General features: G+C 45.1%; 1 protein-coding gene across 2 annotated transcripts; it reads left to right on the forward strand.

Moving 5' to 3' along the window:
• Window positions 1-11,296: 11,296 nt before the first annotated feature.
• On the forward strand, window positions 11,297-117,064 carry LOC147615488 (Protein kinase superfamily protein). 2 transcript variants are annotated; one of them, XM_086779579.1, is made up of 8 exons: window positions 11,297-13,385; window positions 13,567-13,968; window positions 32,771-33,145; window positions 33,252-33,467; window positions 67,498-67,884; window positions 86,653-86,896; window positions 115,807-115,954; window positions 116,042-117,064. In XM_086779579.1, the coding sequence occupies exons 1-8, from the start codon at window positions 13,277-13,279 to the stop codon at window positions 116,465-116,467; spliced, it is 2,307 nt and encodes a 768-aa protein (XP_086635705.1). In that variant the 5' UTR covers window positions 11,297-13,276; the 3' UTR covers window positions 116,468-117,064. The 2 variants fall into 2 exon arrangements, with proteins under 2 accessions (XP_086635705.1, XP_086635706.1); XM_086779580.1 differs by lacking the exon at window positions 33,252-33,467 and having other exon boundaries at window positions 11,309-13,385.
• Window positions 117,065-144,179: the final 27,115 nt, after the last annotated feature.

Here is a 144,179-nt window from a genome sequence, read left to right on the forward strand (position 1 = left end):
TTGCTTGTCAAAAAGGTAAAGGTAAAGCCTTCTCTCATAGCCACTACAAGCTAAAGGCATAATTAGCCCAAGGATGCCAAGGGGGGTGAAAAGCCTAAGACGAAAGGAAAATATAACTATTGTTAGAAGCCAATCCATTATATCAATGAATGTGTAAAAAGGCTAGAGAAGGAGAAGAAGAAAGAGTCGGGAGTGGGATGTGGCTAATGTATCAGCACCAAGTGTTGAAAAAAAGGAGTCAACGAACTACACATAGGATGATTGTGCATTCATTGTGCACTTTAATTATGACCCTTACATCCATAATATACGTATATCATTGACAGATTAACATGTCTTGGTATTTTAACAGTGGCTTGTTTTCCTCCCTTGAGTTTGTAATATGGTCACATGTGCAAACAACTCCTTATATCCACTGAAAGGAGTTGGTAAGGTTATGTGATCATTGCTACAAATGGTGAGACAATCACTCTCTCATAAGTCTTATTTGTGCCAAGCATTAAAAAAATAACTTGATGTCAACTACCATTGTTAGGGAAAGCCTAATGGTCAAATTTATCAATGATATAATAGAAGTGATGGAGATATCACTGTGGTATCCCATACTCTAAGGCATAGGATTTATAGGTTGGATAGGTATGAAAGATTGGCACATAACAACGCTTGTTACTACCACACATGCTATGAGTGATATGAAGCTATGGCATGCCCACTTTGGTTATTTGAATTTTGGCATTTTATTGCACCTTAAAAGACAAGAGATGGTGCCTGATCTGCCACAGCTTGAGGTCCCTGTTAAACATGTATGTATGAGGGGTTCATTAATTTGGGCAACATGCAATGGGTGCATCATTCTTAAAAGATGGATCAATAAGGATTATCCAGAAATTATAACTTGTACTAACTGGATATTTTAAGACCCCCTACTTAAAGGGTCATTTGCATGAGGAGGTTTATATATCTTAGCCTTGTGGTTTTGTTTAGAAGGGACATGAGTCTAAAGTATGCAGGTTAAAAAAAGCTTTATATGGACTTCAGAGAGCAAGTTCCTAAACATGGTATGAGAACATAAATGCATGCTTGGTTTTTGCAACATTACATGTAAAGAGGAGTAAGGATTGTTTATTGGTCATCATTTTACACGTTGATGACATACTAATCCACAAGCCCTCATAGGCCCCAATGAGGAGAAAATTTTAGCCCTCATCAAAACTGAATTACATGTGTCATTTGAGATTACTAATTTGGGCTCGTTGTATTGTTGTTTAGGCATATAGTTTATGCAAAGTGATGATGGTATTATGATGCTGTATTCCAAGTACATACAGAGAAGTTTGGACTTGAGATTACTAATTTGGGCTCATTGTATTATTGTTTAGGCATATAGTTTATGCAACGTGATGATGGTATTATGATGTTGTAGTCAAAGTACATACAGAGACTACTTACACACTTTGGACTTGAAGAGTATAAGCTTGCTATTACTACACCAATAAAGAAAAATGCTAGGCTCAATCTCTGGATATAAGTGAACCATTTAATGCATCAGTTTATAAGTAGGCCATTGTGGGTGCCTCATATATTTATGCAAGAGGCCATACATTCAGTTTGGGGTCTCCCAATTGACAAAATTTATGCACAATCCCATAGGTAAGCATTGGCAAGTTATTGCCAGTAAGTATTCCGAACTTAAAGGGCACTCAGTCCCTTAGACTATTATGTGATAAGAGACGTGATATTCAACTGCATGCTTTCAATGACTCCGATAGGGCTAGATGTTATGACAGGTGAGTGTCCAGTAGTGGCTTGGTGATTCATGTATATCATGGCTTATCTTGTGGTGATTCATGTATATCATGGCTCAGTAAGAATGGTGGTGGCCACTTCAAGCTGTGAAGCTAAGTACAGGAAAGCTTTTATAGTGTGTATAGCTTAGATTTCTTTTAGCAGATCTTGGTGTTGGACAAGAGTCCACCACCTCCATCTTCATCAACAGCCAGAGTGCATTCTCGGTGTTACGAGGAACCCAGTGGTTCATGCTTGCACAAAGAACATTGAGGTGCATTATCATTATTTAAGGGAAAGACTCATTTGTAGGAGATGAGAATGGCTTACGTCTTCACACATGGCAATGTAGCAAATATGTTTATGAAGTCTTTCTCGAGAAATTCAAAGCTTTCATTTGGGGATTAATTAGCCACATGATCCCTATACATGTTCACATTATCACTACAGGGGGGATTTATAGCCATTTATATGGTAGCAATGTGTGGACGTAGGCTAACCATGCGCTCGGGCACTTTTTCCCTCCTTAGAAGGTTTTTTCCCTAGCGTGTGTACACATTCTTATTAGTGAGCGTGTAAGTGACCTTATCATATTGAATGCATATAGCTTCTCTTTTGATTAATGCTAAGTGATCCTCAGCTTTGGTTTGAGCAATATCTTTACCTTGAGCTTTAATTTCAACCAGTCCACGAATTCTATTGTGCCTCATTCTAGGATTTTTTTTTGCATGATGATGCTTAATCAATCTCCCATTATTCAAGGGCCACCTCCACCAACTTTTACGTGCATTAAATGCCTGCTTTTGAGCTAGTTTGGGGCTAACTCTGTTCACATTTTGCACTCCTTTTTATTGCACACTTCATCACTTGTATTTCCAACACGGTGCAAAAGAGACCGGTGAATTTCAGGGGTGACTTCCTCTAAGCTCATCATAAATCAATGCAACTTGCTTAGGGGAGAGAGAGAGAGAGAGAGAGAGAGAGAGAGAGAGAGAGAGAGAGAGAGAGAGAGAGAGAGAGAAGGAGGATGATTTTTGAGTACAATCCAAGACACATCTAGATATTTCCTAATGCATGGAGAAAGGCAACGTGTTGTAGGAGTCAATCATTTCTATATTTGATGCTTTCATAAACAACCTAAGGCCTAATGTCAATCCTAAGTCTCACAAAGACCTAATCGTTTCTATATTTGATGCTTTCATAAACAACCTAAGGCCTGATGTCAATCCTAAGTCTCACAAAGGCCTAATCATTTCTATATTTGATGCTTTCATAAATTACTCAAGGCTCGATTTCAATCCCAAGTCTCACAAAGGCATAATCATTTATATACTTGATGCTTTCATAATCGATGAATAAGAACAATTGGGGCACATATTATAGGTAGCCTATTAATCACTCAAAGGCCTAATGTCAATCCTAAGTCTCACAAAGACCTAATCGTTTCTATATTTGATGCTTTCATAAACAACCTAAGGCCTGATGTCAATCCTAAGTCTCACAAAGGCCTAATCATTTCTATATTTGATGCTTTCATAAATAACTCAAGGCTCGATTTCAATCCCAAGGCTCACAAAGGCATAATCATTTATATACTTGATGCTTTCATAATCGATGAATAAGAACAATTGGGGCACATATTATAGGTAGCCTATTAATCACTCAAACCCCTGTTTAATTAAATATCAGGTACATATAAGGTGTCAACCTTAGGTCCACACCCCATCCTTCCTACTCTCTCATCTTCCCTCTCTATCTCACGATTGTATCTTTCCATGCCACACCCTAGCCCTAGCCCCACCAATACCTCAATCCCTCAATCCACTCCTTCATCATCTAGCTAGCCTAAGTACATCCGCAAGCTTAAAAAGACATGTAGGCATTGTTGTAGCATAATCTCTCATTCTTGAACATAAAGAAAAGCAAGAAAACCTCAATGGAAAATGTTACAAGGGGTTTTGGGCCCTTGTGATTAGAAAGACAAGCTCCAAATCTTTGGTTGAAAATGCTTGAACTACCTATAAGTAGGATGCTCAAAAAGTATCTTAGCATTTTTTTGCCCATTCAATAATGTCAAGTTGTTGCTATGTAAGCACATCAATAGCGTAAGAAAGCTTCTACGTTAAGACAAAGATTAAAATGTCTCTTTCTTTCATAAAAAGATTTTTTCTTTTAATAAACTAGCATAATCAATTTGAGGAATCACCAATCAACATAGAATTACTTCCTTCCTAATCTTTAAAGGGATGACCATGTAACATCAAAAACTTGTTGAGACACAACCCTGCTTTAACTTTTCAACACTTCGGTAATAATTTTTGACACTTTGAGATTACTATGTGGGAAAGGATAGTCTTGGTATGTTATTGTTAGTGAGAATTTCCTTATTTTAAAACTATATTTATGAGGTATTTTGTAGTTACATTATTTTGTAGTTCTATAACCAAATCAAAAGATCCCAAATTTATGTTTGAAATAATGTGATTTTTATATAGTAATACGACTCTAATTTTGGTGTTGGATTGTTACAATTGGAAAGGTGATAGTGCACCTTATCAACATCGATAATGAGCACAAAGGGGATAATAAGGTCACCAGCCATACTTGTATAATTGCCTCCTTCTTCTATGTACAATGTGATCTCTATATATATATAGGTTACACACATGAATCAATCTTATGATAAGTATGATAAAAATTTGGAAAATTTATCAAGCTCTCAACATTGATGCACAAAATGTCTACTAAAGCACATAGGAACACTATCTTCACTCTTAATGGTGTACTTGTTAAGGTGACTTTAAGCATTTTTTCTTTTTGCATGAGTCAACAAAATCACTCTTTAATGAGAATTACTAATTTGAAATTTAATTAATGCATATCAAGAGATTTTAATTGCATTCAACTAAAAGAAATTTAATATGATAAACAATTTTATTGAAGTCCAAGCAAGCATAGGTTCTTTCCCTCTTCAAACATCAAAAAATAATCACAAATATATAAATTTGAAATAAGCAATGAAACTTATATATATATATATATATATATATATATAGAGAGAGAGAGAGAGAGAGAGAGAGAGAGAGAGAGAGAGAGAGAGAGATGGAGAGAGAGTAAGATTCCTCCCTCCAACTTTTGATGATGAAAAGATGTAAGAACCTCCCCTTCAGTCTCTTGTAATCATCCCGCCTTTCAGAATGGAAAAAGATCTTGTTTGACCCTGTTTTGGTCTAGAGAGAGGAAAAATATTCTAGAGAGAATAAAAATTTGAAATATTTTTAGATAAGTATTTTCTTCTAGCCAATAGGAAGTGATCCCCTGAAATAGAATTTTAATCAAAAATCTCTAAGTTGCATTAGATTTGGACAGTGTGGGTGAACCAAGGAAACCTCTAGTTCAAAGTTCTAAGACTTATTAAATTATTTTGAATTTAAAAATGTGATTTCCATATCCAAAAAGGTTGGAAAATAAAATTAAAAGAAAAATGAGAAAATTTCGAATTATCCACAAGAAAATAGTAAAGAAAGGCTCACATGAGGTGAAGATTCAATAATTATGAGTTTTAGATATTTAAAGGAGGCTTTTGGGAGGCCTTGTGACACCTCGGGGGTGGGGGGGTTGGGAGGAGGCCATAAAGGAGGCGCCTAGAATCTCCATCATTTTTTCATTTTTTAATTTAAAAAATGAGATATTTCATCTCTCCTCTCTCCTTTTCCAAACTGGATAAAAAAAGTGGGCCTAACTAGTCTTAAACTTGTCCAAATTGGATCAAACTGAAGCTGGAAGCCTCTAGATCCTAGTTGGGCTTGATTGGTGGCCTCCCTCACCTATAAATAGAGTCCCATTACTTTGTATTTTCATCTTAGAGTATTTTCATGCTAGTGTAATTTTCATTTTAGTGTATTTTCTTCTTTCCTCTTCCTTGCCTATCCATTGTGAAGCTTTGGTGCTTCACTAAACCTCTTCTTCTCTTGAAGATTACCCTCTTCTTTTGGTGGCCAAGCCTTTTCCTTGAGGGCTACACATCTTCTTGCAAAGGTAAAGAATCAAGCAAACCAAGGGTAAGCCTAAACAATGATGTTTATTCTCTCTTTTTTATGTTAATCTTCTTTCCAACCTCTCTACATGCTTGGGAAGCATTTTATCTCATGGTTTTCCTCTTAAAACCATTCCCTTCTTGATTTATGTTGTTGTTTAAATAAACTAATATTTATGTTTATGCATAAACTAATTTTTATATTAAAAGTGGAATTTTGAGCATTCTCATTTCATAGAAAATCTGGGGAAGCTATGGCAAAAATTTTATCATTAGAAAATAAATTTATGCATAATAAATTTTATGTTAAAAGTGGAATTTTGAGCATTCTCATTTCATAGAAAATACAGGGAAGCTATGGCAAAATTTTTATCATTAGAAAATGAATTTATGCATAATAAATTTTATGCTAAAAGTGAAAATTTGAGCATTCTCATTTCATAGAAAATGTGGAGAAGCTATGACAAAAATTTTATCATTAGAAAATGAATTTATGCATAATAAATTTTATGCTAAAAGCGGAATTTTGAGCATTCTCATTTCATAGAAAATACGGGGAAGCTATGGCAAAAATTTTATCATTAGAAAATGAATTTATACATAATAAATGTTATGCTAAAAATGGAGCTTTGAGCATTATTCATTTACCATAAAAATAAAGAAGCTTATGCATAAATTTTTCTAGATTTGTTCAATTTATGAGAATTATGGAAAGGATTATGGATATAATTCATTTAGATAAAAATTAATTAGTATGTGTGCATAAATATTTTATGCTAAAAGAGGGATTTTCATGATATTTTATTTTGGAAAAATAGAGAAAAGAATGTGAAAATATTTATAGGAATGCATCGAGAAAATATAGATAAATTTTTAATTAGAAAGAGGAATCACAAACATATTTAACTTTTGGATTTATGAAGTATACGTCCAAATTCTCAAAAAATAGAATCTTGAGTACATTTTGAACGGGAAAAGGATTTCCTAGAAAAAGACCAGAAACATGCTTAGTTGGATGAATGTAAATACTTGTATGACTGACTTATTCCTAGATTCCCTGGAAAAGGATTCTGGAATTCTTGAAAGGATCAAGGATCCCGAAAGTGAACGAAAATTTAGACTTAATTGAATTGAGTCGAGAAAAAGTTACCTTTAACTAATCCAAGTAATTGGTCGAGACTTAGAAAGTTTTGTCAGTATAAAAAGTAGAGTAACTGTACTCTTAGCTTGGTTGATTATGGAACAAAAATTTTTATAACTAGATCAAGGAAATCAAACCTGATTCGCTCAAAGCGAAAAGAGACCATCTTGCTTGTAGAAATTGGATTGATGTGGGATGTGTGGAATGTGCGGAATGATGTGGAGTGATGTGGAGTGATGTGGATAGATGTGGAGTGATGTGGATTGATGCGGACTGATGTGGATGATGTGGATTGATGTGTGTGTTGATGTGGATTGATGTGGTTGATATGGATTGATGTGTGGGTTGATGTGGATTGATGTGGTTGATATGGATTGATGTGTGGGTTGATGTGGATTGATGTGTGGATTGATGTGGATTGATGTGTGGAATGATATGAATGATGTGGGATAATGTGAATTAATCAAGAATGATGTGAAATGATATGGAATATGGGATAACTCACCCTGGTGGATCGTTAAGAGAGCATTCAATGAGAAATAATGAGGAATGATGTGGAATATGGGATGACTCACCTTGGCGGATCGTTAAGAGAGCATCTAAAGAGAAATGATGAGGAATTATATGGAAAGATAGGAATTTTGTTTGGAAACTGTATTTGCATGTGAAACCTATTTTTTAAAGATTGTTTTACGTCAAGAATGCTGGGGAAGCATTTTAATTATCTTATGGAATGAGGTCGTGGTGGGGACCTAAGTGAAAAATGTTGCAACAGCTGATGAAGAGTCAAAGAAGGACATCTCGCGTGGCAAGGTTGCCAAGGTCTTGACCAGCCTCAATTCGATTAAAATGGTGAGCTTCCGGACGGTGGATGAGGGGCCAAGGAAGTGGCCTATGAGTGAAGTGCTAGGTCACTTGCGAGGAGCCTAGAGGGTGGTGATGACCATATGGTGCTTAGGCTCTGGGTCACTCAGGATACCCACGCGTGCATCGAGGAAGAAAATGAGTGCGAGTTGTTTTCTGAACACGGGTATGGATCTGGTTGATTGGCCTTGCTGGTCTTCAATGGATGAGTCCATGGCTCTTTTTGGTAAATGGATCTTGTTGGTTGATCTAGCTGATCTTCAACGGAGAGTCCATATGGACTTTATGAGATTATACTCCTGGGTACTATGAGCTAGGAACTATTGAAATGGCCCTTGAGTGAAGTACTAGGTGAGCCTAGAGGGATTGACCATGTGGTGAGCGTTCTGGTTGCCGCCGATGATGCCATAGGTACGCTGAGGAAGGAATGATTGGAATTTGGATTTTATGGTTAGAACAGTTAGAATTTGGACCCTGGAACTGGAATACTAAGGATTATGATGGAAACACTGTGGTTTTATTGCAATCTGTTTTGGAAATAGTTGAATCTAAGAAAAGGCAATGTCATATTGGGTGTGTAAGTGGTGTGTCTATTTAATTTTTGCTTGAGTGCCGGCTAGGGGGCATGGGAACTCTTTTCCCTGGTACCCGAGACAAATCATAACCAAATTTTTATAATGGATCCCATCAATATAGTGGTTGGACGGTTGGCTAACCCATGGGATTGGATGGGGTTAGGTTGGATCGATGAATTCCTATAATAAAATTCAATTCTGTTCAAGTTACGATAGTTGAACTAAGTCATATGATAATTCTTGTTCTATGGAAAAGAATCAACGGTTGTGCCTCTTTTGATGGGGAAAAAAGTGTTGGTCTCTATGAACCAAGTGCAAGTTCCTCCTTTGATTTGGCTAGGTGACCCGCAGGTTCGGTCGGAATACAAAGGATAGTTAAGGCTCTTGACTACGTTAGAAGATTTTTTTGGAGGAATCGCCTATGCTTTTCGGGCGAGGAAAGTTTTTTCCGGGTTCGGTTTTGGAAGAGTCGCCGAACTAGTCCCTTGCCCGAACATTCGGGGCGAGGCCCTGAGTGGGAAGCTCTGCCCTATGCGCGAGGTTGCTACTTCCACTGCTAGCACTCTAGAGTTCGATGCACAAAGAGGGCAGGGATCTGAGAGAGAGAGAGAGAGAGAGAGAGAGAGAGAGAGAGAGAGAGAGAGAGAGAGAGAGAGGGAGGATCATATGCTATGTGCATGACACAGTAGTCCATTGGAAGAAATATCTTTCACTCAAAGAGCGTTTGAATACATTGCAACTTCCAAAGATGTTGCATTCTTTTATTCTTAAACCTTTGTTAAATATTATTTAATTCTAGTATAGCACATTTGGTAGGAAAATACACATGTATTTGTTCCTTATCTTGAAAGGTAGTTAGTTCAAAATACACTTGGACTTTCCTAAATATGAAAAAAATTGAGACTAACCCATTTGTAAGGGTCAAGGTAGTGGAAAGTAAGCACTTGGGATTTCAAAGGCTAGACAAATGATAAGGCCTTCAATGACATTCCCTATGGGCCTAGAGCGAATGTAACTCCGTTGCATTGAAGGGACAAAGGACATGTCCTTTGTGCTTTGTAAGAGGCAATGTGTCCTCAATGTGTGTCCTCTTACTATGGCCCTTATATGCAGGAGAGCAAAAATCAAGCTTTGGTCACACACACACACACACACACACACACACACACACACACACACACACACATAAGGCTCTATAAAAACAAGTAAACACATCCAATCACAAGTAGTCCCATCAATAACACACACAAAGTAGCTATAACCATTTGATACTATGACACAGAAAACCTCATATCCCACTTGAAGGGGAAACTTATGTGCCGCCACATTTAAAAAACAATCCTTCAAGGAGAAAGCTATATGCCACCGCACTTAAAACAACACTTAAAGGAGAAAGCTATATGCCACCGCACTTAAAACAACACTTAAAGGAGAAACATATATGCCACCACATTTAAAACAACACTTGGTAAAAGAATGAGCACTCCTCTAGGTTTCCTACACTTTGGTATATGGCTCCTTGTGTCACTTGCGAGTACAGTAAGTTCAAACTCCTTTACTTATAGTCTCCTACACTTCTTCAAAAACACCTCAGTAGCAAACTGCTTTATTACTCTAGTTTCTATACCTTGGGGGGCTCAAACTTGTACTAGTTATACTAGTGTTGAGGTTCTAATGCAAGTATGTAAGTAACTTGAGTTGAGTGAAAGAATAGTTCAAATGAGATAGAGGCCACTTTTTAAATTATAATAAAATATTTTGTGCATGAAGAAGGAACTATTAGGGTGGCATGTTTAGGCGGAAAGATCAAGTGGGCAGTTGGCATTGACTTTGAAAGATCAAAACTTAACTTAGGGTGATGACACATAAACTAGCCCCTCTACAATGGGCCCGAAATCACTCCCCTTGGCTTTCCTGATCATGCTCAACTTGACTGTAACTTGCTAATGCATTATGTCCCTTCGAATAGTGCACTTTGGCTAGCCGCATGAACATACTCTTACACTTAGATAGAAAGAGCAAGGCATAAGGATAGATGGGGAAGATGAAAATAACATTGGGGTGGGGGACCTAGGAGAAAGTGATTGAATGATGAGAAGGGAAGGCTTGCTCTTTGGGCATTAAACCCACATCATGAATAGACAAAGAGTTGAAGGTGAAGTGGGGTCAATGTTTTTCCTTCTATCCCCAATTAAAGAGGCTATACTATGCCAACTTTCCCAAGAACCCCTAATTTTTAATTTTCCATGAAAATTAAAATCCGTTTAACATAGGTGGATTCACACCGATCACAAGGTTTTTCCAATATTGAAAGTATTTGAATTTGAATAACACACATATGGATTTTTTAATTGAAATGGGTGGTTTCTAAAGTACAAGAGCAGCCCAATCAAATTTCCGAAAGAAGCATGATTCCCAAAATATTCTTTTGGTCAAAAGGTGCTCTACTATTGGGGCCAATGGTGGGTGGTTCAGGGCCACTCTCTACATGGTAGCATCATGCATGCAAGCACCCCAATGCATTATTATAAATTGATAATAACACATACCTAGTACTTAGTTGGCAATGCTAAAAAAAGGTCAATCAAAATAAAGGTAATGCTGGAAGTAACTGGTATTAAATACAAAAAAAAAGAAATGGAGATTTGAATTAAAATATAAGATTTTTATTCAATGAAAATAAAAAATAATATCAAATTTTTTAAATAAAAAAATTAGTTGAAAATTTTAAAAAACAACATGAACACCCCCACACATCCATTGCAAAGGGAAGAGACTAACCCTTAACCTAGGGAGTCTTTTTTCCACGGCCAAATTTGAACCGATCACTCCTCAAGGGATCAAATTGGGCTAAGACTATTAAACTACTTTCTCCCCTTGCTATGTTATAGTACATACAATTGGGCGAGCTATCATTACGTAACACTACTGCTTTCCTCCAGATGAGAAAAAGTTGCAAGTTGCAACCTACATCATGAATGGGCAAGCACGGATGATGAAGACTACATCATGAATGGGCAAGCACGGATGATGAAGACTCTGAGGAGCTGTGGGAAAGGCAATAGAGGCACAATGGTGAAACAAATTCACTTCCATTAAGCATCTTAGTGGGCAAAATGGGGCACCTCTGGACTGGGATAAGAGCTCAGAAAAGCAACCCACTTCCCATGGAGGCGCAGGAAAGATGGGTGGTGGGGCGGGCGACTATTTGCATCAATCAGATATGCAAAATGGGTGTTTTTAGGGCTTCGTAGTACAGCAACCCACATTGTGAAAGGCCAAAATTGGTGGATGCAGAGGTGAGGGGAAAGGTACAGGAAGGCTAATGGTGAAAATGGGCGATTAGAATTTGGCCTTTTAACAGCATAATCTAGCCCAATTAAGCATAGTTAAGCGCCAATTAAAGTAAAGGAAGATCAGCCCTCATCATCGGTAGGCAAGCATGAAAGGGAGAGGACTCAGGAGGGGAACTGTTGATGTGGGTGATGTCAAATTTTCCATATTAACCCTTGCATAATGGCAAATTTTACAAAATGGATCTGGCCATAGGCAATGGTAATGGGGCAAAAATGGGTACACGAAGGATCTCTGTTGGTCCACCAATTCTGTGACAAGGCCTTCTTGACTGCCCACAAAATAGCCATTGCCCATCCCCTGATGATGATTGGATAAAGACGAGAGAGAGAGAAAAAAAAGGAGAGGGAAAGAAGGCAGACACAGTATACACCGATCTACCAAAAATTTTCACAACCTCCGTGATTGCCCAACAAAAGCAAAGCTACCAACAACCAGAACTAAAACTGCCCATCAAAGCCTTTTTTTTATCGCCAGACGGTCACCGTCGCCCAATTTGCAAGAAATCTGCACAGTTTTTTTGGGGGTTTTTTTATTGTTTTGGGGTTGGGGAGGCGGGATGTTTCTCTTTGAAGAAAAAAATTTGCAGAGCTTCCCTGGAGTAGACCATTTTTCGGCGCTTCAAGTCTCACTTTAAAAAAAAAACTAAAATCATCTGCTCGATCGGGCTGTAGAAGAAATCCGTGCATTGCAGAGCTGAGCTCTTCAATGGGCTTTGTACTTCTGGAGTTGACGAGAAATGCAGCAACTTGTTTGGCCTTTGAAAAGCAGCAAGGAAGCTAAAAAACAAAAAGCAGAAAAGGCAGGAAAATGGCAAACGATGGGACATGGCTACAACTCTCCTACAGGAAGGTTTTCTGGGGAAGGGTCACAGGTATTCCTTGAAGAAGCCATTGCTGGATGTGGCTAATTTTGCAGAAATCTCTCTCTTTTTTCTCCCTCAGAACTCAACTCTCTTGTTGATCTTGTTCTGAACCCTTCTCCGCCTCAAGCTTACATTTCATTTTCACCTCACTTCAATTCCAATAACACGGTCTCTCATCTTGCCCAGCAGCAGCTTTGGCACAGCGATGTGGCCATAGATCCAGCATGGCAAGTTGCTTTTTAATTGGATGCTTTTAGCCAAGAGCTTTCTTAGCTACTCACAAAGAAAAAATCACAAAATCTTTGATGCAAGTAGCAATCGAGTTAGGTTTAAAGGGTGATTTAGGCCCTAAAAGATGTTTTTGATCCATTCAAGCCTTCAGAGTTGAATATATACATTGGCCAAAGCACATTATTGGGCATACCCTAGTGCGATCCCAGGTTGTGCTTAACCAAACCACGTGCTTGGTTTGGTGCACAATTAGGCGGATCAAACCAGCGCATTGAAGTGATTGATCAAAACCAGAAATGGAATAGATTTACTCTGGGGTGGGGTGAAGTCATAAAACTTCTTACAAGATTGGCAATTTCTTTGGTCTTGAAGACTATTTTTTTGGCAGTAATGGGCAAGAAATATTCTTGAGTTTGGCTCCAGCAATGTGGAGACCTCTCAAGAGCCGTCTCGAGTTCCTCATTGGAGTGCTGCTTTGTCTCTCTGCTCTACAGTTGCAGCTCCAAGATGGCAGTCCTGCAGAAATCAAAACTGGTATACTTTAGCTTCTCAACTTAAATCTGTTATCTCCCCAAGTTTAATTGAGTACATTGTCATGCTTGGCTCTTGTAATACATGTGGTTTCTGTTCTCTCTATGCCACATGCGGGTAGAGTGCGGCTTGAGGAGACCTCAGATATATTGCCAATTGAAGTTTGATTTCATGAATTTTGCAGTCGGAAGCCAAATGAAAGGTGCAACCATATCAACACTCAGTGCTCAAAGACGGTGGAGACATTCAATTAAGGCCTCTGCATCTACACTGCCATCAACATTTCTAGAAGTGCAACCTCCCAGTCAGAGACCTGTAGGCTTTTCAGGAAAGTCTATGCCTGTCTCAGCTCCGCCACCAGTTGAAAAACCCATCCTTGTGGCACAGCTTCCTCTTTCTGCTTTAAGCAACAGCAACTCCTCTATACTGCCACAACCAGCTTCTCTATTGCTCAGTCCACCCACGCCACCATCAAGAGCTACATCGTCTCCAGCTGCCCCAGCTCCACTGTCTTCACCTCCTGCTGGAAATCCTTCAAATAGCACTGTGACATCTTCGGATGCTCCATTGGCATCACCGACCTCAGGTAGGGACAGTTACTTTTCATTATGTAGCTAGTTTGAAGATTTTGTGCTACTTGTGGTGTTTTGTGTGCGGCCAATGCTTGGATGGTGTCGTTATATGCTAACAGAAGAATCCATGACTGGCTGGACCAGGCAACATTGTTTCAGCATTAGGCTTAGCACGGCTAAACATTGATTTAGTCCGAGATGAAGGTGCATAGGTCCAAGGTACATGAAAGTGCACAGATACGAGGCCCAAGGAAAGGAACACACGACATGGAAGAAATTTCCAAGAGGTTGGTTGGTGGTGTTCCACAAGACCCAAGGGGAATGGCAGTCCTATGAGTTGGGTGCCACTTGGGGCCCACTAGGAAAGGCTTTCAGGCAATAGTTCCAAGGGAGGATGATCCTCCAAGGGGTGGAGTGAGAGTGCCAGACTCAATACTCAAGAAAAGAAGACCAAAGAAAGTGTTCAGGGAGAGGGCATGAAGGGAAAGGGGACAGGATGGAACAGATGCATAGATCTTTATCAGAGTTGGAGTCGATTTGGAGATTGGGCAGGGTTTTCAGTGAAAAAGGTTGCCAGGAAGGGAAGGATGACAGATTGGGACTCCGTGAATAGACAATGGGATGATGAGAGTCATCCAAGAACAGAAGTTGGAATCCCATCATCAAGTTTAGCAGAGGGGGATGTCATGTGCAAGACGTGTGCATGCTCATTCCAGGAGCTAATCTCTGATAGGCACAGGTTTTGGGCATGATCCAAACACTTTGGTGTGCAAGAGAACCCCGGATTGGAACAAGAGCCTGTCGGCTGCAGCTACAGAGCTGGCCGACATGATATTCAGGTCGGGATCAGGATGATGCTGGCTGACAGTAGGTCGGCCAGGTGTCATGCACCAAGAAGCGCTGTAAAAGAGGCTATGCTCATTGTTTAGAGTCATTCACTCCTCTAGGGAGTAGAATCATTAGATTAGGACTCTATGAGTCAAGAACCTTTTTGAAGAAGCAACCTATGGTTGCAAGACTTGTGCTTCCTTTCTATACTACAGAATATACTGAATACTCAGCTATCACTCTCTCTTCTCTATCTTCTTTATCGTTTTGCATCAAGCATGTTCCAGGATGGTGTTTAGGGCTGAAAGAAGACTCCGAGAGCTTTTGCGTGTGACAGCCTCGGTCTTTGGGGATGGGGGTGTCTGGACCTTTGGAGGAATTGTGCCCTCTCTCTCAAGGATTCCATGTGTCTCGCGGGGCCAACACGCTCCAAGCTCATGGTATACTCTCTAGGTTAGTTTGGGTGTGTCTCCCATGATTTGTCCCCTCTAGTGCCAGAGAGAGAAAGAAAGAAGGAAAGAAAATTATATTAATGTCTACGGAAGGCCCGAAGGGTCTATGAGACCATAAGTAATACAATGGTACCATGGATATACCGAGCCATGGAAGAATTGAAAAGGATACGAAAAAAGGAGGAGGAAAAAGCACCAATGTGTGTATACATCTAGATAGCAGATGTCACATGCGGAAGCTCTGGGAGTCTTCTTTCAGTCCTAAACACCTTCCTGGAACAAGCTGATGCAAAATGCAAGCAAGAGATAGAGAGAAGAGAGAGAGAGATAGCTGCATTTCAGTATATTCATAGTGTACAAAAAGGAAGTACAATCTAGCTAGCCATAGGCTGCCCTTGAAAAGGTGGAAAACACCTATCTAATCACCATCCCAAGGCAGAAAGAGGGTCAGACTTTTGTGATGCGAGCATGTCATGTTGGCCGAGAACCTCTTGGATCTATCTTTGTGTGGTGGAGGGTCTTGGTGCTCTGGGTCGGGGCGTTGGGTTCATAGAATGGATCAAGCTCCCCTTTGGGCCGTGGAGCCGGCCGGAGCTGGAGCGTGGGCATGGGTGGCAGGCTCTAAAGTTGGAGTAGAGGCACTGGTATGGGCGGTGGACTCTAATGTGGATACGTGTACCGCGAAGAAATCTGGGATGGCCCTCTAGGAGGTGTCATGTCGGGGCTGGGCCTGTCTCTCAACATGCTGCCTCAGCATTGCATCCCTGTGTCGTGTGAGCTCCATTAAGTACATGCCCAGGCATCTTTGATCCTCATACTATATCATCCCACCACACAAAGATAGAACCATGAGATTCTCCAACGACATGACATGTCCCTACCATAGCCACATCTGCTGCCTTTAGGAGGCTTATAGAGTCATGCTTCAGTCACTCAAGACTCCTAAGAGAGAGAGAGAAGAAGAAGAAGAAGAAGAAGAAGAAGATATATTAACGTCTTACAAAAGACCTAATGGGTCTATGAGACAAAGGTGTACAATGTGTCCACAGAGAGAGAGAGAGATTTTATTTATGTCTACAAAGGACACCCAAAAGGTTTATAAGACCAAAAAAATGTTACATATGATCCATGAATAGATAAGATGCCAAGACAATATGAGAAAGGAAATCTAGCTACCAAAAGAAAAAACAGGGTCCATGTACTACGTAAACCCTGTGTACAATGGAGTGGTAGAACACATAATGTGTCACACCTCATCATGGGTCATCCTTCTCATGGACGGAGATTTATTAATGTCTCCTCAAGGCCAAGATGACCTATGAGACCGAGTACAAACATGAGACCATTAAAGGTCCTCAACTGAGTCTGAATCGCCAACAAAGCAGCACTCAAATTGAACTCAAAAGAAAAGAGTCCCTACTTATCAGCTGCATAGTTGCAGAAACGGCCATTCCAGTCCAATGGAACACAGAAATGCCGTCATTGTCCCTGTTATAATTTTCTCATGATCGTGTATATATTGTTACATTGTGCTGTTCCATTTCTGTTTCCTACCATCCTATTTCGTACTACACTCCCGTTCCTGTTCTTGTCCTGTATTCCATGCAACAATGATCATCTGGTGGAGTGTTGCAGCCGATAAATAACGTCTATGAAATAACCGAAGGGTTTATGAGACCAAAAATATGTTAAATGTGATACGTGAGTAAAGTGGATGTCAAGACAACAATTTACATCAATTGAGAGAGAGATTTTATCAATGCCTACAAAAGACCCAATATGTTAAATGTGATACGTGAGTAAAGTGGATGTCAAGACAACAATTTACATCAATTGAGAGAGAGATTTTATCAATGCCTACAAAAGACCCAATAGGTCTATGAGACCAACATGTGTTACAAAAGTTACATGGGTAAACTGTAAACATGGAAACAAAAAAGTATTGAAAATGAAATGAGTAGTATGCGGGTCTCCCATGTACATGTGGTACTAAAAACCCAGGAGCAAGATGGCCCAAATACATGGGAGGTGTACGCGCTAGCAGGTGTCACACTGTTGTGCCGATTGGCATCTCACCGACAGCATCCTTGGATATGGTGTGACTCTCCATAGCGTTAATAGACACATCAATGGAACCGCTGTTGGTGATCCTACTCTATATACATCTTTTCAGCTAAGTCCGCAGGGTGATTGTCATCTCGTCTTGTTCATTGAGTCCTGTAGTCATTGTGTTGTTCCATCCTACGTGTTGTCCATCTCATTGTGACCTCTACTGGGTGTGCACACTGATAGAGTGTGCATAGAAAGAAAGAAAGAAAGAAAGATTTTATTAACGTCTTCCAAAAGACCGAACTCGGCCTATGAGACAAATCGGAGTACCTGTATGGGGTATCCTCTGTCATCCCAACAAAATGAAAAAGTACTGAATAAAAAAGCTGAATCTAGGTGTACAGGGGATGGAGCTCTATTACTAGGAGAATGCAAAGCTATATGCATGGAGTATACAATCATGATATGCAACCTAGCTAGCTCCATCCTGTACCATACTCGGGGTATAAAATGGTATACATAAGTGAAGGGGGTGTCCACAGCTCCCTGAAGAACATGCCTGGGTGTGCTCTGAAGCGAGCTAGTCGCTCCGCACCCTCTCTGTGAAACTGAGCTCTGATCTCTGTCATCTCTCTCTGGTATAGGCGTGGTGTCCGAAAGCCAGGTGTCCTCTGTCTCCTGCGGGCTCTAAGTGTCTCTGCTCTCTGGAGAGTAATTCCCTGCCGTGTAGGGGCTGGGAGGGGTATGGATCTCTGAAAAAATGTAGTAATCTGTGTCTGTCGCCCCCCCTCTGGAGCTGTCTGAGCCTGTAATAATGTCTCTCTGTGGCGCTGTATGTCTAGAATGTATCTCCCCAGTATGCGCTGGTCTGCTGTCTCAAAGATCTGGCGTAGGGAATGTGGCTCTCTGAATAAAATGGGATATCTCTCTCTGATGCCTGTATATGCTCTGCATCTGCATACATAATGCTCCTCACTCTCCACCTCCTCTCTGCACAATCTGCATACCCTCTCCTGTCGGGGGATCCGTGCTGCTCTGCCAGTCTCAATCTCCAATCGGTGTGATGAAACTCTGAGCTGACCAATAGCCACTCGGGAGCCGTGTGGTAAAAAGCCCTCCATGTATCTCGGCCTCTCTATAAATCCATCATCAGTGATACTCATGAAGTGATCTCTGTAGTATAGCATCTTCGGTGGAAGAGGCTGTGTAGGCGATATCCATGTCTCTCGTGTATAGAGCTGCCATAGATCCTGTCTCAATACTCTGTTCCTCTCACTATGAGAGAGACGGATATGTGGTGCATCCCTATCATACTGGAGTGGTGGTAGATGATCCATGTCTAGGCCATGCTGTGAGAACCAATGTGTGACCTGTGCATACCATGATCCTCTGTCTCCTGCCTCAGCCAACTGTCTAGATGCCTGAAAAGCTCTGTATGATAATCTGTCCTGTGGCATCTCTCTGAATCTGTCTAGCAGGCATATAGTCTGAAATATGGCCTCTACCATCATAGGAGGCGCAGCAAACTCTGCTCGGATAATGTCATGAGGTACTGACGGTTTGCTGCGTATCATGCGTGCCATCATGAGGGCCTGTGGTCTCTCTATCTGTGTCCACCAATGGGTAGCAAGGCCTGGCGCCCATACTGCTGCTCCATACATCAATGCCGGTGTGACTAATGTGTCAAATAGCCACCCCTTCGTCCGGGGCTCCTGAAAATGCGCCTGGTGGCACTGTCTCTCTAGCCTAGCCAATGCTGCATATCCCCGTGTCAATCTAGCTCTGGCTGCTGAACCCATGGTAAAGCGTGTGGCTGCTGCAGAGAAGGTAACCCCTAGGTACACGTATGATGTCACCACCTCCACCTGGCATCCTGCGAGAGTGAATGTCAGCTGACTCCTGCCCTGTCTCGATGTATGAAAGACCATAACCTTGGTTTTCCCAAGGTTCACAGTAAGACCCCTCTGTGTGCAGAAATCATGGAGGGCATGTAGATGCTGCTGTAGACCACCAGGGGACTCAGACACTAATACAATATCATCAGCATAGAGCATAATATGTACGGAGGTACCTGCTAAATCAACTCCATCTCCGCCTCCCCGTGTAATGAAGTCAGCCACCTCATCAATGTATAACCCAAATAGCGTGGGGGAAAGTGGGCATCCTTGCTTCACACCAATGGTGCTAGCAATAGTCTCGGACATACCTCCTGGACATCTGACTCGCCCAAAAACCTGCTCATATAATGCATAGATGCCCCATGTCATATCTGCTGGTATGCCAAGAGACTGCAGGCGCTGAAAGAGCCTCTCTCGTGGTACTGTGTCAAATGCCTTGCGGAAATCCACAAAGCAGCAATAGAGCTTTCTCTTCCTCACTCTGGCCTGATCAATCATACATCTCAAAGTGAATACATGGTCAGTGGTAGAGAAAGCTCTCCTGAAGCCTGCCTGCCCTGATGAGCGTAAACCTGCTCGCTCTGCATATAAGCTAAGCTCCTGCTCCAGCACTGCACCATAGAGTTTGGCCAGCACGTGGCCAACCATAACCGTCCTGTAGTTGCTCGGATCGAGCATATCCCCTGTTTTGTGAATCGGCACAATGGTATGCATCGTCCACTCCGCAGGCAAACCCTCTGCTAGTGCCCTGTTAAACAGGTGTGCAAGAAAAGGAGCTAAAGAATCTACTGCATATATAAGATGCTCACCTTGCAGGCCCATATGGTCGGCGGCCCGTCCATGCTGTAGGCGGCGGATAGCTTCCTGTACCATCGAGTGGGTAAAGAAGCTAGCTGTGGTAGGTCGAGGCTCCTGTGGCTGAGGTATAGGTGGCTGCTGTGGGGCATGGTATAGATCCTCTGCATATGTGTGCCATGTCTGTGGGTCTGCAATAGGTGTCGGGGTCCGGGGCTCTCTGAAGTGCCGCCATGAGACAGGGCTATCTCTACTCATGAAGAAATGAAAGATCTCTAGCTCCTGTATCTCTGCGAAGGCCCGCCTTTTGCGGCGAGTAAGTCTCCTCATCTCTCTCCTCGCCTCCTGCTCTGTGATGGCTCCCAAGGCTCTCTGTATGCGGAGTCGTGAGTATAGGGCTCTGCACTCGTCATCATACCATCTGTTCTGGGGCATAGTCCCAGGTCTCGCAGGCTCTCCTGAATGTACACGATGTGGGAAGCTCTGTAATGCAGCCGTGTGTAGGAGTGATGCGAGCTGGGTTGTAATGGTATCCATAGATGCCAGGGGATCCATGAGTAGGAGCCCATCCTCTACTCTGCCAGTGTATATGTCTGCCATGTCATGTGTGAAGTAGATGGTAGTGTATGGCGTCGGTATGTGGGGGGCTGGTGATACTGGTGATCCGGCTAGTGAAAATGCCAAGTATGTATGATCTGCCCCAATAGGACGAGGTGGAATGGAGAATGAGGTGACAAGCTGTGATGCCTCCAAAGACCCCATAATGTAGTCTACCACCGTGCCTCCGGTCCGTGTATGACCCCCATGTGGGAAGCATGTCAGCCCTCCTGATCCCGGCCACTGTAGCATCCCGTTATAAATAACGAGACGATGCCTGGCTCCCAACTCTAGTAAGTGGTCCCCATAATGTCCTCTGTCTGGTCCAGTGTCCTCTGATGCCCGACTAGCCCCTATCTCCTCTGGATCCACAGGGTGGAGGATCTCCATGTCATCATAGTCATACACCTCACACTGTCTGCTCTGTGTGTGGGCATTGAAGTCGCCCGTAAGAAATACTTCCCCTAGTGTAGAATAATGCATAATCTCCTCTGACAGACAAGTGTATGGCGAGGCTCCTATCTCCTCCTCCTGTGGCATGTCCTCTGTAATGACATAGGAGGATCCTGATGGAGAAAAGTAACATAGAGCTATGTATATAACCCTGTCCTGTGAGAGCTGTAAGCTGATCCACATGTATCTGGCCTCTGGATCCTGTGCTACCACTCTCAGTCTCCCCCGTAGCTCCCGTCTGAATAGGACTGCTACTCCCCCCGACCCTCTCGAGGTACCCTGGCGTGTGGTCCTCCTGTATGCTGACTCCCACTGGAATCCCTCTACTCGAGGTAGCCCTCTCTCTGGGCTCTGATGTGTCTCTGTCAGAAGTATGATGTCTCTCCCCACCATAACATGCTCCAGTCGTCCAGGCTGGACCCATAGTGAACCATTACAGTTCCATACTGCTATGTGTATCTCTGTCAGTGGTGGCCTGGTCTGTGTCCCATAGGCCCCAAACCGCTAATCCATGGGCCGGCCATCAATGATGACCCGACCATCGCGATAGAAGGCCTTCTTGCCTTCTCTCCTCGCGTGTAAGACTCGTGGCATGCAAGTTCTCCTATGCTCAAGCTGCATCCTCGTGAGATCATCATCCAAGAAAATAGGAGCTCCCTCGAAACCCCGTAGTATGACCCTCTTCCTCATGAAGGTGACCCTCTCCGTCTCTCCTGCAAACTGTAGGATGAGGGCTCGCTTGCGTGTTGAGTCTTTCCCGGCTCTCCATGCTTTGGTGAAGGGGAGAGGGTGCTCTTCCTTGTAGCCGAGCTTCATGCATAGAGCGGAAGCAAAGGGAGCACTAGAATGTGCTGAACTGACAGTGCAAGAGAGAGAGAGAGATATGAAGCCAAAAGGCTGAATATACTGCAGTGAATACATTCTTGACCAAGAGACCTAGAAGTCTCATAAGTGAAGGATACAAAAGGGAGCAAGTGTGTCAACACATGAACCACACAACTCAACTAATAAAGATATGGAATGGGAGAGCCGAGCCCACCTATATATAGGTAAGGGGCTGGCCGATTGGACATGAAGACCCGACCTAGAAAAACAGGGAAAATGTGGGGAAAAATAGGGTGGCCAGCCCACAATCAAGGGCCATTAAAGGGAACAAAATATGGGCAGCAAATAGGGATGAAATGCTAACTCCCCCTCTTAGCACTGGATGCTGAACAAACCCCAAGAAGCCGAAGATGCGGAGCCAAGGAAGCCTGAGACATCAGCTTGGTGAACAAATCTGCTGTATTCTTTGTTGAAGGACAATACTCCAAATGCAAAGCTCCAGCAAGAACCTGTTTACGAATATAGTGATACTGGATCTCAATGTGTACGAGCATGAAACATTGGGTTCTTGGTGATGGTGATGCAACTCTGACTATCACACCAAAGAAGAGTAGATCCGGTAGGAGAAAAACCAAGTTCTCCCAATAATCTCCACAGCCAAATCGCCTCACATCTAGCATAGCAAGTGGCTCGATACTTTGCCTCCGTAGAGGAAAGCGCCACAGTAGGCTTTTTACTGCTTCATGAAATGACTCCCAACCCAGGTGAGAACACAACCAATGCTTGAATGTCGAGTACTTGGATCTCTAGCCCAATGTGAATCAGTCCATCCAAGAAGAGCGTGTCGGAATGCACAGCAGAAAATGAGACAAGTGCTGTGAAGAACAAAACGCAGAAGTGTAGAGAGAGACCTATATAAACCCTGCTATATACACAAGAATCCGATACAAGAGGAAGTGGGTATTTATACCACCCCCCAGTGTTGGTCGGCCAGCCTAAAAGCAGTCGACAATAGCAGATATGCCCATGACCAGCAAAAAATGCAGTTGGCCAGAGCAGTAGGAGTTGGCCAGAGCAGTAGGAGTCGGCCAGCACAAGACTGCCCCCACGACCAGAAAAATAGGGAGAAAAACACGAAAAAATGGAAAAAAATGAGAAAAGCTCCTGGGCGGGTACACTCAAAGGCCCTCACTGTAAAGGCAGGAGATGACTGCTAACACCCCCTCTCAGCTCCTGGATGTGGAACCAACCCCATAGCTTGCCGGAGCATAGCCTGAGGTAGAGACTTCGTGAAGAGGTCCGCCGCACTGTCCTCCGTGGAACAATAAACAAGCAAGAAGTCACTAGCCAAAGTCTTCTCACGAACAAAGCGATATTGTATCTCTATGTGCTTGGTTTGGGCATGGAAGATTGTTACAGGACTGAGTATTTTACCTCTTTTCTTAAGCATTGTGATTATGTTTAAGCATGTTTAACATTCATTGATCATGTTTTACTCTGTTTGTTCATGTGTAAGTTTGTACACGTGTGGGTGCAGATACATGCTTGGTGTGTGTGAGTACATGTCCGTGCATGCTCATATGTATGTACATGTGCATATATGTGTTTTTAGGTATTTTTCTCTTACCATGTTGCAGGTGCAGCAGCTGAGACCTTTTCTCTTTAGTTGGGCACTCAAGGCAGCCTGTGGGGCAGCATAGAGGTGGCCAAGGGGGGGCAGCCGTGTAGCAAGCCTTGCAGCGCAGCAGACGGGCAGTAGTCTAAGAGACGTAGCATTGCCACGTGGCACAGCCAGGAGCAGTCAGGTAGAAGCCCTGCGCAGCAATAGCCGGCCAGCAGCCAGTGCAGCCCAGGTGATGTGGCACAGGCGGCTGACATGGCACAGGGACTGACTCCAAAGGTAGCTGACATGGCAGAGGCGAGTAGTCCAGTAGGCACACAAAACGGCAAACAGTTTAGCAGGTGCACGGTTGCGAATCCCCAAAATGCAAGAGAAACGCCGGGTAGCAAAAACGCGAAGAGAAAAAGGAGCGTGGAATTCAAAAACGCATTCGCCGTGTATTTTTTCAATTAAAAAAATGAATAAGGGAAAAGCACTCGTAGAAGTTTTTTTTAAAAAGGGGGAAAAGCTATGCTTTTCACCCCTAACTTGTATAAAAAGGGGGCCAAGGCTCTTGTATCCCACAACACAAACTGGGTGAAAGTTTGAGAAGATCTCCTCCACGTGAAGCAAGGAGGCATCTTCTCGAGAATTGTACAAGGTCTACGTCGACCTTGAGTGATAAATAAATACCTACAAGGGTGCCACGCTTTGTGGCCAATTGGTCTTTTGTGCAGGACTTATTCTTTTTCTTCTTTCTCCAAGTTTATAATTTCAGTTCATAAAGAGTTTTAAGTGTGATTAAGTGTGCTCACCGCGCGTCAAGTTTCTGAAGGCCGGTTTCAAGGTTCCATTGCCGAGATTCATCGTCAACTTTTTCAAGGGGGTGAGCCTGTGGGGTCGACACATTTAATTTTATGGCTGGAACTAGTGCGGAGATGAATGATTTATCCTCAGAAGAGGACAACTACTGTAACGCGCGGAAGCTCTGGGAGTCTTCTTTCAGCCCTAAACACTCCTGGAAACCATTTGATGCAAAACGCAGATATAGAGAGAGAGTAGAGAGAGAGAGATGTGTTGGAAAATTCAGTATATTTCATATAGTACAAAAAGGTACTTGTCTACAGCCATAGGTTGCCTTGAAGAAAAGGTGATAACACCCAAAATTCTGTCCCCCTATGGGACTCCTAATGACCCAATCCCTAGAGGATTGAATGAACATAACATTGAGCACCTACGCCTTTTATAGGCCTTGGACCCCCTAGACTGCAGCAGTCGGACAACCGACAGGCCCCCCTTTTCCCCATATATATTGGTCGGCCACCTGAAATGTTGAGGCGTTGAAGCGCCTTCTTCAGATCCAACCGACGCCCTCTGTGATGTAATTGTCAGCACCTGTGTGCAGCTGACAGAGCTTGTGTGCCGCTTTCCTTTTCTTCCATGCTTTGCTCCAAGTCCAATACTTGGTCCTCTTCTGTGTCTTGTGCTCAAAATCTCTGATCCTATCTGGCTCATAGTCTTTATCTGGTTGCCTCTTCTGGATCAGCACCTGAAAATGTCCATGGCATCTTTCATGCACATGACATCCCCCTCTGCTAAACTTGATGATGGGATTCCAACTTGTTCTTGGATGACTGTCATCATCCCAATCTTTTCCCGAAATCCCTCTGTCATCCATCCATCCCTGGCAAACCCTTTTCTCTGAACGCCCGGCCCGGTCTCCAAAACCACTTTGTCTCACAATAAGATCTATGCATCTGTTCCCATCTAGTCCACCATCCATTCTCGCCCTGACTCTGAACACCGTCTTGGTCTTCATTCCTGAGAAATGAGCCTGGCACTCTCACATCACCCTTGGAGGATAATCCTCCCTTGGGAGACCGTTGCCCGAGAACCTATCTGGCTCACAGGACTGCCATCCCCTCTGGCTCTGTGGAACACCACCAACAAACCTCCTGGGAGCTCTTCCCGATTCTGTGCTCCTTGCCTTGGGCTTCGTATCCGTGTACTTTCCTGTACCTTGGACCTGTACACTATCATATGGGACTGAATCAGTGTTTAGCTTTGCTGAGCCTGATGCTCTGATACCAATGTAACACGCAGAAGCTCTGGGAGTCTTCTTTCAGCCCTAAACACTCCTAGAAACCATCTGATGCAAAATGTAGATGTAGAGAGAGAGTAGAGAGATGTGCTGGAAAATTCAGTATATTTCATTTAGTACAAAAAGGTACTTGTCTACAGCCATAGGCTGCCTTGAAGAAAAGGTGATAACACCCAAAATTCTGTCCCCCTATGGGACTCCTAATGACCCAACCCCTAGAGGATTGAATGAACATAACATTGAGCACCTACGCCTTTTATAGGCGTTGGACCCCCTAGACTGCAGCAGTCGGACAGCCGACAAGCCCCCCTTTTCCCAATATATACTGGTCGGCCACCTGAAATGCTGAGGCGTTGAAGCGCCTTCTTCAGATCCAACCGACTCCCTCTGTGATGTAATCGTCAGCACCTGTGTGCAGCCAAGAGAGCCTGTGTGCCGCTTTCCTTTTCTTCCATGCTTCTTTAGACCAAACCAACTCCCTCTGTGATGTAATCGTCAGCACCTGTGTGCAGCCGACAGAGCCTGTGTGCCACTTTCCTTTTCTTCCATGCTTCTTCAGATCCAACCAACTCCCTCTGTGATGTAATCGTCAGCACCTGTGTGCAGCCGACAGAGCCTGTGTGCCGCTTTCCTTTTCTTCCATGCTTTGCTCCAAGTCCAACACTTGGTCCTCTTCTGTGTCTTATGCTAAAAATGTCTGATCCTATCTGGCTCATAGTCTTTATCTGGCTGCCTCTTCTGGATCAGCACCTGAGAATGTCCATGGCATCTTTCATGCACATGACAACTACTTCGATGAAGATGAGGAAAGCGAGCAAGAAATACCTCCCGAAATGCCAGAATTTGAAGATGATGATGCCACCTATGAAGCAAAGATGTAAAGTTTGATACTTTTAGTGGTGCAAAGGATCGTTTGAAGGCTCTTACCTTCATTCAACAGTTTGATGCGGCATTTTCTGGTGGTAACTTCACAGAGGCATCTAAGGTACGGAAGGCAGCTTCTTTCCTAAAGGGAAATGCTCTTCAATGGTGGTTGACACTTCTTCATCAGGGTATAGCACCTAGCACTTGGGTGGAGTTCAAGCAAATCTTCTCTTCTTCATGGCTGACACCGACTTTTGAGGTGGCTGTTATGAAAGCTTGGCATCGATTAGATTCCAGAGATTGTAGCAATCTGGAAGAATATAATAAGAAATTTTGGGATGCTCTGCTACCGGTCACATCCTTTAGGCCCGTGTCATTGGTTGAGCAGGTAGAGACAATCTTAGAAAAAATCTTTGCACCATTGAGTCGTTCTAGGATGTACTCTATTATTCTTTGGAGAAATGCTGTACAATGTTGAGTACAAATGATATGAATGCCTAACGCAAGGACGAGGAGGCCCAAACGTCGGCGGAGTATCCAGCTATCCCGAGGCTCTGCTGATGACTCTCCTTGGCCACTGATGCAAATCCAAATGACTGTAGGACTACACCTATGCTGGCTGAGATAGAAGAGTATCTTCCTTGTTGTGTGGAGATGAGCAGGACTGCTGTATTGTTGTTGTTCACTGCTAAATACCTGAATATTTGAGCGAGAGGGATGCGCATACTTTTATATCTACAAAGCATGTAGTCCACTCCACTATTGGGGTGAAACAGGGCTGCCCCCTTTCTCCCACCTTATTTGGGATGTACGTGGATGAGGTTTCGGACTATGTAGAACGGGAGGGTGACAGAGGAGCACAGCTAGCAGGGACATGGATTCCGTTGTTATTGTATGCTGATGATATTGTGTTGATCTCAGATTCTCCAGAGGGGATGCAGCGTCATTTGGATGCATTGCACACGTTTGCACAGGACAGTGGATTGTCTGTTAACCTTGGTAAACCAAGGTGATGGTGTTTAACACCACAGCACAGTGGGTTAGGAGGTCAGTACCCATCACCTTGGTAAACCAAGGTGATGGTGTTTAACACCATAGCACAGTGGGTTAGGAGGTCAGTACCCACCTTTACATATGGTCAGGAGACAGTGGAGTATACAGATGCATATACTTACCTTGGTGTGGTTTTTAGTGGCCCACTATTTTCCTTAAGGAGAGCAGCGGAGACCAAATTGACCAGAGCTTATGCAGCATTGGGGAAGACTAGAGAGGATGTGTTCGCAGGTTCAGTTTCAGGAACCTCGAACAAAGCTCTGGCTCTTTGACACTTTGGTCACTTCAGCCATGCTGTATGGAGTGGAGATATGGGGACCCTCAGTGGATCACCACAGCCGAGCTGGTAGCACTGATGGATGGAGACGTATGGAGAGGCCCTTGGTTTCTATGATTTCCCGGATGATTAGGGCCAAGGCCTCCGTACCACATGATATTATTCATGCAGAGATGGCTGCCCTCCCATTGGTAGTAGAGGCACTCACTCGATCAGTCTCCTTTATACATAGCACTTGGGCTCTCCCTAGAGACAGATATGCTCGCTTAGCGCTGGAGTCTTCACGACAGTTGGCATCACAGGGAGACGGATCATGTTGGTATGCACAGATGACAGCTTGGTTCTAGCTGCATGGCTTTAGTATGGACAGGCTACCTCCATTCAGTACTCCCTGGATGCACCCTCCCTCTCTCTCACACGGGCAGAGATTACCAGACTTATCAGGCAGGACTTAATTCAGCTGGACACTAGGAGGACATGGATACAGCCGACACACGAGCTTGGTACGAAGATGGCTTTCTATAGAGATCATCTTCTTCAGCTCACGCAGGATGGGTTTGTGATTAGACCCAGCTACATGGATACTCATCTTTCTCATGGGGTACGGTGTGCTATTGGTCAGATGCACACATCCTCACACCAGCTAGAGATTGAGACTAGCAGATTCAGAGGAGTATCAGCTGAGGCCAGGATTTGTCAGCTGTGCCAGATGGAGCCAGAGACAGAGTTACATTACATATGTCACTATCCAGTATATTATGAGATACGAGGCCGTTTTCACTGCCTGTTTAGAGAGGGTTTCGGACCACTTTCTAGAGTCATGAGATACCAGGATCAGAGATGCCTCGGATTATACTTGCTGGAGCTTCGTAGACATAGAGAGGGTCTCTTGAGAGGGAGGGGATCAGAGAGGGAGAGACACCTACAGAGGCAGATTACAGACTTCTTTCAATTAGAGATTGAGCAGTCAGGCCAGCAGGCATTGCAGCTAGCCCCAGAGTATAGCCGCACCAGAGGTACATTGATTGATCGGGCTATAGAGTTGGGGCGGTCCAGGCGCCCCAAGATAAGAGGCCCATCTCGACACCGGCGGAGACTACAACAGAGGATCAGGACCATACTAGCACGGCATGGGAGACGTCCAGTCAGAGTACTCACCATGGAGGACATTGAGGATATCCGCCATCGACCGATGAGAGACATCTTTGGATAGTGATGTGTATGATACTTACCTTTGTTGCTGGAGTTTTCCTCCCAAAATGTTATCCATTAGGAGCTCCTAGTACCGTACTTTTCCTCATAGTTGTTTCAGTTTCAGTTAGTTGTTTAGTTGTTTTTAGCTTTTCTTACACAAACATTGTATCAGATTAACCAATTGTTGTAACCTTTTTGGTCTCATAGGTCATTTTGGCCTTCTGAAGACGTTAATATGTCATTTCATTTCATTTTCATTTCTCTCTCCTATCTCGTGTATGCTTCTGCGCATTCTGACAAATGATCATCATCAAAAGCATATACTTGCTCATGTAACCCTTATGCTTCGACCACTAACAAACATTCATGGCATGCCCAATCAAGTGACCATTGGCTTTCATAGCCTCAGCATGCTTGCAATATAGTTGATTGTGTGTCGAAGAAGAGCTTTATCTTACCAATCTCCCGGCCAAGTCTCCCACCCTCGTACCTAGTCTGATTCTAGGCACAAGTTGGGACCAAGTCTTCACATCCAAGTATCTAGTCCTCCTTGCCGCTTTACCAAAAGCAGTCATGACAAGGAGAGTTCATGCCATGCTCCCCCCGGGCCTCTCCTCCAATGCCCGAGGTACCCTCACAAGCATACTAGATACTATGAATTGAAGTGGGATACAAGTGAAGTGTATGTGGATGTAGCTTCAAAAGGATAAGGTAGGAGCACTTACAATGTTTTTAGCATGACTCATGCTATTTCATTTCATCATTACAAAGAGCATGTACTCATGCTTTCCCCATTCATCTAAAGTGACTCTGTCACATCAATCACCACAAAACAACATCCACATAACATCCAACATCATGTGATTCACAAGCACAACTCACTGATTTGCATCACTTCAACCCCTTTTGCCTTTACTCCATGGCCCTCATCAATGAACGAAACAATCAATCAAATGGCAAGTAGACTCCAATTGGTTCAATGAACACCAAAGGAGTGATGCTTGCTTAATGCTTAAGCAAATCAAGGGCTCATATGATGCATTCCAAAATCCTTTCAATGGTAGATGTAATGGCCATGCCAAAGCTTCTAAGTCTCATGAGTCATGAGCATTCCCACCCTTGCAATTAGCATGCAAGTAGGCAAACTAATGGCATTCCAAGCACTTAAAATGCAGCCATAAGCATCCCATATACCACAATAATGATGCTTCTTAGCAATGGCATTCAAACATTTAAAATGTAGCCTTCCTCCATGATGATTGCTTGAATGTTGAAGCCTTGAGAAGACTTGAGAAGACTTGAGATGACTTGAGAGACTTGAGGTGGTTGAAAGCTTGAGAACTTGAGGGAGGTGATCACAAAAGCTTGAAAATTTGAGGAAGATGATCACAATCATGCCCATTCGCAGCGTGTAGGGCGCTTCTCTTCCTGGCATCTTCCCACGACCAGGTGCAGCACAAAATAGAAAAAATGCAGCAAAATCTGCAGCCTTTGAAGTCCCTTGTAGCTAAGCTTAAGCTTGGCTCTTCTTAAGCCAAGCTTAGGCAAGCTCTTGGTTTGTCCCAAGCAATTTGGAGCGAAGATTATAGCTCCCTCAAGCCACATGACAAGGAAAACGTGCAGGTTTGCTAACACAAAAAAAATAGCACTGTACGAGGCTTGATGGCATATAATAAGCTTGCATTACCTTAGCTAAAGCTTAATAAGGTATTCCATGGTTGTATAGCCCCGATTCACGCAAGAAACGACATCACACCCTTCTGAAATCAGCGCAAGAAAACAACTCACGGTTCCTCCAAGAATACAAGTCGTGAAGCTCCATTAATAGGTTCATTAGGAAGGTCTTGGAAGGCACTATCAAAACCCTAACACAATGTTGATCAATGGCAACAAGATGAACCCTATTTTCCTTAGAATCCAGCATGTGGAGAAGAAGAAACATAAACGTTTTGATTAAGGCCACTAATCACGATTAATTCAAAATTTTCCCAATTTTGGTCCTGTCCCTCAAATTTTGGCAATCTGTTGATGGCCCTCCTCGCCATCTTTGTTGTGAAGAAGGTAGAAGTGGGTGGACAAGGCTCTGGAGGGTTGGGTAGTGGTGGCTGCTCTGGTACTCTGTAGAGGGAGGCTGCATACTCGCCCCATGTATCTAGAGAGGTAATGGCCGGAGGTGGGGGGTGCTCTCTAAGCAATCTCCAGGCCTCCCCAGAATCTTGACTCAAAAATAGTTGATACATGTCTCTCTCCAGCCGAGCTAAGAATGCTCTCTTCTTTTGCCGGACGAGGCATCGGAAGATGATGTGTGACTGTCTATATGTAGTAACACCTGTGGCCACCTCTCTCTGTAGCCAGGCTCTGAGCTCCCTACAGTCATCATCATAGCAACTATTCTGGGGCATGCTCCCAGGATGTGGTCGTACTGTGGGCTGCGTGTGTGGGAAGGCCGTCGCTGCAGCTGTATGTAAAGCCTCTGTCAGGATCTGTGTGAGCTCTGCTAATGGCCTCTGTGGATCCTCTACACTCAACAAGCTGTAGATCTCTGTAGTGTATACTCCATCAGTCTCTCTACAAAAGGTATATCTCGGGTGATAGGAGGACTGCCCAACCTGGCGGGCACTGTAGTGGAAATCCACCGTAAAGGAGAGAAGTGCATGATCCACCGTAACTCTAATGGGCCTGGGGCCAATCGCAAAATCCTGGATACTCGAGATGAAGGTTGGCGAGGCTAAAACATAATCCACTGTGCTGGCCCCATGTCTGTGTGGAAAGCAAGTAAAGCCACTGGCAAGTGGATACCTCTCTAGGCCATTTAAAATGGCCACAGCCCATGTGCAGTCCCGACCTCCAAGAGGTATCTCCCATACTCAGTACACTCCACCTCATCCTGTGATCTCTGGGTCAAACACATCTCCTCTACATCTATCTCTCTCAACATCTCCTCCGAAGTATCAAAGAAGGAGGTCTGGTACTGAGCAGGTCGAGCATTAAAGTCCCCAAGTATGATAACATCTTCCTCCCTGGAGAACTCCCATATGTCCTCATCTAGAATCATATATGGAGATTGCCCCTTGGGCGCTGCATAATGAGATGTGCTGGGTGGAAAGTAACATATAGCAATGTATAGGGGTCTACCCTCATCTGCCTTCACTCTGACCCACATGTACCTCGCGCTCTCATCACGGCGCATAACATGGATGAGTGGCTGAAGCTCCTCTCTAAAAAGAACTGCAACTCCTCCAAATCCGTGACCACCATGCTTCGAACGGGCCTCCTGTCTAGCCCCCACATCCGGTCTCAATGCTCCGTTGCAGTTCCATACTGCAAGTCTCAGACTGGTTCCATAGGTCTCACACCGTCAAGTGGTGCATCTCTCTAGTATTACCACTCTGTCTCCTCTGTAAAATGCTAGCTTCCCTTTTGCTCTGGCTGCCCTAATCTCCGGCATGCACTCCCTCATATGTGCTAGCTGTGCCAAGGTGAGGTCATCTCCTAAAAAGATGCCTGTTTTCTTAAGGGCGGAGCGCTTGGCCAAGAAATCCTTCTTAGCCTCCAAGGTGGGAAAGCGTAAAATGAGAGCTCTCTCCTTCGAGCTCTCTCCTCCATTCTTGTCTTTCTTGCCCAGTCTCCAAGCCCCCTTGTGTGTAGGCCTCTAAATGCCTATGCGTGTGTATAAATCTTTGGCTTCCTCCTCTACATTGTCACCGTCTTTAAGACCGGTGATCCGCACATGAAGTTCTCTTGTCTTTCTTCTTTGTTCCTCCTCAATGGTTAGAGAGAGAGAGAGGTGAGTCTGTGTCATTTCATTTGGATGAACATTATTTTTGCAGGCTGTTGTGCAGAAAATATGGTGCCGAAACCTGGATTGCCATCTGATAGCTGCATGTGTGTCTATCCAATAAGATTGGAGCTACTCGTCGATAATGTCTCAACCTTTACAAACTGGAGTGGTGTGTTTCAACAAGAGCTGGCTTCACAGCTTCGTGTTGAAGTCATTCAAATCGAGATCAACTCATTTCAGTTCAATGGCCCGAACCTTTCGCTGGTGATTGTGATTGGTCCCTTGACCAGTGTCAGTTTCTCACTGCAGCAGGCAGACACCATAAAGACGGATCTGGACCACTTCGAAGTGCATTTCAACAGCTCCTTATTTGGAAACTACACCCTTGTGCGGTTCCGATACTTCGAGCCTCCTTTGCCACCTCGTAAGTTTTCTGTAGGCATTTTTTCTGTCATTTGAGAGTCATTTATTTGGTTAGATGCATCTGCATGAGCTGAGTATGGCTGTTTGCCACCTTGCAACCTTGTCAGCTGTTCAGACGCCAAGTGTAGGTATACCTCCATTGCCTCTACTGCAAATGCTTCCCCAAGATGGTGGCAATGATAGCAGAAATGGACATAGATTCCATCAATGGCATATTATTGTCATAGCTGCTGCAGCTGTCATCACAGTTTTAGTGGTTCTTATCTTATTGTGGAGATATCTTCTACATCATACAGCTGAGAAAATAAGATTTAGCATGAAAGGTATGTAAAAGCCAGCTTTTTACAGTCATGTTTCACATTTGAGTGTTTGTTTGCAACCATTGTGTCTAATTGGTCTGCATATGTAACAAGAATCCTCTACTGTAAATGATCTGGTGAGCTTTGCACTGCATGTTACAATCAATGATGTCGAATCCCTCAGGAAAATGTTACGCTTAAAGCCGCATTGCCTTGCCATCACCATTTGAAATTGTCATTCATTCTCTACCTCCCATGATAGATGAATAGGGCCAACCTTCTCTGGTTTGTTTCAGTTAACCTTGGTGCAAGAGGTCCTCTAGAAGAATTTCAATGCTGCCCATAATTTCTTAGAGAATTTCTCGTCAGCTGTAGGGAACACCTTGATATCTTTTTCATAATCACATTGTGAGGGGAATCCGAGCCCAATCCCAGCATGGTGTATAGAAATGTATAATGTATATAGGATGGGTGAAATGGATCCGAGGTGGCGGAAACAACGCGTGGCAGCCAAGTGGATAAGCACAGGTGCAAAAAAAAAAAAAGAAGTGCATAGGAATCAAAGGAAGCAGGTTGTGCAACCTTTTGGAAGAAAGCAAGGCGGCGACGAATCGAAGAAGGTGAATTGGGGAAGTTTTTGAGGGTGGTTCATTGATGGTGTCGCTAGAGAAATCATCAAAGAGAGTGACTGCAGTGGAGTGGACTCTTGCAGGACAGTTTTGTTTGGTTGAAGCTTGCATGCTGGAGGACTTGCTAATTTTTAAAGATTACAGTGAGAAGACTAGTGCAGTGTGAGAGGAATTGATTGTGTAAGAGCAGAGGGAATGCTAGAGAATAGAGAGTCGGCTAGGAGGTGTGCGCCCTAGGTTCTCTGTGCAGCATCTCTGTTAGTAAGCAAACCTGTGGAGGCTACCTTGCCTTTGGATATGCATGTACAGAGGGAAGTTCATGTGGAAATCCCAAGAGTTGTCAATAGAGGGCAGAATGAGTTTCATCAAGAGGTTCAAAGGTTGACTCAATAGATTGAAAGTTTGAATCTTGCTATGTTGGGCATTCAAGATCAAGTGGGAAGCACCTTCATGGACAAGATGATCATCTACTAAAACAGACCCATAAGTCTGTCCACAGTATTCCTTTCCTTGTAAAACAGCAGCTGCATTAGGTCCATCATTCTGCTCACACTCCATTGCATGCAAGCCTTGGCTCTCTTTCAAACAGTCTGCTTTACGCAAGCAGCAGCTCCCCTTAGTCACACCACCACAGCCACCTGACTGAATCTCCAAATAGCCCATGTTTAAGGTCTCAGTAACATCTGCAGAAACATCAGCATCCTAGTTTTGAAACTGCTTCACACAGGCTGCATTATGCAGTCGACAACCTTCTTCAACCACATCATTACAGCCATTTGAATGGATATCCAGCCATTTGAATGGATATCCAGCCCACGTTCAAAGGCTCAGCATCAACATCATCCAAAGAGGCACTAAAGAATGGAAGAGCATCATTCAGCTCATCCTGATCATATTCATCTTCCACTCTTACTGAATTCCCTATCACCTTGAGTACACACCCAAGCTTCTGCTCCACAATACTATCATACTTTGGATCTGTACCAGCTTTCTCAGAAAGCATCTCAACATTCAACTTTACAGCTCGATTAGTATCAATGCATGGGTCTCCCTCTTCTGCTTCCAACAAACTTTGGTCAAGATCTATCTCATCATCTGATCCATGTGACGACCCTGTCACACAAGCATCAAAGCTTATCTTCCCACTTCTCAGACCAGTAGCCTCACTTCTCTCTTCAGTGGCTGCTTCCAGCGTACTTACATTACCAGTCTAACCTTGGGGTAGCTGTTGTCTTGGCACTTGATTCTCTCTAACTTCATCCCAATAATCAACAGCCCTATTGAACTCGTATAATGGACGAAATGATTATTGTAATCTATTACTGGATCTCGTTTGCTGACCAGTTGGTCTCAACGGAGAGTCCAGGAAATGATAACCAAACTTGGGTAGACAAGAGCAAGTAGAATGCAGAAAATAGACAGCACAAGAAACATAGAGAGATAGGTGTGTAAACTCTTCTCTATACACAAGATCCCGCAAATGACTGAATGATACAATGGTGGGGGGCATGGGGCCTATTTATATGCCCCATGCATGCAGTCGGCCTGCTGTAAAAGCTCTCCACGACTGCATACAGCAGTCGGCCAGCAGTAAATGGTCTCCATGACTGTAGGAGCAAGTCGGCCAGCCACCAGCACCTCCACGACTGCTGAATATGCAGTCGGCCAGCCACATGACTCCTGAATGGACAGTCGGCCAGCCACTAGGTGCTCCTGCCAACCATCTGGCATCCATCCACACCATGGAAAAAATGGGAAAAATAGGGAAAAAATACGGGGAGTGAGGAAAAAAGATAAAACACCTTCTACAGGGCGGGCACACCCACAACAGAGGCCTTGGTGTATAAAAGTAGACAGGAGATGACTTCTAACAGACCCATGTTGAGTCCTTGGTGATACCCTATGAAAATAACCAGTCAGATGACTCTGTTGTTGTGGCTAAAGAAGATGGTGGCTGCATGTATGATGCTGACTGTTGCAAGCAGACCCAGGACTTGGATGATGACTTGGATGCTGTGAAGAGTGCACATAATGATGTTTGTATACATGCTTTTTTGCTGAGAAGTAAATGCTATATGAGGAGACTTATAGTCCTGTATAGGAAAGGAATCATCATGTTCGTGAGGATGTTTTTGAAAATGCTTTACATTGGCAGGTGACAGATGGATGTGCTGTACAGCTGCATGATGAAAATAAGTATCCAAGAGGGTTTTGGGATGTAGTGCCAGAATGGGATTGGTGGAGAAGGGGGACTGGGAAAGGGGTTGACAGAGTTTGTGTTTTAAGTGTGCAACCCTCTATTAGAAGCACATCACTGATGTTGTTTACAAGATGCCTGCAAGTATTTGGTCCAGGAGAGGCAGAGAAGGTTCAGTTAGAAGACTATGGAGAGAGATGATGTACCCATTTGATCCAAGTGGAAGGGTCAGTTGTTCAGAGTACAAAAGAGACAATGAAACACTTGAAAGTGTTCACCCAGGGTGTTGGGCAATATGTGAGGGAAATCCAGAGCCCAATCCCAGCATGGTGTATAGAAATGTATAATGTATATAGGATGGGTGAAATGGATTGTAGGTGGCGGAAACGTGGCAGCCAAGTGGATAAGCGCAGGTGCAAAAAAACAAAAAAGAAAGTGCATGGGCAATCAAACGAAGCGGGCTGTGGAACCTTCTGGAAGAAAGCAAGGCGGCGATGAACTGAAGAAGGTGAATTGGGGAAGTTTTCGAGAGTGGTTCATCTAGTGTGTGGCTAGAGAAACCACCAGAGAGAGTGACTGCAGTGGAGTGAACTCTTGCAATACAATTTTGTTTGGTTGAAGCTTGCAGGATGGAGGACTTGCTAAGTTTTTAAGATTGCAGTGAGAAGACCAGTGTAGTGTGAGAGGAATTGATTGTGTCAGAGCAGAGGGAATGCTGGAGACGAGAGAGTCGGCTAGGAGGTGTGTCCCCTAGGTTCTCTGTGCAGCATCTCTGTTAGAGACTTGGCTCAACTCAATACCTCCTCGACTGTAGCTGTTGAAGATGAAGCTTTGAAGTGCTATCGCTGGGGTCTATCTGTGGGAGATCCTTGAGCTTTGTGGTGTTTTCTTCTCATGTTTGTGCCCATGTCTCAGGGCTGTTGAGACACTGTTGTGTTTTTGTCTATATGAAGAAGTCAACGAGTTTGGTTTGTGCGAGCTGTGAATGATTGCAAAGTCTTTTGTTTTGAGGTTTCTGTTGTGGTGAATGAGTTGTTTTGATAGAGTTTGTGGAGGTGAAATATCTGTATGTGTGAGTCTGATGACTAGGGAGTTGCTGAGTCAGTGCTGACTCAGTCAAGATTAGTTGAGAAGGTACAGAGTTGGATAAGGTTAGCTGAGCTTCAAGTATAATCGGCTAAAGGTGTAGAGGGCTGGGTTTGGCCTGTCTGGGTTGGAGGGAAGTGTTTTTGTTTTAGGTCTAACAGTCAGAGAGCAATCAACAGTCAACTGTCAACAGTTAGACGGATTAGTGGGCTGGAAGGTGATCGAAAGTCAGTTGTGTGTCAGTTGCTTTTAGCTGGGTGTCTATAGTGCTAGATCCTTGCAAGGATAGATTTTTTTGAGAGTCAGGCAGTGTCAGAGGAAACATAAGTGAAAGTTTCTGATTGAGCTGAGTCTACTGGGTCTGATTCCGAAAGCTGAGTCAGTTTTCAGTGCTCCCATATGCCTCTTGCCAGTGTCATGTGCTTTACATGATTGATCACTTGTGGTGTGCAGTTGAGGAAAATAAATGACCGGACCCTCGCGTTGACACGATCCCACATGTGTGCCTGTGCCTCTCGGTCCTTCCTCATCGACAGTAACTCCCCTTCCTGTGCTTCCGGCCGTGGAACCCCGATGATGATGAAATCAGCAAGGTCATATGATTCCAGCACAGACTCCATCATGACCTTCCAGATGCCGTAATTGGACCCGTCCAACTGACGTTCCACTGGGAACGTGGGGAGAGTCGGAATCTTCACGTGCTTCTCAGCCATTTCTAGTAAATCTGCCATCGTGGGGAGTAAACTGAAAGGGTGGGTGGGTGGGAAAAAAAATCTGTAAAACCTGCAAGTGGCTGTCCAGCACCTTAGCCCGCCTTCCTCTTGCAACTTCTCTTCCCTAACAGTCCAAAACAGTCCACCAATCAGCAACCTAACGCTCCCCCTCTTGCTCAGAAAACTCCCAAGATCTATCACGAGCCTAGGGCTCTGATACCATCTCAGAATATGCAGCGGAAATGATAACCAAACTTGGGTTGACAAGAGCAAGTAGAATGCAAAAAATAGATAGCACAAGAAACACAGAGAGATAGGTGTGTAAACTCTTCTCTATACACAAGATCCCGCAAATAACTGAATGATACAATGGTGGGGGGCATGGGGCCTATTTATATGCCCCATGCATGCAGTCGGCCAGCGTTGGTCACCCTCCACGACTGCATGTAGCAGTCGGCCAGCAGTAGAGAATTCCACGACTGCATACAGCAAGTCGGCCAGCAGTAAAATACTCCACGCTTGCTGATGGGCAGTCGGCCAACCACACGACTGCTGAATGGACAGTCGGCCAGCCACCAGTAGCTCCTGCTAACATCATCTGGCATCCATCCACACCACTGAAAAATGGGAAAAAATAGGGAAAAAAATACGGGGAGTGAGGAAAAATGATAAAACACCTATACAGGGCGGACACACCCACAACAGAGGCCCTGGTGTATAAAAGTAGACGGGAGATGACTTCTAACACTTCTTCCCTTTGTTGTTTCTATCACTCTCAAAGTCTATTCTATTCTTACCCATTGGCATATCAGCCTCCATCTTATCCTTTTCTTTTTCTCTGTACCAATTTTGGAGCTAGGCTCAGGCTAGCTTGTAAGACCTTAAGAGCAATGCGGAGTAAGAAGCAGCCAATAGACGTTGTGAGGTTGTTGGGTGATGGCCTCTATAACACCACCAATAGACACACAAGAAGAAAATGTAAAAGGATCAGAACTGGGGGACGCTAAGATCCCAGCTCCAAGGGCACCAATCAACCCTGCTCCTATCCTCAGCCCTTCAGCGGACACAATCAGACACCTCCACACCTTCGAATCCGACTCAGCTAACTCCTCCAGCTGTCCTCCAAAGTGAGTTTTGACCTCCAACACCTTTGATCTTCAACTTAAATAGCCCAGCCTGATGGCTTTCGGGTGGAATTTGAGGAGCATTCAGTTGCTCTACGGGACCGTGAGACTGGCCAAGTTGTTTGGGAAGGCGGTGTGGAGAATGGTATCTACAAGCTCTCTGCACTCTCCTCGTTGACAGGTTCTCAGGTCGGAGATTTGTGGCACTTTCATTTTGGCCACTTAAATGTGGATGCATTGAGGCGAGCTTTCCGAGACCAGATGGTGGTTGGCTTGCCAGATGTTGGTAGTAGGCAAGGGCGTTGCAGTTCTTGCATACGTGGTAAGCAGCACAGGGAATCTTGTCCGAAGGAGGCTTCTAGGCGGGCTTTGAAACCATTGGAGTTGATTCACACTGACTTGTGTGGACCTCAGCAAACACCATCTTTGGGAGGATCTCTCTACTTTATGCTGCTTGTTGATGATTGTACCAGATTCACGTGGGTCTACTTTCTTTCCCAGAAGGACCAAGCTTTTGCTCGGTTCAAGGATTGGCACATGATGGTGGAGAAAGAGTCTGGATTTCAGGTCAAGACTCTTAGGGCTGATAAAGGAGCTGAATTCTCCTCGACTGTATTTCTCAGATTTTGTGCAGATCATGGCATCAAAAGGGAACTGGCCAATACAGGATCGCCTTCGGAGAATGGAGTTGTCGATTGCAAGAACAGGTTTGTGGTGGAGATGGCGAGGACCATGTTGGAGCATCCGGATCTTCCTCGTCCACTTTGGGGAGAGGCTGTGGCAACGGTTGTCCATACCCTCAACCGATCTCCGACGACTTCAGTACCCCATATGACTCCATTTGAGGCATACTTTGTGGAATCAGAAGATTGATTCCTTCTTTGTTCGGACTAGATTTCAGAGATCGGTTGCAGATCCAAACCTGTATCTCTTCCGGGAATGCGGCATGGTCACGCTTATCATCCTTTATGTGGATGATCTCATTCTCACTGGCGGTCATGTGGAGCACACTAGAGTGACGAAGGCTGCCTTGTCAAAGGAGTTTGAGATGACCGACTTAGGCTTACTCCACTTCTTTTTGGAATTGCAGATCTGGCAGACCCAGAGGGGGTTTTCCGTCTCTCAGCAGAGCGGTATGTTCATGAGCTGCTTGAGGCCTTTGGGATGGAGAACTGCAAGCCTATTACTTTGCCGATGGACCCGAACACAAAGTTAGATCCTTGTGAGCTAGTTGATGCCTCGCAGTATCGGAAGTTGGTTGGTTCATTGATCTGGTTGGCTGAACACCAAATTGGACTTAAGCTTCTCCGTGGGGCTGTTGAGCTCTTTTATGCAGACGCCATTGAAGTCTCATTGGGGCACAGGGTTGCGGATCTTGCGGTATCTGCAGAATACGAAGGATCTAGGACTCTTTTACACAGGAGGGGATGGAGTCAAGCTCCAAGGTTGGAGTGACTCAGATTGGGGAGGAGATCCAGACACGAGGAGATCTACTTCAGGATATAGTTTTACCCTCGGCTCAGGAGCAGTTTCTTGGAGCAGCAAGAGGTATCCAACTATTGCCCTTTCTTCGACAGAGGCAAAGTACCGGGCTGCTTGTGGTGCTGCTTGTGAGGTTGTGTGGCTACGGAGGCTGCTAGGCAAGATTGGGTTTCCACAGAAGGAGCCCATAGTCATTCAGTGCGATAACCAGAGTTGTATAGCTATTGCTCAGAACCCGGTCTTCCATGCCCGGACCAAGCACATAGAGATACAGTATCACTTTGTACGTGAGAAGATCTTGGCTGGTGACATCTTGCTACTTTATTGTTCGACGGCGGAGGACAATGCGGCGGACCTCTTCACGAAGTCTCTACCTCAGGCTACGCTCAGGTGGCACTCCAGCTCCCTTGGGTTGGTTTCACAGCCAGGAGCTAAGAGGGGGTGTTAGAAGTCATCTCCTGTCTACTTTTATACACCACGGCCTCTGTTGTGGGTGTGCCCGTCCTGTATAGGTGTTTTATCATTTTTCCTCACTCCCCGTATTTTTTCCCTATTTTTCCCCATTTTTCGGTGGTGTGGATGGATGCCAGATGTTAGCAGGAGCTACTGGTGGCTGGCCGACTGTCCATTCAGCAGTCGTGTGGCTGGCCGACTGCCCATCAGCAAGCGTGGAGTATTTTACTGCTGGCCGACTTGTTGTATGCAGTCATGGAATTCTCTACTGCTGGCCGACTGCTACATGCAGTCGTGGAGGGCCACCAGGTCTGGCCGACTGCATGCATGGGGCATATAAATAGGCCCCATGCCCCCCACCATTGTATCATTTAGTTATTTGCGGGATCTCGTGTATAGAGAAGAGTTTACACACCTGTTTCTTGTGCTGTCTATTTTCTGCTTTCTACTTGCTCTTGTCAACCCAAGTTTGGTTATCATTTCCGCTGCATATTCTGACAAGAAGAAGGCCAAAGGCAGAAAATGGGCAAGACAAGAAAGTGAGATAAGCATAAATAACACAATTGTATTTTACTGAACTACACTACATGCCTACGGCTTGGATTGATGTGAAGGACAGAGGAACCAATCTGTGTTGATCGTTGCTTTTTGGGCTGAGTTTGCTCTTCAGGATTGGTCTCCTCTCCCTTTTCTGGCTGTTCCAAAAGTCAGATATAGGGAGAGGTGTTCTATTTATAGGCCTTCCAAAAGTTACTTGTGTTAGTAGCCCTAGCATGACACATGCATCTGATGGTTGGAGCTGATGCATATGACTGTCCCTCCTACTTATGTTGAATAAAGTGGCGGGGAAGATTATCCCTGATGCTCTACATGGATCTAGATAAAGTGGGATTGATGATACTTTAAGAATGAGATCCACACATGGAAGTGGTAGTGGATGTTCATCTAGGTGACATTGTGGTTCTCCTCTAAAATATCTGCTGCTATTCTCGCCAAAATTTGGTACTTTTCCCGGCAAAGTGAAAGCAAGTGGAACTTGGGCAAGAAACAGAATTTTGTGGAGTGTACTGACTTGAGAAGATTTGGGTGGAAGGTTCAGGAAAATTTGGAAGCTTAGTCGCACCATCTGCTGTGCATTTGGACAAAGATCTATACTATCCACACACTTTTACCCAGCGAATGGAATGGGTACAATCTGATATGAGTTTGAGTCTTGACAAATCTAAAAACTAATCCCGTAACACGTTCTTTAGTGTGCTGCTGAAAGCTCTATTCATGTCAATTGAAGATGCTTATCTGCACCCACCACTCGTTGTGCTGAAGATTGTCCCTCAAACACCTTACACTTTTTCACGTACTTTTGGTTTGATAGCCATCTCAGCCACCAGTGTGGTGAACTCGTGAGACTAATGCTAGATCCTTCTTGTTGGTGTTGCCACCAACTCTGGGCTGTGCTGAGGACTGTTCTTTGGATACCTGATGTGAAACTTCATTAGTTATCTCAGCAACTACTGAATATAATTCAGATACTAAAGTCTGCTGTAACTTTGTTGTTGCCATCAACTCTGGGTTGTGGGTTTTTGCTGGTTTTTTTTGGAAATGGTAAGTGGCATCTTCTCCTATCTGATAACTGGTCCAAAGTCTTGGTAAACTTCAGTACATTGAAATGCTCTGTCTGCTGAGAGAACTCACTCATGTTGAGTTGTGATCCTTGGTGAAAAAACAACTTTGGTGCTCCTTTCAAGGTCTGCAAGTTTGAGTCTGATCTGCTATTTAGCTCTTGTATGGAAGCAAGGGCCTCATACCTCATACATGCCTAGGAATCTGCTTGTTGTGCATGTGACTAAGCACATTGAATATCAAAGGTTCTTGTTAAGCTTCAAATGCCTGTAGAGTATCATCTAGTCGGTCTAGTTCGACTTCTTATCGTGCTGCAGTATATTTATGTCGGGCTTCCATGTTGCAAAATAATTAAGGAGAACTCTTTTTACAGAAAATGAGACTTCTATTAAATGTGGAAAAATTCATAGAAAATCACGGCCATTGTCGGAAGAGATTATCTCAAAATGCAAGGTGTACACAGCCAATCTGGGATATGGTGATGCCATGAAAAGCCCAGATGGAGTAGATGAGAATAAAATCACAAAACCAGTGCACAGAGACCTTGTCCACACATGAAGCATCACTAACCTTGCAGATATCCCATGCTAAGGCATCACAAAGTTAGGAAATCATTATATCATCCAAAGTAACAACCATATGATCTTAGACTCATTATCACAAACCTAGAAGTTTGAGAACTTCTCCTCTCTTATACAATACTAAGGCTGCCTCTTTGTACGTAGGGTACACGTTCAAACATCAAGCACCACTGGCTCAATGGTCACCAAGCACCAGCCAAGGAATTACCCTACCTTGACCATAACCCCTAGGAAATCACCCTATTGTGGTAGCTGCCACGATCAAGATAATTCCATTGTCTTCGTGTCACACTAGGTTGGGACCAAGCCTCACACATACTGGGATCCTTGAGCACAATTTTTTTTTTTTGTAAAACCGCACTTTCTATTTCTTTACTGTATAAAGAGAAGAGCCCCAAGATGAGGGCACTTCTCATACAATCTACAACTAAAAGCAGTCGAAAAACAAGTCCAGATTATCTGGTCTAGCTGTTGTAGCTGAACACAGCAATATAAAGATTGACGCAATGATTGATGGTAGTAATACTTGTCAATCTGAGGTGACTGGAAAACCAGCAGATTGTCTTTTGGTGGGACGACTGCCAGGAGCGGAAACGTGAAGAGCACTGCTCGAGAGGTGAGCTTGCGCTACTGTTTCCTGCCCCCGCCTGCCCCATTGCTGCCCCTGCCTGCGCACTGCTGCCTCCGCCTGCCCCTCTGCTGCCCCTGCCTGCCCATCTGCTGCCCCAGCTGCTCCCGCCTCTGCCTCCCTTCTTCTGCACCCGCCTCTGTTGCTCCCGCATTCTGCACCCATCTTGCTGCACCCGCCTTGTCCTCCCCCGTTTCCCTTTTATTTCAGTAGCATTTTTATTTGGATTCAAGTCGGCCGCCCACACTTTCTCGATTGGCTTTATGGCTTCTTCTGCCGTAGCCAATCTTTCGTCACCCCCACTGGCCGGGAGAATCAACAATTTTTCACAAGACGAGCTCACCTCTCTTCAGCACGACATTGACCTTGAGGTGCAGACCACCCTTGTTGCGAGAGTTTATGGTTCCCACCCCTCTCGTTTTTGCAGGTCCATGAATAGCTTCTAGCAGCTCTCCCTTCGGAGCTGATTGTGCACTTTCAGGATACTCGTTTGCTTGGTCGAGGCTTCTTCCATGTGGACTTTCATTCTTCAGAAGCTACTTCTCAGGTTTTGTCTGGCAACCCCTTCCCTCTTGGTCCTAGGATGATTTTCTTCTTTCAGTACTAGGTGGGCTTTGATCTAGTGGTGGAGGATCAACGCCTTACCCTGGTCTCACTGCGGTTCCCTGCTCTTCCTCGGTCCTATTGGAAGCTTTTAGCTTCCACAGGGGCATCCTTTGGCCAGGTTCTAGAGGTACCAGTCCTTCCGAGCTCTCCCGCCTCAGCTTCCTCGGCTATAACCGCCACTCTTGATGGTGTACCCCGGGTCCTTGTGCTTGTTCCTGATCCATCGATTACTGACGATCATATTATGCTTCATAGACCTGACGGATCGCATTTTCGCCAGAGGATGGAGATTGCAGGCAAACTTGACCAGTGTCTGATTTGTCGTCGAGACAGGGCCACATTGCTAGAGATTGTCCTAGATCAAGGGGCCATGCTAGGAGGTGGCGTGGTCCTACCCATCAGATGCCTTCTGCAGTTGCCGAGACTCCAGTTGCTCCTTTGCCACAGCAGACCACACAGCGTTTTAGGGATGGCAGGCACCCTTGGACCCCCGTACGTGCCTCTTCACCCACACCCCTTGTGGAGCACCCTAACCCTTATGCAACTCTTGCCTCACAGGATGTTGATCCTTCTTTGGGAGGATGAGGCTTTGCAGGCACATGATCTAGATCCTTCACAGGAGGATGCTGCATCACAGTTACAGGATGATTGTACCCTTGAGGATGATGTTGCGCATTCGCATTTGTCATGGTACCTCTCCAATTTTGAGGACTAGCCCTGGCTTTTCCCCGGAGTGGGAGAGAGGTAAGTTTCACATCATCAGATTTTCCCTCCCTTATCTATGTGAGACGTACTTCCGCCTCTAAAGGGGGTCCTTGGTCGACCACGAGATCTGGTCGTTCCTACTCTGAGTCCTTATGAGGATTGTCTCTTGGAACATTCGGGATCTTGGGGGGTTTTTCTGCGTTGGCGGAAACAAATTGTAAAAACCCAGCTTCATTGTTCAATTACAAGTGGACCTATGGATGTATTGCTCTTGCAAGAGCATAAACTGGATGCTAGCCAATGTGGGAGATCAGGCAAGCTTCTCTCGGGACACACCTTTTGGTCACTAGCCCTTGGTACCAAGGGTGGTGTCTGTATCTCTTTCAGCTTTGATCTTGCCTTGCATCATTGGACATGGTGTCATTTTGCCTGTGAGAGCGCAGTGGATCCTTCTTATGCAGGGTACTACATGCATTGGTATTCTCAACCTCTATGCTCCTAACCATAGAGGTGAGAGGATTGCCTTCTGAAAATCTCTCACTACACTGATGCCTCTAGCCGACCATTGGATTATTGGTGGGGATTTTAACATGGTTGAGATGCCAACGGATAAAAGAGGTGGACATGAGGTCTTGGTGCATCCTCTTGAAAGAGCGTCTTGGGAGAGGTTTATACTCTCCATTCATGGAAGAGATTGTTGGCATGAGGATGACATTTCGAGGAGACCATCCACTCTTCTTTATTCATGGTCTAACAGGAGAGGGGTTGCAGGATGTATTTATGCACGGTTAGACAGATTTTATGTGGATGATTGGGTGCTTGACAGAGGGGGGCTTACTTTTATTGCTAAAGGCACCTCTAAATCAGATCATTGCCCAGTGATTTTATGTATTAGAGATCCGAATTGCCATGGATCAGCACCCCATGTACGCATCCCTGATCATTTGTTTTCAGATGCAGAGCTATCACGTTGTATGCTTGATATTTGGAGATCTCATGACTTCTTACAGGCCTCTCACAGCCTGGCCTCTGCTCTTTGTGATATTAGTGTCTTTTATCACACATGTGCCATGTCTAAGAGGCAAGAGACCTTTGACTTAGAAAGGGCTATTAGACGTAGATTGGTTGCCTTGCAGAAAGAGCACGAGAAACATCCTCATGCTCAATGGGTTGCAGATTCTTTATCTATTGTTAGGGCATAACTTCATCACTCTCTTGAGCAGCACGCGGAGTACCGTTTCCATGCCCAGGAATCCTTTTGGACACAGATGAGTGGTAGATGCAACAAACATTTCTTTGCTACTCACAGCCCATCTCATGCCAAAGATAGTGTCAGGCAGTTGTTGCAGGATTCACATGGCATTCTTCACTCAGATCCTCTTATGATTGCCATTGGTTTCTACCCCAGCTTCTTAGCGCTGAGCCGCACTCTGATTTGAGACACAGGGCACAAAGGAAGGTTTGGAATGCATTGCCACATTTCATCACTGAGGAGATGTGTCCCGCTCTAGATGCCTCTTTTTCTATGCAGGAGTTCAGTCATGCTCTTCATGCCTTACCTCATGGGAAGTGTCTAGGGGAAGATATCCTCTCCCGTGTTTTTTTCATTACTCTTTGGGATGAGATTGGGACTAAGATCACATCAGCTCTCCAGGAGATGTGGGACACAGGTTCTATGCCTTCTTCACTCACTGAGGGGCTTATTTATCTTATTCCTAAGAGTGGGGATAAGACATTGATTGGCCAGTGGAGACCTATCACCTTACTTGGGACTGCATATAAGATTCTTGCTAAGGTAGTGAGCATCAGATTGCAACCAATTTTGCAGGATGTCATTCATGATACTCAGAATGGATTCTTCCACGGCGGCAAGAGCATCTTTGATAACATTTTCTTGTTTTGGGAGGCCGTCGAATGGGCTAAAGCGAGTAATCAACCCTTAGCCATTTTGCTCTTATATTTTGAGAAGGCCTATGATAGAGCGGATTGGGACTTCCTTGAGGGTACTCTTAGCCATATGGGCTTCTCTCATAGATGGATCAAGGGAGTTTCATGCATGTATTGAGATGCCCACAAAAGAGTGCTCGCTTGTGGTGATAGAGAGCGGTTTCAGATTTCTCGCTCAGTACGGCAGGGTTGCCCTTTAGCCCCATTATTATATATCATAGTTGCAGAGGCCATGAGCATCTTTCTCCGCTCCACTGCTGGTATTTCTGGATTGAGGTTGCCTCTTTGTAGTCAAGAGGAATTGGTTGACTCTGAGTTAGCTGATGACACAGCCATGTTCTTGGAGGCTTCACATATATGCTTATGCTCCTTCCGGGTAGCAGTAGAGGAGTTCTGTTTGTTTGGTAGTAGGGGCACTCATTAATTGACCCAAATGTGTTGGTTTTGGGTTAGTGATTCACCGAGAGTTGCTAGGGATGCAAAGCTTGGTTTTACTTTGATCAATAGAGGATGCACTGCTAGATATCTGGGATGCCAGGTTGGGACTGATATTTCTCCTGCACAACAGTTTGCTCCGGTATTTATGAGTATCCGGAAGAAGCTCCTTCATTGGAGCTCCTGGAGATTAGATTTAGATTCGAGAGCTTTGGTGGCTAATCAGGTATTGCTTGCCTCAGCCTGGTTTATTGCCTCTTGTTGGTGCTTCTCTCGTGCGTGCATTGGTCAATTGCGGAGACTAATCCACAATTTCCTCTGGTCGGGTTTGGATGGCACCTTAGACACTCGTGCCGGGGTAGCTTGGCTCACAGTTATTCAGCCCAAACGAGAGGGGGGCTTGAATATTATCGATCCGGATGTTCAGTGCAGGGCGTTGCTCTGCAAACTTGTGGTCAAAGGTTTCCTACTAGCCACTGAGCCTTGGAAGGTTTTTTTCTTGTCTCATATTTCCGGATGTACACCCCGAGTCGGGAGACTGGATGCCCAGCACATGATTTTTGTTCACATAGGCTGATATCAGGGCACCATCTTCCCCTCTTATTGCAGCCATTGTGAGAGCATGGAGAAGCATGAGATCTTTTTTGCGACAAAGGCTTCCTAGGTCTTTGGATGAGGCTGAACGACAACCTGTTATGTGGAACGGGCTCATCAGGGATGAGGCCGGTCGGCCACTTGTGCATCTCGTTATATGTAGTGGTCAGGATGGGAGAGATGTGCATACACACTTCTTGCTTGGAAGACCTTTAAGAGTCTTCTGGAGGATCGGAGAGCTGCATCCATTCAGCATCTTAGGGGCTTTCGCATTCGTATTGATCAGATTGATGCAGCTATTCCGTATGAGTGGCTCTCTTGGACCTTTCATGGAGACTATCATCCGAGTTGGCTGGGAGTTTTTTCGAGGATAGACATACCTCTGCAGGTCATTGCTCTCCCGGGCTAGGAGGCTCCAGATTGCATCATTTACTCTATCATGCCTGGAGGGAGATTGAGGAGATGTAGTATGGAGGAGATCATCCCAGATACTAGGCTTAGTCCAGTGAGGATTGTTGGTCGTTCAGGGAAGCATTGGTTCATTGACCCTTCTCCTCAGCTGGTGACTCATGGCTCTTGATGTTTGTGGTTATATGGTGGCAGTCCTATCAGATATCTTTAGTGGGATCCAGGAGAGTGGGAGTGGATTGATGTCGTTGATCCTTTGAAAAGTCTTCCTTTTTTTAGTTTCACCGTCCGGAATGCCAGGCTTCTCCTCACTCGACAGATGCATAGGATCCCTACTCTCACGCCTCATTGGGAGAGCTATAATATTTCTCTAGTGATACAGCGCAAATATTGGCATAGACTTTGACACTCATACAGAAGGAGCGAGATCTCTCATTTCTTTTGGTTATTCTTACATGGTGGTCTCCCCACCAATCAGTGGAGATCGGTTTTCGATGTAGCACCTTCCTGTCCTAGGTGTGCATCCCCATAAACAACATTGTTTATGGGAATGCAGCACTGCACAACAGATTTGGGGTTCTATAGCCCAACTTATGGGCAAATTGAGTGGCCGAGCCATGCATGTGACTTGGGGGGCAATTGCTTCGCTCTCCTAGTCCAGTCCGCAGCTTTTTTATGGGGGTAGCGGTATAGATTTTGCTATTTTCATTCGTAGAGGTATTGCCTTGCATGGTTTATTGCAGGATGTCCCTCGCTCAGATTATACACCGTGAGACAGAGGATTGACACCAGTTGGGAGATTGTTGCCAGTATTACAGCATGGTCAATCTGGAGAGCTAGATGCACGGAGGCTATTGAGGGTGCCAGATTTTTGGGTCTCAGTGCATTAGTACTATATGGGGTGATATCATCCATACTCTTATGGCTACTTGGGCTCGTATTCAGGGGCCCTCTGTTCTACACAGGCAAAGCACGTGATTTTTATGCAGGAGTGGGACCATGGCATCTTCTTTTCCTCTAGCACCACAGGTCTTTCATGGCATCATGATGCTCCTCAGTGGTTGAAATCACCTTGCATATTGGGGTGATTCTATTCTTTTCCGGCTTATAGCTGTGATTGTTGTATGTCTTTTTCATACTTAATAGAAGTCTCTTTCAGACAAAAAAAACAAAACCAGTAGATTGTGACCAATCCAGATTGTTGTCCAAAGTGCCCAAAATCTTGTCCATGCAAAGAAAGGATCATTGTCATTCAATTTCCTTGTGAGTTTGCCAAAGATCTAGAAGTTTCTAGAAAAACATACACCCAAAAATCTGGCAATTAAACACACTATTAAGCGATGTAAGAACTCCTTGGTATTTGTGCAATTCCATAATAAGTGTGAATAGTCTCATTCAAGCGCACGAACACTACACATTTAGCAGTAGCAATTTTTTTTTTGGCCAAACATGTGCCAACAGGGAGTACTCTCCTACAATACATCTCCATAGGAATAGTCTCTGTTTGAGGGGGAGTTTACTATTCCATATCGCTTTCAAATTTTGCTTCCACCATTTTTTTGTTTTGTTCAAATGCCACATCCCATTTGCATGCTTTGAAAACCATGGCCGAGGGATGGTGAATCTGTAAATCTTTGATGCTATAATTTGAGCAAAACAAATTGTAGTAGACGCGGGAAGCCCTTCTCTATGTAATGTCCAATCTTGCAATCTATTCTCTTGAGGGTCATGCAATACATCCTAAAAGGGTTGCATTTGATTGTTTATTTGCTACCATGTAGTCCTATAATGCATACCCAATCCCCATCTTATTTGTGCTCGAGGAAATGACAAGACCCTTCCATCACGAGATATCACATCTTGCTCAATGTTTATATCTTTAGTAGATAGAAAATAAGCTCTTCTAGGAGTTGTGATCACCAATGGAGTAGTAAAGACTTTACTCCAATGTATATTTTCTTGCCTCAAAGAATTTTATATTTGTGGAGGTCTCCCAAACCAATGTAAGTATTACAACACTTCTTTCCAATCAACAATCAATTTGCTTGTATATGGGCAACCTGGAATCTTGCCTTGCACATGCCCACAGACTATCTCCCAGTATTGTAGTTGCCATATACCAAAGGAAGATGTTTTAAATTTTTACACATTTCTGCTGCCATAAGCATCGAGGGTTGTTCTTGAGGCAAGAAATTATTTAACATTGGTGCTTTTCTTGCCAATACATGATAATGAAGATTTAGGACATTTAGTCCACCATGCATTTTAGGCGAGCAAATCTTCTGATACGTCATCAGCCTTGGTGCTTTTTTGTGCTTTTTTGATCTCCATAATAGTTCCATTGTCTGTGACATGAAAGACGAAATTTGTTTTTTTGACCATATCAACAGTGGCAAGAAAAACTGGATGCAAGGCATGAGAACAGATTGCACAATGCAAAGCCTGAGATGAAGCGGCCATGTAGGTAGTTTCCACTAATCTAGCTTCATTTGTATTTTTTGCATTACCCATTTAGTAGCATCCTAGTGAGAGACATTTCACCCAATGGATATCCCAAATGTTTGATAGTTTCCGTTGGTAGGAGAATTTATCAGGCCATAAAATACTATGCCAATCTTCTTCCTCTAAAGGCAACAATTTTGATTTCTCGAAGTTTATAAACAGCCCTGCAACCTCACCAAATAGCTCTCGAGCCTACATAAGTATACATAGATCATTCTGGTTATTTTTTGGGAAAAAGGAATGTAGGCCAGAGCAACCAAGACACGACCATGTGGCAATTGCAAACCATGTAGATGTCCATTGTCCACCGTGAGTTTATCCATATAAAGCAACGATGGATGAGTCGCTATCGCATATAACAAGGCATTCATAGGGCATCCATGCTGATTGATTTTCCCAATTGCCAGAGAGAGGACAATCCTTTAATACATCTTGCAGTGCTATCTTTGTATAGCCAATAAATGACATTACACATTTTTTCTCCAAATCCAAGTTTCGTCATTACCATTGCAATATAATCCCAATGAACAACGTCAAAAGATTTAGCCACATCAAACTTGCAATAACAATTATCCTGCTCTGTGTAGTTTGCATATTCTATTCCCACATAGACATTGCAAATATTGTGTGTGATTTGTCTTATGGGGAGAAAACCATATTATGTCGATCCCTATTTAAGATGTTTTTGATTCTATGGGTGATCATTTTAATAATCAATCTGTAGACCACCACCATCAATGTAATAGGTCTCCAATCAGCAATATTTTGACATATTTATTTTTTTGGCACCAACTTAACCAGACCCTCTTGCCATGAGGATGACGTAATTCCTTGTAATCATGATTGATTGATCATAAGCAAGAGCGGCTGTTTAAGTATATCCCAGGACTGTAGAAATAATTCAACAGTTAAGCATCCCATCCTGGGAATTCCCGTTTGCCCAAAGATTTAACTGCATTATCAAGCTCCAATTCCAAAAAAGGAAGTTTAAGCTCTTGTGCTTCTTGTGCATCCATAAGTCCTATCACGTGAGAGTAGGTCAGCACGAGCAGTAGAAGCACTGTCTATTAATGGAGCAGATGTTGCAAAAGGATATTGGAAATGAGTCACACATTCTTGTTCTAATTGCGTGATATTATGTGTCCATTCACCATTTTTCCTTTGCAGTCGTGAAATGCATTGCTTTGGCCTTGATGTATGCAAGCTTTTGAGGTACATCCCTTATCCAATAAAGGTTTTTGTCGTGATCGGATCTGCCACTTTTCCAACTTTCTTTGATCATTTCTTTCGAGCTCATGCCCAACATAATGCACTCTTTCTTCTTCTTGAGGGGATAACATACAAATATGGGCGAGTTCTTCAAGAGCTTGCAATTTTCTTTTCAACCCACAGATTCTTTCTCTTTCTTCTAGTAAGTACCATTTTCCATAATCAGCTGAACATCAAAATGATACCGAGCAGCGTCAATATCCTCATAAATCTTTGCATTTAGAGCAGCAACAATATCACCCACCATATCTTGAAACAGAGGGTGAGTGAGATAACTATTGTTTATCAAACATAGCCTCTTTACTAGCAGTTTCTCATCAGCAAGAGGAGTACCAAAATAGAGACCCATCCATAGAGGAGCATGATTTGAGAGTCCCAAGGAATAATCAACCCACATACGACATGTAATTGGATCATAGGTGATCAACATTCAAAGAGTACGAACGATCCAATCTAGTATGATATTCAGTAAAAGCATTATGATGGAATGTAAAACCTTTCTTGCGCATGTGTAGCCACCAAGGGTGCCCAGATGGATTGTCCACCAAAGGTCCACATGGACTGTCCACCAAGATGCCCACATGGTGGACTGTCCGCCGCAATAGCGTGACTGTGTGGCAGTCACAGTGAGTCAACAGCATTGGGGTCATCGAGTGGAGACGCACCACCACAACCGACACAAGGAGGTGCATTGAAGGCTTCAACGGCACTGACGGCACCGATTGACACTCCACCGGCATCTCCAGAGACGAGAGATTCCACCAAAGGCTACATTGCCACCCAAGGCATCCACCAAAGATAGGAGATGCCACCGACTTGACCTCAGGCATATATGGCCCCTCGTCCCATCTTGGAGGACATCCTTATCATGCATCCTTATCTCACCTTGGAGGACATCCTTATGCTCATCTTTTATACCACTTGTACCTTGTGTTCTGTCATCAGCTTGAGCCGTGTTGTCCGCTTCACTGTGACCTCTGCTAAGTGTGCACGATACAGTGAGGACATGTATCAATGTTCTCTAAGTAGTGCAAGTGTTCTCGTTCCTTCCACATTCTTTTCTCTCCTTGTGTTGTGTTCCACTACATAGTGTCTTCTGTGTTGCGCTGTGAACATCTAGCACTCCGGACATATTGTCCAGAGAGGAACCACCACAGTGTGCCAAGCGACCAGCCGTGCTACAGGTACACTAAAATTTGGCATGCCCGGTGGGACTCTCGAAACTGGGAGTCCTGATAGCTCTATCCTTCCTCTGTGTTGCATCCTTTTTCCGTGTTGCGTCCTCTCTGCATGCCTAATACACGCTCCCGTGGTAGTCCGGTCAGCCTGTCCAAAAATCCTCTCTCAATACGCTGCTTCAGTCGGAAGAGGTTCAGCTATGTGCCACCCAGGGATCCTCCTCCACCTCTTCCTATGGCAGCTAACCTTGGTAACCCCATCCTTGGCAACGTGGGAGGCCAAGCCAACCCTCCTGGCGCAAAACCCCTTTCCACGGTGCTGGGCCGAGTCAACGTCAAGCTTCCTACCTTCAAAGATTCATCCACTGAGGATGTGGATGACCACATCCGACGGTTCATCTCTATTGTAAGAGCCGAGGACTTGAGCGGGAGGATGCCTCCTTGGTGCTCTTTCCGTCCACTCTCCAAGGTTCTGCAGACAAGTGGTTTAGTTAGTTTCCAATCGACCACTTTACAGACTTGACCACTCTAAAGGACACATTCCTTTGGACCTTCCATCCTAGTAACTATGAGGACCGCATTCTCCAAGAGCTAGGGAAGCTCCAACTGCTACCATGAGAGTGTCGGAACTCATGACACGGACCACAATGCTAGGGGCTCACTTACCGACTTACCCTGGTGACTTCAGGGTGCTTTAGTGGGTGACACAAGCCTTACCCAGATCCACCCAGCAAAAGATTCGGGAGAGTCGGCCCACACCCACAACATTGTTGGAATTCTAGGAGCTAGCCTCCCAACTTGAAAATGCACTACTCATCTTTGAGCGTGATGTCGGCTCTGTACATCCAACACTGGCACAATTGGATGACTCGGTGGAAAAGCAAAGCGGGAGCTGGAGGCACTCAAACTGAGCCAAAAACCTCCTAGCGAGGAAAGTACCTTGCTCCAACTCAAAAGGGAGATTGAAGAGTTGAAGACCTAGGATGAAGCCAAGAAGGGACTGTGGTGTGCTATATGCGAGTCACTTGGACACACTGTAAAAGAATGTCCAAAAGGGAAGTACTGCTCCTTTTGTGAAAAAGGAGGACATGAAGATAAAGAGTGCTACTACCTTAAGGGGTTCTGTCAATTTCATCAACCACACACTCCTCATCTTGCCTTGACCGTCCCCAACCTTGCCTATTATACCACAGCTGCCATTGTCGTTCCACAACCCTTCCATGCTGCTACACCTCCTCCTTGCCCACCCACTCCCCAGGTGACCTACCTTCCACCACTCATTCCGAATCCTCCTTCCCCAACCACCATGGCAGAAGCCCCCATGAACCGTCCTATTTGCCCTTCCCAACCTCGCACTCGTCCCGTCCTTTGCTATAGATGTGGGGAATACGGTCATTACCAAAGTCAGCATTGTCCGGAATCCAAGGATTTTCCAATCCTGTAATGATGTCTTCGCACGGACATACAAGGACTTGGAAAGTGTTCCAGCTGCCATTGGTGTCCACACCATTCCTCTCCAGGAGGGCACTCAACCCGTTCGTGGGCGCGCCTACAAGCTGAACCCAAAGTACATAGAGGCTGTCAAGGTGGAGCTGGAAAAGATGGAGGACGCCCAAATCATTTCCCCAATAGAACACTTTGAATGGCTTTCCCCTATGGTGATTTCGCCCAAGAAGAAGACCAACAAGGTCCGTGTCTATGTGGATTTCCGGTCTCTCAACAAAGCCACTATCAAGGATGGATTTCCCCTTCCATTCATGGATTGGGTATTAGAGGATGTGGCCAGGCATGCCCTCTACAACCAAGTCGCCATCCACCCGGATTACCCTGCCAAGACCGCTTTTGTCACCCAATGGGGTACCTACGTCTACAACAAGATGCCCTTCGGGCTGTGTAATGCTCCGGCCACTTTCCAACGGCTTGTCACAAATATCTTTGGGAGTACCTGCTCAACTTTCTTCGTACTTTCATTGATGATTTTTCTAATTTCACAGGCACTCAACTTGTTTCTAGATTGGAGGCCTTTTCAGAACATGTCTTTGAGTTAGCTCTAGTCTTTGCCAAGTGTCACTCCTCCTGGCTCCACCTTAACCCCTTTAAATGTCATTTCTTAGTGATTCAGGGCACCCTCTTCGGTCACTTTATCTCTTCTGATGGTGTGGCTCCCGACTCTGACAAAATAGTTGTCATCCTTCGCCTTCCTTCTCCAATCAGCCCAAAGGCACCTTGGTTTTCGTCAGACACACCAGCTACTATCATCATTTCATCTACGTGTATGCTGACATGGCCCTTCCCCTCACCTGCCTAGTCAAGCCCTCCACCATCTTCCAGTGGTCTGACCCGGCCTTTACTGCATTCTCATATCTTAAAAAGCGCTTGATCGAAGCCCCCGTTCTCATCCTACCCGATTGGACGATCATCTTCCATGTCCATACATATTCAAGTCTCACTGCTGTGGGCGCGGTCCTTACTCAGCCCAGTGAGAAATACAAGATGGACATACCCATCTATTATGCCAGCCGCCTCCTCACACCCGTTGAACAAAACTACACCACTATTGAGAGGGAAGGTTTGGTTATTGTGTATGCTTGCCAGAAGTTCCGCCACTATCTCTTGGGCTCCCACTTCATCGTCATCTCGGACCACCATGCTCTAAAGTATCTTCTCAATAAACCACAGGTGGCTGGTCGGGTGTGAAGGTGGTTGCTACTCTTCCAAGAATTCGACTTTGAGATCCTCCTCTGACCGGACAAACATCATGTCATGACGGACCACCTTTCCTACATCGACATAGGGGAGCCTGCAAACAGGTATTGAGGATGACCTTCCTGATAGTGTTCTTTTCAAAGTTGATGCTGCTCCGGATTACTATGGGGATATCCTTGCTTTGCTTTCCATAGGACACTTTCAAGTCAGTGCTAGCCCCATGGACAAGCGCTGGCTTCTAATTAAAAGCTGCCCCTTCCAAATCATCGCTGGCCAACTCTACAATGCTGGTCATCATGGTGTTTTACACAGGTGCATCAGTCCTCATGAAGTGCCACAACTGGTCGAAGATGCACACTCCGGCCCTGGTGGTGGTCACTACCCCCGCCACATCTCGAGCGCCCTTCTGTTCCAGCATGGCCTGTGGTGGCCCACCATGTTGAAAGATTCTATTTAGTTTGCAAAATCTTATGACACTAGCCAACGGTGCGGCCCCAAACCCACCCGTCAAAATCACCGGCCCCTCCAGATTTCCCTCGCTTCGTCCCCATTTGAGAAATGAGGTCTTGATTTCGTGGGACCGAGTGGCACATCCGAGGAGATGCAAATACATTCTTGTTGGTACCAATTACGCAACCAAGTGGGCAGAAGCCCACGCCACCAAGGATTGCACGGCCAACAAGGTGGCGCGTTTCTTATATGAGCACATCCTTGTCCGCTTTAGTTGCCCCTTAGAAATCACCAGTGCCAGAGGTTCCCACTTTGTCATTTGAAACGGGCAAAGAAGCTCATCTTTGTCACGATTGTGACGTGTTTATATATCAGATTCTCTCTTCATTGCTGATTACTATTGCAGATGCAAAGAGTTACCAGCCAAAGGGAACCCCTACCCTCGACTGGTTGCGACTCTTCGTCAAAGGATGTACCTCTTCATCGAATAGCCACATCTCTTCGACGAATGGTTGTATCCCTTAGTGAATGGTTGTGCCTCTACATCGACTGGACACATCCCTTAGCCTAAAAGTTGTACCCTTTCGTCTAAGGTCATGTCCTTTCATCAAAGGACATGCCTCTTCAAATGTGTCTCTTCATCTCCTATATAAGAGACCTATTGTACTCAGTTTAATAACAACAAGTCAATTCAATCTTGTCTCAAGTGTTCTCTTGAAGGTTCTTGTTCTAAGTTAATTACTTAAGTAGTAATTAGTACACAATATGCAGGATTAACAACATAATCCTCACAGTGGTATCAGAGCAAATTTTTTTCCTACCCGTGGGTTGTGAAGCCCTCACCCTCTCCGCGGCACTCCCTCATCTACTCTCCTCTCGGTGTTGTATGGAAGAAGCAGAGCGATGGTGGACTTGGCGTGAATCCTTGCTCGCAGTAATGTAAACAAGCAGCAAACTTTTTTCCGCTCTGTGAGATGCCCAAACCCAAACCCTAAAATCAGTCCAAACCCTAACCCTAAAATCAGCCCGTCCAAACCCTAAAATTGGGTGTAGCAAGTGTTGAATGGAAGAGCAGGAGAGAATGCTCCATTTAATTCTACCCAATTTTGCCAATTTTGCTTGATTAAGCATTTTCCCAATTTTCTATAAAAAAAAAACGATGGGAAGCAGAGAAGCAGAAACTCACATCAAAGTGCTTGTAGTATGCCTGTATTCTACTGGAGGGTATTCTACTGGAGGCCCTCATCGCGTCTTTTCGGGCTGCATTTCTCTCCACGCAGGGTCGCCACCCTTTGATCTTGCCTCTTCACGTTTTCTTTTAAAAACGTGACGTTTCATATTTAAAAAAAAAAAACGAAACCAAAAGCCTTATAACTTAAGGCTTACATTAAGCCTTTTAATATACGTGGCTTCCACCAGCCACGTAAAGCAGCCACCCAACGGCAACTAGCGCTAGAGCACGCAAGGAAACCCGCCGGCGCAAGGAAGCCCAAGCCGCCGGCCAGCGATTATTAAAAAAAAAATAAAACAAAGGAGTACCCCACGGCCAGCGATCAGCACAATCTTAAAAAAAAAAAAAAAAACCAACGGGCGTACGCTAATGTGAACCGGCACCCCCAACCCCCCGGATGCAGCCCTCTTCATGTATGCCCCTCTTGTCTTGGCAATGACTTTCTTGGCATGTAAGGCTTCCACCAAACCCTGCAGTGTAGAATTTTGTTGCTGACCAGAAATTACAACAAGCATAAAGTGTTGAAAGTGGCCTCAAATCCTCATTTTCTTCACCGATTTTCCTTCTCGGGCATGAAATGAAGGCATTTCAACTACTCTTGAAGCCTTCTCCGGCTACTTTTTCGTCACACTTGATCCATGGTGAGCCAAAGCCTCCTCAAGCTCCCGACAAGCAACTTCTCGGCGTACAACACCCACAACAGGTTTCTTGTCCTCAGCACAGTTCTGTGGAGACCACCAGACATGAAATAACTTCGTTCGAGCCTCTGCATGCTCGTCACAAACATTCTCAACATTACAACAGTTATGAGAAAGATCCATCTTTGAATCACTATCAGCAGAAGCCAAAGCAGCAATATGAAGCTTTCAGAAGATCTCCCCTTGAAGAGTCATCAATCTCTTCGAAGTGGGCTCACATAATGGCACATATTTGCGACCCTAGTCGAGTACTCGGTCGTGAATGCCGCAACGCTGGACAAGTTCCCCCTTGCGAGCCATGCCATGCTCCTCCTACTCTGGAAGCCTTAATACCCGCTGATAAAGCTGACGATTCAAGAGGTTCTGGTTCATGTGTGGCATCCCAAATGCACACAACTTCTTTGGCTGTGGTCCAGGCAAAAACAAAAGCCTTGTCACCGCCCCTGCAGAATGAAGTCTTTGTCTCTTACACAATAACCGATGCAGTTGCAATGGTGAATGAAGATTCTTCAAGTCTGAAGGCTCCAGTTCTTACCTTGAATGGTACAAAGAATAATTCTCATACAGACTCTTGCAGTATGACTTCAGTCCACTGCCTCTTTGGACAATACTTGTCCTAGTCTCGATGCACTATCTTTGCAGATGAAAGAGCCTTTAAACAATACCTCTTCTTCATCTACGACAACCCTTGAAGACATCCGTGTTCCAGACAAGCCAATGGACTCCCTTTCAGATTTTCAAATGATGGTCACTAACCAAATGCAAAGTTTGGTGACACAATCCTTGATATTGGAGATTCAAGACAGTTTGCTTATGGTTTCTCTAAAGGTAGATGAAGATTCAGTCTTTTCTTGGACAAAGCTCGAAGTTACCAATGATGTTAACAAAAAAGTTCCAGATATGATTCTCATACTTTCGGTAAAGATGAGACAAGTTGCAGATGCAGTTAATATTCAGTTTGGTATGTGCAAGATTGTTATGGTCAGCAATAATGCCATGACATGGGATCTAGCAGCTAGAGCTTTGGATGCAGAAGCAATTCAATCATTTCCCTTCTTCCAGAGTCTCAACAACCACCCCTGGGTTTTATTTTAAATGGGAGGGAATGTCACGATTGTGACGTGTTTATATATCAGATTCTCTCTTCATTGCTGATTACTGTTGCAGATGCAAAGAGTTACCAGCCAAAGGGAACCCCTATCCTCGACTGGTTGCGACTCTTCGTCAAAGGATGTACCTCTTCATCGAATAGCCACATCTCTTCGACGAATGGTTGTATCCCTTAGTGAATGGTTGTGCCTCTACATCGACTGGACACATCCCTTAGCCTAAAAGTTGTACCCTTTCGTCTAAGGTCATGTCCTTTCATCAAAGGACATGCCTCTTCAAATGTGTCTCTTCATCTCCTATATAAGAGACCTATTGTACTCAGTTTAATAACAACAAGTCAATTCAATCTTGTCTCAAGTGTTCTCTTGAAGGTTCTTGTTCTAAGTTAATTACTTAAGTAGTAATTAGTACACAATATGCAGGATTAACAACATAATCCTCACAATCTTGGCTTGGGAAGGACCATTCCTCATTCACCAAATTCTTCCTCACGAAGCCGTGCAACTCCGCACCTTGGACGGTCTAGTTCTCCCACTAGTCAACGGCTCGAGGATCAAAGCTTATCGCCCTGAAGCCTCCCTTGCAGCCTTTCCTTCCCCATAGCTCAACCCTTTCCCCCAAAAAGAAAGTGCCTGGTTCATCCACTAAGCCCTTAGGTTCGCGTCCGCCAACCCCTCCTTCCCCCACTATTACACCCCATCCACTAATCCCCCTTCTTTTTGTGCCATCAGCCGCTCCTTACACCATCCGTGGGGACATCCCTCTGCAATTTTGGGATGTCCTCCGGGCTGTCTGCTTCCACCCCGTGGCACCATCAACTACTACCCAATGTTCTACCCACCCGTCCCCTTGTCTCACCCTTTCATTTCCCCCCTTATGCCATCCACCTAACCCTCCCCTGTTTGGCGGACGTCCTCTCATCCTCTCACCCATCCACCCCCCATCTCACGGATGTCCTCTCACCCCCTCACCCCCCTCTTGGCAGACGTCCTCTCACCCACTCACCCCCTCTTGGCGCGGACGTCCTCTCATCCACACCCCCCTCTGGCAGACGTCCTCTCATCCTCTCACCCCCCTCTTGGCGGACGTCCTCTCATCCTCTCACCCATCCACCCCCTTCTTGGTGGATGTCCTCACCCACTCACCCCCCTCTAGAAGGACGTCCTCTCATCTACACCCCCCTTTGGCGGATGTCCTCTCATCCTCACCCCCCCCTCTTGGCGGACATCCTCTCATCCTCATCCTCATCCTCACCCCCCCCCCCCCTCTCGTGGTGGCCATCCTCTCATCCACACCCCCCTCTGGTGGACATCCTCTCATCCTCCACACCCGACTTTGGTGGACATCCTCTCATCCTCTCACCCCCCCCCCCTCTCTCGCGGCCATGCTCTCACCCACTCAGCCCCCTCTTGGCGGGTATCCTCTCATCCTCTCACTCCACCACTACCCTCGCGGACATCCTGTCCATCTCACCCTAACCCTTCCCTCGCGGACATCCTCTCCATCACCTCACCCCTCCCTCACGGACATCCTCTCCACCTCACCCCTCCCTTGTGGCCATCCTCTCCATCGCACCCTCACCCCTCTCCATCTCACTCCACCACCCCTCGTGGACATCCTCTCCATCCTCATCCCCCCTTGTGGTCCACCTCGTGGTTATCCTCTCCACCCCCTCGCGGGCATCCTCTCCACTCCCTCGTGGCATGCTATAACCCCTCCTCACCCCCTCGTGGCATCCTATCAACCCTCTCCACCCCACTCGCGGACCTCCTCTTCACTCCCTCTCAACCTCCCCCCTCGTGGCATCCTATCAACCCTCACCCCCTGACTGTCCATCCTCTCACTCCTCACCCTCACCCCGCCGACTGTCTGTCCTCTCCCCTGACTGTCCGCCGTCCTCTCACCCTCACCCTCACCCCCCCCAACTGTCTGTCCTCTCACCAATCAACCCCCTCCCTCATGGCATACTCTCGACCCCCGCCCCCCCCCCCCCCCCCTCCCTCGATTGTCCTTGCCGACATCCTCTCACCCCCCTTGCCGACATCCTCTCACCTCTCACCCCCCCTTGCCTCTTCAATGACCCTTCCCTTCCCACCCCACCCCCTTGCCTCTTCGACATAAATTGATGGCATGCCCTAACCTTCAACGTGAAAACCTATAAACTTACTTGGCCTTCATATTTACAGAAAAAATATAAAGGTTTTTGCTTTAGTGGAGGGGGACTCAAACCGGCTCGCCCCTCCACCTCCCACTTCGGTCATGGTCCCAAGAGGTAACTTTTTCCACCCCCTCTTTAATTTCATCTGATTACTCATCTTCCTCCTCTTCTTCCGACAGCGAGTAAATGCCTTCTGATGAGGAGGCTATACCGCCCCTTCCAGCCAACCCCCTCCACCTATCTGTCACCAACCACCCTGCCTTCCCTCTTCTTCTCCCGTTTCCATCCACCCCTTCCACCTTCCCATCTCTCCATCCCACACCAACCCATTCACCATAAATTTCATTGATCCCCAACCATTCCAACTTCCACAGTTTACCCAATTGTTTACTCCCACCCAGCTAGCCACTTTGGTTTTACAGGGTCTAGCTTCTTTTCCACCCTTGCTTACTCTTGATGCATCTCTCTGCTCTTCATTCCCCAGCAACTTCCCACTGCTGCCTAATGGGCAACGCCTCACCTCCGCTTACATCGCACAACTCCTTGGCCCTCCTAAACTTTCGGTTCTTCACCGCCGCTTTGACACCATCTCCTTCACTTGGCCTTCTGCTCGCTTTCTCACATATCTTCTATAGCAGCCACCCATACCCCTTACATCTCCCCCATTGCACGAACCTCGTCAGTCCAACCATTATGCCTCCCGCATCCGCCCTAGAGTGCAGTGTGATCTGCCTCCCCGCCCCCCCCCCCCCCCCCCCCCTTCCTTCCCCGCCGCAGCCTCCCATTCCACCTAACTCCACTATCAGCAGTCCTACATCATCCCGCCGCATTCCACCCTCGGCCTCGGCTGGTTCTTTATCTTCGACAGCAGCTGTTTCCACCCTGTCCACCACCCCATCTTCGACAGCAGTTGTTTCCACCCTCTCCACCACACCATCTTCTACATCAGATGTTTCCCCCTTCCCCACATCTCCTGTTTTTCCACCTACATCATCCTCTTTGGCTCCATCAGCTGCCCAGGCGACACCCTCAATGGTGACTACCACCATCCCTGTCGTCACCTCTATGATCGCCTCTGGAGGGCCATCACTGTGTGCCCCCACTCTAGGATCCCTGCATGAGGTGATATTTTGTGTCCATCGGGAGCAAGACACAGAGCGCATTGAGCTTCTAGATTCCCCATTCTCCTACAGTGCTCTAGACATTTCTGTGGGAGACCTTCCTTGCCTCTGATTTCCCGACCCTCCAGAGCAGCTATCATTACCACACCCTCGTCGAGCTCGCCGTATCGTTCGGGGTCTCCACATCTACTCCGCATACGTCACCGACTACTTCTTCGAGCTCTCCAGTGATTGCCACCGCCAGTGGGATCACAACTGTCAGGCTGCCGACACCATCCGCGGTCTCCAGGTTTAGGTGTCCACAATAGAGCAGGGCCTACATGACACAGAGTCCACCTCCGCTCTTCATCTTCCCACAACACTGAGGAGGTGGATGGATTACGCGCTCTCGTGGAGCAGCAGAGTTAGGAGCTGGTCTCTTTACAGGCCCAAGCTTCCGAGTTGGATACCCTCCGAGCATCCCTCTGTCCTCTCCAATTCTTTCTCACCGGTCTCCCCACTTCCTCATTGGCTGGCGCTAGCGCTTCTTCCGGCACACCTAGCACTACTTCTGGCAGTACTTAGATACACTATTTCATGATGGACATTTTCAGTTGTATTATTTTGTCTGCCCTCTTTTCATCATTGTATTTAGCATAGTGTAATCAGTGCTCTGCACTCTTTTCATCATTGTATTCTGCATAATGTAATCAGTGCATACTTGCATTTTTCCATAATGTAATAACCACATCATGCATACTTCCCATATATGTAATCCTCAAGGCAACCTTCTTTTATCTTCCTCATCGAGGACAGTGAGCACTCTAGTGGTGGGTGACCTATAGCCACCAGGGGTGCCAACATGGACTATCCACCAAGGGTGCCCACATGGAGTGTCCACCAAGGTGCCCACATGGTGGACTATCCACCGCAACAGCGTGACTGTGTGGCAGTCACGAGTCAACGGCATTGAGATCATCAAGTGGAGATGCATCACCACAACTGACACAAGGAGGTGCATTGAAGGCTCCAATGGCACTAACGGCACCGACTAACACTCCACCGGCATCTCCAGAGATAGGAGATTCCACCAAAGGCTACGCTACCACCCAAGGCATCCACCCAAGATAGGAGATACCACCGACTTGGCCTCAGGCATATATGGCCCCTCATCCCATCTTGGAGGACATCCTTATCCTGCATCCTTATCTCACCTTGGAGGACATCCTTATCCTCATCCTTCATACCACTTGTACCGTGTGTTCTGTCATCAGCTTGAGTTGTGTCGTCCTCTTCAGTGTGACCTCTGTTGAGTGTGCACAAAATAGTGAAGGACATGTATCAATGTTCTCTGAGTAGTGCAAGTGTTCTCGTTCCTTCCACAGTCTCGTCTCTCCTCGTGTTGTGTTCCGCTACATAGTCTCTTCCGTGTTGCACTCGTCTCTTCCATGTTGCACTGTGAGCATCTAGGACTCTGAACATACTGTCCAAAGAAGAGCCACCACAAAGTGTGCTGGGTGACCAGCCCTGCTACATGATGTTTTTTTCCACATATCCATTGCACTTAGTTATTGACACATTTCATTTTTCCATGACAATTTTGCAGCTGCAATCATATATGAAACACCTCTGGTGTTGTCATCTGGCGATGGTGAGTTATTATGGATACTGTAAGAGTTTCTGCCAGAGTCTAGCTCTTTGTGGTGAATTTGATGGAGCATAAACCGATCCAAATTCATAAACTATTCCATTCAGCATGTATTGTACAATGATAAGATGACCATCTGGATCATTATAAGCTACCATTGGCTATAACTTATGTCTCACAAGCACACAAACCCCAAAAAAACTATTGATGCCTGCATAATATATATCATAATCGCCAATGAGGTGATAGCTCAAGTGGTGAAGGTGTTTGCCTAGGACCAAGAGGTACTGGGTTAAAAACCCCCCTTGGTGCTTCCTCGGCGGCATCGCCTATGGGTGGATAAATAAGCGCCTATGGGCAGTGAAAATTAGTAACTAAGGGAGGACCCCAAGCCAAAGGCCAGTTGAATATATATATATATATATATATATATATATCATAATCATGGAAAAACCAGTTAGAGCATGTTGATTATATTCCTGCAAACACACTATATCTGGTTTCGTTTTATATATATAATCCCAAACTAGTCTAAGTTCTTGGATTATTCAAACCTTGTACGTTATATGACATGCATTTTATTGTGATATTCGTTATCATGATGAAGTGAGTGCAATAGAACACGGGATTTTTCCAACAACTGTTGTTTATGCATCATGTCAGATAACACAACCTCAAGAAAACCCCTGGCAGCATAATACACACCCTCAACAAACCCAACAGATTTTTCAGCCATTCAGCCACGTCATTTGCAGAGGGCATTCTGCTCAGAAAGAAAAGTATCACTGCTCCCTCTGAAAATTTCTTGACCTTGGGCAAAATCATTTGCACGGGAATTTTGCATTTTAAAGTTTGTTTAGGCTTATCTCACGCAGCGTAATTTGCCTGAAAGTCCTTATGCAATACATAATACGAAAATTGTGCATTTAGATCAGCATGCTGAGCACCAAAATTTTCTGTCTCTTTCATTCTCTTCGGATCAGGTGCTTTTTCAATTCGTCTTGAATATACAAGATCAGGAGACTCCATGATAAACACACACAGACTGAGGCTTGGCTATGAACAAAAACAGGTGAAAAGACATCCAGCAGGCGGGAAGGGGAAGACCAGACGGGCAACAGGAGAAGGCGAAAGGAAGAAGAGGGCCAGCAAGAAGAGTCGAGCAGGAACAGATGACGATAGCAAAGAGTCGAACAGGCTACAACAAAGAGAGGACCGGGAGTAGAAGACGACAGCAGGAAATGACGATGGCAACAAAGACAGTAACAGGCGACACTCTCTCTCTCACACACACATGCACACACACGCAAAATAAATGTCACACACACAAGTGAGAGTCCCCTCGCAAGACTCTGGGAGATTGTAAAAAGAAAGAGTGGTTAGGAGGACGATAAGTAGGCTGGTTGAGGCAACCTGTAGGTTGGGGAAGAAAATTGCTGATGGCAAAGAGATGTGTGCAAGGTTGACAATGGCACATGTGAAAATTGCCCCCTTCTGCTTTCTCAAATGCCCCTTAACACACTAGATTTGATCAATCATAGGCCCTGACCTTATGGTTTTAAAACTATTCGTTTACCACAAGGAAGCGGGTGTTTTATTTTTGTGGGTAGAAGGAAAAAGAAAGCTACCAACCCCTGCACACCCTTGGCTGCCCCCATCCTAGCTTTTTCTCTTCCGCCAAAAATAGGCCCTCAACTTGGCATGGTCACCCAGTGCTTTTCAGCCCACACAATTCATCCCAGTCGTAGATTCTTGTCCGGAACCACCCCCGAGCCTGAGGTATAGTTTGCCATGAGGAAGTTCCTCCTAGACAATAAACCTTAACGTTCCATCAAGACATAGCCTAAGGCCAATCCAAACCTCACCCTTGCTAGCCCTAGCCTCTTGGGCGGGTCCTATCAGTCCCTAAGCCTGGCTACGCTGTAACCCTAATCTTGGATTAACTTTTAACCCTAACCGTCAGCCTAGCTGATTTTAGGCTAGCTCATCGTCTTAACCCTAGGTCAATACTGGCCTTAGCCTAGCTTGGGATGTAACATTAGCCCATTCTATTGTTCCCCCAAATTGTAAAAAATGATATGTTCTTGAAGAAACCCATTTTCTGTATCATGAATAGCTATCTGCAAATTCGGTTGCAATCTCAAGCTAACAGCTTTTTCAAAGCATTTTGTATGGGTGTCCACTAGCTTATCCTTTTCTGACACCTCCTATTAGGGGATAAGATGATTCAGACCCTTAGTGAAGAAAGATGACTTCATGAAAGGTTAATATGATCTGTGTCCCAAAAGCATCCTGAAATGTCAAAAAGGAGGGTGACAAGCCATCATCTCCTGGGAACTCTTCTCGAGGTAGTTGTAGGAATGCTCGTTTCACCTCATCAGTGGAGAATGAGACATCTAGAGAGGCCCTTATCTCTTGAGTAATCAATGGGGAAGGTGCCCAAACACCCAACTGCGGTGTGTCCCTTTGTGGGGTATGTGGCTAAGCTGTAAGCAACTCAGAATAGTAATTATCTGTTTGACTAAGATGGGATCCCTCTGAATGATACCATGAGCATCTTGCATTTTCTTCACACTCTCTTTGCTATTAGAGGGGCCAAGAGTAGCAAAGAAGTGTTTATTGCATCGACTGTTTTGGTTGATTAAGGTTGGCTTAAATAATTGGGTGAATTATTTTCTTCCAAAACACGAAAGGTATTTTTTAACTGCTTGTTAAGGTATCTTGATTTTCTTGAATGAGGTATTTTTTTAAATGTTAGTCTGTAACATAAGTTTAAACACGTGTTAACTGTTGCAGGCATTTCCGCAAGAGCAATATCAAGTCCTTTTGATGCCAGATCATTTGCCACTACATCGATTCCTCGGTCAATCACAACCAGGTTGTTCACATTTGACGAATTGAAGCAAGCAACAAATAATTTTGAACCAGAAAATGTTCTTGGAGAAGGTGGTTTTGGTCGTGTTTATAAGGGAGTACTCAAAGACGGAACTGCAGTGGCCATCAAGAGGCTCAGTGGTGGGAGTCAAGGTGACCGTGAGTTTGTGGTTGAAGTAGAAATGCTAAGCCGTCTCCATCATCGGAACCTTGTGAAGCTTGTTGGCTATTACACAAGCCGAGAATCTTCCCAACATCTGCTTTGTTATGAGTTGATTCCCAATGGCAGCCTTGAAGCATGGCTACATGGTGAGTACATAATTTAATGCTGTTTGTATGGCTGCATGCCGAGTACATGATTCAATGCTGTTTGTATTACAAGGCTACAGAATGTGGGAAACACTAAAATGGGCACCTATGGATCCTAGGTTGGCTGGCCTACTATAATGCCCTTTTTTTTGAGAGTTACTAATTATTATACTATACTAGTGATGGGTTCAAACCCAAGACCTAATGATATGTTTCGAAAGATCAAAATATTAATAGCATTTTTAAGCTTTTAGAAACCACTACACATATAGATTATTTAGAAACAAGTCAGAAAATATAACTTTGAATTTGAAAGCTTGAAACGTAGAAACTTCATAACATAAACTTCCAGAGTGTGAGATGCTGTACTATCGCTTACATTTCAGAAAATCAGGAAAATCAGGAGACGTGAAAAATTTGGATAGATGGGAGATGGGGTTTTTTTTTTTTTTGGGGGGGGGGGGGGGGGGATTATAGAAAATTGAAGAATGACAGAGAAAAAAAAGGAAAGGAAGAGAAAGAGAAGAGAAAAGGAGAAAAGTAAGACGAAAAGAGGAGTAAGAGGGGAGAGGAACCAGAAGACAGGATGAGGAACAAGGAAAGAGAGGAAGAAGAAGGCAAGAAAGAAGAGATGGGCTATGGCAGGTCATGGGCTGCAGACAGGGAACTGAAATGGGCGGAAACAAGGTGTGAGATCCCTGTTCCCACCGAGCAACGGATTCAGGATACTGGCAGCGGAAGTAACACATCATGCGCGGGTAGGGGTCTCACACTCGGGGCCTCGCCCACGGATATCCGGACAAGAGACTAATCCGTCGGTTTGTCCAAAACCGAAACCGGAAAAAACTTCCTTTACCCGGAAAGCATGAGCGATTCCACCAGGATAACTCTTTACTCTAACGTAGTCAAGATCATTACGGATCAACTGATCTGACTGCACCTTTAACGGTACTTGGTCAAATCAAGGAAGAAACTTGCACTTGGATCATTGGGATCAACGCTTTTTTTCCCATCAAGAGGCACAGCCGTTGATTCCTATCCATAGAACAATTTCTATCTGGGATTTACTTCATCTATCGTAATAATAGAAATTAAATCTCGATTTACGGATCCATCAGTCCAGCCTAACCCCATCCGATCCCATGGGTTAGCCAACCGCCCAACCACTGTAGTGATGGGATCCAATTTGGAATTTGGTTAGGTTTGTCCCGGGTACCAAGGAAAAGAGTTCCAAGGCCTCCTAGCCGGAAGTTCATGCAAACATAAAACTAGCCACACCACTTACACACCCAATATGAAATTGCCTTTTTCTTAGCATCAGCTAACTTTAAAACAATCCTTTAATGAAACCATAGTACCACTGATCACAATCTTCCAATTTATCCGGTTGATTCATAATTTCCCATCATTCCTTCATCAGAGTATCTATGGCATCATTGGCAACTAGAACGCTCACCACCTGTTCACACAGGGGCCTTTTCAATAGTTCCTAGCCCATAATACTCGGCAATATAATCACTTATAAAAATCAAGATGGACTCTCGTTGAAGATCAGCAAGATCAACCAACAGATCCATATAAAGAGCCATGGACTCATCCATTGAAGACCAGCAAGGTCAATCAACCAGATCCATGCCCGTTTTCACAAAACAACTCTTACTCCTTGTTCCAATATCTTCCTCGACGCACGCGTGGGTATCCTAGGCGACCCAGAGCCCGAGCACCGTATGGTCAGCACCCTCTAGGATCCTTCGCAGGTGACCTAGCGCTTCACTCATAGGCCGCTTCCTTGGTCCCTCATCCACCGTACCGGAAGCTCACCATTTTAATCGAACCGAGGCTGGTCAAGACCTCGGTCGACCTTGCTACGCGAGACGTCCTCCATTGACTCTCCGTCAGCAGTTGCAACTTTATCAGTTAGGTCTCCACGACCTTAATCACAAGACGGTCAAAATGCTTCCCTAGCATTCTTGACATAAAACAGCCATTTACAAACAGTTTACAAATACAGTTTCTATATTAACTCTCATTTTTCCACATTATCCCTCATTAATCCACATTACTTATTCCACATTCCATGTATATGTGTACTCATCCAATCACCTCCTTTTCCATCTCTTCACTTCAGATTCCTTCACATCACATATCATATATTCACATCCATATCCACATCCATACATCCACATCCACATCCACATTCACATCCATACATCCACATCTACATGCTTATCTCCATTTTCACATCCTCATTTATACATCCACATCCCATATCCACATTCATACATACACATCCATATCCACATCCACATCCACATCCACATTCACATCCACGCATCCACATCTACATGCTTACCTCCATTTTCACATCCTCATTTATACATCCACATCCCATATCCACATTCATACATACACATCCATACATCCACATCTACATCCACATACATACATACATCCACATCCACATTCCACATTCACATCTATACATCCACATCTACATTCACATTCACATACATCCACATCCACATTCCCATACATCCACATCTATACATCCACATTCCACATTCACATCTACATTCACATTCACATACATGCATCCACATCTACATGCTTACCTCCATTTTCACATCCTCATTTATACATCCACATCCCATATCCACATTCATACATACACATCCATACATCCACATCTACATCCACATACATACATACATCCACATCCACATTCCACATTCACATCTATACATCCACATCTACATTCACATTCACATACATCCACATCCACATTCCCATACATCCACATCTATACATCCACATTCCACATTCACATCTACATTCACATTCACATACATCCACATTCACATTCACATTCACATACATCCACATCCCCATTCCCATTCACATACATCCACATCCCCATTCCCATTCACATCTATACATCCACATCTACATCCACATACATACATACATCCACATCCACATTCCACATTCACATCTATACATCCACATCTACATCCACATTCACATACATCCACATTCACATTTCCATTCACATCTATACATCCACATCCATTCACATCTATACATCCACATCTACATCCACATTTACATCTATGCATATACATCTTCATGCATATATCCATTTTCCTGTTCATACATCCACACTCCCATCTCCATATCCACACATCCACATACATACATCCATTTTCACATTCCCATTTATATAACCCCATATACCTTCACATCTAATCTTTTACATCACATCCATTCTCGCCCTATCACAACCCATATACATCTTATCCTATCACATACACTTCTTACCTCATCCCCCCATACACATCTTAATTCATCTTATCACATCCTAACTTATTTCATAAGCATCTTATCACCTCTTATCACACCTCTTATCACATCCTATCACTTTCCATACGCATCTTATCAATTCTTATCACATCTCATACACCTCTTATCACATCTTATCACATTTCATATCTTTTTTTTTTTTTAAAAAGAGAATTCTTTTATTTGATATAAGATTTCTCTACACATTTATTTATACATAAATTCCATTTAAGGAGACTAACACTTTCGAATTTAAAATCAATCTTTTATGCATCTTCTTATGCATGATTTCAATTTGGTAGGGAATTATACTTTTAGAATAAAAGAATTTCTCTTATGCATCTAAGTTAAGCATAAAATCCATTTATGATGAAAATCACACTTTTAGTATAAAAAGAATATCTTTTATGCATACCTCCATGCATGAAATCCAATTATGATAAAAGTTACACTTTTATAATAAAATAATCAACTTTTATGTATACCTCTATGCATGAAATTCAATTGTGACAAAAGTAACACTTTTTACATTAAAATAATCATCTTTTATCCATACCTCTATACATGAAATCCAATATGATAAAAGTATCACTTTTGATATAAAAAAAATTATCCTTTATGCATACTTCTATGCATGAAAATTAAAAATGATAAAAGTAACACTTTTGATATAAAAATTTTCCTTTATGCATACTTCTATGCATGAAAATTAAAAATGGTAAAAGTAACACTTTTAATATAAAAAAAATTATCTTTTATGCATACTTCTATGCATGAAAATTAAAAATGATGAAAGTAACACTTTTGATATAAAAATTTATCCATTATGCATACTTCTATGCATGAAACAAAAATGGTAAAAATAACACTTTTGATATAAAAATTTATCCATTATGCATAATATTAAAATTCAATTTCTCCATGATTGTAATGAAATTCTTTCAATTAATCTAGGATGATAATTCCTAGAATATGGTAGGAAGTCCTCTTTTTATGCTTTGAATGAAATTATTTTATGCATAATTTTTATAAAAATTTTGCCATAGCTCCGCTGCTATGACTGATAAATCTCAATTTTTCTAAGGGATAAAGCTTATCATTAAGAAAATAATTAAAATGATCTCTAATTGGATTATCAATCCATAATGGATTGAATCATTAATATACATAAACTAAAAGCATAGAAAAAAGCCATTAATTTGGCCTCAAGCATAGCTTAATCTTGGGTTAAGGAAAAGCTTTATGAAAAGTTTGATTTGGATTGAGAACGGTTCATGAGTATGACCATTTCTTGAGTGAGAGAGAGAATTTACATAAAAATCATTAGAATTTAAACATAAATGAAAATTAACTTCAATAGCATTATGTAACTCTTCACTACTATTCAAACTTCAATAGCATTAAAAAAAAAACCATACCAATTAATCTTCTCAAGCTTGAGAGGGGTTGAGAAGAGAGAAACATTGAGAAATTATAGGAAGATCAATATTCACTAATTACCTTATAACTTGCTTGATTCTTTGTTCACGGTAGAGGCCCCCAACCAATCAATTGGTTAAGTATGTTGATGGAGCCACTAATGGGGATTGAAGAAAGAGGGAAGCTCCAAAAACTAGTGAATTATTAAATGAATTCACAGTTTCTGGCTTAGGTGGAGTAGAGTAACGATGCATAAACACTATATATTTTTCAACAAGGGGGAGGCTTCTATTTATAGGAAAAATTGAGCTCCTAACCAAACAAACTGATTCTAGAATTTTCTAAATCAGTTTGGTCAATATTTGACCATTTTTAGATCAGTTAAGCTAACTTTTTGGAACTAGACTTGAATGAGGAGAGAGGAGAGATGAAATATCTCAATTTTTATGAGTTTAAAACTCATTCAAGCATGTGAATTATGCACCTCCTTTAAAGAACTCCTCTTCCTTACATATGTGTCATAATGGAATCATTTTAATATTGCTCATAGTTTTTTTTTAACTAATAATCCTTGTACATTTTCAACTCTTCATCTTATGTGAAATATGCACCTCTTTTAAAGAATTCCCCTTCCTTACATATGTCATATTTTTAATATTGCTCATAGTTTTTTACTAATAATCCTTGTACATTTTCAACTCTTCATCTTATGTGAAATATGCACCTCCTTTAAAGAATTCCCCTTCCTTACATATGTCATATTTTTAATATTGCTCATAGTTTTTTACTAATAATCCTTGTACATTTTCAACTCTTCATCTTATGTGAAATATGCACCTCCTTTAAAGAATTCCCCTTCCTTACATATGTCATATTTTTAATATTGCTCATAGTTTTTTACTAATAATCCTTGTACATTTTCAACTCTTCACCTCATGTGAGCATTTACTCATTTTTGGGTATTTTCTTTTTACAAGTTGGATTTATCTCCTCCCTACACATGGATTGATGCTATTGGTCCATAGGAACCTTAATTGGACCATAGTCTAAAGATTTCTGAAAATCTAGACCCTTAGACTAAGGTTCTTTATACCTATTTCCAATTAATTCCAATTGCACATTGGAAAATTCTTTTTGAATTTCTGTTTCAGGGGAACTCATCTGAATTATAAGAGATATTTTTCTATCCAAAAATATTCAAAATCTGAATATTCTCTCTCTAGAATAATTTTTCTCTCTCTAGGCTAAAATAGTTAGCAACAGGGTCTTTATATTTCTGAAGAGGGTTGATTACAGGGAAAGATACTAGACATCAAAAAGGGGGTGGGGGAGGAATCTTACACAAGGCGAAAACAAGTGCATGAAGTAGACGAAGGAAAAAGAGAAAAGGGGGGAGGGGAAGCCAAAAAACAAAGGACCCAAACTATCTAGGGTTCAAAAACGTTTTCAGAATATTTTGAAGGTTTCTAACCTACAAAACACGTTATTTTGTTTCCATGCCATGCCAACAATCTAGTAAGATGACCTCCGTTGTGAGGCTATTTTGTGTGCTAATTTCTTTTTGTCTTTGTAATGTCCAGACTTCTGGAGTGGCACATGATGTCACGTGCACTGACTGCACTAGGGTGCCATGTGGTGTAATCACCTTTGATTAGAGATGAGGAGATGAGCACTGAGCATTCTATAAGCCCAAGATCAGGGACCAGTCGCTAGTTGCCATCACTTCAAAAACCGGCGTTGGTCATACAGACAGACAGTCAGTGCGTTGTCCTCCACAGATGTTTGTAGTCCTAATAAGTGTCGAGGCAGCCAAGAGCCGGGTGTTGGACAAGTAACAGGACCTACAAGACATTTGAGAGTCCAAAGCTTGAAGCCTGGCAGTGTGGGCACCCCTCGGGAAATGTGTTGGCATTAGGACAGGCAGAATAGTGTAGGTAGTGCTGTTCAGCTTGTCTGCAAGCCAACAAGTCAGGCAACAGTGCTTGGTGGTCATAGGGCTGGTCGAGGAGGCTGACCCCATGCCCTTTATAAAAGCCCCTTCCCCTTCCACTTCCTCATCTCTAAGATCTGCAATTACAAATCACCTCCAGAAGTGGTTCAGACCATCGAGGAAATAGTGTACAAGTTTCTAGGATCTTGTGCATCAGCCTAGAATTCAGCCCAGACTCAATCTACAGAGGTTAGCTCATACTTTGAGGACCTATTGAGTTCAAAGCTTTGTACATCACTTTCCTGAAAAAATAAAAAAAAATTTGTACATCATTACAATCCAGCATTATAAACAAATTCTGGGGACCTCTAAGTGGGTTAGTTGCAACGCAATTGGGTGTAGTTTTTTTTTTCGAGAAACAAGATCCTTCCATTGGTTAACAAAAAACAGCCTCGGAGGGCTAGATACAAACTTGCCTCCATGTATGGAGCTAGGACCAAAGAACAAAAGGGGAGGAAGGATGCACATTGGGTGTAGTTTGCAACTCTTTCTCCTCTTTTTTTTTCTCTTTTTTTTTGGGAAAAAGATCCTTCAATTAGTTAAAGAAAAACAGCCGCAAAGGGCCAAGTACAACCATAATGGGCTAAATACAGCCTCACCTCATATAAGGGCGGGAGACAAATGATCAAAGGGGAAGAGATGCTTCTCCTCTAGCTGGCCGCTCTGTGAGGAGAAGGCTATCTCATACAGGGGGGGGAACAACCATACAGGTGGTTTGTAATGCCAAATGGGGTCACTGCCTCTATCTTTGAGGAAAGGGCCAGGCCTCCACAGTCTCAAGAAGGCTTCTCGCCACTTCCGCATGCGGTTAGAACCTCCCTACAGCTTCTCCCATTGACCGCGGAGGGTGTGAATGATATCGAGCCATATGCTCCTAATGGTCTCAGCCGGCGGAGTGTGGGTACCCTCGATGGCCTCACTACATCTAGCATGCCAAATGTGCTAGGCTGCTATTCTACTGCAAATCTCCCATCGTTGGCATGAGCCTGGTTGCCAGGCACATGCCGGTGGGGCGTGTGATTGGTACTACTGCAATACGATGGTGGGAGACCTGAAGGGCTGCTCCTCCCCCATCCTCCTCGGAAGTCCTGACCACTCTAGTCTCGGTGGCCCAAGCGACAGTACCCCAAGTGATGATCCAAGTCGATGCCCTGTCCATAGCAAAGATGCGGAGAATTCGCTGCCAAATCTGTTGGGCCTTCAGGCAATCCCAAAGGCAATGTCGCTGAGACTCCTGGGGGTGGCCACACCTCCGGCAAGCTACTGACCGACCTCCGACTGCCAGCCAAGTACCAACCGCGAGACCCCTATGTGCCATCAGCCAAAGAAAGAGAGTGATCTTCCTCGGCCGAAAGCTGTCCCAAAACCACTTCCAGAATTCTGAAAGGAAGCGCTGTGATAGGCCCTGATACTACCAGTGTGTTGTTGCTACCTGTGTGCCACCTATCTCAGGCATTTGGATCCTGCGGCCAAGCCGCATTGTATATGCAAAGAAAGGGGCATCCAGAGTCTCCACCCAATCTGTGGGATCATGCGAAGTCCACTCTCCAGGATCCCGCTGCAACTGCGTGAGAGGTTGGCACTCCCAAATCCATAGCCGCCAAAGTCTCTCCTAGCCACCTTGGCTGGTGGTGGATCTATGTGCGATGCTTGTGCCCGGAAACCACTCACCCTCACCCTCTACAAGGTGCAGCCTTTGAAATCCTCCAAGGGGATCTCTCTAGTTTGCCATGGGATCCAATAGAAAAAGTGAGCAGACCACTATCCTCATCTGCTCCATGGACCGCCATGAGGATATCATGTCTGGTGAACACGCCTAGCTACACCGGGGGAGATCGGGTCTATAATATGAGTCAGTCACTCTTGAGGAATAGCTAAGTCGATGTTGATGCTAAGCTTTGGATCCCTGTCAGGCCTCTCTCCTGCTCCTCCTGAGGTAACTGATCCCAAGCACGAAGTAGACTGGCTGCGAATCTGTCCTCAAAGAGGCAGGAGTAAAACCATGGGCTCGCATCTTTGTGAGGATCCATCTAGTACTCTGCGGCCATGGGCCTCCAAGACTTGGAGTGCGGATTGGAATCCAGGCCAAGAGGAAATCCTTCCAAAGCTCACCACCGAGTAGTAGTCCTCTGACAATCAACTTGCCCAACAGGGCACGGCTCTGTATAGCTGGATCGATGAGGCCAAGTCCCCCTATGCTACGTGGCTGAATGACACTCTCCATGCCACCTTGGCCCTAGCTGGCCTCCCATCACTTCCGGCCCACAAGAAGTTCCGGATCAAACGCTGTACTTGGCCAATACATGCTCGAGAAAAGGCCTAGCACGAGGTGATGTACCACATGGTGGCAAATAGTACTTGGATCGCCACCACCACTCTACCTGCTAGGGATAGCCTTGCCGAGCTCCAGTATAAAGCTTCTTGCGAATACTCAGAAGAAGCAGAGCGAGCTGCTACGAGAGAGAGAGATCAATGCTGACTTAGCCACCAAGGTATCGGATTGGAGTGCCCCTCGGGATTCATTGGAAAGCCTCAACTGGTCGCGCAAAGTCGGGTTAGGTGCCTACCTAAAAATCACATGACTTGTGCGAGTTGATCTGCGCTCCTGATGCATGGCAGAAAATCTCTATCGCCTCTGCGAATCTCTGGAGATTCCCAACATCTCCAGCAACGTAAGTTGATGTGTTGTCTGCAAACTCTGAGTCCAGCAACTTCTCCTACGTGCGGAGGGGAAGGCGCAATCCCTAAAGTCTAGTCTCCTGGGCTGTAAGATTCCTCCTCAGCTTGAATAATGAAGAAGCCTCTATTTCAATCCCTTGTAATCATTCCCTGTTTTTGAATACAAGAAAATATTTTTTTTTCTTATTTCACCTAGTGAGATAAAAAATTTCTAGAGAGTGGTAAATCAATATTGAGTTATTTTTGGATATAAAAATTTCAAATATCAAAAATATATTTTCTTGAAACAAAAAATCAAAATAAATTTTCCAAGGTGCAATTGGAATTAATTAAAAATGATTTAGAAGACCTTAGCCTAAGGGTTACGATTTTCTGAAAATTTTATTATGGTCCAATTAAGGTTCCTATGGACCAATAAGATTAATCCAAATAAGACGTTCTCGCTCGCTGAAGCTCCCGCCCCCCCCCCCCCCCCTGCTCTGCGCACCTCGATCCCCCCCCCTCCTCGCGCCCCTTCCCTCCTCTGCCCCCCGTTTTTCCCCTCTGCTCGTCACTGCGCCCCCCCCCCCTTCCTCGCTGCTGCGCCGCCCCCCCTCCATCAGCGCTTTTGCGCCTCCACCCCCCCTCTTCGCCAGGTCGCCCCCCTCCCCGCTGCCGCCTCTCCCCTCCCCGCTGCCGCCTTTCCCCTCCCTTCCCGCTGCCGCCATTCCGCCCCCCCCCCCCCGCCTCTTCGCTTCTTCATTCTCGCCGCCATTCAGCAGCGCCCCCCCCTCTTCCCTCTCGCGTTGTCGCCGCCTCCCCCCCTCTGGGCCTCTCCTCCAATTTCCGCCCCCCCCTTCCCTCCTCTGTCGTGCTGCTATTTCCCTTAGGGGGTTTTTTTTTTTTTGTTTTTCTTCCTTATCGTCACCCGTCCTTCCGCCTCTTGGTGAGCAGCCCGCTTCTTGCAGGGTTTTCCGCTTTCGCCTCGCCTCCGCTTGAGCTTCAGACTCTGATGGAGACTCCTCCCGCCTCGCCTCAGAGGGACTCTTCTGCAGCCCCCTCGCCCGCCCCCGAGGTCATCCCCATCAGGCTTTCTCTTTCGCCGGAAGAGGAAGCGAGCCTCACCGCAGAGGTGGAGCGCCTTCAGGCTCACTCCACCATCTGCCGTATAGTCGGCACTCGCCCCAGCAGAGGGGAGATCAGGGATCTTCTTCAGGCCCGCCTTCTTGCAGATGTGGGCAAGATCCTGGATGTACAGCTCTTGGGCCGGGGACATTATCAGATCGAGTTCGAGGCCGCCCAGAGCGTTGCCAAGGTCCTTGCCATGAGTCCTCTGGATATCAGGGGTGCTCGGGCTTTCTTCAGGCCTTGGCAGCATGGATTTGACCCAGCAGCGGCGGAGCAGGGAGAGCGCCTCTTCCATATTACAGTTTGTTTCCCTGGTCTCCGCCGGGAGTATCTTCCGCTCCTCCCCAGGCTCGGAGCTTTGGTGGGCTCGGTTCTTGAGACGGGCCCCTCAGCAGCTTCAGTGGTGGCCAGAGCAGCTGGGTTACCTTCGGTCAGAGTGTTGGTATCTGACATCTCCTCCCTTCCTAAGGTCATTCAGCTACCTAGGATAGGGGGGGGGTGGATAGATCAGAGAGGAGTTCTCGGGGCTCCCGAACCAGTGCTTCATTTGTAGGCAGGTCGGCCATTTGGCCAAGGCCTGCCCTCGCAGGAGACCTCGGCCCTCACCACAGCAGCAGGCCACGGATGGCCCGCCCACAGATTCGGCCCGGCAGGCTGCCTCAGGGACACCTGCTCAGGCCACAGAGACCTCGGAGTGGCAGCCAGGACAGGGGCGCCGTCGAGGGAGACAGCCTCAGCAGCGCGCCCAGGTACCGCTGCAGCAGCAGCCACAGGCTCAGCCTCACTGGGTTCCCGTGAGGAACAGATTTGCTCCCCTTCAGGAGGAGACCCCTGCAGTGACCGAGGACCAGGAGATGCCAGCTCCCCCTCCTTCACCTCCCCCACACCCACCCCCTCCCACCGCCTCGCGTCCACCATCGCCTCCTCCCGCCCCCGCTCCGGTCTCGGCAGCGGCTCCCTCTCCTCCTCCCTCGCTTCCCCCTCCTCCCCCTCCGCCCGCCTCGCCTTCCCGGGAGGTCCTGGCAGTTCCCTGGCGCTCACCTGCAGTCCGGAGGGCGCTGAGCACTGACCTCGCTCGAGCATCTCAGAGGAGACCTATGCCGATTAGGGCCTCACGGATTTCATCTATCCGCAGTCGGCTGAGTCGCCTCGGCATTCGTCAGCGCTCGGAGGCGTTTGATTATACCTTTACACGGCTTTTTGGAGCCGAGGGCCCCCATGAGCCAGCTCCCATCCGAGTGCATGTAGTGATACCTCCGGCCCGCGGGGAGGAGGCACTAGACTCAGCGGTGGCCTTCTCATTCCCTCTTTGTGGACCTTGTGACCGGGAGTGGACTCTAGAGCTCGCTCTCAGCACGTTGAAGACTCAGGCAGTTGAGTTTTCTCATCACATGAGCGATTTGGAGGTTACAGATGTGATAGGCCGACTTTGGGAGTTGGCTCATTTTTTCTTGGATCCCGGGAGTGTGGATACATCCGAGATTCGGCATTTGGTCGTGCGCATAGTTGCAGACTTGGCACGCGACCCAGGATATGTGAGTGTACACGAGGTTACTATGTCAGAGCAGGAGGCAGTCGCCATGGGTCACAGCCACTGGCGCCTGATCCGGGATTCTTGCAGTACACCGGGTGGGCAGACTCGCAGCCGTTCGGATGGGGACTACTCTCCATCCAAGCCGCTTGCGAAGGCTCGCCGCACGGCTGAGACAGCATCCACCTCAGTAGGACATCCATGAGGATCATCTCATGGAATGTTCAGGGCCTCGGCGGAGCACACTTTATACGTTATCGAGGCTGCTTGAGGCAGGAGCTACAGAGATGCCTGGTTGGTGGCAGCATAGACATTCTGATGATGCAGGAGCACCACTTGGGTGAGAGCAGGATCCGGAGATATGGTTCGGTGATGCCTGGTAGATGGGACACTTTCTGGTCTGCAGGGTTTGGTCCTTTGGGTGGACAGGGAGGAGTATGCATGGTTATTGCAGATGCATGGCGGCAGGCCATTGTGGATCGAGGGATCATTGTGCCTGGCAGAGCACAGTATGTCATTCTGAGGATGCATGATGAGCTATTGGGTGTGCTCAACATCTATGCGCCCAATCATGCTAGTGCCAGAGCAGAGTTTTGGACTCAGGTTACAGATGCATTGCCAGAGGTTGCACATTGGTGTGTTGGGGGAGACTTCAACATGCTTGAGGACCCGGCAGATAGGGTGGGAGGCAGTCATGTTACAGTGCACGGCACGGAGCTTGCAGCTTGGGACCGGTTTTGCATGTCACTGAGGATCACTGATGCATGGCAGCATGGGGCTTTCTCCCGGTCTCAGGACAGTCTTAGTTTCTCTCGGTCGGATCGCCGACAGGGAGGGACTAATCTATCTCGGATTGATCGCTTTTATGTGGGCGATTGGTTGGGGGAGCGAGGGGGCTCCGTCGGCATTCTTGCTGGCACCTCATTTTCAGATCATGCGCCAGTTATATTGACTTTGGAGGAGGGGACTCGGGAGCCCAGCTTGCAGTTGAGGATCCCAGAGCGGGTACTTGCAGACCCCAGTCTCGCTGAGGACATTGAGAGGATCTGGCAGGATAGTCAGTGCTCTGACCAGGATGCAGCGGGCCAGTGTGCCCAGGGACTCATTGATCTTAGCTCTTTTCTGCACGCTGCAGCTTTGACACGACTGGGAGAGATTCGCGAGCGGGAGCAACGGCTGAGACGTAGCCTTGCTTCGCTACAGCGCCTTCAGGAGCAGCAGCCAGCATGTGAGTGGGTGGCGTCCCAGCTGAGCCAGGCCCGCCAGGAGGTTAGAGAGGCAGAGGAGCAGAGACATGAGTTTTACTATCGTCGTCAGGCCTCTCAGTGGACGCAGCTTGGTGATAGAGTGACTGGGGAGTTTTTTGAGATCACTGGACCCCGTCATGCGCGAGCAGGGGTTCGCCAGCTTGGTAGACCGGATGGATCGATAGCTACTGAGCTCGGGGAGATCAGAGACATTGCCACAGCTTTTTATAGTGACTTGCTTTCAGCGGAGCCAGCCACTGCGGCTCGGGATGTATGCAGACAGACTGTGTGGGCCCATGTGCAGAGGAGGGTCACAGACCATATGCGCACAGTTTTAGGTGCGCCTCTGTCAGAGACTGAGCTTGCCGAGGCCTTGAGGGTCCTACCGCGACATAGTTGCCTAGGGGAGGACGGACTGACGCCGGCCTTCTTTATGCGCTACTGGGACCTTTTGGGGCCAGGCCTCCGCAGGGGCTTTCAGCATGTTTTGGACACTGGGGTGATGCCGCAGAGCTTTTCAGAGGGCTTGATCTATCTTATCCCCAAGGGGGAGGGAGTATCAGATGATATTCGGCATTGGAGGCCTATTACGATCCTCAATACTGTCTACAAGGTCTTGGCAAAGGCCTTGAGTTTGAGGATCCAGCCCTTCCTGGGGGAGTTGATTCATGCTACTCAGACAGGATTTGTCAAGGAGCGCAGTATCCTTGACAACATCTTTACTTTCTGGGAGGCGACGGCCCGAGCCAGGTTTCTTGGTGAGGACCTGGTCGTGATGCTTCTCGATTTTGAGAAGGCATACGATAGAGTCGATTGGGGATTCTTAGAGGGCACTATGCTACGCCTGGGCTTTGAGCCAGGATGGATCAGAGGGGTGGCAGCTTTGTATTCCACAGCTCGCAGCCAGGTGCTGATTGCAGGAGGTCGGGGGCCGAGTTTTGAGCTGACCAGATCAGTCCGTCAGGGGTGTCCTCTCGCTCCTTTCCTTTTTCTCTTCTTTGCGGAGGCTATGAGTATGTATTTGTCGGCAGAGGAGGTTGGTTTGAGAGGACTTCAGCTCCCAGTCCGGGGGGAGGATTTGCTTGATGCTGAGTTTGCAGACGACACGGGCTTATTTTTGCATGGCCAAGAGGCCAATCTTATTCGAGCAGAGCAGTCGCTCCAGGTTTTTAGTGCAGCATCGGGAGCATTGATCAATTGGCGCAAGACAGTCGCCTTTTGGATCAGTAGTGCTCCCACTCCGGCATGGAGTCCGGACCCCGGCTTTAGATGGATTCCTCCCGGCACAGCAGTGCGGTATTTGGGATGCCAGATCGGCCTCGATTTGTCACCTGAGCAGCAGATTGCCCCGCTTCTTCTGAGCATTCGGAAGAAGCTATTGTATTGGAGTACAGCTCGACTATCCTTGGCTGGTAGGGTGGTGGTGGCAAATCAGGTGCTGTTAGCGACTATGTGGTACATTACGTCTTGCTGGATTTTCTCGAGCTCTTGCATCAGCCAGGTACAGAGGCTGATCAGGAACTTTCTGTGGTCTGGGCGGGACGGTCAGCCAGCTCGGGCAAAGGTTGCATGGGCAGTTATTACACTTCCGCTGGCTCAGGGCGGTTTGGGCATTATAGATCCAGTCGATCAGAGTAGAGCCTTATTGGGGAAGCTTATTGTTCGGGGGTTGCTTCCAGGCGCTGAGCCTTGGAAAGAGCTCCTCTTGCAGCGACTGCAGGCCCGGGCGCCTCCTGCAGGGGGTACTTGGGCACCAGAGATTCGCTGGATCTTCATAGAGATGAGGAGGACAGGCCTCAGTAGAGGATGGGAGGACAGATTTGCTCTGAGTATCCTGAGAGCTTGGGAGCTGTTGAGACCGGGGCTCTCTCAGCGGCCTCCTTCTTGTGTTGAGGAGCGGGCCAGGCAGCCGCTCATCTGGAGCCCAGCGGTTCGTACAGAGCAGGGTCATATGCTGGGTTCTCGGCCTCGTCTAGCCTGGGGACCTTTAGCGGCGGCCCGGCTCGTAGTTTTGGAGACTGGCAGGCTTTCTGCAGTCTACCAGAGGAGACCCAGGTGGAGAGGCTGAGTCACTTCAGAGGGGGATTGATTATGAGGGATGATATTCAGGAGGCACTTTCAGAGGAGTGGTTCACACCTCTCGAGCCAGTGGCCCCGCGATGGATGGGAGCCTTTACACAGTTGGAGATCCTGATTGCTGTCAGAGCTAGCACTGAGGATGGCAGATGCCTCTATTATGAGATTCAGGATGAGGGCAGACTCCAGAGAGTGGAGGTGGAGTCGCCTTTGGTTGCAGAGTGCACCTTTCAGAGGATTCGGGTAGTGGTTGCCGCTTCTCGGAAGTGGCATATTGACCCCGACCCTGCGGACGTGCTCCCGGATTGGCGCATCTGGGCATATGCAGCGCGCCCCTTGGCCCGGCTGCAGTGGGACCCCGGAGAGTACGAGTGGCATGATCCTTATGCATCCCTTGAGGCCACAGAGATCACATTTTTCCAGTATACTGTTAGGCTGGGACGGCATATCTTGACGGCGAGGAGGACGGTTTCTCCAGCGGCAGCGGGGCATTGGCGATTGCAGGGACTATCACAGGAGTTCCTGGAGGATTTCTGGGCTCGGCTCTGGGCTAGTCGACAGGCCCGCAGGATCTCGGCTTTTCAGTGGCTGGTCGCCCACAGGGGCTCAGCAGTTGGCACTTGGCTTGTTTACAGCGGTCTTCCGGCGGCCTGCGTCCGATGCGGCCACCCTATGGAGACACAGAGACATTGCCTGTGGGACTGCCCTCAGGCACAGCAGATTTGGCTGCGGATGCTGCGTATTCTGGCCCCCCTTTCTCCAGAGGGTATGTTTACGTGGGGTGCCGCTGCTTGGTCGACTTCGTCAGGGCCTGCTATGGGCTATGAGATGGAGCAGGGCAGTCAGGCCATCAGATTTATTAGGGGCCAGCCTCGCCTGGTTCCGGCACCGGATTTCTCGTCCGCCAGCTGGACACAGGAGAGGGATTTACGATGGGAGCTCCTCAGCAGCCTCACCATCTGGTTCACCTGGAGGGCCCGGTGCTTCACGGCCTTTGAGGGGAGATTGGAGCCACCAGCAGAGACTGTTCGGGGGATTTGGCAGGAGTTGATCCACACCCTGCGAGGACAGTACGACCGCATCCGGGGAGACTCGGATGAGGCGATCTTACGGCGCCAGGCCTTTCATACCACTTGGCGCTGCGGCCCGTTCTATTCCCTACACACGGGATCCCCCCGTTGGCACTACAGGCCACCTGTTTGGCTTTTCCCCCCCCCCATTGTATGATTTAGCCGCTCAGTCCTTTAGACTGATGCTTGTATTTTGCAGCACCTAGGGAGAGTCTCCCGGGCTGCCATGATGTATTCACTGCTCTTCTCTCTGGTAGGAGCAGGAGAGATCTCTTTTGTAGCCCTCCGGGCGGTTTTTTACATAACTAATGAAAGGATCTTTTCTCGGGAAAAAAAAAATAAGATTAATCCAAGTATTGGGATGAGATAAATCCAATGAATAAAAGAAAATACCTAAAAATGAGTAAATGTCCACATAAGATGAAGAGTTAACTGAGTACAAGATTTTTTAGTTAAAAATTATGAAATATTACTAAAAAGATGAGATATTTTAGAGTAATCATTCATTTTTGACACCTTGGTAAGGAAAAGAGGGACCTTCAAGGAGGCGCCTATTTCACATGTGTGGAGGAGTTTTAAACTAAAAAATAATAGGATATTTTTATCTCTCCTCTCTCTTGGATCAAACCAAATCAAAAAGGGAGCCAAACTGATCCAAATCTTGTCCAAATTCAGCCAAACTGAAGCTGAAAAATTCTAGAACTTAGTTGGACTCAGTTAGTGGCCTCCCTCACTTATAAATAGATCCTCATTCTTTTGTATTCTCATCTATGAACTAAACTATGCCGGTATTACTCTAAGATAAGCTTATTTTCTATTATCCTCTACAAATTGAAGCGATGGAGCTTCTCTCTCTCTTCAATCTTCCTTGGAGTCTTCATTAACATACCAAACCAATTGATTGGCTGGGGGCCTCTCCATTGACTAAAGAATCAAGCAAATTAAGAGGTAAAGTATGGTTTATGATCTTTTTTCTTAATCTCAAAATGTTTCTCACTTCTCAACCCCTCTCAAGCTTGATAAGCATTCAATTGAATGGCTCTTTAATGCAATTGGAACTCTCTAATGAATTTTAGTGATAAATCTTATAAATTTTACATTTATGCTTAAATTAAAAATGTTTTTTTAAGCATATCATCACTCGACAGATGCATAGGATCCCTACTCTCATGCCTCATTGGGAGAGTTATGATATCTCTCCAATGATACAACGTAGATATTGGCATTCATACAAAAGGAGCCAAATCTCTCATTTCTTTTGGTTATTTTACATGGTGGTCTCCCTACCAATCACTGGAGATTGGTTTTCGATGTAGCACCTACTTGCCCGAGATGTGTAGCAAATGTTGAGACTGTACAATATTGTTTATGGGGATGCAGCACTGCACAACATATTTGGGGTTCTATAGCCCAACTTATGGACAAATTGAGTGGCCGTGCCATGCATGTGACTTGGGGGGGGCAGTTGCTTGGCTTTTTCAATCTGGTTCAAGGCTTTTCTATGAGGGCAATGATATAGACTTTGCTATTTTCATTCGTAGAGGTATTGCCCAGCATGGTTTATTGTAGGATGTCCCTCACTCTTATTATACATTTCCCCGACAGAGGATTGACACTAGTTGGGAGATTGTTGTCAGTATTACAACACGGTAGATCTGGAGAGATAGATGCACGGAGGCTATTAAGGGTGTCCAGATTTTTGAGTCTCAGTGCATTAGTACTATATGGGGTGATATCATCCATACTCTCATGGCTACTTGGGCTCATATTCAGGGATCCTCTCGTTCCGCGCACGCAAAGCGCGTTGTATTTATGCCTGAGTGAGACCCTGGCATTTTCTTTTCCTCTAATCGTACAGGTCTCTCATGGCATCATGATGCTCCTCAGTGGTTGAGATCACCTTACATATTGGGGTGATTCTATTTTATCCCGGCTTATAGCCATGATTGTTGTATGCTTTTTTCATACTTAATAGAAGTCTCTTTCTTGGAAAAAAAAACGTGTGGGTATGTGTGGTGGACTCTGATGATGGTGCAAAGGCACTGGTATAGATGGTGGACTCTGATGTGGATGCTTGTACCGCAAAGAAATCTATGATGGCTCTCTGTCCTGTTGAGGGGGAGAGAGAGAGAGTTTATCTTGCACCCTTGCCAGTGCATTCATGAAGCCCATTTTCACACTTGATGTGCATGTACATATATTTCATTTTATTTTTCGTATGTTAATGAATTATGTTTTTGTTTTGGATTTCCAGTTGAATTTTTTAGGAAATGTGAACTTGGGTTCTAAGTTGTTTTCTGCTCACACCAGGGCCTTTGGGTGCAAACCAGCCTCTGGATTGGGATACAAGAATGAAGATTGCATTGGATGCTGCTCGAGGACTTGCTTATCTTCATGAGGATTCCCAGCCTTGTGTAATTCACAGGGATTTCAAAGCATCAAACATACTGATCGAGAACAATTTCCATGCAAAAGTTGCTGATTTTGGTCTTGCAAAGCAGGCTCCAGAGGGTCAAATCAATTATGTTTCCACTCAAGTGATGGGAACTTTTGGGTGAGTATTATTTGGCAAAAACTGCACACCCCTCTGCATTTGTACACCCAAGTGACACATGACATTTGCATTTGTGCCTTGAGATGTTTAAAAGTTAGCCTTATTATCTGCTTTGTATTGCTTTCTTCTTCAAGTTTACATTTAACAATGATCCACTTGGGTGTTTATTCTTGTCTAAGTAGATCACATGGTATGCACTGTAAGGTCCACTAAGAAGCACAAGTGGAAGTTAGACAACAACATATTATTGACATCTTGCAAAGACAACATGAGAGATATGCCAACACATGTTGTAGAACACCCAAGCCTGTGTGCTAGTGTTTGAGAGTAGAGTGCAGCGGAATCAATCACACACACACAACTTGCACAAGAGTCCTAAACTAGTGGTTTGTAGAATGAAGTGTTACAATTGTACTTCAACTACAACTGACGACTGTGAATGAAGACGTTAGTACACAACCACTCTCTGCTATAGAACCTGCTTGGCTAGCCCTTACACCAAAGAAACACTTGTAGGCCCCAGTTGCTAGAGGGAGGTAGATGATAATGGTGATTTTCTCTTATGCGTGTATATATGCACACCAGTACTGGTGGGCCTGTTCCTACCGCTCTTAGCTTGCTCAGAGGGCTGCCCATGACTAGGTGACCTGGCCGCCGACTGTCACGTGGAACATGCGGCCGTCAGGGACATGTTTGCCTGTGTATGCACCTGGCCGACTACTGTATACTGCCATGTAAACTGCCCAATGCGCGCGCGCACTACTATTGGGAAGGTGCATCGCATTCTCCCCCACTTGCATTGCAACTGTCCTTAGTTGCATGATGTCCTTATAAAGTGCCCTTTCATTTTTAAATTTTTTAAAAGCTCAAGCAAACCACTTTGCATCCAGTGTGAAGGCTCACATTCCATTCTCGCCTCGTCAGCACAGAGATCTGCAAAGAAACTTGAGGATGACCATCACTTGCTTCATATCCAACACTTTCCATTTGCCCAACCGTTCTTGAAGAAACACTGCAGGCCGCTTGAGTATCCTTTGGTAGCCCATGTGAAGAACACTCGAGAAAATGGCTTGACAAATCTCCACTATCCACACTACAACCACTAATGCATTGACTCAGATGGATCACAACACTTTCTTGCACCAACTCCAACGCACCTTGAAGGAAGAAAGAAAAAACAAGAATAAAACTCCTCAGAATAGCTGCACCAAGTATATATCTAGCATATCTTGATACAGAGTTCTACACCCACTATTGGGCACTGATGACGTTAGTGGGGATGTCATAGTATCTAGTCATAATGGAGTTGATAGTTATATAGTCTTGTGGGTTGACTACCATGAGTATATAACATGCACGTTCCTAAAAGGTGAATTTGGGCATGTTCCTGGATTCATCTAGGTATATAATTCAGCAGCATTAGCGGACATGCAGATTTCACATTGTGAAGTTTTCGTCCGAGTTGCGGCCAGTTGATATAGTGCTTATTCTTTCTATCTTTAGCAGTGCATTTGTCCTATCAACTACTTATTTGCTATACTAATTCTTTCTATTTGCTACTTCCCTTAGTGCTATGCTTCATTATGGCTGAGTTTGCCGTGCATCTCCGGAGGTTTGACAGAAACTCAGTATGAAGGGCTTTGTTTGAATGTATGCTCTTATGTGTGTGTGTGTGTGTGTGTGTGGAGTACGTGTGTGAGAGCATATCTTGATACAGAGTTCTATACCCACTATTGGGCACACTAATGACGTTAGTGGGGATGTCGTAGTATCTAGTCCATACTATGCATAATGGAGTTGATAGTTATATAGCCTTGTGGGTTGACTACCATGAGTATATAACATGCACGTTCCTAAAAGGTGAATTTGGACATGTTCTTGGATTCATCTAGGTATATAATTTAGCCATGTTAGCGGACATGCAGATTTCACATTGTGAAGTTTTCGTCCGAGTTGCGGCCAGTTGATATTGTGCTTATTCTTTCTATCTTTAGCGGTGCGTTTGCCCTATCAACTACTTATTTGTTGTACTAATTCTTTCTATTTGCTACTTCCCTTAGTGCTAGGCTTTATTATGACTGAGTCTGCCGTGCAGGTTTGACAAAAACTCAGTACGAAGGACTTTGTGTGAATATATGCTCTTGTGTGTGTGTGTGTGTGTGTGAGCATATCTTGATACAGAGTTCTACACCCACTATTGGGCACTGATGACGTTAGTGGGGATGTCGTAGTATCTAGTCCATACTATGCATAACAGAGTTGATAGTCATATAGTCTTGTAGGTTGACTACCATGAGTATATAGCATGCATAGTCCTAAAAGGTGAATTTGGGCATGTTCCTGGATTCATCTAGGTATATAATATATATCTAGCTGCACCAAATATATATCCATCAGTACTGTCTGGCAACTATATGTCTAGATCACCATCTCTGTGTGGAACATGCTCCAAGTGATACACCGAAGCAAAAACTTTGGTTATTGTCGGTGTGAGATGATGAGCAGCAACCAGTTTTTGCCTCCACAGCTAACCTCTATCAAACTCCCAACCCTTAAAACATACTCGAGGAGCACTCAATGACTCTTTGTTAAACTCCAATCCCCAATCATGACAAACCCAATTTGAGCAACATGCACTCCCAAAGAAACTCCCACAATAACTCTTCCATTCCAAGAAGTTGATTTGGTAATCTTGCTAGATATTGGGTTAACACACACCCAACGAACAAGCAAAGCCACTAACACACTTCAATGGAAATCAATCCCACTACACTAAGCCTCACATACGAGTTCCGAAAAAAAACCCAACACATAAAACATAACCAATCACAAGGAAAAACACTGTTGATATGTGACAAAATAACGTGGTTTTATACAAAAACCACTTCTGGATATGTCAACAAACTTGATGCTTCCCTGATAATCAGAATATTGTGAGCATGAGAATGAAACACTCAAACACACAATACCTTAGCCTTGTGTTTGCAGCAACGAACAGCTTCACAGTCTTCACCAATTTTCAGCATTGATAGATTGCTTGTCATCTCGATCCTCAGCAACAGTCACTTGATATGTCCACCACCTTCAGCCGACAGCACCACGGCCTTCAAAGAGCTCAATTAGAGTCTTCAAAACAAGTAGCACGAAGCAGTTTTATGCTATGCTGTCCTTCGGAGACACTATGGCATTCTCAACTCTCCACTCAAGAAAAAAAAACAGCAGCATCTCCTCCTCATTCATGGCCAAAATCTCTCCTAAGCTTCACCCCGTGTCTTTACATAGAGATCAGACTTCAAGCGCGCCCCCCCCCCCCTCTCAGAATACGCAGCAGAGATGATGACCAAGCCTGGGAACACAAGAGCAAAAGCAAAAAACGCAGACAGAAAAACAGCACAAGAGAGAGACAGATGTAGGCGTGTAACTCTGCTCTATATACACAAGAAGATCCCGAGGAATGATACAAATGAGGTATGGGGGCTGAGGACCTATATATACCTCCCTAGAGGGCAGTCGGCCAGCATAAGGAAAAGCCCACGACTGATAAAAAGGTCCACGACTGCATAAATGCAGTCGGCCAGCAATCTGGTGCCCAAAACTGATCAAAACCAGTCGGCCAGCAGCAAGAGTGCCCACGACTGATAAACACCCAGTCGGCGAGCACTGTACTGCTCTTGGCACCCTCTGGCAGCCCTCCCAAGCCTCAGAAAAATGGGAAAAAATAGGGGAAAAATACGGAGAGTGAGGAAAAATGGGAAAACACCTCATAAGGGCGGGCACACCCACAACAAAGGCCCTGGTGTATAAAACTAGACAGGAGATGACTTCTAACACCCCCTCTCAGCTCCTGGGGCTGTGTAACCAACCACTGGGAGCTGGGGTGCCGCCTGAGCAAATCCTGAGAGCGACTTCGTGAAGAGGTCCACCGTACTGTCCTCCGTTGAACAGAACTCCAGCAAGATGTCATCAGCAACGATCTGTTCACGAACAAAGTGCCTCTGGATGACCATGGGTTCCTCCAGTGGAAGCCCAAACCTGCCATGCAACCTCCTCCTGCTCCGTAAAACTGCTCCTAGGCCATAAGTAGATCCCCTCGTGTCTGAATCTCCTCCCCAAACTGAGTCACTCCAACCGTGGAGTCGGACTCCATCCAACAATCCCCCTCCTGTGTACAAGAGTCCATGATCCTTCGCATGCTGCAGAAACCACAGGAAACACAATCCTGCCTCACAAAGAGACATCTGCAACCAAGAGCTCAAGTGCCTCACCAGGAAGCTCCCGTCCAATCCGGTGTCCATCAACCAGATCAATGAACCATACAGCTTCTGAATCACAGAGACATCACACTGCTCACAAGGATCAACACCTGTTACGGTGCACAAGCAAGTCCTGGAAACCTTCTGAAGACCATGCAAGGCCTTCTGAAACCTGTCAACCACCCCCTTTGAAACCGGAACCAAAAAGCATGGAGAAACCACCTCCTTCTGCAAGTAAACACCTGCCACCTGCCTGGCTTTCCAATAGGTCCCCGTGGAAAGAACATCCTCAACTACTGGAAGTTCTATGTCCCGAACACGACGAGACATCAGAGCATAAGTGACCTGTTCAGCTTCCTCTGACCCACGAACACAAGAACTACCAACCTCAGTACTGGAAAGTTCCTGCCAACTGCTGCCATCTACTGGCAAGCTATCCACCATCTGGTCCCGGAAAGCCCGCACCTGCAGCGTATCCACACCTGAGTAGCTATTACCACACTGCCACTCATCACAATCTTGAGGACCTGGGAGAGAGAGTGCTGAAAGCCTGTAGACTCCATTCTCCACTCCACCTTCCCAAACCACTTGGCCTGTTGCTTTGTCCCGGAGAGCAACAAAATGCTCATCAAACTCCACCCGTACGCCAGTCTTGCAAACCTGATGTACTGACAACAGATGAAAACCAAGTGCCGGAACATACAACACCTGGGAGGAATGCTTCCCCCCTTTGCCATCGGGAACTATCTCCATCCTGCCCTCACTGTGAACTGGGATAGTGGACGTATCCCCAGTAAGAATATGACCAAAAAGCCTGCAAAGATCCTGTAAACCGGAACGGGAAGGAGTCATGTGCCTGGAAGCACCACTATCGAGAATCCACTCCCGAGTATCTGTTGCGGAGAGTCCTCCAATCTCCTCCCTGCCTGAAGAAAATGAAGCATCGGTGTCCATCACCTCCAGGTGCACAAAAGCCGGAGTCTTCATGATTGCTGAGGAGTCTTCACCCTTCTCGGTCTTCCGCTTGGGACACTGCCTCCAGTAGTGGCCTTTCTCGCCACAATCATTACAGGTCCTCTCTGCCTTTAGCTTCTCGCGGTCAGCGTCGGACATCTTCTCAGAAGACTTCTCTGATGAAGCCTGCCCTTTGCCCGAGTTACGGCCTTTCGACCGTTGGCCAGTAAAGGCCTCCGAACCTCCACCCTGAGGAGGGTTCGTAAATCGTTCCTCCTGGTCCAGGACCATGGGCACAAGCTCCTCCCATGTGATGGTGCTGAGCCTGCCACCACTGGTAATCAAAGACGAGTAAAATGCTGAGTACAAAGAGGGCAAATGTGACAGCAACGTTATGGCCATGTCCTCTGACGATATCTCCTTCCCAGCCTGAAGAACTTCCTGCTGAAGAGCCTGCAGCTTGTTAATATGCTCCCGCATCGTCGACGACTTTGCAGGGCTCATAACCCGCATCTGTACTTCCAAGAAAATCCTCTTCATGGGCGATACCCTGTTGTAAAGTGAGGCCAAATGCTGCCATATACCTCTGGCCAGCGTCATATGCTTTACATGATTAATTACCTGCGGTGTGCAGTTGAGGAAAATAAACGAACGGACCCTGGCATTGACGCGATCCCACATCTGCATCTAGGCCTCCCGGTCCTTTCGGGTTGACGGTAACTCCCCTTCCTCTACTTCCGGCCGTGGAACACCAACAACGACGAAATCGGCAAGGTCGTAAGACTCCAAAACGGATTCCATCATCACCTTCCATATGCCGTAGTTGCTCCCGTCCAACTGACGGTCCACTAGGAACGTGGGGAGTGTCGGGATCTTCACATGTCTCTCGGCCATCTCATACAGATCTACCACCGCGGGGATGTACTCTGAAAAGGGTGGGTGGGTGGGAACAAAGAAGAACTGATACCTGCAAGTGGCTGTCCAGCAAATCAGCCCGCCTTCCTCTTGCTTCTCCTCTTCCCGAACAGTCCAGAACAGTCCACCAATCAGCCGCAAAACAGCCCCCTCTTGCTCACACAAATCCCAAGACCTATCTAGAGCCTAGGGCTCTGATACCATGTCAGAATACGCAGCGGAGATGATGACCAAGCCTGGGAACACAAGAGCAAAAGCAAAAAACGCAGGCAGAAAAACAGCACAAGAGAGAGACAGATGTAGGCGTGTAACTCTGCTCTATATACACAAGAAGATCCCGAGGAATGATACAAATGAGGTATGGGGGCTGAGGACCTATATATACCTCCCTAGAGGGCAGTCGGCCAGCATAAGGAAAAGCCCACGACTGATAAAAAGGTCCACGACTGCATAAATGCAGTCGGCCAGCAATCTGGTGCCCAAAACTGATCAAAACCAGTCGGCCAGCAGCAAGAGTGCCCACGACTGATAAACACCCAGTCGGCCAGCACTGTACTGCTCTTGGCACCCTCTGGCAGCCCTCCCAAGCCTCAAAAAAATGGGAAAAAATAGGGGAAAAATACGGAGAGTGAGGAAAAATGGGAAAACACCTCATAAGGGCGGGCACACCCACAACAAAGGCCCTGGTGTATAAAACTAGACAGGAGATGACTTCTAACACACCCCCCCCCCCCCCCCCCCCCGAGACGATTGGTTCGCTGCTTACGCCAGTCCATGTGATGTCCATTCGATGCCTTCTTGCCACCTTTCAGCAGACGAGTACCTTTTGTCATGCTTACACACCTTGTTGCTATTCTTATAGTCGCCTGTCCCAGCTTCCACACGCCCACTCCATGCTTCCTTTTCCATCCTTAAATAGACGACTGGCTATTGTTCACGCTGTGCCCATGTGCTTACTAAATGTTGCCTCCTTGCCCCATTTCAGCAATTGAGAAGCTCCTCAAGCGACTGTTTCCTTGCTCATGTCATCCCATCTTTGGCATGCCATGCCATTCTGATCCTCCACGTCAGCCGTCGGATCTTCAGGCTTTTAGCTAAGGCTTTAACCTCTATGGTAAGCTCAGGGTGAGACTAAGAATAATTAGATGAGGGTTCAACAAAGTTAACATCGTGGGAAATCACTGAGGACTCCTTCTTTGGATCCCATAATTGTGAGAAATCATCAATAATAAGCATGAAGTATTTGCCACCACCCTGGGTAGTAGTCTGTATGGGACTGCACATGTCCATATGTATAAGCTCCAAGATGTGAGAAGCCCAGTGAGTAGCCCCATGAGGGAAAGGATCTCTATGTTTCTTTCCATGCAAACAAGCCACACAAGTGGAGTGGAGGGTTTCAGAAGACCCTCGACAATTTACTGAGAAGACATATGAAGATAAGCATAGTTCAAGTGCCCGACGAGCATGCCACAACATTGTATCCACCTGAGCTACCAAGGTATGATAGCCTTGAAGAAGTTATTGCAAATGAGACTATAACTCATTCAAAGAGAAACAAAATTCCTTCAACTTGTAAAGACCACCTTCTTGTACACCTATGGCAACAATCTGCAAGGTGCTAGTGTCAATAACCTCAAGAACTGGACTACCAAAGTACACGTCGTAGTCTTTCTATGCAATCCAAAGCACTGAGAGCATATTGCTAGAGATCTTGGGAACATATAGCACATCTCGAATGTTAGAAGGCTGTCTAGGAGAAGAGTTAAGTCGCACATTACCCACATAAGAGGCCTCAAGGTTGGAAGCATAATATCATGTAGAATAGATCTGTCATGAGTCATGTGAGTAGTGCCAATTGTGAGGTGGCAAGAACAAGTGAGTCAGGGACTTCCCATCTAGATCTGCAAGCTGATAGGTTCCATTTTCAATTTCTCTATCACATAGAATGGTCCTTTCCACTTTATTTGAAACTTTGTTTGAAAGGTGTTATCGAGCATGTTGTTGTATCTAAGTACGAGATCACCTTTCCCAATCCCTTATCTTTGACTTCCTTGTTGAACCTCTCCTTTGCAAAAAGTCTTTTGTATTTGTAGGAATTACAACTTGACAGGATACGAGACTTTGAGTATTATGCCCATTTGTAAAGAACCAGCATTAGCACATATTTCTTCATGCTTCATTAGTACCTTCACAGCTGGTATCTCCACTTCTACAGGTAGTAAGGCTTCCTTCCCAAACACCAAATGGAAAGGAGAGAATTCGGTTCCCTCTTTAATTGCAACCCTAAAGGCCCATAAAGCACCAAGCAACTCTAAATCCCATGTTTTGCCATATCCTTCCATCATCTTGGTCAACATAATAACCTCACCATTGAATCTTTCATTCATTCCATTACACTGAGGATAATAGGGAGTAGTGTACTTATGTTGAATTTTTAGCTTAGCACACAAATGGATTATAAGATCTTCTCTAAACCCTTGTCCATTATCTGACAAAAGCTCCAAAGGTACACCAAACTAACAGCAGATGTCTTCATTGTCTTCATACACAAATCTAGCTACATCTTTGGCTTCAATCTGATTGACAGCTCAAGCTTCCGCCATTTGGAAAGATAATCCACAACGGTAAGAATGTAACATTTTCCTCTGGATGTCATGGGCAAAGGCCCCATTTCATCAAAAACATCATCATAAGTCAAAAATGTATGCCTAAGCTCATATTTCAACACTATCTCGCCTAGCTATTGACATTGCATGCAAGACCTACATCAATGTGATACATCTTTCTGAATGCTAGGCCAAACATAGCCTTCCAATAACACTTTATGCAGGGTTATTTTCATAGCATAATGACCACCACATGTTCCCTCATGGTTGGCTTCAAGAATCTTGTAAATTTCCTCTCTCCATGTTTACCAATTCTTGGCTTTTGCTTGGTCACCTTCAGATTCTTTCTCTCGAGTTCTTTTCACGAGCATGACATCAAGTTTCTGATCTGTGGTTAATTCTTCCACTTGAATCGAGCTTATAGCTGCTTTGCCTTTCTCCTCAGGTGTCAAACCACTAGAGCTTGACTGGTCCTTGATTTCCACTGCAAAATCATTACTTTGATTAGGCAAAGATTGATGGTAAAGGGTATATATCTCCCTCCCTTTTGGGAGGCTCATCACAATTAGGGCTTGAATGGCCCCATTCACCACAATTAAAACAGTTGTAGGGTTCAAACCTCCTTCTAAGCATTTCCTTACTTCTACCTCCACCATTTCCTTCATTGTGACCTTCACCATATGCTTCATACCCTAGACCAAGTAGCCTATATTCTCTACCTCTTCCTCTTCCACCCCCTAACAGATTCAGGCTAAGGTTTTTGAAGAGGCTAACTACTTCATGCGTTTCCTTTTTCAATTCATCTCATTTTGATTTTTTACTAACAGTTGGGGTGAGGTTTGCACTAAATTCTTCACTTCTTCTTTGACCCCCTCCTCTATTGTCTCCACACCATGACTTACTTCCTTCCCAAGTTGCCCCATCCTAATCATCTTCCATTCTTTCTCCCTAGCAACTCCAAAAGTTTGAATATTTTTTAATTCCACTTTCAACCTTAAATTCTCTCTTAACCTAGCAACGTATTTGTCAAGTACGAAAAATTCGATTCAGTACGGTACGTTCAAATACGGTCTCGGAACGCACCGCTAAATTTTGAAAATAAAATACGGTGGAGGTACGGTCCATTTAAAAAATACTTAAAAATAAAAAAATACGGTGGAGGAAGAGAGACATGATTGAGAGAGTCTAGAGGGGAGAGGCTTGAGCCTTGAAGGAGAGCTCAAGGGAGATGATAGACTTAAGCAATTGTGAGGGGAGGGTGGAGCAATGAGCACTTGTGTGAGGATGGGGTTAGGGGAGGGGATATTATATAGATAATAGAATGAGACTTAAGAAAAGGCTAAAGTCTAAAACAATCCCAAAAACGCCCAAGAAACGGCTCTCCAAACGGTCAAAAACGGCGCCCAAAACGGTCAAAGTCCCCAAAAAAAAACAGCCAGAGAAAAAAAGAGCAAAAAAACAGTCGAATCCCAATCGATCGTACCACCACCGTATGGAATTGTGCCATACGTATCGACCGTATCGAATCGTACCTCTTGGGCGGTGCACGAACTGGGTGCCACTATGCCCAGCAACAAACCTATCTTTTTTAAACATGGCAAGAGGGGTTTCACTTCCTAGAGCAACACACCACCTATCCCACAATTTTGTGAAGTGCTGCACATGGATATCCACTGTGTCTTTCTATGTTAACCCCAGAATTTCATGCCACACTCGATTAGAATCTTCAGTCTTTTGATAATGTTGCAAGAACTCTTGCTTTGTAGCTTTATAGGGGTGAGCTCTTGTGGAGGATCTCTTGCTTGCAAAAAAGCTTCATAGCCCTTCAACCATTGTCGGGCCTCATCCTGTAAGCAGTAACAAAGAATCCTTAGCATAGAGACAGGCTCTTGTCTGTTTTTTATCAAGCCAGTGATCTCCAACTACTCCACAAATTTTTTGGCATCTTCATGTGGCAAACCATGGAAAAGTGGGAAATCTTGAGCCATATCAACACAATTGGCAAAACCAAAGATGCCTGAAATAGACTCCTCAGTGGGGGCACCAAAAGGATGTGAGATTACGAGCAATCATTTTTTGCCTCTACAGCTAATCTCTGTCAGACTCCCAGTCCTTAAAACATACTAAAGGAGCACTCAATGACTCTTTGTTAAACTCCAATCCCCAATCATGACAAACCCAGTTTGAACAACATGCACTCCCGAAGAAACTCCCACAATAACCCTTCCATTCCAAGAAGTTGATATGGTAATCTTGCTAGATATTGGGTTAACACACACCCAAGTGACAAGCAAAGCCACTAACACACTTCAATGGAAATCAATCCCACTAAACTAAGCCTCACATATGAGTTCCCAAAAAAAAGCCAACACATAAAACATAACCGTCACAAGGAAAAACACCGTTGATATGTGACAAAAGAACGTGGGTTTATATAAAAACCACTTCTGGATATGTCAACAAACTTGATACATGGTTATGTTTAACAAAAAGGAAGATTGGTATTCACATGAGTCAATTACAGTCCATGTCTTCTTCTTGCACTATCTCTACATATCAATAGCCCATTCTAGTAGATTCTAGGGAATTTGCACATCACTCAACCCTGCTGGTAGTTGGAGTAAGATGAACCATTCATAATTTATGGGAAGGAACATAGAATATCTAGTGGGAAACCTTTTGTTGAGATATATTTTATCCATGGCTCTAATACAAGGGATAAGATCATGATACAAATACTTTGATCACTTCCACAATATATGAGATTTCAGCTGTTACAAGATGATTTAAAAAAAAGGATGTAATTTCAGTTTGCATGCAAAATTGCCTTTGTCCCCTTACTTCCACACTGATAACATATACATAACACAATGACGCAAACCCAACACATCTACAAACACCAACAATTGTCAAACCTCACACTCCCAAAACCTAGCCTTGGCTTTACTGGCCCACACCGACCCCAGAACAATGGTTGGGAATGACCACACTAGGAAAACATACTATCCACAACATCATATAATCCTCAACAATTCAACACCCAAAACACTCAACAACCAAAATGGTCAAATTGGAAGAGATAGGTTTCAATTTCACACACCCATTTATCATAACAAACACTCAACATGAAATGACCATGCTCACAACAATCAGAATCATTGGGTCGCCATCACATATAATGGGTGGAGATGATGGGCATCAGCCCATGCTTCCGTGATAACCAGAATATTGTGAGTATGAGTATGAAACACTCAAACACACAATACCATAGCCTTGAGTTTGCAGCAGTGAACAGCTTCACAGTCTCCGCCAGCTGTCAGCATTGATAGGCTGCTTGCCATCTCGATCCTCAGCAACAGTCACTTGATATGTCCACCACCTTCAATTAGAATCTTCAGAGCAAGTAGCACGAAGCAGTTTCATGCTATGCTGGTCCTCCATACTATGGCATACTCAACTCTCCACTCAGGAAAAAAACAGCAGCATCTCCTCCTCGTTTACGGCCAAAAGCTCTTGTAAGCTTCACCCCCTGTGTCTTTATATAGAGATCAGAGTTCAAACCCCGTGTGACGACTGGTTCGCTGCTTACACCAGTCCATGTGATTTCCATTCGATGCCTTTCTTGCCGCCTTTCAGCAGACGAGTACCTTCTGCCATGCTGCCATACCTTGTTGCTATTCTCATCGTCGGTTGCCCCAGCTTCCACATGCTCACACCATTCCATGATTTCCATCCTTCAATAGGCGACTGGCTATTTTTGACGTTGTGCCCATGTGCTTACTAAATGTTGCCTCCTTGCCGACTTTCAGTAGGCGAGAAGCTCCTCAGGCGACTGTTTCCTTGCTCATGTCATCCCATGTTTGGCACGTCATGCCATTTTGATCCTCCATGTCAGCTGTCGGATCTTCAAGCTTTTAGCTAAGGCTTTAAAAAATTAAATGATCTCACCGCCCATATTACCCATTGGCCAAGGACAGCATGGCATCTGTAAATCCCTCCCTGCTCTTTTGACCCACCTGAGTAGCCTCATCGTGACCAAACACTCCCAAAAAAGACAATGCGCTATCTCATCCTTCAGGTTGCACAGTGGGCATCTTGTGGTGGATGACGCCATCCACGCTTTTGCGTGCGCCCTGACCCAAATGGCTTTGTGTACCACCAACCATCTGAACACTTCAAGCTTTGGACTAAGGGATGCCCAAGTGTGTTCAAACACTTGTCGCCATCGTACAATAGACCACCCCTCCCTCGACTTCGTATTAAGTCTGTCCCTCAGCCATCTTGGTAATTCGGTCTTGGAGATGGTTGGACCTTTGCTCATCAACCAAGCCTCCCCCCACCTCCAAACTTGGGTCCATACTGTACCCTGATTCTTCAGCCAGTTGACCTCCGTGTCTTGCCAAGCCTCCATTCACTGCATTATCGTTCTCCTGTCCACCTGCCTCAACCCGAAGTCTTGTCTTATCTGTTGCCACGGTTTCTAGGTACGCTGGGTGCAGCACTGCTCTGTTCACCCATTTAGCCAACCAGCTTGTCTGCTAGGCTTCTCAAATCGATCACTACGAGCCCTCCAGCTCCTTTTGTCGGTATATGCAGATCTGCCAACTGATCTTGGCCTTGCCCTTGCTCCACAACACATCCCTTATCATCTTGTCGAGGCAGTCGAGCTGTCTGTTAGAGGGTCTCCAGCAACAGAAAAAATAGATCACACTGGCACACAAAATTCTGTTGATGAGAATAACTTTCTCAGGGAGAAAAAGAAACCCCATAGTCCTACATGCAAGCTTGTACTCCACCCTCTGAAGGACCCAATCCCACCATTGACTGGCTGTAATGTTAAATTCAAGCGGTATGCGCACATGATTCTGCCCTGTTCCAATTTTTGGAAGCCAAACTGCGTGCATATTTCCTTTGTCCACCCCCACTGCCCATATGATTGTCTTCTATTCTTTAACCAAAGACCCTGAGGCTGTTCAGAAATCCATCACTGATTCCCACGCCTTTCTGAAATTTTGCAACTCCCCTCCTAATGTGAGTGTCGTGTCATCGGTAAACTGCTCCAGAAGACTCTGTTTCCCGAATGGCAGGACTAGCCCTTCCACTTGCCCATGTTGAGTTTTATGGTGGAGCTGGACAGTAGCTGCAGCTATAGAGGGTAGAAGAGATACATGGCTATGGAGTGTAAACAGACAATAGTGAAGGAGAAAGAAAGAAAGATATATTAAGCATCTGCTAAAGACCCAATGGGCCCATGAGACAAAAGTGATACAATAATGTCCATGGCATATCTCATCATGGAATGGAAAATAAAACAGAAACAAAACTTAAACATAGCTACGTCACTGGGGTGATACAAAACTGTCCATGGAAACTCGTCATGGAATACTTGGAACATAGAAACATGTGAGCAGCATCAGCCCCCAGTAGATGGTATACCACTCTCTAAAATATCAAGCATGGGGCTAATGAGTATGGCCGAGAGGTCTCCTAAGCTATGTCACGTGGAAAGGTAGCTCGATGGCAGTGGAGCATGTCCTGGATCTGGAGTTGATGAGGGGATTGTGGCTGCTGTCCGGGCATCAAGCACACGAGTGCGGAGGCCCGGTCCGAGGTAGTTCCTCTTGGGTTAGGTGGGTCTGGAGCAGCTTGAGGTGGGTCCACAAGATCCACTGTATCAGTGTCCTCCACCGCCTAGGTCTGGAAGAAACTGGTGATGGTTGGTTGACAAGGGAGGGAGCAAGGTGCCTGGGGCCGAAGCTCTCTCTAGAAAATGTCCGTGTGTCTGCGGAGCCCAAGCAGGAAGTGGCCTAGGCAACGCTGGTCCGGGAAGTCAATGATCCTAGAGAGTGAACCAAATCCCTCACGAAACAGGCAGTGAAACCTCCCGTGGATCTCATAGTATACTGGGCAACAGCGTACATATGTACCACTCCTCTTTCTCAACCTCTATGGCATAATCAGTAGATCCTCTCCTCTCTGGGTCTCCGTATGAGCTTCCTGGCTCTAAAGATGTGTTCAGCTCTACCTGTCTCCACTCTGTGGCGGTGGGATGAAACCCGTATCTAGCCAATCGCAATCCGCATGGCATGGGACATGTGAACACTCAAGTAGCCCGGCTGCTGGATGAATCCATCCTCAGTGAGCGTGAGGAAGTCATCTCTGTAGACGTGCATCTTCGTTGGGAGCTCCGGAGGTGTGATCCATGTGCAGTGGGTGTAGAGGCTGAGAAGATCTAACCAGATAACTCGGTTGGTATCCTCGTGAGAGAGCCGGAAGGAGAGTCCAAACTGTAGTGAAGGGGTGGTAGGTGGTCCATGCTGAGCCCATATATTGAGAACCAAGCGGAAACTAATGCACACCATACTCCATACTGGTCCTCAAGTGCTAGCTATCTCGTGAGAGAGGGTTAGAGTCTGGAGAGAGAGAGAGAGAGAGAGAGAGAGAGAGAGAGAGAGAGAGAGAAATGAAATGAAATGAAATGTTATATTAACGTCTTCAAAAGGCCAAAGTGACATATGAGACCAAAGTTACAACCATGTGACATGTGATACACTATCTGGAAAAGAAAAGAAAGGACTGAAGTCTAATTGCGCTCTTACTGCTGTTTTGGGGTTTCAAATTGTTGTTTGCTGCTATTCTAGGGTTTTGAATTGCTGTTTTCTACTGTTTTAGGGTTTCGAATTTCTCTTACTGCTGTTTTAGGTTTTTGAACTACTGTTTTTTTCTGTTTACGATTTCCAACTGCTGTTTTAGGGTTTTGAGTTGCTGTTTTTAGGGTTTCAACTACTGTTTTAGGGCTTTGGGCTGTTGTTTTAGGGTTTCAAACTGTTGTTGTAGGGTTTTGGGCTGCTGTTTTAAGGTTTTGTACAGCTGTATCCTGCTATTTTAGGCTTTCCGCACAAAGAGAGAGACAGGGAGAGATAGGAGAAAGTGGTAGAGTTGTCGACTCTCAATGAAGATTTCATTAGCAAGACAGTGGCTACTTTGGGTCCTGACATTGACAAAGGCGAGACAGAGGATGAACTTCGTGAGCTAGGCCTTTCTAAGAGGCGAGACAGAGGATGAACTTTGTGAGCTAGGCCTTTCTAAGAGGCCTAAATGTTCTAGCGGTGACAATGAAGATGAGGCTATGGTTGTGGTAGCAACCTCGGAGACAAATATGCCCTTGTTGGGTGATGGGTCGAACAATGTTTGTAATGATACAGAGGTGGATTGGGATCTCTTGTTGGATTTTGTGAATTCCCTTCTTCAGGAATATGTGGAACATAATGAATCAAAGGCAATGGATATGTTTTGGAAGTGTCAATGGACACGCCCTGTGTTTTGCAAGTCTTGGTAGCTATCATGTGCACAGTGTATATCTACCGTGTGCTACACGCACACAAGACTAGCTTCGAGGTTTGGGGAAGCTTGGAGCTAGGCAAGCTGATTGGCGAGCTGAGTTAGGGATAGACTAACGGGCGGGCACCCAAGTATGGAACGGGTGGGCACCCAAGTGTGGACGCTCGATGACCGGCCAAGAGCCTATAAAAGGGTGGCCAAGGTTAGTCATTAGTTCATATAGAGTCTCGCGTGTCTTTGTGAGAGCTCTATGGTCAGGAGCCTGGATAGAGTGCAGACGTGCACCTGCTTTATGCAGCCGAGGCCGGCAGCAGTTTTGAGGCCCACGAGGGTAGCTTCATGGCGGTATGGGACCTCACGAGGTAGAGATTGGTGGGTACGTTCATCTAGTTAGCTCAGCTCGTGGCTCGGTGGGGACAGCCAAGACTCGTGGGCTTGCCCCACGACTGTCAAGGTTGGGAGGTGAGTAAGGCCTGCATCCTCGGCCTGCATCCCCTGTACGTTTGTTTGGTTTGTTTGCAGGTTTCGAGTCTTGTGCCAAGAGCGTTCTACGAGGAGATTCTATGGGGTTTTGACAGTGGTATCAGAGCAAGCCTCGTGAACAAGCAAGTCGGTAGGTAGAGAAGATGAGGTCTAAGAAAAGGTATGAGTTCATGAAGATTGCTGTTTTTATGAGCATACTGCTGTTTTTTCAATTTCAGCATGTTGCTTTTGCATCGTAGGAACCCATGGTAAAGGTTTGGTCTTGTATGGGTTGTTTTCTTTGCAAAGAAGAAGGCTGGATGTGTTTTTAACTGTATAAACAGTTTAAGAGAGAGAGGAAGAAGAAAAAGCCAGCCGGCTGTTGTTTGTATGAGAGAGAGAGAAAGTAGCGCCGGTTCTTTGCTCTAAAGGCTGTATCGCTTATGTATGTGTGACACCTGAAGACTCCACAACCTATACGTGTGAGGACACCAGCCGTAAGACATAAGCGGACTGGTACACACAGGCTGGCGCATGTGGGCAGGCGGGCAGGCGAGTGGTTATTTGTATTCGCAGGCTTGCGCACGTGGACTGTATGCGCAGCCAAGCGCAACCAACTACCTGTACTCACAAGCGGCCAAGTACACACGCGCAGGCGGCAACTTATGCAGACATACATAAGCCAAGCGACCATGTGGCATGAAGACGGCGCAAAAAATAGCAGAAAGCAATCGACGGGGGTTTTTTTTTTGCTTTTGTTTTTTTTTTTAAATCACCTTTGCTTTCGTTTTTTTTCTATGCGCCTAATTTTTTTTTTTTAACCCACACTTCAGTGAAAGGTGTTTTAAAAATCTAAGTTTTGCTTTCTAAGTGTTTTTTTTTAAGAAAAGCAGAATATATATATATATATATATATATATATATAATTTTTTACTCCGAAAAAAAAAAAACACAAGCAAAAGCAAAAGCTAAGTAAGCTTTTGGGGAAGCCTATAAATTTCCCTTAAGCGGGCGTCTTGCCACACATCTCTCAAGCTCTCAAGCTCTCTAGTACACTTATTTGTGCAAGATCAAACTTTTCTCTCCTCTTGCCCTCTTCAAGATGTCCATCCAAGAATCCGAGTTGGAGCCCATTACCGAACGTAAAGACTTGCCGGCTATGGAAGCCACAGATGGCGATCTTTTCGATGATTTTGTTTCAAAATCAGATTTCCAAGAGTTTAAAGTTACTCTCAAAGCTTCTTCCTCGGAACGTCAAGCATAAATCGCCGCGAGATGCAGGCTTTACAGAATACCATCTCTTTGTTAACCACTACCCTATCTACTCTTTCGGGTATGGATACTTTAGCATCTGCTTTAGGCTCCAATATTACTCCGGAACAGTTTGGGGGCGGGCAAAAGCAGCGTACCAAAGAGATAGTGGACACTTGGCTACATAAGTGGCAAGTCCATTTTCAGTTTCATCCATATGACGATGGCAAAAAGATCCAATCAGCAGCAGGTTTCCTCTCAGGCAAAGCTTTGCTTTGGTGGAAAGAACTCAATCCTAAACCAACGACTTGGCCACACTTCGAAGAAGTCTTCAAGAAAGAATTCCTCAAAAAAAGATGATGACTATGATATTGTTGCCCAGTTTGCTACTTTGACCATGACCTCGCAGAACCTCACTTATGAGGTCTATCTCCAAAAATTTAGAGACTTGCAGATGAAAGCTACGAAGATGGATTCCACAACTCTTTTGGGTTTCTTCGTAGCCAATTTACCCGACTCATACCGTTTACAGGTTAAAAACAACAAATGCAAAACTTTGGACGAGGCCATTCATTCCGCTCGTATCTATGATGATACAATGGTCTCTTCCAATTCTAAACCCGTGACCGAGCAGGGGAACAAGCACAAAAGGAAGTTCTCTGCATCGATGGCTAGCACAACAGAAGGAAAGTCTTCGCTGGTGTCGAAGAATTCAACTTCGACACCAGCGAAGAAAAAACGTCTCCTTAAGGCTTTGAAGCTCAAGGAGGAGGGACGTTACTTCATCTGCGAAGAAAATGGAGATATGCGTAACAAGTGCCCGAAGCAAAAGGGTGCAAAGACCAACGCAGGACCCAAGCCAAAGGCAGCTAACCAATTGTCTTTGAGAGGTACGTCAGTTACTGTACTTTCTCGCCCTAGTACATGTTCTGATTGTATGTTCAACTCTAAAGTTTTTGGCTTGCATGATCTTCTCCGAGTTTATGGAGAAGAGAATGGCCATAGAATCCACATTCTTCTAGACCCTGGCAGCTCACACAACTTTGTTAATTACATCGAAAGGTAGAGACGCTACCAATCCGGATTCAGGACTACAAAGATACTCAGGAATGCTATATTATGCACCTAGAGCATGTACACTTGTTATTAGGGATTGAGTGGTTTAAGACTCTTCAAGTCCAGATAGATTGGTCTAGTCATATTTTTTCTTTTGAACATAGGAACACCTAGTATAGTATCTTAGATAGTTGTATACATCTCTCTTAGTAGGGACCTCTTGTAAATACAGTTAATTTTGGTAATATAATGGATTCTTCTTTATATACTGCTTTCGATTGTGTCTTGATTCCACTTTCTTCATTTCTCATACCTTATATGGATGTCAATAAATTAAGTGTGTTTGAAAGCAAAGAATTAAAGAAAATACTTTATTCACTTCAAGATGTATTTCCTAAGGAACTGCCATCGGGCTTACCATCCGAAAGGGCAGTAGATAGCGCATCTGCGACACTATTCATGGACCCTTTTCTGTAATGAATCTCAAAATCAAAATCTTGCATTAATTCAGGGCATCGAGCTTTTTTTTCTCTCAAATCATCAGCATCACACACATACTTGATTGACTGATGATCAGTCAAGACCACAAACTTGGAGCCATATAAATAATGTCTCCAAACCTTGAGAGCGTGAATCACAGCATAAAGCTCTTTCTCAACAAGGGTTGGCCAACGAAATTGAGTGTCATCTAGCTTTTTACTTTCAAAAGCAACAGGTCTACTGTCCTGAAATAGAGCACCCCCGATTGCATAGTCACTGGCATCAGTTTCAAGAACATAAGGTCGACTAGGATCGGGTAATGCTAAGATAGGTGCTTCCTTGACTTTATCTTTCAAAAGTCTGAAGGCCATATCCAGATCGTTATTCCAAGTGATAGGCTGATTCGACTTATGTCCACAACCTTTCAACAAGTCGGTCATCAGTAGTGTGAGCTGAGAGTACTCCCGCACAGATTTTCGAAGAAAAACAACAAAACCGAGAAAAGAATGAAGTTGTTTCACTGTTCGCGGTATAGGCCAGGCCAGAACCTTCTGAACTCGGTCATAGTCAATGCTCAATCCATCTCTAGTGATCTTGTGTCCCAAGTAAATGATGTTCGTCATAAAAAACTCACATTTACTTAATTTAGCATATAGTCGATTTTGTCTTAAAATAGTTAAGACAATCGTGAGGTGTCTAACGTGATCCTCAAGAGTATGACTATATATCAAAATATCATCCAAGAACACAACCACAAATTTTTTCAAATGTACATGAAAAATCGTTCATCACATTTACTGGAAAGTGACTGGAGCATTGGTTAACCTAAAAGGTAATACGAGAAATTCGTAATGGCCATACGTAGTCCGAAAGGCAGTTTTTTCGACACGCCTTTCTTCATGAATACGTATCTGGTGATAGCTAGTACGTAAATCTATCTTCGTGAAATATTTCGCTCCTGCTAACCGGTCAATCAGGTCATTTGATCTAGGGAGAGGATAACGGTTCTTAATTGTCATCTTGTTTAATCTCTTGTAATCTATACACATTCTCCAGGTGTTGTCCTTCTTTCTCCTAAGAAACACAGGTGCATCCCAAGGTGATTTACTTGGACGGATCTGGCCCATCCTCAAATAATCTTCGAGTTGTTTGGCCAACTCATCTTCCTCAACTTGGCTCATCTTGTAAGGTGGAATACTAACAGGGTGAGCATCAGGGATCAGGTCAATACATAGTCGAATTAGAGAGGTGAATGCTTTGTCGTTCACCAAGATTTCTACTGACTTATTTCAGTCATTGAGAGGGCTTTGCAGGACTGATAGTTATTTTGGTCCATTTTGGCAGAAGATCCAGGACGGGAGGTCATTGATTGACCAAGACTCAATGACTGAGCAGCCTACCATTCAGACTGCACGAGGCCAGTGGATGATTCGGAATGGTTTACTATTCCGTAATGATAAAATTTGTGTACCACAGATCTCGGACATTAGGTCCAAGATTCATGAGGAGTGTCACGATGCCCCTTCTGCTAGACATACTGGGGTACACAGGACATTATCGCTAGTGAAACACACTTTTTATTGGCCAAATATGAAAGGGTATGTAGAAGATTCTGTTCTCAAGTGTCGAGTTTGTCAAGCAAATAAAGCTGAACGCTTTAGACAGGCTGGATTGTTGCATCCTTTGCAAATCCCAGGTAAAAAATGAAAAAGTATTTCCATGGATTTTATTACCGGATTGCCAAGAACACATCAAGGCCACGATTCTATTTGGGTTGTGGTAGATCGCTTGACAAAAATGGCTAGATTTTTACCGACCCGGAAGACCATTACAGCTACGCAATTAGCAAGGCAGTTTATCGAGCAATTTTTAGACTGTACGGGTTACCGCATGACATAGTCAGTGATAGGGACTCTAAGTTTACAACAAGTGATTTTTGGAAACTTGTTTTTAAGAAGTTGGAAACAACTTTGAATTTGAGTTCCTCAAATTATCCTCAATCTGATGGCCAAATTGAAAGAGTGAATCAGATTTTGGAGGATATGCTTCGAGCATATGTATCCGAAAGGCACGAGTTCATGGGAGGATTATCTTTCTATTTCGTGAAAGTATATTACGTAATACACTTATCATGGAATACAAGATCAAGTGGAAGGATCGTGTTGAGGACGCTACATGGGAGACATTGACTACTCTTCAGAGAGAATACCCTGGCTTTTTAGTGAGCTCAAGAGTGAGCTCTTAGAGTAAGGGGAGTATGTCATGTGCACAGTGTGTATCTACCGTGTGCTACACGCACACAAGACTAGCTTCGAGGTTTGGGGAAGCTTGGAACTAGGTAGGTTGATTGGCGAGCTGAGTTAGAGATAGACTAACGAGCGGGCACCCAAGTATGGACGGATGGGCGCCCAAGTGTGGACGCTTCGATGATCGGCCAAGAGCCTATAAAAGGGTGGCCAAGGTTAGTCATATAGAGTCTCGCGTGTCTTTGTGAGAGTTCTATGGTCAGGAGCCTATAAAAGGGTGGCCAAGGTTAGTTCATATAGAGTCTCGCGTGTCTTTGTGAGAGTTCTATGGTCAGGAGCCTGGATCTAGTGCAGACGTGCACCTGCTTTATGCAGCCGAGGCCGGCAGTAGTCTTGAGGCCCGCGAGGGTAGCTTCGTGGCGGTATGGGACGTCACGAGGTAGAGATTGGTCGGTACGTTCATCTAATTAGCTCAGCTCGTGGCTCGATGGGGACAGCCAAGACTTATGGGCTTGCCCACGGCTGTCAAGGTCGGGAGGTGAGTCAGGCGTGCACCCCCTTCACGTTTGTTTGGTTTGTTTGCAAGTTTCGAGTCTTGTACCAGGAGCGTTCTACAAGGAGATCCTATGGGGATTTGACAATAGCATTTCATGAGAAGGCTTGCAATTTTCTTTTTTTACAGGGTGCTTGCCGCCAATGCATATGATCCGTCAGTGGTTGACTTCCCTTTTGCAGATGTGGTAGATGAAATTTTTGATGGACCCAAGGGGTTTTTTGAAATTATGTTTAAAACGCTTGAAGCTCGGCAGTTGGTGCTTCAGAAAGTGCCATTGTTTTTTGAGGGCCAGTTGGTGCATGCTTTCCCATGGAGACCCTTGGTTGAGTTTCAAGAAATTCTTAAGCAAGAATGTCCCATTTGGGTGGAGGTGGAGAATTTTCCTACATTGGCCTCTGTTGCATGAGGCAATGCAATCTTTGGGAAAAGTCTTGGTTCCGTCCCATTCTAGGTCCAACAATCGGAATAGATTATGTATGTTATGGCACATCCCCGTTCTCCATGGTTGCGCCTTAAGTCACCAGGAATGAGATGTATGCATTTCAAGCTCCATTGGGGAGCGTTTTCGGGACACTGTTTTCAATGTGGTCAATTGGGACATTTCATGGCTGAGTGCAAGCTCAATGACAAAGATCAGGGGGTGCCTGTTGAGGTGGAGTCTTAGGTGGGCAAGGAGGCTTCTTACATGGTTGTGGAGAACATTGGCAATACTTCTGATGTACAACATGTTGATGTACACCGGGTTGAGGATAGAGGAAAACAAGTAGTTCAAGAGGAGGCTCCTTGGAAAGATGTGGTTAGTCGTAAAGGCAAAAAGATGGATGAGTCATCCGGCCAAGGGGAAATCCGGAATTTGCATAATCCTCCTATTACTTGGGCTACTTCACGTCAGGGTGGTGCTCATTCTCGGGACCGTCAGCCTTCTATCCAGGGACGTGGATCTCTTCCTATGCAATATAATTTGTGCCCTCGATCTACCGCCGCCTTCTCCTCTGGCTTTTGATAGACAAGGCCGTGTTGTCACCCCTTGGGATAGAAGATATACGAGTGAAAGAGGTAAACAATGGAATCAGCCCTCTTCATCCAGTCAACTATCCTCTGGGGTTTGCAGTTTTGGGTGACTATATGGGTGATGTATGTGCGGCGTTTGCTGCTAATGAAAGGCAGGGCAAGCCACAGCCTCGCTCTCATTGACTTTGTTTCTTGTCCTTATGAAGCTGGTTCATTGGAATGTGCACGGGATTTCCTCCCGTAAGAAGCAGTATGTCTTGTGGCAAACATTGTTGTCTGAACAATGGGATGTTCTTTGTGCAGTTGAGCACAAACAACATAGTCAGGCAGGTGGTGGCTTTATACATAGAGGTTTTCATGTTTTCTTCAATGGACACCCTTCCACCCAACCAGGGGTGATGATGATTGTCAATGATCGTTTTCAGCCCTCTGTTGTGTATCAAGATGTACATGGTAGATTTATGGTTGTGGAGATCACTTATGAAGAAGAACTTCTTTCGTTGGTTGGTGTGTATGCTCCCCATATAGTAGGGGCTCATTGTTCTCTTTGACAGGATCTGCAACAATGTTTGAGGCTAGGAAAACCTAGTTTCCTCATGGGGGATTTCAATATCTACTCTTCTGCTGATCAAGTTGAATCGCCTCACTCTAGAGTCTATAATGGATAATCCGAAAAGGCGGGTTTGGGACTCTTTTATGTCTCTAGTCCTTAACCAAGACATTTGGTCCTAGCTGCATCCTTATGATTCTGGCTTTACTTTTCAATCTCACCAATATCTTGTTAAGTTGGATAGAATGTATGCTATGCATGATGATTTATTTTTGCCTGAGATTTTGAAAGTACCTATGGAGAGACAGCATGTTCTTTCGGATCATTTCCCAATGGTCTTGGACATAATGCATCAGCATGTGGATGTTTATAAAACTTTGCTTGGGAGGCTACCTTTGTGCTTCAATCACAACTTTCTTGATCATGAGGTCTTTCATAGATACATGATGCAAATTATTGATAATTTTCAGCTATGTTTTATACGACAGGGAATGTCAGCCTAGGATTGCTTTTTGTGTAATGTTCAACTCCTTGCTCATCAATATGGTATTCGTCCGGCCTCGAAAAGGAGGCAAGAGCTGACACTGCTGCAATCTTTACTGGGGCCTTGCAATCTCAGGCGGCTATTTCACCAGGGAATGATAGAGTGGATACTATTGTTACTCGGCTCTCTCGTAGAGTTGTTGCATGTCAGGAGACAAGTTATACGAGGGCTAAGTTATCTACCCGGTTGGAGGCCCTTAAGGATAATAATTGTCAAACACATAAATTTTATGCTTAGTTGCATCCCTCTTATGCTAGAGAGAATATTGTGAGGCTTGAAAATTCATTGGGAGAGATGATTTCATAGCCTCATAGCGTCATTAATTTGTGTGTTCAGTTTTACCAGGAGCTTTTGGGCACTCCTGAGGTGCTATCTAATGATGTTCATCAAGCACGCGCTAGTATTCTAGCACTGGTGCAACATCAAGTATCTTTGGACTCGGCCAACATTTTAGATGCTAATATTACAGAGCAGGACTTTGTGCTTGCTCATTTGCCCAAAGACAAGAGCAGCCCAAGTTGGGATGGCATTACTAATGAACTGTTTTCCAAGTATGCGGATCAATTGAAGGGTCCATTGACATCCATTTGTCAGGAGATCTGGCAATCTGGAGCTATGCGTGATTCTCGAAAAGTGGGGATTATTCGGTTATTGCCAAAGGTGCCTTCTCCCTTTGCTTTAAAACATTGGAGGCCTATCTCTCTGATGGGTTGTATGTATTAGGTTATCTCTAAAGTCTTGGCAAACAGATTGCACAAGTTTCTGTCAAGCTTGAAACACCCTGCTCAGTATGCGTTTATAAAGGGGTGCAATATCTTGCATAATATCCTTAATGTTCAAATAGGCATTGATTATGCAAGGAAAATAGAGGAGGAGATGGTGATGTTGGATTTGGAGAAAGCCTTTGATCATGTCAGTTGGTCTTTCCTTGCTGAATGGATGCATTCGATAGGTTTTGGGCCATGTATGTCTCATTTGATCTACACTCTCTGTTGTGGATCTCAATCTCGGATTATGATGAATGGTGGAGTTATGTCCCTAGTGTCCCTTACTCGCTCTCTGCGGCGGCAAGGATGTCCGTTGAGCCCTTTGCTTTACTTTGCTTACTCAGTTGGCTCAGGAGGGGGAGGTGGTTGGGCTAACTTTGCCTTCGGGTTACCAATTGGTGGGTCAAGCACTGGCTGATGATTCATTTATGTTTCTTAAAGCCAACAAAGCCAATGTTGAGAGGGAAATGGCAGCTTGGTCTTTGTTTGCGAAAGCTTATGGGTTGTATATAAATACCTAGAGGTCAGCCCTTCTTAGTTGCACAGAGAGAGATTTACAGGAGCTTGGTTGGTAGGGTCATGTTGTGTTACGTGGGACCATTGTATGTCACTTGGGTTATCCTATCGGGGTGTATGTCACCAACAAACAACTTTTAGAATGGATTTCAGGCCGTATTGGGAATAAGTTTGTGTACTGGAAGTCTCAGGCATGGCCGTTTCACAGCCGGTTGAAAGTGGCACAGGTCATTATGCTAGCTATGCTTTCTTATTTCTTGCCCTTACTTCCTTGGTCTTGAAAGGCTTTGACAGCTCTCACCCAGCCGCTTTGATTCATGTTGTGGAAAAAGAAAGGCAATAATCCAAGGTTGACTTGGGTTTCGTGGAAGCATATTACCACCCTGAAGAGATTGGGAGGTGCAGCTATGTTGGATGTATGGGTGCACCTTCTTGTTCGTAGTACTTCAGGCTATGTGTGTTGATTCTCAGCCATGGATAGACATGGTTGTTGCATTTTTGGAGGATGTGAGAATTGTGCATGGGAAGACCTAGATTGTTGCATCTTGGTGGGATGTTCTAAATGCTTCACAATTTGTGCGTGTATCTGCTTCTCCTCTATTGGATCATTTGGTTAAATCATGGCAGGAGGTGTTACGGTTCACTTCTTGGAGACCTCCAGATTCTCGTTGAGATGAGAACTCCTTGCTTGCCGAGGTGCTGCACCTCTCGTGCGATTACTTGGCCAGAGAAGAATAATTGTAGAGGGCAATTCAACTGTATGGCGAGATTGGGTGTTGTGGTACTTTGTTTCCCGGGCAGCTGCGAATGTTATCATTCTACTGTGCTCGTCATAGATTTCATGTGCCCCGAGGTTACAGGTGTATTTGGTTGCAGTTTTTGTAGCAACAAGTGCAGTCTCCGGGGCACCTTCCTAGGATGGATTCTTCTCATGCATGGGATGATTGGGTGTTGGGTCGCAAGACCAAGGTGTTGAAGGCTTCCGCTAATGTTGTATATCATCTTTTGGTCCAAGAGAAGAGATGGCTTGCAACAAAAGCTAAGAAAGTATGGAATGTTAAGAAAACGGCCTCTTGGTGGAAGCGTGTCCTATTCTGTGGTTGGCACTCCGAGCTTCCTTATCAGGGTAAAGTGTTTATTTGGTGAGTCACGGTTGGGGGCCTACCTTTGGTCACTGTCCTTCAACGTCGGAGACTTTCGAATGGCAACTGTTTCTTCTACCAGACTTGTCCAGAATCTAGTCGGCACAGGTTTATTTCTTGCCCAGTGGCTCGCCAAATATGGGACTTCATCACTTTAGTGTGGCAAATGGTGACTGGACACACTTTGTCACCCAAGCAGTGGGTATTTGGACATGATCAGCCGGGGGAAACAACCAGCAACATGAGGTCTTCTTTGTTTTCTTTCGATGGTTGGGTCTTTGGCATAATTGGCTCATGCGAAATGCTTTCATCTTTGATTCACAATCAAGGGTGAAAGGTCATGTCCAGCGTGTTTGTGGTCTATTGCTTTGGCAAGTTTCTTCTTTGATCAATGCACATGTTATCATCAAGGCGCAAGCTAACCCTGGTTACATGCTCTTCGTACGGTAGGCATGCCTCATGTGGCCTTTTAGTGTGTGCAGTTTGACGGCCTCTATGTACATGTTTGTATAGCTGGTCATGCGACCTTTGCTTTGTATTACATTTTCGTAATCTAATCAACCATTACGGAAAAAAAAAAAAAGGGGGAGAGAATGAAGCTCTTAGAGAGGGAGAAGTACACAACTCAATGATGTGACTATTGACGTATTTCTTCAATGAAGTACATGCACCTTTATAGGTTACAAAGGTTGCCTCAGTGACATCACTCCGTGTGTCAAGCACACACAAAATATCTAGATATTATTATAATAAGTGGTGACTCACGTTTCCTGCTAGAGATGGGAGATATGTAGCAGTATTGCGGTGTGGCATATTTGGAGAGTTCGCTATAGCGAGACTATCGAGGTCACCCTCACCCTGTCAGCAAGAGTCCATCCAGAGCATCTTTCTTGATATCATTCATACCCTCCCTGTGGACTGGGGGAAGCTTCAAGGTGGCTCTGACCGCATGCAGAAGCGCGACAAGGCCTTCCTGAGGATTTGGCGTCACGGTCCTTTTCTCACTAACAGTGGTGACGAGCCCCTTGGCATTATAGACCACATGTGTGGTTGTGCCCCCCCCCCATTGTATGAGGTAGCCTTCTCCTCATAGAGCGGCCAGCTGGGGGAGAAGAGCATCCTTCCCCCTTTCTTCAGTTTTCTTGATTCTCGCTCCTGTCTATGGAGCTGAGTTTGTACTTAGCCATTATGAATAGAAGGATCTTTCTTGGGGAAAAAAAGAGTTTCACACATGCCAAGTGAAGATAGAGGAGGCCTGGGTCTATAATTATGAAGTAGAGCTGAAAAAACGTACTTTTCACCTGTAACTTTTAAAAGAGAAGTTAACAATTTTAATGTATGCTTTTTACGAAAGTGCGCTCTCTGTTGTATGGACAGAGCTGCCGTATGGCAGTATGACCTGTACGACCAGCCTTGCTGTGTACCCTGTTCAGCCCAACACATCAGTTATACAACCATCACTCGTGCTTGTACAGCCTGCTCTGTAAGGCTCCCGTCCATCCAAACTCACACGAGTCAGCCTTGGCGTCCCATACCACCAAGACCTACCCTAAGGGGCCATTGGTAGACCCCCTGCATCCTGGCAGAAGTGATATCACTCATGGCAGACCATTTGTTCCTCATCCCACACAATAATACAATAACTCACTCATCACATAACCCCCACGTATATAGCCTACCAATAAAAGCTATACATGTAGATCAAGGAGCAATGCTTAATTCTTTGAAGGCCAGTAATTTTTGTCGCAAGAAAAGTTGCTTGGATGCTGTAGAAATTGCCCTTGGTAGACAATGCAAGATCATTCTCATCAAAAAGTCTGGAATGAGCACCTGAGCTGCCACAAGTGAGTTGCCCCATGCTGCCGTTCTTCACCAAATTGGATTACCTTTCACCATTTATTGCTGGCCCATCATATTTAGTTTATTATTCTTACTGTTCTGTAATCATCTACTAGCAAACCATTAAGTCCTTTTTTGTTTGGTTGTGTCCCTCCCCTTGCATCTCCCCCAAAATGTCTCTGAATTTTGTTTTCCACTATGGTGTTCTTATCCAATTATGTAAACGATTTTGATATCATGCCACAGCATCACAATTTCTAATAGCATGGGACAGCATCGCGTGGGTTTCCCTCTAGTAATGATACCATCAATTGAACAGATAGATGCATAGGCACATTGATGGTCTGGATGTTATCTACTAAATGATAAACCTTGCAGCTATTTCATTTAGGTATGTTGACTGTCTAATCTTTGAATGTAGATATGTTGCTCCGGAATACGCCATGACAGGTCACTTACTGGTAAAAAGTGATGTGTATAGCTATGGGGTCGTGCTGCTTGAACTCCTCTCTGGAAGAAAACCAGTGGATATGTCTCAGCCCTCGGGTCAAGAGAATCTTGTTACATGGGTGAGTTGCCCTACTGTAAATCTTTTTTCATTCCTTTTGCTATGTGAAAAGATTTCTCTCATGTTTTTCAGGTTCCAATATGTGCAGGCACGACCCATACTAAGAGATAAGGAAAGACTTGGGGAGCTTGCAGATCCCAGGCTTTTAAACAAGTACCCAAGGGAAGACTTTGCTCAAGTAGCAGCTATAGCAGCTGCATGTGTGGCTCCAGAAGCTGGCCATAGACCAACCATGGGAGAGGTGGTCCAGTCTTTGAAAATGTTGCAGCGGCAGTTGGAATATACCATGACAAGTGGGGAAAGAACTGCTTCAACTGATGACATCTTGCCCTGTGCGATGCCAAGTAGATCCTTTGTCGCCAGCATTCAGAACGCTCAGCAGACCTCTGCAGCATTTGAGTCAGATGGCTCGTCTTCGGTTTTCTCGTCTGGACCTTTCTCCGGACTTGCTCTCGACACTGACACGTTCTCAAGATCTGCTGTCTTCTCAGAAGACCTTCACGAGGGGCGGTAGAAAAAGCATTTTCACCATTTTACCCCATTACAATGTTATCATAGATGGTGCGGTGAGTTGTATTTACCATTCTAGAGCCTTCAAGCAGCTCTGTGTGTGCTTTTTTGATGTCTGTTCAGTTCGCTATTGATCGAATGCTTTCATTTGATATTATTCTTTGTGTGAGAATAAAATCCATCTTTGTGGAGAAATTTCAATAGCTGGTTCCTTTCTCCACCTTCAGCTGCCAGGCACATTAAGGGGCTTTAAGAGCTCACTCCCTGCCCGTGCAAGGGGGGGGGGGGGGGGGGGGGGGGGCGGGTCATGGCGCCCGTTTTACTTGTATGTGGAATTATGTCTGGCCACCCCATCAGATGGGCAGAAGGTGATGTGCAAAGGCCATCTGCTTGTGCACATTTTTGAATTGGAATATTATCATTAGATGGTCTCATTGTGACAAAAGGCTCTTTAATGAGCTGTTAGAAAGTACAAGTAGACCCATTTGTACTAATATGTCAATACTTATGTAAGGTAAAAGTGTTGCATATGTTTGTTACTATAACATGACATTCAAAAGGACCATTTCCTTGTGATGAAGATCATCTTTTTTCGTCTTTTGATTTCCGCATCTTCTCCTTGTCATCAAGTATACACGCACATAACAAGCGAAAAAAACTTGGTTAATGAAAGCAATTAGCATGACATTCAAAAGGAGCATATCTTTTGATCTGTCAACATAGTTCTCCACATCTTCTCCTTGTCTCATCAACTAGAACATGCACATAACTAACAAGTGAAAAACTTGGTTGATGAAAGCAATTAGCATGACTTCAACTTATAAAAGATTTAAAAGCGGCCCAATTGGCGCTAGCTTGAATGGTAGCACTCATGCCCCCAAAATTGGGTTTACATGAGAGTGTACAAGTAGACCTATTTGTACCAATATGTCAATTCTATTTAAGGTGAAAGTGTTGCCACATGTTTGTTACTACAACATGACATTCCAAAGGAGCATATCCTTATATGAAGATCATCTTCTTTGTCCTTTGACCTTTCAATATAGTTCTCTACATCTTCTCCTTGTCATCAAGTACATGCACATAGCAAGAGTAAAAGCTTGGTTAATGAAAGCAATCAAATTGTAAAAGATTTAGAAGCAGCTCATAATTGAGTTTTGAATTTGCCAAAGGCTGAATCTCACATTGAAAAAAAAACTGAGTTTATATCATGAAATATAGAATGTTGATACAATCAGATAAACATAATTGGCATGGCTATTTTTGTACCCATCTAAAACTTCTTTTGGGGCCCGTTCATCTTCAAGGAACAAGGTCATGGAGCCATGCAAGCTATCCCTTGGTGTGAATGCACACTTTTTGTGTAGCTTCCCACACTATTTTGACAGCATCATGATGAACAAGGGCACAATAAGAGCAAGTTTTTTGACACATCCAAGGCCTAGTATTTTGTTTTGGCCCTATCCTACTATTTTGTCTATTTGCTAGAGACAGAGAGAGAGAGAGAGAGAGAGAGAGAGAGAGAGAGAGAGAGAGAGAGCAAAAAAGAAGCTTCCTCCCCCATTGCTTTGAATGTTGGCTTGGTAGAGAGAGAAATGAAATGAAATAAAATGTTATATTAACGTCTTCAAAAGGCCAAAGTGACCTATGAGACAAAAGTTACAACCATGTGACATCTGAAACACTCTCTGGTAAAGAAAAGAAAAGAAAGAACTGAAGGTAAGTATCTAGCCCTACAATACATCAGTAGGGAGCATCCGGAAGCAGCAACTAGGGAGAGTGGGAAGCTAATGCTACTAGTCAAAATGGGGTACATGAGTACATGGATACATGAATACATGAATATGGGGGAGTACAAAAGTGACAGTGAGTACACTAGTATATGGTTGGAGTGGTAATCATCCTAGGAGCTCTAGCATGGGTCTCTACCGGATGGCCTGGATATCTGCCACCCATAGAGAGAGAGAGAGAGAGAGACCCCCCCTTCCCAACTCTACGTGTGTGTGAGAGAGAGAGAGACTCTTGGCAAACAACAAGAGATAAGGAGAGAGATGTTGTGTCCTTGTAAATACCCTCAAGGGTGCACACCATAACATTTTTTAGATTGCACAAAATAGAGTGTGAGCTTATGAAATTAGGGTTAGATGTTGGATTAGTAATTTTACATCCTTTTTAAAGATGAATCCATTTGTTTGGTGCTCTATGGAATCTTGGAGTGCGGTTGTAGAAGGCGGCCCATGGAACATTAAGTCCCTACTAGAGGACTTCTCTGAGGGTGGTGGGGAGCTTTGCAATACAGGGGCCTACTACTCCAGCTTCTTTAATTGTAGAGTGTCATATGGGTTGTGGATATTTTGCTTCTGCGCATCTAGCTCTGTGACTCTGGCATTGGCAAGAAGAAGGGCTTGCTATGTAGGCTACTTGGTGGTAAAGAACCTTCATAAGTATCATTCTAGCTCCGAGCTCTTGCCTGGGGGTTGGTGCAGATCTCTCTCTATATGGTATGTAATCTTTTTGTTTTGTTTTTCGAGTCGGGGTCACAAGCGAGCAAGATCATTCCAAGACTCGAACAAAGAAACGTGAACACTGATGCCACATGGTTCAAATCCTTCATCCACAATTTTGATCATAAATATCTTGCCAAATACCTTTAAAAAAGTAGAAAATAAAAATTTTATATGTCAAAAAATGCATACGTATACTCACAACACATTATTTGTAACAAATGTTTGCCCGTCTCTACTGGCACCTAACATGATGCTAGCAACATGGCTGGAAGATAAAGGTGCACACTAAAACAATGGATCTAGAGAGAAACAAATAATTTTTCTAAAATAGTGTACCTGTTCTTGGAAATACATCACATATTTCATAAACAAATTAGAATTTGATGAGTGAAAACATATAAAAAACCTAGAATCGTATTCTCATCCATATCCAAAATGAATAAAATCTCGGACACGAAAGAAGAATCAGCCATCCTGGAGTTTTTCCTAAAATGAAACAACAAATAAGTAAGCTTCATGAAACATACTCACACAAAAAGATAAATGTCCTCATAGCTGATGGAACCAAGTTCTAGCTCCTCTCCATTTGGACGAGGACATGGAAAGGTAAAAAACTAATTTCAGGGACTATTTCTAACCTAGGTGTTCCACTAGGGGATTCACCTAATGTTTCCTCAACTACTGCGTAAGCCTACAAATAGAACTTCAAGGCCAGACATGTATAAGACTAGTTCCATTGGAAATAACATAGGCTAGTCATCACCATGCCTCATGGCACAATCTCCAGTGCTCACAGCCTATAATAGTTGCCATGTCCACCTAGCAGTACCACCCCAAATGGTTCCTACTCTACTATTATCACCTAATTAGTTCCTACATGAAACCTTTCTTGGATGAAATGGTAAGGATTCTTCTGACACGAACTACGCCACCAATATAAGGCAGATATATAAAGAACCAAGAATAGGAGAGATATGAATCGGTACCAATGAAGTCTCAGCGCGTGTAGCCCGCTGCCCCCTGCGCCTCCCCCTTCGCAGTCGCCGCCGCCTCCTCCCCTCCTCCTTCACCCGCCTGTCCCCGCAGCCCTTCCTCCCCTCCGCCTTCACCCGCCTGTCCCCGCAGCCCTTCCTCCCCTCCGCCTTCATCCCGCCTGCCCCCCTCTGCCCCCCGCCTGAGCCAGACCCTTCCGCCCCCGGCCTTCCTCTTCCGCGCCGCCCTCCACTTCCCCCCCCCTTTTCTCGCCTTCTCTGCGCAGCCCCCCCCTCGCCATCTTTCTTCCTCCGCCTCTCTCCCTCCCCCCCGCCCGCCTTTTTCCACCTCCTTTCCCCCCCCTCCTTGCGTCGTCGGCTTCTCCGCCCCCCGTCCCTGCCTCTCCCTTTCTCCCTGCCTCAGTCCCCCCCATCCCCCCCCCCCTTTTTGTTTTTTTTTCGGCGTCTTCAGCGGAGTGGCGTGGTCTTTCTTGGGTTCGTCTCGTCGATTCAGCCAGTACCTGGTCTTTTTCCCCTAGGAGGACTCCATGGCAGCCTCTCCGTCAACCCCGACCGATACAGGTCTTCGACTAGACTTCTCAGATGCAGAGCAGCAGCTTCTCGCGTCCTCCGTTTCTTCTTTGGAGGCCTCCTCCTTGGTTTGCAAGGTGGTGGGTAGCCGCCCAATGCGGAGAGAGTTACGCGACCTACTTCAGGGTAGCCTCATCGGCGAGACTGCCAGAATCGTCAGCGTGGATTTTTTAGGCCGCGGCTACTACCAGGTGGAGTTCGAGTCCCCACCAGCAGCTCAGAGGGTGCTGGCTCGGAGCCCCATTGCCCTACGCTCCTCTCGGGCGTTCTTGGCGCGATGGACACACGGTTTCGACCCATCGTCTGATCCACTGGCAGGCGCGACTGGATTCCCCATCACCGTCTGCTTTCCAGGTCTCCGAAGGGAGTACTTGCCCCTCCTGCCGGCCATAGGCAAGGCTTTCGGGCAGGTGGTGGAGGTGCCACAGACCGCGGCTTCAGTGGTTGCTCGGGCAGCAGGACTCCCGGCCATTCGTGTTGTTGTTTCGTCACCGGAGTCCCTCCCGAAGACGATCCTCCTCCCTTGTCTTTCTGGAGGACATCTGATTCAGCGCGTGGAGTATTCGGGCCTCCCCGGTCAGTGCTTCATATGTCGGGAGATGGGCCATCTCGCACGCTCCTGTCCCCGCAAGGGGGCTAATCCTTCACGCTTTGCTGCCTCTGGACCCCCTGCGGGAGACCCGAGAGGTGGCCATCCACCTCCGAGACCGGACATCTCTGGCTCGTCACAGCAGGCGCCACCATCGGACGAGCAGGCTCCGGCGGAGGACGCCGCACAGACTCAGGAGGCTGGAGGCTGGCAGGAGGTTCGCCGGCGGAAACGCCCGGCTCGCAGGGACCGTCGCAGACGCCAGCAGGCAGCGCAGGCTGGCGGACAGGATGGTGGACGGGCGACTCCGGCTGGCCCACAGGCACCTACCCGCATTTATGCTCCAGTCAGGGATAGGCGGCCGGTAGGTCCCACCCCGATGGACGAGGATTCAGTCTCAGTGCCCGTTGCTGAGGCCGATGGAGGAGTCTCCCACGTGGAGACCCCACTCCCGCCTCCCCCCGCGGGGGGCCCCGCCCCCTCCTTGGAGCAGTTCCCTGAGGATCCCCGGCCGCACTCTGCGACCCCCGGCTCCCCTCCCCCCCACCCGGAGAGCACTCTTCCCTCCTCCCCCCTCCCCCCCCCGCCCCCCCCCTCCCTCCTCCCCCGGCGGCCCCCCCTGACTCCTATCCTCTGGCAGATGCCTTTCCATCCTCCCCTCGCTCTCCCCCCTCCTCGCCGCGCGCCCCCATCCCTCCTTCAGCCTCTCCAGGATACTTCGCCAGACCACCCACTGCCCCGGGGCAGCGCAGCTAGGTAGGCCAGAGTTCAGTCCAGCGGCTGTTTCACCGCCACTCCGGGCCGGTGGAGATGGCGATCCTCGCTTCACCCGCCACAGAGTTCGCCCCAGCCTCCCCTGGGGGGCCCCCGCGAGTGATGGGGCTACCAGTGGATTACAGTTTTTTCAGGTGCCTCCAGCTGGATGCTGGCCCATTCGAGACTCTGGTCGCGCCCCTGCGAGTTTGCGTGGTGTGCCATCCCTCGCGTTCTCCTTCAGTGGTGAGCAGCATGGTGGCCTTCTCCTTTCCTCTCAGCGTTGCCCCAGACACAGCCTGGGATTGCAGCTCTGTAGAGGAAGTTCTGCGTGACCAGATACTGGAGTTTTCTCACCACTTCAGCGACCTGGGGCTCACGGATCTACTGCAGACCCGACTTCACTCAGCCCGCATGAGCCTGTTTGGTATAGGAGATTGGCGGGTGGATCCGGTCCACACATCAGTTGAGGCGGTGCTACTGATTCTCCTCCATGCCGCCCCGAGGGTGCAGCCTTCCTTTAGGTACTTATATGCAGAGGATTGGTCTCACGCCTATGCTCTGGATAGGGCGAAGGCGGAGTGGGGCTGGACTCAGACACAGGTCACCCTCTTTCTGGAGAGACTCCGCACCCGGACAGACAGTGATTATTCTCCCTCCAAGCCGGCGCCCAAGACTCCTAGAGTGGAGGGCAGATCATCCGGGCCAGCTGAGAGGGGTGAGCCAGTGGCGGCTTCTTCACTTGCCTCAGCTCATCCATGAGGATCCTCTCATGGAACATCCAGGGTCTCGGTGGACATCGCTGCCACATTGGTCGGGGCAGACTTCGTCAGGAGATCCAGAGGGCTCTCGTTGGAGGACCCATAGATATTCTTTTCATCCAGGAGCACCACCTTTCTGCCGGGCGTACCCGCATCTGCGGGAAGATCTTGCCAGGCAGGAGTCACACTTTTTGGTCCCCGGCATATGGCCCCCAGGGGAACCAGGGCGGAGTATGCATCTCAGTCAGCGAGCAGCTTCTTTCTGAGGTTGTGGACTCTGGCACTCTGGTTCAGGGTCGAGCGCAGTGGGTCATCCTTCGGGTTGGGGAAGACCGCATTGGCTTCCTCAACTTCTACGCCCCTAACGGGGCGTCCGGGAGAGCCGAGTTCTGGAGCACCATCAGGCAGTCCCTCCCCTTGGCAGACCACTGGTGCCTAGGAGGGGATTGCAACATGCTGGAGGACGCAGAGGATAGGATGGGGGGCAGCCAGGAGACCATTCATGGGCCAGAGCTAGCTGCCTGGGAGGAGCTAGTGCTACAGGTGAGAGGCCAGGATCCGTGGACTCTCCCGGAGTTTGGCAGGTTGCAGGGGAGTCTATCTTTCTCGCGCTTGGATAGACGAGCCACAGGCGTTAACCTTTCCCGCATCGACAGATTCTACATTGATGAGTGGGCCTGTGATAGAGGCGGCACTGTGGGCATACTTGCTGGATCCTCCTTTTCAGACCACTTCCCAGTGCTTCTCCAGATTGAGGACCCTACGAGAGGAGAGCGGGGCCAGAGCGTCCGGATTCCTGATTGTCTCATAGAGGAGCCTGAGATCGCACTCAGAGTTGAGCAGGTCTGGCAGGAGCTACAGTTCAGGAGAGGCTCGGCAGCCAGTGATCTTGCCAGTGGCTTGCAGGAGATTAGTCGGATGCTCAGACTGGCTGCCTTGGACCGTCTGGAGGCCTTCAGGGAGCAGGAGAGGAGCCTACGGAGGAGTTTAGCGTCCCTCCAGAGACTCCAGGAGAGAGATCCTCTGAGCCCTTGGATCTCTGAGCAGATGGAGACAGCTCGCACTGAGATCAGATCCATCGAGGAGAGGCGGGTGGAGTTCCGATTCCATGCTCGGTCTTCTTTTTGGACTCAGGCTGGAGATAGAGTGACTCGGGATTTCTTTGAGGCGACTGGGCCTCGCTTCAGACGAGAGGGTCTCAGGCGGCTTCGTCAGGCTGATGGCCAGGTTGTGGTGGATCCCCCCAGGGTGCGGGCGATAGCCACAGATTTTTACAGGGTTCTTCTCTCTGCTGAGCCGGCAGACGACAGGGTGAGAGAGGCTAGGGAGGCAGTCTGGAGCTTCACGAGACCGGTTGTGCCGGCCCATCTACAGCACTCCCTTCTCTCCCCCTTCTCGGATACGGAGCTGGAGGAGGCTCTTCAGGCATTACCGCGGGGCAAATGCCCAGGAGAGGACGGTCTTTCAGTGGCTTTCTTCCAGAGGTACTGGGGCCTCCTTCATAGGGGCTTCAGATTGGCATTCCAGGAGATTATGGAGACGGGAGTCATGCCGGACAGCATTGCAGAGGGGTTGATTCACTTGATCCCCAAAGAGGGCGGAGACAGACTGGAGATTAGACAGTGGAGACCGATCACCTTGCTAGGCACGGCCTACAAGGTCCTAGCTAAGGCGATCAGCAGGCGGCTTCAGCCTCACCTTCCGGACATCATCCACTCCACGCAGACAGGCTTCATCCAGGATCGGAGCATTCTAGATAACATTTTCTCTTTCTGGGAGGCTACGGCCTTGGCTAGATTTCGGCAGGAGGATTTGGCGGTGCTCCTTCTCGACTTCGAGAAGGCATATGATCGGGTGGACTGGGCCTTCTTGGAAGGCACTATGGAGAGGATGGGCTTCCCCCCTCAGTGGATCCGTGGGGTATCTGCACTCTACACTTCGGCTCATAGCCAGGTGCTGATACAGGGTGTGTGCGGAGAGAGGTTCCAGCTTTCGCGCTCGGTGCGGCAGGGGTGCCCCTTGGCGCCCTTTCTTTTTCTTTTTGTGGCGGAGGCCATGAGCACCTTCTTGACGGCACAGGATACAGGTTTGAGGGGCCTCCAGCTTCCCATCCGCACCTCGGAGGAGCTCCTAGACTCGGAGTTTGCGGATGACACTGCTGTCTATCTTCAGGGAGGTGAGGAGAACCTCCGCCGCTTCGCCTCAGCCATGGACAGGTTTTGCAGAGCCTCGGGCGCTTTGATCAACTGGCACAAGTCGTGTGGGCTGTGGGTCAGTTCTATGCCCCCCCCGACTTGGAGGCCAGTTGATGGTTTTCAGTGGCTGCCCCCCGGCACTACAGTGCGTTATTTGGGCTGCTATGTGGGCATTGATATATCTCCGGAGCAGCAGATAGCCCCCCTTCTTCTGAGCATTCGGAAGAAGCTTCTGTATTGGAGTACTGCTCGTTTATCTCTGGCTGGCCGCGTAGTGGTGGCCAACCAGGTTCTGCTCGCTACCATGTGGTACATCACTTCCTGCTGGGCCTTCTCTCGGGCGTGCATTGGCCAGGTGCAGAGGCTCATCAGGAACTTTCTTTGGTCCGGAGGCGATGGGCGACCCGCTAGGGCAAAGGTGGCATGGGCTGTGATCACTCAGCCGAGGGAGAGAGGCGGCCTGGGCATTGTAGATCCTATTTGCCAAAGCCGAGCTTTGCTTGGCAAGCTGGTAGTTCGTGGTCTCCTGCCAGGTGTTGAGCCGTGGAAGGAGCTTCTTGTTTCCAGGATGCTCAGCCGCACTCCGTCTCTTAGCGGCCCCTGGAACCCCAGCATCAGGTGGATCTTTACGGAGCAGCGCTCCAGAGGAGTGGGCCTTGGCTTCGAGGAGCGTTTTGCAGCCAGCCTTCTGAGGGCCTGGGCGCATCTGAGGCCGGCACTCTTCCAGACTCCCCCGGGCACCGATGAGGAGCGCCTGAGGCAGCCATTGATCTGGAACCCCTTGATTCGTCTCCCCAGTGGCCATATGGTTGGCTCGCGGTCTCACGTGTCGTGGGGCCCGTTGAGCTCCGGCCCAGCCCAGTCCCTAGACGACTCGATATGTTTTCAGCAGCTGCCTCCAGAGGCTCAGGAGAGGAGACTCAGTGGGATGAGGGGCAGAGAGTTGATGAGACAGGATATTGAGGCGGCCATCCCCCGGGAGTGGCGGACCCCAGTACAGGACCCTTCGCCTCCACAGTGGATGGGTGTCTTTACTCGGCATGAGATCCTCCTAGCGGTCTGCGGCACAGCGGAGAGAGTCGCCCCACTCACTTTCGAGGTGGGAGAGGGTGGCCAGCTTCAGAGGTCACGACTAGATTTGGATGGGTTCCAGGGTTGTATCCTTCAGAGGGTTCGGGTGGTCGGCTTTCATCAGAGACAGTGGTATGTAGACCCCTCACCGGCCTCGATAGGGGAGGATTGTTCTTGGAGACTCTGGGCTTGGGACAGCAAGCCTCTTGTTTGCCTTCAGTGGGACCCAGGGGAGTGGTTTTGGCGAGATCCCTACTCGGCCCCTACCAGCCCTGCCATTCCCTTTTTTCAGTACACAGCGAGGCTGGGGCGGCGGATTCAGAGACACAGGATAGAGAGCACCCCGGCAGCGGCCGAGCATTGGCGGCGACAGGGGCTCTCCCCTGCCTTTCTTAGGGACTTCTGGCAGCGCCTTTGGGCCAGCTTCCGTCCCCGGAAGGTGACACTTTTTCTCTGGCTCACAGCGCATAGAGGATTGGCTGTGGGGGCTTGGCTTGCTTTTGGTAGACACCCAGCGTCCTGCCCTCGGTGCGATCATGCACAGGAGTCACAGCGGCACTGCTTATGGGATTGCCCACAGGCACAGCAGGTCTGGCAGCGCGCTCTCAGGATGGTTTTTGCAGGTTCTCCAGGGGAGATGTTGGTGACATGGGGTGCGGTAGCTTGGGCCACGGATAGCGGCCCTGCACTTGGATATGAGGACGCTCCTGGCAGTGTGACCATCCAGGTCTCTGACAGGGCGATGGCGGTGGTTCCGACGCCAGACTTCTCCTCGGCAGCCTCTCAGGAGGGGGTCGGGCAGAGATGGGAGTTGATCAGCAGCATGACGGCCTGGCACATATGGAGAGCCCGATGCAGGGAGGCCATTGACCACCAGACGACTCCACCGGCGGAGGTTATACAGGCCCTCTGGGTGGACATCATCCACACCTTGAGAGGACACTGGGGGAAACTCCAGGGAGACTCGGATCGCATGAGAGGGCGCCGCAAGGCTTTCCTCCGCACTTGGCAGCCTGGCCCTTTCCACACCGCGAGGGACGAGGATGTCATTTGGCACTATCGGCCGCCAGTTTGGCTTTTCTCACCTCCTTCATGTATTACTAGGTAGCCCCCCCCAGAGAGCGGCCAGCCACGGGGGGGAGCTCAGGTGTTCATTGTGTTTTATCCCTCCTTGCGAGGTGAGCTTTGTAGCCATATGGCGTTTTCTCATTAACTAATAGAAGGATCTTTTTTCCGGAAAAAAAAAAAAAAAAGAGGAGAGATATGAATCGTCTTATGAGAAACAAGACCCATAAGCCATACGATCCCTATGGGTATCCAAAACTGGCTCCAACCATAAATTATGCCTCCTTGTTTTTGAAGCTATGTTGTTGAACAAAGATCAAGACACCTCAATAATAGGCCACCCATTATAATGCTTCCGATTCAAAGGCCCGCACCATATTGTGGAGTATCCTCACAAGGAGCTTATAGACCAAGCCCTTCAAGTGCTCCAAGCACTCCAAATCTTGAGTGCTCCAAGAACTCTAAAATGCAATGCCAAATCCCAATTTCATTCCTTATGGTGGTACATGCTACAAGTGTGGATTTGAACATGCTTGTAAGGATTATCCCAATAGAGTCATAATTTTCCCAATGGTGGCAGAAGCATCAACCACCTTTGACAAGCCGTAATTTGTGGAGTGTACAAGGAGGACTAATCCATACAGTCCCCCTTAAATATCATCAGAAGGCTCTAAGCCTAGATAAGGGTAGTAGCCAAGCCATACATCCAAGGCTACAAAGACTCTCGCTTCAACTTTTAAGCAAAAAGCTAAAAAGCCCGAGGTGCAAACCCTAAAGGCCATGGTATCGCCTAAAAAGGTCAACACAATATTTTCTCTAAAGTGATTGGTGATAGCTTTATTTTTCCCCCTTCAAATGTATTGTCTCCTAGGAAAGCATATTCCCTATATAATTATAGGTCCAAGCCCACTTTTGAGTGATTACAAATATCACCCATAGGGACATAGTAGTCCCTATATCCTTGTTGTCCTCGAAAATCCAAGCCCCAATAAGTTCTCTTTTACAAGGAAATCCTCAACTCTACAAAGCCCACATAGGTGAACTTAAAGAGAATGAAGCATTCCATATTGAGCATTTTTCTATACCCAAGACAAAAGGAGTGCCCATGAACAAGTAGGGGTATGTCGTCGAGTATTACTAAAGTTTCATCCTCTAGTATGCTATATGCCAGACTCCTAGGTTATTAATCATTTTTAAATGGACAGAGAAATGCCAATGGGCATACAAAAAGCTAATTTAGAAGGCATTATCAAGCACAACCATCTTGAGATCCCCTAAGTGGGATCTTGTTTTCCATGTGCATACATATGGATGTGTCAGAATTTGCCATTGGATGCGCGTTAGCAACAACGAGTCTTTTAAAGGAACATGGTGTCTTACCTTATCTTTGGTTCTAAGTAATGGTTTGCCAATTGTGAGATTTTCTTGTAGGTGCCTTCTAAGCTAGAAATTGTCCTTGATGGGCAAGGATGTATTGAGCTCTCCTTTTTGGGAACTTGTAGTTATTGGTTCTTCCTCACTTAGGAGGACTATTGCTTGCCTTGGTGCAAGTTATAGTGTTATGGTTTAGGACTTCAAGTCAATACGGTAGCAGTTCTGCTCCATCCATCCCTATCCATCCATCCCCATCCAAGCACCCCCCATCCAAGAAAAATTTATTCCTTTGTTGTTCTTGGAGGCATCACAAAAACTTTCTTTCCAAGGGGTTATCTCTTATGCGAAACAATATTATGAATACCTTGGCTTTTATGTGTGTTTTCTTGGTGTGAGGGTCAATTCGCATACGAGTCTCAAAGGACACCAGGTTGTATGCTTGTGTATGCTTGTGTTCAAAGCGTGTTTTTGATGATCATGATGTGGCTGGCTTTACTTTCTAACCTTCTTCTTCTAACTCAAGGACTTAGGCCATTTGAATGAGGCACGAGATTCCTTTGTCTCTGATTGGATGTTCCATTTTGGTCTGCCTTTCCATTTGATCCTATATATCTTTATCCTTCTTGAGGTGGATGGCCTTTATGAGGCACAAATGTGATCTCAGAGACTCTAAAGGGGGTCTAATCCTATTTTGATGCTTAGTGTTGTATAAGAGCACCATGACTCCTCCACTTATCTCCTTGTCCTCCCTTTAGCATGTTTTCAAGCCACTACTTTTGCCCTAATTCAAAAGGAGCATATCCTTATGAAGATCATCTTTTGATCTGTCAACATAGTTCTCCACATCTTCTCCTTGTCTCATCAACTAGAACATGCACATAACTAACAAGTGAAAAACTTGGTTGATGAAAGCAATTAGCATGACTTCAACTTATAAAAGATTTAAAAGCGGCCCAATTGGCGCTAGCTTGAATGGTAGCACTCATGCCCCCAAAATTGGGTTTACATGAGAGTGTACAAGTAGACCTATTTGTACCAATATGTCAATTCTATTTAAGGTGAAAGTGTTGCCACATGTTTGTTACTACAACATGACATTCCAAAGGAGCATATCCTTATATGAAGATCATCTTCTTTGTCCTTTGACCTTTCAATATAGTTCTCTACATCTTCTCCTTGTCATCAAGTACATGCACATAGCAAGAGTAAAAGCTTGGTTAATGAAAGCAATCAAATTGTAAAAGATTTAAAAGCAGCTCATAATTGAGTTTTGAATTTGCCAAAGGCTGAATCTCACATTGAAAAAAAAACTGAGTTTATATCATGAAATATAGAATGTTGATACAATCAGATAAACATAATTGGCATGGCTATTTTTGTACCCATCTAAAACTTCTTTTGGGGCCCGTTCATCTTCAAGGAACAAGGTCATGGAGCCATGCAAGCTATCCCTTGGTGTGAATGCACACTTTTTGTGTAGCTTCCCACACTATTTTGACAGTATCATGATGAACAAGGGCACAATAAGAGCAAGTTTTTTGACACATCCAAGGCCTAGTATTTTGTTTTGGCCCTATCCTACTGTTTTGTCTATTTGCTAGAGACAAAGAGAGAGAGAGAGAGAGAGAGAGAGAGAGAGAGAGAGAGAGAGAGAGAGAGAGAGAGAGAGAGAGCAAAAAAGAAGCTTCCTCCCCCATTGCTTTGAATGTTGGCTTGGTAGAGAGAGAAATGAAATGAAATAAAATGTTATATTAACGTCTTCAAAAGGCCAAAGTGACCTATGAGACAAAAGTTACAACCATGTGACATCTGATACACTCTCTGGTAAAGAAAAGAAAAGAAAGAACTGAAGGTAAGTATCTAGCCCTACAATACATCAGTAGGGAGCATCCGGAAGCAGCAACTAGGGAGAGTGGGAAGCTAATGCTACTAGTCAAAATGGGGTACATGAGTACATGGATACATGAATACATGAATATGGGGGAGTACAAAAGTGACAGTGAGTACACTAGTATATGGTTGGAGTGGTAATCATCCTAGGAGCTCTAGCATGGGTCTCTACCGGATGGCCTGGATATCTGCCACCCATAGAGAGAGAGAGAGAGAGACCCCCCCTTCCCAACTCTACGTGTGTGTGAGAGAGAGAGAGACTCTTGGCAAACAACAAGAGATAAGGAGAGAGATGTTGTGTCCTTGTAAATACCCTCAAGGGTGCACACCATAACATTTTTTAGATTGCACAAAATAGAGTGTGAGCTTATGAAATTAGGGTTAGATGTTGGATTAGTAATTTTACATCCTTTTTAAAGATGAATCCATTTGTTTGGTGCTCTATGGAATCTTGGAGTGCGGTTGTAGAAGGCGGCCCATGGAACATTAAGTCCCTACTAGAGGACTTCTCTGAGGGTGGTGGGGAGCTTTGCAATACAGGGGCCTACTACTCCAGCTTCTTTAATTGTAGAGTGTCATATGGGTTGTGGATATTTTGCTTCTGCGCATCTAGCTCTGTGACTCTGGCATTGGCAAGAAGAAGGGCTTGCTATGTAGGCTACTTGGTGGTAAAGAACCTTCATAAGTATCATTCTAGCTCCGAGCTCTTGCCTGGGGGTTGGTGCAGATCTCTCTCTATATGGTATGTAATCTTTTTGTTTTGTTTTTCGAGTCGGGGTCACAAGCGAGCAAGATCATTCCAAGACTCGAACAAAGAAACGTGAACACTGATGCCACATGGTTCAAATCCTTCATCCACAATTTTGATCATAAATATCTTGCCAAATACCTTTAAAAAAGTAGAAAATAAAAATTTTATATGTCAAAAAATGCATACGTATACTCACAACACATTATTTGTAACAAATGTTTGCCCGTCTCTACTGGCACCTAACATGATGCTAGCAACATGGCTGGAAGATAAAGGTGCACACTAAAACAATGGATCTAGAGAGAAACAAATAATTTTTCTAAAATAGTGTACCTGTTCTTGGAAATACATCACATATTTCATAAACAAATTAGAATTTGATGAGTGAAAACATATAAAAAACCTAGAATCGTATTCTCATCCATATCCAAAATGAATAAAATCTCGGACACGAAAGAAGAATCAGCCATCCTGGAGTTTTTCCTAAAATGAAACAACAAATAAGTAAGCTTCATGAAACATACTCACACAAAAAGATAAATGTCCTCATAGCTGATGGAACCAAGTTCTAGCTCCTCTCCATTTGGACGAGGACATGGAAAGGTAAAAAACTAATTTCAGGGACTATTTCTAACCTAGGTGTTCCACTAGGGGATTCACCTAATGTTTCCTCAACTACTGCGTAAGCCTACAAATAGAACTTCAAGGCCAGACATGTATAAGACTAGTTCCATTGGAAATAACATAGGCTAGTCATCACCATGCCTCATGGCACAATCTCCAGTGCTCACAGCCTATAATAGTTGCCATGTCCACCTAGCAGTACCACCCCAAATGGTTCCTACTCTACTATTATCACCTAATTAGTTCCTACATGAAACCTTTCTTGGATGAAATGGTAAGGATTCTTCTGACACGAACTACGCCACCAATATAAGGCAGATATATAAAGAACCAAGAATAGGAGAGATATGAATCGTCTTATGAGAAACAAGACCCATAAGCCATACGATCCCTATGGGTATCCAAAACTGGCTCCAACCATAAATTATGCCTCCTTGTTTTTGAAGCTATGTTGTTGAACAAAGATCAAGACACCTCAATAATAGGCCACCCATTATAATGCTTCCGATTCAAAGGCCCGCACCATATTGTGGAGTATCCTCACAAGGAGCTTATAGACCAAGCCCTTCAAGTGCTCCAAGCACTCCAAATCTTGAGTGCTCCAAGAACTCTAAAATGCAATGCCAAATCCCAATTTCATTCCTTATGGTGGTACATGCTACAAGTGTGGATTTGAACATGCTTGTAAGGATTATCCCAATAGAGTCATAATTTTCCCAATGGTGGCAGAAGCATCAACCACCTTTGACAAGCCGTAATTTGTGGAGTGTACAAGGAGGACTAATCCATACAGTCCCCCTTAAATATCATCAGAAGGCTCTAAACCTAGATAAGGGTAGTAGCCAAGCCATACATCCAAGGCTACAAAGACTCTCGCTTCAACTTTTAAGCAAAAAGCTAAAAAGCCCGAGGTGCAAACCCTAAAGGCCATGGTATCGCCTAAAAAGGTCAACACAATATTTTCTCTAAAGTGATTGGTGATAGCTTTATTTTTCCCCCTTCAAATGTATTGTCTCCTAGGAAAGCATATTCCCTATATAATTATAGGTCCAAGCCCACTTTTGAGTGATTACAAATATCACCCATAGGGACATAGTAGTCCCTATATCCTTGTTGTCCTCGAAAATCCAAGCCCCAATAAGTTCTCTTTTACAAGGAAATCCTCAACTCTACAAAGCCCACATAGGTGAACTTAAAGAGAATGAAGCATTCCATATTGAGCATTTTTCTATACCCAAGACAAAAGGAGTGCCCATGAACAAGTAGGGGTATGTCGTCGAGTATTACTAAAGTTTCATCCTCTAGTATGCTATATGCCAGACTCCTAGGTTATTAATCATTTTTAAATGGACAGAGAAATGCCAATGGGCATACAAAAAGCTAATTTAGAAGGCATTATCAAGCACAACCATCTTGAGATCCCCTAAGTGGGATCTTGTTTTCCATGTGCATACATATGGATGTGTCAGAATTTGCCATTGGATGCGCGTTAGCAACAACGAGTCTTTTAAAGGAACATGGTGTCTTACCTTATCTTTGGTTCTAAGTAATGGTTTGCCAATTGTGAGATTTTCTTGTAGGTGCCTTCTAAGCTAGAAATTGTCCTTGATGGGCAAGGATGTATTGAGCTCTCCTTTTTGGGAACTTGTAGTTATTGGTTCTTCCTCACTTAGGAGGACTATTGCTTGCCTTGGTGCAAGTTATAGTGTTATGGTTTAGGACTTCAAGTCAATACGGTAGCAGTTCTGCTCCATCCATCCCTATCCATCCATCCCCATCCAAGCACCCCCCATCCAAGAAAAATTTATTCCTTTGTTGTTCTTGGAGGCATCACAAAAACTTTCTTTCCAAGGGGTTATCTCTTATGCGAAACAATATTATGAATACCTTGGCTTTTATGTGTGTTTTCTTGGTGTGAGGGTCAATTCGCATACGAGTCTCAAAGGACACCAGGTTGTATGCTTGTGTATGCTTGTGTTCAAAGCGTGTTTTTGATGATCATGATGTGGCTGGCTTTACTTTCTAACCTTCTTCTTCTAACTCAAGGACTTAGGCCATTTGAATGAGGCACGAGATTCCTTTGTCTCTGATTGGATGTTCCATTTTGGTCTGCCTTTCCATTTGATCCTATATATCTTTATCCTTCTTGAGGTGGATGGCCTTTATGAGGCACAAATGTGATCTCAGAGACTCTAAAGGGGGTCTAATCCTATTTTGATGCTTAGTGTTGTATAAGAGCACCATGACTCCTCCACTTATCTCCTTGTCCTCCCTTTAGCATGTTTTCAAGCCACTACTTTTGCCCTAATTCAAAAGGAGCATATCCTTATGAAGATCATCTTTTGATCTGTCAACATAGTTCTCCACATCTTCTCCTTGTCTCATCAACTAGAACATGCACATAACTAACAAGTGAAAAACTTGGTTGATGAAAGCAATTAGCATGACTTCAACTTATAAAAGATTTAAAAGCGGCCCAATTGGCGCTAGCTTGAATGGTAGCACTCATGCCCCCAAAATTGGGTTTACATGAGAGTGTACAAGTAGACCTATTTGTACCAATATGTCAATTCTATTTAAGGTGAAAGTGTTGCCACATGTTTGTTACTACAACATGACATTCCAAAGGAGCATATCCTTATATGAAGATCATCTTCTTTGTCCTTTGACCTTTCAATATAGTTCTCTACATCTTCTCCTTGTCATCAAGTACATGCACATAGCAAGAGTAAAAGCTTGGTTAATGAAAGCAATCAAATTGTAAAAGATTTAAAAGCAGCTCATAATTGAGTTTTGAATTTGCCAAAGGCTGAATCTCACATTGAAAAAAAAACTGAGTTTATATCATGAAATATAGAATGTTGATACAATCAGATAAACATAATTGGCATGGCTATTTTTGTACCCATCTAAAACTTCTTTTGGGGCCCGTTCATCTTCAAGGAACAAGGTCATGGAGCCATGCAAGCTATCCCTTGGTGTGAATGCACACTTTTTGTGTAGCTTCCCACACTATTTTGACAGTATCATGATGAACAAGGGCACAATAAGAGCAAGTTTTTTGACACATCCAAGGCCTAGTATTTTGTTTTGGCCCTATCCTACTGTTTTGTCTATTTGCTAGAGACAAAGAGAGAGAGAGAGAGAGAGAGAGAGAGAGAGAGAGAGAGAGAGAGAGAGAGAGAGAGAGAGAGAGAGCAAAAAAGAAGCTTCCTCCCCCATTGCTTTGAATGTTGGCTTGGTAGAGAGAGAAATGAAATGAAATAAAATGTTATATTAACGTCTTCAAAAGGCCAAAGTGACCTATGAGACAAAAGTTACAACCATGTGACATCTGATACACTCTCTGGTAAAGAAAAGAAAAGAAAGAACTGAAGGTAAGTATCTAGCCCTACAATACATCAGTAGGGAGCATCCGGAAGCAGCAACTAGGGAGAGTGGGAAGCTAATGCTACTAGTCAAAATGGGGTACATGAGTACATGGATACATGAATACATGAATATGGGGGAGTACAAAAGTGACAGTGAGTACACTAGTATATGGTTGGAGTGGTAATCATCCTAGGAGCTCTAGCATGGGTCTCTACCGGATGGCCTGGATATCTGCCACCCATAGAGAGAGAGAGAGAGAGACCCCCCCTTCCCAACTCTACGTGTGTGTGAGAGAGAGAGAGACTCTTGGCAAACAACAAGAGATAAGGAGAGAGATGTTGTGTCCTTGTAAATACCCTCAAGGGTGCACACCATAACATTTTTTAGATTGCACAAAATAGAGTGTGAGCTTATGAAATTAGGGTTAGATGTTGGATTAGTAATTTTACATCCTTTTTAAAGATGAATCCATTTGTTTGGTGCTCTATGGAATCTTGGAGTGCGGTTGTAGAAGGCGGCCCATGGAACATTAAGTCCCTACTAGAGGACTTCTCTGAGGGTGGTGGGGAGCTTTGCAATACAGGGGCCTACTACTCCAGCTTCTTTAATTGTAGAGTGTCATATGGGTTGTGGATATTTTGCTTCTGCGCATCTAGCTCTGTGACTCTGGCATTGGCAAGAAGAAGGGCTTGCTATGTAGGCTACTTGGTGGTAAAGAACCTTCATAAGTATCATTCTAGCTCCGAGCTCTTGCCTGGGGGTTGGTGCAGATCTCTCTCTATATGGTATGTAATCTTTTTGTTTTGTTTTTCGAGTCGGGGTCACAAGCGAGCAAGATCATTCCAAGACTCGAACAAAGAAACGTGAACACTGATGCCACATGGTTCAAATCCTTCATCCACAATTTTGATCATAAATATCTTGCCAAATACCTTTAAAAAAGTAGAAAATAAAAATTTTATATGTCAAAAAATGCATACGTATACTCACAACACATTATTTGTAACAAATGTTTGCCCGTCTCTACTGGCACCTAACATGATGCTAGCAACATGGCTGGAAGATAAAGGTGCACACTAAAACAATGGATCTAGAGAGAAACAAATAATTTTTCTAAAATAGTGTACCTGTTCTTGGAAATACATCACATATTTCATAAACAAATTAGAATTTGATGAGTGAAAACATATAAAAAACCTAGAATCGTATTCTCATCCATATCCAAAATGAATAAAATCTCGGACACGAAAGAAGAATCAGCCATCCTGGAGTTTTTCCTAAAATGAAACAACAAATAAGTAAGCTTCATGAAACATACTCACACAAAAAGATAAATGTCCTCATAGCTGATGGAACCAAGTTCTAGCTCCTCTCCATTTGGACGAGGACATGGAAAGGTAAAAAACTAATTTCAGGGACTATTTCTAACCTAGGTGTTCCACTAGGGGATTCACCTAATGTTTCCTCAACTACTGCGTAAGCCTACAAATAGAACTTCAAGGCCAGACATGTATAAGACTAGTTCCATTGGAAATAACATAGGCTAGTCATCACCATGCCTCATGGCACAATCTCCAGTGCTCACAGCCTATAATAGTTGCCATGTCCACCTAGCAGTACCACCCCAAATGGTTCCTACTCTACTATTATCACCTAATTAGTTCCTACATGAAACCTTTCTTGGATGAAATGGTAAGGATTCTTCTGACACGAACTACGCCACCAATATAAGGCAGATATATAAAGAACCAAGAATAGGAGAGATATGAATCGTCTTATGAGAAACAAGACCCATAAGCCATACGATCCCTATGGGTATCCAAAACTGGCTCCAACCATAAATTATGCCTCCTTGTTTTTGAAGCTATGTTGTTGAACAAAGATCAAGACACCTCAATAATAGGCCACCCATTATAATGCTTCCGATTCAAAGGCCCGCACCATATTGTGGAGTATCCTCACAAGGAGCTTATAGACCAAGCCCTTCAAGTGCTCCAAGCACTCCAAATCTTGAGTGCTCCAAGAACTCTAAAATGCAATGCCAAATCCCAATTTCATTCCTTATGGTGGTACATGCTACAAGTGTGGATTTGAACATGCTTGTAAGGATTATCCCAATAGAGTCATAATTTTCCCAATGGTGGCAGAAGCATCAACCACCTTTGACAAGCCGTAATTTGTGGAGTGTACAAGGAGGACTAATCCATACAGTCCCCCTTAAATATCATCAGAAGGCTCTAAGCCTAGATAAGGGTAGTAGCCAAGCCATACATCCAAGGCTACAAAGACTCTCGCTTCAACTTTTAAGCAAAAAGCTAAAAAGCCCGAGGTGCAAACCCTAAAGGCCATGGTATCGCCTAAAAAGGTCAACACAATATTTTCTCTAAAGTGATTGGTGATAGCTTTATTTTTCCCCCTTCAAATGTATTGTCTCCTAGGAAAGCATATTCCCTATATAATTATAGGTCCAAGCCCACTTTTGAGTGATTACAAATATCACCCATAGGGACATAGTAGTCCCTATATCCTTGTTGTCCTCGAAAATCCAAGCCCCAATAAGTTCTCTTTTACAAGGAAATCCTCAACTCTACAAAGCCCACATAGGTGAACTTAAAGAGAATGAAGCATTCCATATTGAGCATTTTTCTATACCCAAGACAAAAGGAGTGCCCATGAACAAGTAGGGGTATGTCGTCGAGTATTACTAAAGTTTCATCCTCTAGTATGCTATATGCCAGACTCCTAGGTTATTAATCATTTTTAAATGGACAGAGAAATGCCAATGGGCATACAAAAAGCTAATTTAGAAGGCATTATCAAGCACAACCATCTTGAGATCCCCTAAGTGGGATCTTGTTTTCCATGTGCATACATATGGATGTGTCAGAATTTGCCATTGGATGCGCGTTAGCAACAACGAGTCTTTTAAAGGAACATGGTGTCTTACCTTATCTTTGGTTCTAAGTAATGGTTTGCCAATTGTGAGATTTTCTTGTAGGTGCCTTCTAAGCTAGAAATTGTCCTTGATGGGCAAGGATGTATTGAGCTCTCCTTTTTGGGAACTTGTAGTTATTGGTTCTTCCTCACTTAGGAGGACTATTGCTTGCCTTGGTGCAAGTTATAGTGTTATGGTTTAGGACTTCAAGTCAATACGGTAGCAGTTCTGCTCCATCCATCCCTATCCATCCATCCCCATCCAAGCACCCCCCATCCAAGAAAAATTTATTCCTTTGTTGTTCTTGGAGGCATCACAAAAACTTTCTTTCCAAGGGGTTATCTCTTATGCGAAACAATATTATGAATACCTTGGCTTTTATGTGTGTTTTCTTGGTGTGAGGGTCAATTCGCATACGAGTCTCAAAGGACACCAGGTTGTATGCTTGTGTATGCTTGTGTTCAAAGCGTGTTTTTGATGATCATGATGTGGCTGGCTTTACTTTCTAACCTTCTTCTTCTAACTCAAGGACTTAGGCCATTTGAATGAGGCACGAGATTCCTTTGTCTCTGATTGGATGTTCCATTTTGGTCTGCCTTTCCATTTGATCCTATATATCTTTATCCTTCTTGAGGTGGATGGCCTTTATGAGGCACAAATGTGATCTCAGAGACTCTAAAGGGGGTCTAATCCTATTTTGATGCTTAGTGTTGTATAAGAGCACCATGACTCCTCCACTTATCTCCTTGTCCTCCCTTTAGCATGTTTTCAAGCCACTACTTTTGCCCTAATTTCAAACCACTACTTTTGGCCTAATTTCTTAATAATTCCATAAATTGCTATAATCCATGCTTCCTATAGCTTTTTTAGCTCATGTAGTCTTACTCTATGAGGATATTCCTATTAGCCCTTGATTGCTATTCACAGGCTTAATACCAAGAATTCCATTGGCATCTTAGCATCCATATTCAAGGAGGTCATGTTGAAGGTCACCTTGTAAACGGTATGATATGCCTATAAATGTTTTGGTAACTTCTCTTTCCTAACATTATGGCTAACTTCAATGGTCTTTGTTAGGATATCACATGATCTTGTTGGTGCTCTCAACTTATTAGCCTGTGCTATCCATCCATCCCCATCCAAGAACCCCCATCCAAGAAAAATTTATTCCTTTGTTGTTCTTGGAGGCATCACAAAAACTTTCTTTCCAAGGGGTTATCTCTTATGCGAAACAATATTCTGAATACCTTGGCTTTTATGTGTGTTTTCTTGGTGTGAGGGTCAATTCGCATACGAGTCTCAAAGGACACCATGTTGTATGCTTGTGTATGCTTGTGTTCAAAGCTTGTTTTTGATGATCATGATGTGGTTGGCTTTACTTTCTAACCTTCTTCTTCTAACTCAAGGATTTAGGCCATTTGAATGAGGCACGAGATTCCTTTGTCTGTGATTGGATGTTCCATTTTGGTCTGCCTTTCCATTTGATCCTATATATCTTTATCCTTCTTGAGGTGGATGGCCTTTATGAGGCACAAATGTGATCTCAGAGACTCTAAAGGGGATCTAATCCTATTTTGATGCTTAGTGTTGTATAAGAGCACCATGACTCCTCCACTTATCTCCTTGTCCTCCCTTTAGCATGTTTTCAAGCCACTACTTTTGCCCTAATTTCAAACCACTACTTTTGGCCTAATTTCTTGATAATTCCATAAATTGCTATAATCCATGCTTCCTATAGCTTTTTTAGCTCATGTAGTCTTACTCTATGAGGATATTCCTATTAGCCCTTGATTGCTATTCGCAGGCTTAATACCAAGAATTCCATTGGCATCTTAGCATCCATATTCAAGGAGGTCATGTTGAAGGTCACCTTGTAAACGGTATGATATGCCTATAAATGTTTTGGTAACTTCTCTTTCCTAACATTATGGCTAACTTCAATGGTCTTTGTTAGGATATCACATGATCTTGTTGGTGCTCTCAACTTATTAGCCTGTGCTAGTAGTAAGGTGAAAACTTCCAATGGCTTATCAAGAATTACTACTAGGTGACAACTTCCAATGGCTTATCAAGAATTACTACTAGGTGACAACTTCCAACTTATTAGCCTACGCTAGTAGTAAGGTGACAACTTCCAATGGCTTATCAAGAATTATTCTACTAGGTAGAGTGTCTCCCTATGAGTCATGGACACCCTACCTATGTGAAAACATTCTCATATAAAAAATTAGCCATTGAATGTGTGTCAGCCTTCCTTGTGGATTCTTTTAGGGCAATAGTGCATGTGGTGGTGGCTATGATGTGTGTGTTAGTGGTTGGCTAGGACTAACACTAATCTTGTAGAAAAAAAGCCTTTTTGGGTGATGATTAGACTAACACTAACCTTGTATAGAAAACAAAAGAAATTTTGTGGCTTTTGAGACCTTAACACAAGATAGTAGTTGAAAAGAATTAGCAAAGAGTAAAACCAATTTAAAAATTATTCTTTGATGGTTATGACTAAAGCATTTTGGTTTTAAAAATAATAACTATAGGGAAATAAATGATGCTCCATTTTTTAAATGGTTATGGGGAAATAATGGGATGTAGGAATATCATGTCCTTATCATGCATGGTGGAAAAGCATTGGAACTCATCACATTGTTTGGCATACTCTGTTCTATCACCAAATAATGTGTGCTAACACACAAGTCTACTTGTAGAACCTTAGTAAGGATGGTTTTGCTGTAAAGTGTCCATACACCTGAGTGGGCTTGTTCTAAGATTATGACAAATTCATCTTCCCTTTTACAACATTGCAATCACATCTTGAACTCTTTTATTTAGATATCTTTTTGATTAGGCATCTAGATGTATCTCGATGTGGATAGGCTTGTCCTAGGCTTGGATAATATGGAATCTCTTCTCGGGCTCCCTTAAAACAAGGGATCATTAAGTTGTTCGTCATCCACCCTCATTGGCAATCGGCTATTAGTTATGTACAATGATGATGGGCATGCACATGTTAAGATTCCTTTCATATGAAATCAAACTCCATCAAGATCAAAAGCCATCTTGTGATTCTTTCCATAGTGCATAGTTGAGTTTCTAGTCTACAAAAAATATGGACTTGTTTGCTAAAATTTAATGATGATACTTCTTGATAGAATAAATCATTGCTAAGTGTTTCCTCTTACTAAGTGAATAGGGGAGTAGCATGCACGCTAGTGGTGTGGCAACATAGATGCATCAATTTACATATAACATGAGAGATGATATAGGTTTCAATATGGATGCACTACCAAGCTTTCTTAATTTAGTGTCATAATCTCCTCGCTCTGCATCTCTTTGGGGCTTTCATTGGTCTGCTTAAATACAATGAGTAGATGGTAGATTTGGTATAGTATACATCTGGCTAGCACCTTTCCTAGGGTAATAATAAAAATGTGCTTTCCCAAATAGAATAGATGGTAGATTTGGTCATGCAAATGGTATCACTTTGTATGAAATAAATAGCCCTCTGTGGTGAAAGCAATTTTTAGATGGTCTTTTAGATCTATTGTCACTTAACTATAACCCAAGAATCCATCTATGGTCTTTTAAATCTATTGTCACTTAACTATAACTTGAGAATCCATATGAACTTCTTTTCTAGCCACTCTCTCTAGCACATATTTTGTATATAGGGTAGTAAATAGTGGTCTCTCACAATGGTAGCATTAATCTTTTTCAGGTTAACATGCTTCTGTCTACTCTATCTCAAAGATGAATCAGTTGAATTATGCATCTATGAAAAATTTAATGACCATTTATAAATATTTAGGATCCATGGATTATGGACTTGGCTTCATTGGCCTTGCTCCCTCCATTTTGCTCCCTCCATTACAGGGATGGATGGAGCACTTCTAATTGTACACCTTTAATATCTACGTACTTCCATGTGAAGAAATCTTTAGGTTTTCTAAGCACGACAGTGAGGTCTCTCTCTTTGTCGAGACAAATATCCTTTACAATGAAGACATGTTTCATATCCTTTGTGATGATCTGAAGACATGCTTAAAATCCTTTGTGATGAAGACATGTTTCAGATCCCCTATTGGTCTTTCTAAAATTCACCTCTTTGCCTTTAGTTAGTCCATTATACGATGTTCTAGGGTATCCATTAAGGGATCCTTTTGGCTTTCTCAAATTGCACAAAGCGGTCTCCGACATTGTACACCTTAAAATGTTGTAGGAATGGTCTAAGGTTGCACAAATAAGTCTCCCACATTGTACACCTTGAAATGCTCGAAGAATGGTCTAAAGTTGCACAAATAAGTCTCCCACATTGTACACCTTGAAATGCTCAAAGAATGGTCTAAACTTTGCACAAAGCAGTCTCCCACATTGTACACCTTGAAATGCTCTAGGAATGGTCTAAGGATGCATTCCTTGAAATGCTTTAAAACATGGTCCAAAACTGGTCTAAGTTATTTGACATTAATGCTCTCATCTCCTTTTAGCTTGGCTTCTCTCTCAACTTCTTTGTTTTCAACATGCCTTGTGGAACATGTAAGTTTCTTCTCTTTCTTTGACCCTTGAAGTGGCTACTACTACCTTTTAATGGATATAAACCTGACTAGATTTAAAATTTGTTAAAATTAATTCTACCATATTTTGCAAAAGTTATGTACATTATTGGCTTACACATATTGAAGCTAATACTCATTTGATTCCACATATTAAAGCCAATTATCATTTGACCTGTATGGAAAGGATGATTTTTTTATTTTTCTTCTTAGGTTTTAGTTTCCGGGTGGTTCTTTTGTGGAACTCTCCCCTTCAAAATAATATTCTTTAATGATAGGCATCTCAACCATGACTATTAGCATCTTTGTTCCATCAACCATGGCATATCTAGTGCCGATTTTCTTAAAACTGATATAGCTCTCAGTGTCCTCAAGCTCTAGAAGTGATGCAAATTTGGATCTCTTCAAACTCATCTTCCAATGATTTGAGTAAATTAATTGTCGTGGTTCTTGTTGCAATTGGGACCAACTCTAAAACTAGTGGGCCCCTCCACTCATGGGATGGACTTCCCATGTTCTCAGATGGACTTTTAGAGACTTGTCCTTCTTCCTTTAGTAAATTTGCTCCATATCCCTATCTAATATTGCTTTGTGCATGTATGGGTGCCCTAGGATGATATGCTGATATCATATGAACACTTCTTGGTGATTATGCTAATACTAGATCCACCACCATCTTAACCCACTTTGTGAATAACATTGCCATGTTAATGTAGCCACACTCTCAAAGTAGTGACCCATTTTGTTCACTTGTACTTTGGGTATTATTTTTGTTTCCCTTACCTTTGAGTTCTCACAAATATCAAATTCATCCAAGGAATCGTTTGATGAGATCTCCTTCGCTCCAGCTAGTCTGTGAGATCCCTGTTCCCACGGCGCAACGGATTCGGGGTACTAGCAGCAGAAGTAGCACTTCTTGCGCGAGGCAGGGTCCCACACTCGGGGCCTCGTCCACGGATATCCGGACAAAAGACTAATCCGTTGATTTTTCCAAAACCGAACCCGGAAAAACTTCCCTTATCCGGAAAGCACGAGCGATTCCTCCAGGATAACTTTTTACTCTAACGTAGTCAAGACCATTAGTGGTCAAATTGATCCGACTGCACCTATAAAGATACTCGGTCAGATCAAGGAAGAAACTTGCACTTGGATCATTGGGATCAACGCTTTTTCCCCATCAAGAGGCACAGCCGTTGATTCCTATCCATAGAACAATTACTATCCGAGACTTACTTCATCTATCGTAATAACAAAAATTGAGTCTCGATTTACGGATCCATCAGTCCAGCCTAACCCCATCCGCCGATCCCATGGGTTAGCCAACCGCCCAACCACTGTAGTGATGGGATCCAATTTGGAATTTGGTTAGGTTTTGTCCCGGGTACCAAGGAAAAGAGTTCCAAGGCCCCCTAGCCGGAAGTTCATGCAAACATAAAACTAGCCACACCACTTACACACCCAATATGAAATTGCCTTTTTCTTAGCATCAGCTAACTTTAAAACAATCCTTTAATGAAACCATAGTACCACTGATCACAATCTTCCAATTATCCGGTTGATTCTTAATTTCCCATCATTCCTTCATCAGAGTATCTATGGCATCATTGGCAACTAGAACGCTCACCACCTGTCCACTCAGGCGCCTTTTCAATAGTCCCTAGCCCATAATACTCGGCAATATAATCACTTATAAAAATCAAGATGGACTCTCGTTGAAGAT

The sequence above is a fragment of the Cibotium barometz genome, chromosome 40 (assembly GCF_041138505.1).
Source record: "Cibotium barometz isolate CiBa-2024 chromosome 40, ASM4113850v1, whole genome shotgun sequence".
Taxonomy (NCBI): Eukaryota; Viridiplantae; Streptophyta; class Polypodiopsida; order Cyatheales; family Cibotiaceae; genus Cibotium; species Cibotium barometz.

Coding starts and splice junctions, on each gene's coding strand:
- LOC147615488 (XM_086779579.1), top strand. CDS start 13,277: ATGTGGAGACCTCTCAAGAGCCGTCTCGAGTTCCTCATTGGAGTGCTG. Junction 13,386..13,566: donor TCCTGCAGAAATCAAAACTG/GTATACTTTAGC, acceptor TGAATTTTGCAG/TCGGAAGCCAAATGAAAGGT. Junction 67,885..86,652: donor CCTTGAAGCATGGCTACATG/GTGAGTACATAA, acceptor TGCTCACACCAG/GGCCTTTGGGTGCAAACCAG.